This window comes from Hyperolius riggenbachi, chromosome 1 (genome assembly GCF_040937935.1).
Source record: "Hyperolius riggenbachi isolate aHypRig1 chromosome 1, aHypRig1.pri, whole genome shotgun sequence".
Classification (NCBI taxonomy): Eukaryota; Metazoa; Chordata; class Amphibia; order Anura; family Hyperoliidae; genus Hyperolius; species Hyperolius riggenbachi.
In genome coordinates this window covers 517,888,857-518,033,035 of record NC_090646.1, presented here as the reverse complement: position 1 = coordinate 518,033,035, position 144,179 = coordinate 517,888,857, and the positions used below count along the sequence as shown (strand labels likewise).

The 144,179-nt window shown below is 43.8% G+C and overlaps 3 protein-coding genes across 4 annotated transcripts in view; 2 read left to right on the top strand and 1 right to left on the bottom strand.

Annotated features, from left to right (window-relative positions):
- SETD1B (SET domain containing 1B, histone lysine methyltransferase) overlaps window positions 1–14,527 on the top strand; it is a 105,239-nt gene extending 90,712 nt beyond the window's left edge. The window contains exons 14-18 of the mRNA XM_068244986.1: window positions 2,838–3,007; window positions 8,007–8,138; window positions 9,118–9,237; window positions 9,323–9,460; window positions 12,341–14,527. Coding sequence (XP_068101087.1) covers window positions 2,838–3,007; window positions 8,007–8,138; window positions 9,118–9,237; window positions 9,323–9,460; window positions 12,341–12,514 — 734 coding nt within the window. The 3' untranslated portion in view covers window positions 12,515–14,527. The remainder of the gene's footprint in view (window positions 1–2,837; window positions 3,008–8,006; window positions 8,139–9,117; window positions 9,238–9,322; window positions 9,461–12,340) is intronic.
- A 22,484-nt stretch (window positions 14,528–37,011) lies between these two features.
- Window positions 37,012–122,537, bottom strand: HPD (4-hydroxyphenylpyruvate dioxygenase). Of its 2 annotated transcripts, none has more exons than XM_068244901.1 (15): window positions 122,437–122,537; window positions 96,173–96,323; window positions 96,053–96,079; window positions 93,370–93,432; window positions 90,296–90,400; window positions 88,819–88,861; window positions 84,565–84,647; window positions 80,289–80,378; window positions 75,272–75,375; window positions 66,892–66,969; window positions 62,274–62,436; window positions 52,277–52,348; window positions 51,822–51,944; window positions 46,212–46,328; window positions 37,012–39,749 (listed from the first exon to the last, which is right to left on the bottom strand). In XM_068244901.1, exons 2-15 carry the CDS (start codon window positions 96,314–96,316, stop codon window positions 39,639–39,641), a joined length of 1,323 nt encoding a protein of 440 aa, XP_068101002.1. In that variant the 5' UTR covers window positions 96,317–96,323; window positions 122,437–122,537; the 3' UTR covers window positions 37,012–39,638. The 2 variants fall into 2 exon arrangements, with proteins under 2 accessions (XP_068101002.1, XP_068100992.1); XM_068244891.1 differs by having other exon boundaries at window positions 122,459–122,535.
- Window positions 122,538–122,596: 59 nt separating this feature from the next.
- Window positions 122,597–142,813, top strand: PSMD9 (proteasome 26S subunit, non-ATPase 9). Its single transcript, XM_068271617.1, has 6 exons — window positions 122,597–122,751; window positions 130,789–130,891; window positions 133,006–133,199; window positions 134,582–134,683; window positions 138,073–138,161; window positions 142,144–142,813. The coding sequence occupies exons 1-6, from the start codon at window positions 122,638–122,640 to the stop codon at window positions 142,169–142,171; spliced, it is 630 nt and encodes a 209-aa protein (XP_068127718.1). The 5' UTR covers window positions 122,597–122,637; the 3' UTR covers window positions 142,172–142,813.
- The last annotated feature ends 1,366 nt before the right edge of the window (window positions 142,814–144,179 follow it).

The window sequence follows — 144,179 nt, the reverse complement described above, 5'->3', positions numbered from 1 at the left end:
GATAGACAACACATCTGTGTTCAATGCGCACACCATTCTCAGTGGATTCCCTGCAGCTCTGTGGGGAGTGCATATGTAGAGTATAGTACTACTGTGTTACAAAGTAAACCTGAGACAGATGAATAAGAGGAGCTATTTGTGCTACTGACGAGCTACTGTTTGTCCCCTATCTAATTGCCTGATGAAGCGGGCTGTGCATGCGAAACGCGTTGCATCTTTTGGGGTACCAATAATAAATTTGTTTAATTCAGACAGTATTTTGAGTCTGCTTTTCGGAGGCAAGTCCACCACTGCCTCCCAGCAAATTTTAAAAATTTTATTACCTGTTATCCAGCTGGCGCCTCTATTCTCTTACGATAATACTGAGACAGATGAAATTAAAGTTGTATACATACATGGGGCTTCCTCCAGCCCCCTTCAGGCTAATCAGTCCCTCGCTGCCCTCCTCCGCCACCTGGATCTTCTGCTATGAGTCTATGTACTTGAGCCAGTCTGGCGTAGTGCGCATGCACACACTCCGCCGCTGGGAGCGTACTACACCTGCGCAGCACTATTGCGCAGGTGCAGAATGTTCCTGGCTGTGGGAGCGGCATGCGGCCGGACTGCGCTGACTGGCTGAATTACCGAGACTCATAGCAGAAGATCCGGGTGGCGGAGCCAGACAGCCTGAAGTGGCTGGAGGAAGCCTCAGGTATGTATAAAACTTTTATTTTCATCCGTCTCAGATACCCTTTAATTCATAGTCACCAAACCAAATTTTAACAAAACAAATTATTTAATTTCATGAGCAAAGAGAGTGCATAGATTTGCATAAATTTGCATCAACGCAGAATTATTTCCGTCTCTATTTTTTTAAAGCGCTGGCGATTTTGCAAATTGCCCTAAAAGCGCTTGTTTAACCACTTGATGACCCCCCCTTTACCCCCCCTTAAGGACCAGCGCTGTTTTGAGTGATCTGTGCTGGGTGGGCTCTGCAGCCCCCAGCACAGATCAGGGTGCAGGCAGGGAGATCAGATTGCCCCCCTTTTTTCCCCCCTATGGGGATGATGTGCTGGGGGGGTCTGATCTCTCCTGCCTGCTGTGGGTGGCGGGGGGGGGGCACCTCAAAGCCCCCCTCCGCGGCGAAATTCCCCCCTCCCTCTCCTACCTGGTCATCCCCGGGGATCGGGGCTGCACAGGACGCTATCTGTCCTGTGCAGCCAGTGACAGGACGTCCCCTGTCACATGGCGGCGATCCCCGGCCGCTGATTGGCCGGGGATCGCCGATCTGCCTTACGGCGCTGCTGCGCAGCAACGCCGTACAATGTAAACAAAGCGGATTATTTCCGCTTGTGTTTACATTCAGCCTGCGAGCCGCCATCGGCGGCCCGCAGGCTATTCACGGAGCCCCCCGCCGTGATTTGACAGGAAGCAGCCGCTCGCGCGAGCGGCTGCTTCCTGATTAATTAAGCTGCAGCTGGCGACGCAATACTGCGTCGCTGGTCCTGCAGCTGCCACTTTGCCGACGCATGGTATAAGCGTGTGGTCGGCAAGTGGTTAATGATTTCCTATGACAGTGTTCACATGTAATAGTTTCAATTTTCTTGAAATCGCAAACGCGCTACATGTACCATTTTCTGAGCGTTTTGGTTCAATGAAAGGTACAGGGAAATCACAAAGCGCTGGAAAAAGCGATTTGTGTAGCGATTTCCCAAGCACTTTTATGAATAAATACATTGTAGTTATTAATTTCCGGGTTAAAGAGTTCACTTCGGCCTAGTGCACACCAGAGCGGTTCGGCTGCGGTGTGCGATCCGCTTGCGGGTGCGGATCCGCTAGGGTAATGTATTTCAATGGGCTGGTGCACACCAGAGCGGGAGGCGTTTTGCAGAAACGCATACTCCCGGGCTGCTGCAGATTTTGGATTGCGGATGCGTTTCTGCCTCAATGTTAAGTATAGGAAGAACGCAAACCGCTCTAAAAAAAAAAAAGGCACTTCAGAGCGGTTTGCCAGGCGGTTTTTGTTACAGTAGCTGTTCAGTAACAGCTTTACTGTAAAAATATATGAAATCTACTACACCAAAAACGCTTCCCAAAACAGCAAAATGCTAGCTGAAACGCTACAGAAAAAGAAGAAAAAGCATTTCAAAATCTGCTAGCATTTTGCGGATCTGCTAGCGGTTTTTGGTGTGCACCGGGCCTTCCTGACTGACGTCCGGAAGTGAAAAAAATCATCGCTGAGCAAAAGCGCTTATAAAAGAAGCGCTGTAAAAATCACAGTATAAATCGCTCAGGGCTTGCGATGGCACTGGCGATTTATAATGTGAACAAGGCCTTACTGCCGGTAAAGTGAATAGCTGTGAAATTTTTTTTCCTCTCTGAAATGAACAAGATTATCACATGTTCATCCTTGTCAGCAGCACCTAGTGGTTTTGATTGGCTACTGATCATTTCTTGGCCATGCTAGTCTATATCGTGTGATTGGATTCTAATGTACAGGTTTAGGCCTGTTTTGAGTTGTCAACAGAATTTTTTCTCGTGTTCTTTTTTCACTATTTTACTATTAGACTGTTTTAGTTTGATGTTTTTCCTCAAGGTTTAGTGCTCTGAGCCCTTGTTTGTTTTCCAGGCAGAAGTCTAGGGGTGAGAAAGTGTAAATATATATATATATATATATATATATATATATATATATATATATATATGTGTATGTGTGTGTATATATATGTGTATATATATATGTATATATATATATATATATATATATATATATATATATATATATAATAACATATAACAAATGAATGTTGTAGTCTGCTCACAGGGATTCTATGCAAGCTCCTTAACCATTCCTCCACCAACCAGTGTTTATTCTCCTACGAAGAAGAAGAAGCGAGATGATGGACTCCGGGAACATGTCACAGGCTGCGCTCGTAGCGAGGGCTATTACAAAATTGATAAGAAGGATAAAGCTAAATACCTCATCAATACTCGCTCTTTGACTGAAGAGTTTCCGAATGATCCCCAGGTAAGAGTTTTTTCAATAAATGCTCAAAATAAAAATGTATGTCCATTTTCTTGGGGACCTTTAGTAGGCCGTGCTGAAAGTGCTAAAGTAGTGTGACCCAGTGAAACGACACATTTCCATGAATCCCTCTGTACATTCATGTGCAGGATGACTTTATCAGACAGACTCAGAAGCCCAGCAGTAGATAGCAGACAGTCAATGTAATAGACACACATTTGCTGGGCTTCTCTTCCTCCATATTAAAATTGGTATCAGTGTAAATCTGATCCAACTAATAAGAGTTTAATCAAAGCAACAGAGGCAGGAGGAAAAAGCTGCCCTACTGTAGCAAGGGGAGTTGTCTACACCCATTATATAAATTTTATATTTGTCATTGCATGACGCAGCATGTCTCTCTTAACTTTAAAGCAGTAGGATCAGCCATACTATGCCAGGGAGAAAAAACACATATATAAGTAGATAAATACTTGATCTACTTACATAACACATGTATTATACTGTCCACGTTTTGATTTCAGTGAATGTTATATAGTAAATGACGAGAATTCTGTTAGTGGTGGGGGCCATGTCTTTTGCCCACAGTTAAGGCTAACTCGTGATGTCATTTCTGCCCTTTACTTTTTTCTTGTCTCCTCCAATCGCTGAGTCGCCTCAGCCTTGCTTGTAAACACAAGTGAGTAGGGGATTGGGTTACAGATAAGCAGCTGGCAGGGAAATAAAGGTAAGAGGAGGAATACATTATAGATAAAAAGAACCCCCAGCATGCAATTCTTTGGCACCGACTACTAAAGGGCCAGTGCTACTTACTGTAAGTATGCGATAACTCCAAATCATAACAGCAGAAAAAGTTTTGAAAGCAGGATTAGCATCTTTATCACTTAATACACTCAGACAGCTGTTGAAATTTGATTTTTATGGTGACGATACCGCTTTAAGGCACCTGCATGTGCAGCAGTTGTTTCCAGGACTCCACATGTGCAGTGGAAATGCTTAGACAACCTGGCCACAAAAGCCAGGCACAGGGGCTACTATGCCTTAGATCCTGAAAATTGGTAGGCACGTATTACGTTATACTTAAGCCATCCACCTTGATGTTCCACTATTGTCTCCATATGTGGACCTACTAGGATATCTGGGTCTGCGGTAATATTTGTGCCCCATTTGCAGACATTTATGAAATGGTATTTTCTGCCTTTCTCGTACTTTATTGCCCTTTTTGTGTTTTCTCATGTAAACATTTGGGTTATTTTTTTGCACTTAGTACTTTGATTAACCACTTACATACTTTATCTTAGAGGTTGATGTGTATTATTAATTTTACATGTATGACTTACGATTTGATTACTAAAGCTTGCATCACTTTCTCAGGCACCAGTCACTTTACATTCCTACTTGTATATTGCACAAAATGGGCATGCAGTTCATTGCTATAGGACTCAAGCAGATTAATAAGCAAAAACATTGTGCATAACTTTTGACTAATTTGACTTGGAAGCAGTGTTATCCAATGAATAAATACCCAGGTCTAGGAATACAGCGTGGATAACCAGGCCTTAGAAAAAGGATTATTTTGCATTTCGTCTCTTGTAAGTAAAGTGGAGCAATCACAGGTGGCCCAAATAATTGGTACCGCTCTAGGTTTTCTAAAAGAATCTTCTTATTAAACATCGACACCCTTGAAATTTAAATTGACATATGTAAATTGCATCTTTCTCTCAAACTACATACAGCAGCCACTATTTTTTATTTTGATCTTCTTGTACATGTTACGGCCAGAACCCGAAGTTTGGCCACTTCTAGTTCTGGCCGGCCACTTCGGGTTCTGGCCGGCCAATGTGCGAAGTGGCCGCTGCGCTGCGGCCAATGTGGTAAATGGATTGATTCCTGTGACATTAAGGTATCTTCTGGCCGCAGCGCAGCGGCCAAACGTATAACAACTTAGTTAATTTAATGAAATTAAGTAGGCGGCAATGTAACAATTCAAGCCGCCGGCTTTTGGTCTGCCTCTCTCTCCTCCCCCCGCCTCTCTCTCCTTCTCAACGCCCCCCCCCCCCCCCGCGTCTCTCTCCTCCTTCTCTTATGGGCAGCCGGCGGGGACATGCGTGTCCACGAGAGTCGTTCGTCGCACCAGGAAAGCAGAGCGGGGAGGCTGCAGACATTGCTTCTGCCAGCACCCGCTCTGCAAGAACGGCAGGATTCCCTGCCGCGACGAACGACTCCGGGGGGACACGCGTGTCCCCGCCGGCTGCCCATAGGAGAGAGAGAGAGAGGCGGGGGGAGGAGAGAGGCAGAGAAAAAGCCGGCGGCTTGAATTGTTACATTGCCGCCGGCTTAATTGCATTAAATTAACTAAGTTGTTATACGTTTGGCCGCTGCGCTGCGGCCAGAAGATACCTTAATGTCACAGGAATCAATCCATTTCTCACATTGGCCGCAGCGCAGCGGCCACTTCGCACATTGGCCGGCCAGAACCCGAAGTGGCCGGCCAGAACTAGAAGTGGCTTCGGGTTCTGGCCGTAACATATATATGTTTTGGGTCATTCTCCTGCTGGAGGACCTGTTATGATGTGTGATTGACACAGATATTTCTAATGCTAGGGCATATGGTTTGTTACAAAATGCCTTGATAAACTTCTGATTTCATTATGCTCTGGACAGATCCAAGGCGCCAGTGGCAGTGAAGCTACCATGTAACATTTTGGAGCCTCTTCTGTTCTCCACAGTAGGGGTTGTGGTCTTCTCTTTTAAAGTTTATTTTTTACTTCTGTGAACATAGAACTACCGTGGCTTACCAAGAAGCTCAAATTCTGTTTCGTCATCCAGAGGACATTCTTCTAAAAGGATGCATAATGGATAACTCTTATATTTATTTATTTATTTTTTGTGGGCCTATCCCCCTTTACCATGGAGGCCACTTGCATTAAGACAGTAGCGGATCATGCAACTTCATATTCTGTATGTTTATGTTGGAGGTCAGCCAGGATCAGTTATGATGCGTCTTTGGTGGTGGTTTTTTTTCTTTTTTTTTCTCAATCATTTTAAACTATTCTTTTCAATCTGAGATACATTTTCCTGTTGCAGCAGTGTTCAGAAGTTGTCTACAGCCTTGTGGACTTTCAATGCGTTAATAATACTAGCAACTGTTTTGGAGATGGTTTTAAAGCCTTCACCATTACCATGCTTAGCTATTACCTCCTTCCTTTCTTCTTTGGACAACGGTGTGCTTTTCCTACTCTGCTTGTGCTGCTCACAAGGACACAACTCCCGAGTGAGCACTTTTCTCCATTCAAAAGGCTAAACGTCTGATTGTGGTAGTAATTAAAAGAAACAGAAGTTAAAATGCATTACTGAACTGTGAGCATGTTAGAGGTTTAAATAATTGTTGTTGGCCTTTTTCAAATGTTTTAACCTTTACAAAGAAATGTTGAATCCTAATTCGGGAGTAAAGTGTCTGCTGTATAGCCCATGGAATAAAGAATGGTGTAATTTTCAACTTATTTCAGAGAAATGTGGGATTCTTTTGAAAAAAAAATGTAGAAGGGATATGAATACTTCTCTCCTGACAGATTTAAAGTGAACCTGAGGTGGAAAAAAAATCTGATAAGATGAACAATTGTTTTAATCCTACTCCTAAAAATGACTTTTTTAGTTTTCCCATGGTTTTATTTTATATTTAAACATTTATAAAGTAGGTTGAATCTTTTATTGTCTCTGCAAAATGACAATCAATGTCCCAATGTTAAAATAGATGAATTATTGACCTTTTTCTATCTCTCCCCTGCTCTCAGAAGTTATATTCTGCCAGGAAAACTTTTATGGCTGCAATTTGCTTATCAGTTAGGTTAAAGGTGGCCACTAATGCTGGGGATACACGGGTTGACCGGCGGCTCGATTAGCCACCGGATCGACCCCAGCCGCGTCCCCGCTCGTCCGCGCGGATCGATTTGCGCTTGTCCCCACCGGCAGTCCTTGTCAGCCGCTCGATTCCCTGCCATTGTCCGCCGGCGGGAATCGAGCGGGCGCGGGTCTAGCGGCTTGATCGGGCCAGCTGAATATTATCAGCTGGTCGATACACGGAACAGAAACGCACCGTGTATCCCCAGCATCACGGTCCAATTTCTAGCGAACATTGTTCGAGCGATCAGAAATTCTGATCTTATTGGTTGTAAATGATCTCCATTGATGGGCACAATAGATTACGAACTATTATAAAAATAGTCGTCCGATTGGATTTTGGTCAAACTAAAATTTGGATTTTCTAGTTGGCTGTGATCAGAATTGTCTAATCGCTCGAACGATTTTTCGCTAAATTGGATCGTTAGTGGCCACCTTTACTATATTCCTGACAAGGCATCGACAAGAGAGACGTTGTCACCTGCATGCCTGAAAATTAACTCATTCAGGTAGCAAAATATAAAAAGATCAACAGCCTGGTTATTGATGTTTTGCACAGTACATGCACGTTTATCTCATCATGTCTTGTCACCTCAGCTACACTTTAAAGCTTCTTCAGATGCTTTTTCTAAGATGGCTGCAACATCCCTTCCCTTCTGGTAGCAACTTCTATAGGATGGTAAGGAGAGTGACTAATCTAAATGGCCACTATCCTTTTATTGATCTTGTGACCAGAAGCAGGGAGATTCACTCAACATCCAGGGAAGCACAGGTTCAGCATAAAGGTAAAAATAATGGGGGCCCATCTGGAGTCCAATTGGAGAGGCTAGTAAAACCTTTCCTTCCTACAGGCTGCTTTTATTGTTCTAGAGCTCCACTTCAGTTTGCTATTCTCTGAAAACAGTTTTATGTTCATTCTAGGAGCCTATTTACTATTAAACTTTTTATGCACGTTATGAAAAATGTCAGCTATGGTGGAGACAAGCACAGTATACTGTACTTCCTCCCTTCTCCCTGCTTTTTGTATATGTGGCTTCATTATACATTGAACAGCTACTGTCATCCAGGTCTACTTTCTGACCACAGGATTTCTGTTGCATTCTAGGGGAAGAGTATTCCTGCTCAGCCTCACACCTCTACCCGAGCCGGCTCGGAAAGAAGATCAGAACAGCGCAGATTGCTCTCTTCCTTTACTGGAAGCTGTGATAGCGACCTGCTTAAGTTTAATCAGCTAAAGGTACGGTAACCCTTTGTTGTTTTGACCAGCTATTTCAAGATCCTAGTTTTACCCCACAGGTGCATAGTTTTCATGATCTGCAAGTAACAAATAAAACCTATTGGTTCCCATTTTAAGTCTTGGTGCTCCACTTGTGTGAGTCCATTTGAAAATCTATTAAAACTATTTGGATATGCAGTGCACCCTTTTTCATATGACGTCCTACATGATGGCAAATTGATGAAATATTACTCCTCATTCTACAAGTGAGAGGGCCACAAACCTTAAAGGGACTCCGAGCAGTGCCTGTGGGTATGCCTGTAAGCATACACACAACTAATTAATTATATCCTCACACCTACCGGCATGATGTTTGTAATTATATCCACCTGGGTTCCTTGTATTTCATTGCATTGCACTGAATGGAGCTGCCGACACTGGGGAAAGTGTCGTCCTGCATAATACAATGCTGAATAAGGAATACAAGATGGCGGCCGCGATTTCCATAGAAAAATAACAAACTAAAAGGCGTAGGGTGGCGTATCATTGGAAAGAGGAGAAAGAGAGCTTCAAAATGGTATGCATCTTTCCATTGTTACTGCACTGCTCAGAGTCCCTTTAAACTAGAATGTTGCACCACACGTGTGAGCTACAAACGACAATTAGAAGCTTTTTAGAGAAAAATCTAAAGGGAAGGCTCCATAAACCTGAATGTATTCCACATATGCACGGAAATCATTCATTTATTGAAATATTTGTCTTAGTTAAGACACTTATTTCTATTTGATTAGAGTTCAGAGTCATAAACGCACAGCTTAACCTAGAGTTCCATTTAAGTAAAATCTAGGAAACCTACTACTATATCCTGGAGAACCCCCATCCCAAGGGTATACTGTATGTGTCTCTAGATTTTGTGTCAGTGCATGTTGAGTGTTTTTGTCTTAATCGTCTCCAAAGAGTTGAAATCTAAAAACATCTTTTCAATTGTTGCTGGTTTCAGTTCCGCAAGAAGAAGCTACGTTTCTGCAAGAGCCATATTCATGACTGGGGCCTTTTTGCCATGGAGCCAATTGCAGCAGACGAGATGGTGATTGAATATGTGGGACAGAACATTCGACAGGTAGACAAAATCACTTATAGGATGACGCTAATGGATTCGAATAAAGCTGCATTGTTAATGCAACTTGTGTATTTCATTTCATCAGGTCATTGCAGACATGCGGGAGAAGCGGTATGAAGATGAAGGCATTGGGAGCAGTTATATGTTCAGGGTGGACCATGACACCATCATCGATGCCACCAAGTGCGGGAATTTTGCTCGGTTTATTAACCACAGTTGCAATGTGAGTTGTTTTTTCTTTTGTTTTAAATGCTTTTACTGCAAGATTTGATTAGTCCATTTACAGTTACCATTTTCATAATAATTTGGATTAATCTCAATTATTTCAAATGTATTTTCACTTCCATAACCATTCTTACTGGCTAATGTGGACTTTGACACATGTACATTTGGGCAAGAGATTGAATAAACACAATTCAAACATTGGTGGTACTGCCATGTAGCTTTAAAAAAATATTTGCTGGCAGTCTGAGGGTTACATCAAAAATCCGATATACCTCATATATATGTAATAATTCTAAATATAAAGATTTGAAGCACATCTGTAGTGAGAAGAGTGTGGAGGCTGCCATATTTATTTCCTTTTAAACAATACGATTTTCTTGGCAGCCCTGCTGATCTATTTGGCTTCAAGAGTGTCTGAATCACAACAGAAGCAAATATGCAGCTAATCTTGTCAGATCTAACAATAATGTCAGAAATACATGATCTGCTGCATGCTTGTTCAGGGTCTGTGGCTAAAAGTATAAGAGGCAGAGCATCAGCAGGATAGCCAGGCTGTTATTATTTAAAAACACACTAACCTCACTAGAGGACTAGTAAAAGTAAAACGTAACTTTTAATTATTAAGTATAATAAAAACACAGTATGGCTGACTATTGTTAATGAATTGTCCAGTCAATGAGAAGGGAGCATGATTACGAGCATATAGATTAGAATATTCCTCAGACTATCTCCCTAGTTATCGTTGCTTAGTAAATATATACACAACCCCCACCGAAAAACACAAATTGTTTCGCTTCGTCAGAGGTAAAAAAGTGCCTAGTGCTGGAGGCAATGGCCTATACTCTATATTTATGAAATGTATTGATGTCTATTATGTAATGTTGCACTTCAGCTCTGTAGCACTCCAGCACTAGGCACTTTTTCACCCCAGACGAAGCTTCCAATTAAGGAAGTGAAACATGTTGGCTTTTTTGGTAGGGGGTAGTGTATATATTTACTAAGCTATGATAATTAGGGAGATAGTCTGAGGAATATCCTCATCTATATGCTTGTAATCATGCTACCTTCTCATTGACTTAGACCATTCATTAATATTAGTCAGCCATACTGTGTTTTTATTATACTTAATCATTAAAAGTTACATTTTACTTTTACTAGTCCTCTACCGAGGTTATTTAGTGTGTTTATACCTTAATCAGGTTTTGTTGTGAAACTGGTATTATTTAAAAGGAAATATAGCAGCCTCCATATCGCTCTTGTTACAGTTGTCCTTTAATGAACATTTTTTGTTTCGTTTTTTTTTTTTTTTTACAGTACAGAAGGAAAAAGAGTTAACCTGTTACAGTATTATATTATCTAAAATTCACAATATAATTATAACAAAAAACGATAGTTTCACTGTGGACTATTGCATAGATAAATCCGTAGTTGTAACCAATATTATTTTAGAGCTTCTGTCTACCAACAGATATTTTCTGCAGTACTCCTAGTTGGACGCAGTTATTTTGGTGCTTACAAATTATCCGACTAGATGTTTAACTTATAATAATTGATTTGTTTTAATTTTACCATCACCTTGTGCATGAACAAACCTCTTAATGTGAGTGATACTGTTGTATGATAATAAGAATATTTAACATATTGTTTTATTTTACAGATTCATGTTTACTTATCTGTGAGCTATGTACAATTTTGTTTTGTAATGAAGACCTCTTTCCTCAATTTACAATGGCCCAGTAAAGTAGAGTGTTATAGTTCATGTGTAGGGTTAGAAAATCTAATAATCTATGAAGAAAGGGGCCAAGGAGGACAGACCATACTTCTGGTTTTTTTGGGTCACAAGATTTTTATATCAAGTCTTAATACTAAATTCTTGTGACTTTCGTAGGTTAGGGCCACTTTACACTATTAAGGGGCTCATACTCTGGTTGATTTCAGCGATCGATCGATTCTATATAATCAATCGATCGGAAATCGATTCTTTCAAATCAGCAAATTGATCTATTTGCAGCCGATTTCAATCGATTTGATCTATCTGAAAGGATGAAAAATCTAGATCGATCTGCTGCTGGCAGTAGATCGATGGCCCATAGAGTTGCATTGGATCTAATGGTACAATGATGCATTTAGATCCATTTTTTCAAAAGATTTCCAATAGATTTCATCCTGAAATCTATTGGAAATCTGTTCCTAGTGTGTGGCACACATCAGATTCCTGTCAGATTCGACTTGACAGGCATCTGACAGAAATCTATCTAATGGTCGAATCTGCTGTAAATCTGTAAGTGTATGGCCACCTTCTGCTGTATGGACAACCTTGTATGCTAATGTTATTTCACTAATTAAAAAACAGTCAGGGAATATTGATTGTTTTAGTGCTGTGTGCACCTTGATATTGATCAGCTTGCATTAGATGTCTGCTAACCTCATACTGCTCAATGCAACAATATACAGCAATGCAGCCATCAATTAAAAAAACGCAGTGCTCCAGAGATAAAAGTCAATTCTAATCAATGTCCAATGAATTAACTGAAAATTGATTGCCTTTCGTTTTTAAAAGATTTTTTATTAATTTGATGTTTTATACAAATCTAATGTGTAAAAACATCTAACACTGTGTGGTAGCCTATAGTGTTTTTTTCTGTCAGGCCAGGGTCACACTTAGCAGAATCACATGAGTTTTCCCCATAGAATATATTGGAAAACTCATACGATTCTACTAAGTGTGACCCTGGCCTAAGTCTTTGGTTTTTTTTGCTTGGTCATTATTTCACAAATTATTGGAAAGCATTGGAAAAGGGACATACTTTGTGCAAAACTATTTTTTCTCTGACTCGATGAAATATAAATGCTAATTTGTTATTCATCCGCCTTTCAGCCTAATTGCTACGCAAAGGTCATCACTGTGGAGTCCCAAAAGAAGATAGTCATCTACTCCAAACAATACATCAATGTGAACGAAGAAATCACGTATGATTACAAGTTCCCGATAGAGGATGTTAAAATCCCTTGTCTTTGCGGAGCAGAGAACTGTAGAGGAACGCTCAATTAATGAACTCTCTACTTATTGCACCTTCCAGCCATAATGGACTGCAAAATAGAGGTGTAAGTTGCACTTTTGCCAAAAAAAAAAAAAAAACAAAGAAGAAAAAAAAAGTAACTGGTATCGCACTTGTCTTGGGCTTATGGGTACAAGAGCACATGTACATTTAGACATTGCTTCTGATTGTATGGATCCTGGTGCTCTGGTGCTTTCCGCCCCTTTTCTTATTTCTTTATTTCTTCCCGCCTCACCCAGAAGATTAAAGGGCAATTACCACTGAGTGACACAGAAAACAATAACCTGTACCGGCAAAAAAATTTCCTAACACTGATATTGTTTCTTCTTGGAGCTTATACGGTACCTTTTCCTTTATACCATAAATGCTGCTAGTTTCCTTATCATATGAAGAGGAGATACTGTAATGGTATCCATAGGGAAATGGATGCTTCCTTAGAAGGGATCTCTTTGTATCTTGAGCGAAGTGAAGCTTTTGCTAGATGATATTTGTCTTTCCCATGAAGCTCTTGTGTGCTTTCTTAACACCTGCTATACTTCTCAGCACTAATGTTCATTACCTCCATTCAGTGCATGCAGTACAGTCTGCGATACGCGCTCAATACACTTCACTGCACTACATAATGTGCATAGAGGGCTGTCCTGCACGTAAGCGTTCAGCTGTACGTTATCATCTGTTCTCTACATCTGTAAATGGTGAGCTTGTATGCTTGTGGTAATACACATCAGTGCTGTACAGTTTAGTGGACATTAATCTGTGACTGTGACTACATTGCTTGTTGCCAGTGTGTACATGCTCTGAATCTTTCAGTGTGATTGGCCCTTTGAGAATACATGCAATCCTATTTCTGGATGGAATCGCACATGGACCATCCTGCAAATTCTCTTTCCACAAATTCTTCTTTTACTTCGTGTCCTTCTTATTTATTCTTTTTAATGTTAATAGAATGGGCATTGTTTATATGAGCTCACAGTTTAGCTTCCTGTAGAAGGGCATTTCAGCTATAATGCTGGTCATGTCTAGGAGAAGTCATGGAGAAACATGTCATCAGGTTGGTCAGGTAATGGAAATGCAAGTCTCCGATTTGCTAGTCCTGATCATGTACTAAACCAGGATGTGATCATAGCAAATCAAAGCTTTGCAAATCAGCTGATGATGCAAATCACATGCTTCCCTATGAGTTCTCCTAGACTTGACCATCACTATTCAGCTATATACAGACTGCTAAAGCAAATAATAGCATGCAAATCAGAGCCTTGTCATTTGGGTCAGCTGTGCAATTTCACTAGAATCTTTAAAAGAGAGAATATTTTCATCATGAAAGAAATGCCTTACCCCAAGATCAGTATCCATACTCTGCATTCACATCACTGCACACAACTCCCATTTACAGGGAATTTGTACTCTCCAGCATTATACTGGCTTTATGCTGTTTCTTTAAATTGTAGATCATGTTGAACTGCAAACTCTCAATTAGTTTTGTCTAAGTTTTATGAAAGGAATCTGTGCTACTCTTCCTTAAAATCATTGTTTCCTTAACACATTCATAATACTTTATAGAAAGAAACCACATTTTATCATCATCTTAACCAGCATCGTTAATCATGTTTATACCTTGTTGTGTGCATATGATGGCATTGAGGTTTGTGTGGGCTGCCGCACATGGCCACATGTATTTCTAGCAAATCAGACTTTTTTAGGAGCAGACATTGGCATACAGACAGTGGACACTTTCAGAAATTGGTCATACTCCAGTCTTTACACACTATCATGTTGTCTCATAGTTTTTTGATCAATGTTCACCCTACAATGACTGCTTTAGGTATGTAGGCAGCAGGCCTATTTTAATGCATTACGTTTAGCTAAGCCAGTAGACAGTATTAAAGGATTTTTTTTTTAATCTGTCCTCATGCAATGAATTTAAAACAATCCTAGGTAGCTGAAACCCCATAGATTCATTTCTCAATAAAGGAATTAAAGAGACTCTGAAGCGAGTCTCGATTCTCTTTTTTAACCTATATTAATCTTAAGCCCCATAAGCACAGCTAAACCACCGCTATCCCGCAGCAAAACGAGGGGTTAATACCCCCCAAATCCCCTCTCCTGTGTCGTGGGGGGCGCTTCCTGATTGAGGCGGAGCTACAGCCATAAGCTCTGCCTCAAGCGTGTCAATCCCCGCTGATCTCTGCCTCTCCCCCGCCCCTCTCATCTGCCTTCACAGAGACGGGCGGGGGAGAGGCGGAGATCCGCGTGGCGATTGACGCGCATTGAGGCAGAGCTACAGCTCATAGCTCTGCCTCCAGGAAGAGCAAAATCCACGACCAAGAAAGTCGTGGATTTTGCTGGGGGGATTTGGGGGGTATTAACCCCTTGTTTTGCCACGGGATAGCGGCGGTTTAGCTGTGCTTATGGGGCTAACATTAATACAGGTTAGAAAAGAGAATTGAGACTCGCTTCAGAGTCTCTTTAAGCATGTGTTGCATTCACGGAACACATCAATGTAACTGGTTGTTTTGTTCACTGGATGCCTGTCTTGAAAATGGAGTAGTTATTCTGAAAAATAGACTTCTCTTCCAGCCTGCACAGAGCATTGTATCTGCAGCTCTTCTAGGTGTTATGCTGGGAATGCACGGCTCGATTCTGAGCCATTTCGATGGCTCGATAGATAATTTCCGACATGTCCGATCTCCCGCCCGATCGTTTCCACGCTCAATTCCACATTGAGAACAATGGAAAAAGATAAGAAAAACGAGCAGAAGATAAGAGAATCGCCTGCGGAATCGAGCAGGATATTGATCGGGCGGGAGAATCGAGCGGCAAAATCGAGCCGAGTATGCCCAGCATTAGACTCACTGATACATTAGTTTTAGCTTTGCAGAGAGGGTGAATAGTTGTCCTCTAGTGCAGCTCATGTACAGAACTCAAGCTGGTTGCAGACCAGTTTTTGGTTTTTTGGCTCAGCTGACTACTGCATAGATTCATTCTCTTTTCCTCTGTTATCACAGCCAGCCAGTCTTTAAAAGGAACCCAAGGTGTGAGACCTATGTAAGCTTCCGTATTTATTTCCTTTTAAACAGTACCAGTTTCCTGGCAGTCCTGCTGATCTTTCTGGTCATTGGAGTCTAAATTACACACCCAAAACAAGCATGCAGCTAATCTTGTTAGATTTTGTCACAAACATCTGATTTGCATGCTTGTTCAGGGTCTATGGCTTAAAGAGAGTCTGAAGCGAGAATAGATCTCGCTTCAGACCTCATAGCTAGCAGGGGCATGCGTGCCCCTGCTAAAACGCCGCTATAGCGCGGCTTAACGGGGGTCCCTGTCCCCCCAAACCCCCTCCATGCAGCGGGGGAGCGCTTCCTGGTTGGGGCAGGGCTAACCGCCGCAGCCCTGCCCCATGCGCGTCTGTCAGATGCGTATCTCCGCCTCTCCCCCGCCCCTCTCAGTCTTCCTTCACTGAGAGGGGCGGGGGAGAGGCGGCGATGCGCGTCTGATAGACGCGCTGGGAGGCAGGGCTGCAGCCGTTAGCCCTGCCTCCAGGAAGAAGATTACCAGCGACCATTTTCCGACCAACTTTTGCGGGGGGGGGTGGGTTGGGGGTGAAGGGACCCCCGTTAAGCCGCGGGATAGCGGCGTTTTAGCAGGGGTACACGTGCCCCTGCTATATATAAGACCTGAAGCGAGATTTAGTCTCGCTTCAGTGTCTCTTTAAAGAGTAACTTTAACCAAGGATTGAACTTCGTCCCAATCGGTAGTCAATACCTCCTTTCCCCTGAGAAATCATTACCTTTTCTCAAACGGATCATCAGGGGGCTCTGTATGACTGATATTGTGCTGACATCACACTGTGGGAGACTTTTTGAATTGTGGGAAATAACAGCCATTTCCAACTGCTTAAAATGCATCATCTCTTTCCACAGACATCACCTGCCAGCAGTAAAAATGTCGCCATGTGATAAATGTCAGCATGTAAATCAGGGCGAGGAAAGATTTTACAATGACCAGACACTGACTAAATCATTTATAAATAATTATTGTAAAAATTAAGTAACATTTTTCATTGCATTATTTTCACTGGGAGTTCCTCTTTAAGGTATTGGAATCCGATAATGAGCAGGACAGCCAGGCAATATGCATTATTTAAAAGGAAACAAACATGTCAGCCTCCACATCCCTCTCACCTCGGGTTCCCTTTAAGTGTGCTTAATATGGGGCCCTGATCAATAATGAAATGTACTTGCAGTATAGAAATCACCTCGAAATATGTACAGTATAGGCTATTACTCTGTTCCTATACTGACAGTAAACTTGTTATGGTGAGTAGAGTCCATTTTAAAATTATGCTTCTGAAATGTTCTCACCACTTCTGTGTTCCAGCCTTCTGTTTTATTGTAAATTGTCTGACTCCTTATCATCCCAGAATAGGTCTTATGAACACTTCAGCAAACGCTGAGAATAGAAAAGTAGTGCTAGTGTTTATCTTTGAACCAAGGTAAAACCAGTAATGCAGCGTATTGCATTATTGATTGCAGCTTCATTTTGAGACGTTAATCAATTAAGCATAAGGACACTTGAAAGAGATGCAAAGGGCTGATATAGTGAAGGAGCAGTCTTCAGCCTTGCTTGTGTTCATTTCAAGTTTGCAGTCCAATTTTAAGGGAATGTACTTTTTTGTAGAAGTCTTGTGACAGCGTTTGAAGTTCACGCAGAGCAGATGACAATATCTGGTTGGTTGTGTAGAGAAGTCCCTGGCTGGTGGAAGAAGCTGTGTGTGGGCATGCAGTCTGGTTTTCTGTACCGTATACAGATGATGAATTGTCATAAATGAAACTTAGAGTTCAGTGAGGCATTGTCACCTCATAATCACAAATGCTTCCATGCATTATTATGAAGTTTCTTCCCAGCGATCAGTGTATGCTGCTTCTAATCAGAATTCTTTATTATATGTATATAAATTGATGCTTACATGTTCAGCTTTACAGACTATAGGCCTATCTGAATTGTTCAAAGGGCCACAAAGTTTGAAACTCAAGCTGTCCTCCATAGTTAAGGTATGAAAAGCATTCATAGATTGTGTGTCCATAGTAAAACCAATAGTATTCCAAACTGTTTTCCTTTACGTTCAACTGGAATTACATTACCACCCATTTCAGGCTGATAAAAGTGTCTTCCTATTTCTAGCACTTGTGGCAGTGCCCACTGCTTTGCACTGTCTGTTTTGAGCAGTGTAGGCAGACAGCTCCATTCGCTTGTATGGAATGGGGCTACTCTGCTTTGTACTCTCCCTCAGGCAGCAGTCTTGCTAAGCTGTGTGCACTGTTCAGCACCGCTGTCTGTGTGAATGAGCCTTACCTGATTTATCTCAAATTTTCCTTCTGAGAAACAAGTTTTATATTTTTGTAAATGATAACTGTTTGGAAGCCATTTCATTTGTTTATAGCACTTAAATTATACAAAAACCCTGAATTGGCGGTCTATTTATAACTATTTCTGTCTGTACGCTACCTTCATAACTTAGTTATGCTATCACTGAGCATAATGTCGGCTATACCTCCCTCTTGCATCCTGACTGGGATGGACAGTGAGCTGCACTGTGGTCACACCTACTTTCCCACAAAGCATCACTTCTATACTAGACCTCAGGGAGGAGGAGAATACAGAGCAGTGGTGGGTATATGAGCACCATTGTTTACATAGGAACAATGGTGTTTATGGGATATTTTTCGACCTTTAATCTTATTTTGCAATGCTCATTAGAGGAGGAGGGAGAAGAAACTGAAGATGGCAAAGGTAGTCCAATACATAAGTATAGACATCACTGATATTGGCACCTATGTCCAGCTATGCCATTTATAAATTGACCCCTAGCTATACTTAGAACAAAACCTCACATGTCCTTTCTGCACTTATGATCTATTCTGCTATTAAAAGCTATACATCAGGTTAGTTTAATTCTGGTCTTCCAAAACTTTGTTAGCCAGGTTTGTACATTAAAAGATAGGTTAAAATTCCTGACTAGCTTGTAGTGTTCCTGCTATCTCAGAAGGTACAAACAATGACTCATCCTTAAAGTAGAAGGCCAATCGCCCCTCTAAACTGTGTGGTGTCTTCCAGCCTGGGATCCAGTATTTTCTTGTTGTTTGTTTGTGGGAGGCATGAAGCTGTGTTCTATCGGTAGCCCAGGCATAATGTGGTGTCTACTGTCACTCCCTCTCTCTTCCATTGTTTTCTGTGTGAGGGGGCACAGCTTTGGGAACCACTCCCTCATCCTCTTGAAGAGGATCCTGGACTGCGGCATGGAAAGGTAATAGAAGTGGGCATTGACAGCCTGCCAATCCACCTCCCTTCAGGGGTTGTCTATGGTAGATTGGTTGGCCTCAGGGGTAATGTCTCTATAGCAGGAGTCCAGGTTGGTGCTAGCAGGAATTAGGCAATCTGTTTGGAGGGTAGGTCTTGTGGCTGATAAAGCTGAGGGAGATGAGGGGAGGAGATCATGGAAATTGGCTTTATGCAACTAATATTGCAAGTCCTATTCTCTAGTGGGTGTAGCTTTTATGCCTACAAACACATGTCAGCATCTGTATAGTCACCAGTGTTCATTTCTGCTACTTAAGAGTGGCAGAACTCCAGATACGAAGAGTTTATGCCTCTAGTCAATGAGTTTATAAAGGGCTCTTTTCAACTGCAAATCACATTTATTCCTGCAGGTTTGCAATGCACTTTTTTTTTGTCCCAACAAATTCCCATTCAGTTAAACTGGATGGAGCGGAAGTGCTGTCACACAGAAAATGTTCAGTGCATTTGCAATGCCACAGAAATCTCATTGCACTGAGTTGTACATTATTCATTTTAAAAAAAAACAAAAAGTCCTTGTAATCGACACTATACAAGCACTACAGAAATGTAATTGACTTGCATGGAGTGGAAATTTGCTATAAGGGCCTTCTTCCACTACCGATCGCAGATGCACGGGGAGAACACATTTTATCTTTGCATTTGCGCTGCATTTTTGTTTTTGGTCTGATTAGAAAGTCTCATTCAATTGCACTCAAAACTAAATGTATCACATTGCAAAGCAAGCAGTAGAAATGGAGTAATGTGATTTGCCTGAAAAAGTGTCCTTGCAATAAGGAAATGGCAATCGCTCTGAAAACCAGCTCAAAGTGCACACAGCAGAGAAAGGCCGTAAAAAGGAAAAAAACAAAAACAAACATGTCTAATACAGATTGTTTATATAAAAACAGTTGTAGGCTTGAGCAACACATTAATTACTGCATGAACTTTATCATTCATGCACATTTACTTTAATGAAGCCACATTGACTATATACTGTAGTTCTTTTGAAGAATAGATTTGCAAAATTGTACTTGGATTGGATCCTTCACCTTCTTCATTTTTGACCAATAAATTAGCCCTGTAGTGCCTCACCTACTGTAAAGCTGTGTATACGCTTGATTTCAGTGACCCAATATCATTTTAATGATTGGTTACAATGTAGTGTGTGTGTACACACTCCACAGAACAGAATGAACCAGTTGACCGAGAGCTTCACAGGTCATTGTTACACTGATTGAAGGTAAACTAATGCCTGAAGTAATCAGGAAAAATTGTTTCAGGAAATAGGGATTTGCATAATTCTGCATCAACTTGGAATGATTTGCATCTTACTGATGACCTTTATCCCTATGTGTGTACATAGCTTATAACTTCATACATATGGCTTGTTCTCTCTAAAAATCAACTTCTAAAATTAGGCAAACTGTACATTTTCTAATAGAAAGAATAAGGTACATAAAAGACCATGTGAATGTGTTTTTGTTTTGTTTTTTGTCTTAAAACCAACTTAGCTATGCAGTGAAGCAACATCCATTTTAAACCTGCTAAAGTGGCTGCAGACCTAAATATCAGACCTCTAGAGGTGTCAGCACATTTTCCCATTCCTGAAAGAGCCACCCTTGATACCAATATGAAATCTATGTCTCAGTCTTCAGGTAAACACAGGTTTGCCTCATGTTTCAGTACTGATCCAGAATAACTGTTATTGGCCCAAGCTCAGTGACAGGAGTTAAAATGTACATGCTAGAGCTTGCCCATGTTTTAGTGCTCAAGGTATGTGAAACCATGCCCTATTGTCTCCGGGGGTCTTTTTTTTAGGTCTGCTGCCACCTCAACAGGTTTAAAATAAAAAATAGTAACTCCTAAAGGAAAAATAACTAGGCTTAGTGTGTAAACTTGACCCTGGATTCAGTTTAAACGATTAGACTGTATTGTTTCCAATTTAATATGGCCACATTTTGTCTCTTTAATTCTCCTAGTGCAGTATTGCAGCATACAAGTTAGAATTGGGTTGCTATGAGTAGTAAGGCTAGATCTTCCTTAGGTATTGTATATTATTTGTGCCCAGATCTTTACACTCGCTGGTCTACCTATTAGAAAATGGCAGTATGTTTATACAACTTAAATGCCATTACTAGCTCTTGCTTTAAACCTATGTTCTCGTTTTTCCATTCTTTCTTTTGTTTTGCCTCTTCATATCACATTGTGCCCTGAATGATAAAGAAAAATCATAGAGCACATAGTGAGAGGGTTTATTTCCATATTCAGCTATGATCGTTAAATGTGAATGGTTAGCTTGTACCATACTGAACTGTAAATTAAGAAAAACCTGCACGTGTTTGTCTCAAGTGTACATAAGCTATTTTTTGTTTTGTTTTTTTAAATAAATGCACAGCCCCATCATACAGATTTTCTCCATTTAGGACCTTTTTATATACAATATTTTTAAATGCCACGCCATCTGGTTATAACAATCTATTTTACTAACTAGAATAAACCTTTTTAGGAAGAAATCCACACTAAAAATTAGTTTGGAAAGCATTTTGCATATTCCTTTCATCCAGGGGTTATATCCGTGCATTTGTGTGAAAAGTAAAAAACAGAAGGAAATGTATATTTGCGCGCGTGTGTGTATATAGCTATATAAAAATGATGAGCTTTCAATGTACCCAGAAATTTGCATCCTCTGTACAAAGTCTCCTAAATCTCTAAACATGTGTTTCTTGTAGAAACAAGTTGGCTTTGGTTTCTCTTTGATATCTTTACGTTTGAAAAAGAGTGTAAATAACAAGTGAATATTGTATTTCTGACTTTTTTTTTAAAATAAGTTACAGCTCAAAACTGGTTTCTATTCAGTATGCATAAAGGTTAGCCTGTTGAGGAGGAAAAATATTATACATACTCTTACAGTTTTTCAGTTTGTTTTTTTCACCTTACAATGGCTTCTTTTAGCATATAGGATAGGAATCCAGAGCAATATGGCATTGTATATTGGAGTGAACAAGTAGCAGATTTTAGCTTGTGTCAAGCTTTATACCTGTACATTCTGTATAAATATTTTTGTCTCATTAGATGTAATTTAGAAGCATTAACAAATTGATAAGACAATGGAGACCCCCCCCCCCCCCCTCCCTTCCCGCAATATAATCCTTGTATTTATTACCAGATAATCTTTAATGTACACATCAAACCAATTGAATGATGCTGCTTCTAAAAAGTGATGCAGGAACTCCGTGAAGACTTGTAATAGGCAGCCCTCTGCATCATTGTTCAGTGGCCAGGATCATTTGCAAAATATTTGCATAACTATCGCAGCAGATCACAACTGGATTATCCAATACTTGCAGATATATTTTTGTTTCATTTGTCAGATATAAATGCCATTGTAGTATTTGTTAAAACACTATAAGGAATATTTTAAAAGGGTTGTTTAAAAAATAAAAAAAATAAAATGGCACACTGCTGAAAGTTTTGTGGGATTATTTTGTATATAAGGATATTTTTAATTCACAAAAGTGTAAAAAAAGAAAAAAAAAAACAGAGGAAAAAAATGAAAAAAATCAACCAGAAGCCAAGTGTCAGGTTTTGCAATAAAAAAAGATCTTATTTTTTCATTAGTATCATTAGCTTTTGTTTTGGAATCTCTGCCAAAGAGATTTTGCGGGTTCTATATAATTATTTTTTAAAGAACTTCTACATTTAGAGATTTTTTTGTGCATAAAACTGCCTTGGAAATGTACCTTGTTTTGAAGAAAGTGTTTTTTTGTGGGTGTGTCTTGCCTGTATATATCTGTTCATATTTTTTGTGAATTCAATACTCTGTACCATTGTATTATAGTAACTTTTATAAAGCAAACCATAAATATACTCACTTTTCTTACAGAAAATGTATTGTTGCTGTGTGTTCTTTCAAGTGTATGTTTTTCAAAGGTTAAATGTCTGTATCCAGCTGAAAAAGTAAATCTTTTCTACCTCCATGTTTTTCTGTACAATAATAATTAGGGAATTGAAATGAGATGGTAACCTCTTGAGGACCATGGTCTTAACACCCCCACCCCAGTGACCAGGCCTTTTTTTTTACAATATAGGCCACTGCATCTTAAAGGCCTCTCTGCAGAGCCGTACAACTCAGCACGCAAGTGATCCCCCCCCCCCTCCCACACACACACACACACACACACACTTTTCTGCCCACCAACAGAGCTCTCTGTTGGTGGGCTTTGATCGCTCCTTCGGTGTTTATTTTTTTTAATAAATATTTATTTCGTTATTTTTTAAATAAATGTCATTGTAATACATATTTGTTGCTATTGGCAAAAACACTACACCTTCGTTCGGCACCATATCACAGGAAGTGTGATAACTTGATACTCATCACAGCAAACAGCATGAGAAATAGAACTTCTCCGATGTCGTCAAAGGTTCAAGAGTTTATTTGTAAAACAAATATACAGATGTGTTCAGTAGCAATATCTTCGTTACAGGTTAACCTCGGCAAAGCAAACGGTCTGTAGAATCGTATGCGTTCCCTGCAGACTTGGGCTATCCCTAGTGCCTAGACCAGGCGTTCCCTTTTGTTACATCCATGCTATTTGCACTTAGGCATATATATAGCTCACAGTTACGGAAAGTTACAAGAAGGAAGTCAGTAGAAGTAGAGAGAAGTGCCTCGGAAGCCCATGCTGACTATTCTTATACTGATCTCTAAAGCGTTAAATGTGACATCATCCCGCAGGGATGATCTAGTACCCATCACATGCAATTGGCTGATAATCGCATGTGATGGATGACCCGATCTACGCATGCTCCTAGGGGACAAGCCAAACATGGCATTTCCTTCTTTATTACCCAGAAAGGAGGGAAAATGTTCCCTGGCTATTGTTTACCTTTAGGAAATATGAAAACACTTGATGTTTACAGTAAAGACGCCTGGCAGTCTGTACATCGTGGACAAATAAGCACATTCTGGCCTTGGGTTGGCCCTGTGTGAGAGACAAGACCATGTTCCACAGTGCTTCTAGAAATGCTCCTTAAAGGTAGACTCTCTACAAGTCAAGTCTTTTAACTAACCTCAATTAAAGTAACTGAGGCCTACGAATTCAAGCATACTTAAATTCTAACAGTCACTATTTTTTATTTTTTTTATCCCTGCCTCCCTCCCCCAGCCAGCCAATCAGTGTGATCGGCTGTCATAGGCTTCTGCCTATGACAGTGGCTCACGTTTGTGCAGTCCAGGGGGACAGCCATTCACGCCAATCGGCATGGAGCGGTGCTGTGGCTTCCCTGCTGCTCATGCCAATTGGCGTGGAGCAGTCACTTATTGATTAAAGGACATCCGAGGTGACATGTGACGAGATAGACCTGTGCATGTACAATGCCAAGCACATAAATAACTAGGCTGTGTTCAGTGGCATAGCTAAGGAGCAAGTTTTACATCGGGGCCCCCCAAACAATCTATACATAACAATTGATTTGGCGCACTAAAACCTGCCAATGGCAACTACAGTGTCAGGGGAGCAAGAAGAGGATGGGGAACAGTGTGTTAATGACTACCACTATTTAAAGTATCTATAGAAGTGATGATTATGAGCACAGGACCAATAGAGAGCTAATACTGTGGTTGAGGGAGGGCCCTGGCTGTGTTTCCTTTTTTCCTTTCTCTGCCTATAAAAGTTAAACATCAGGTATGTAAGTGACAGTTTCTGCCCGGGTCGGACTGGGTCAGACTATAGCATAACCCTCACTGATAAGTAATTACAGCCATAAAACATTTTCCTGTTAGTAAATGGATTCTGGTAGCTGGAAAGAGATAAAAAGGGTCAATAATACATAGATTGGAGCTCTGACACACTTCAATGAAGGGGTCATTTAGCAGAGAAAATGAAACCGTAAAAACTAGATTTAAATATAACATAAAACTGAGACTAAGGATAAATACAATTGTTTTTCTCATCCGTTTATTTTTACCTCGGATGCCCTTTAACTCTTCTTTTGGGTATTAAGTTTTGTTCTAGAAAGTAGGGTTTTCCCCAAAAGTATGCTCGTGTTTTTTAATCAGTAAAATGTTAACTATCACTTATGAAAATCAATTTGTTCAGAGGTCTACATTTTGGATTGGCTGGGGCGCTTTACAAGTTTGGTTTTGCTTCAGAAGATGGCTTAGCGCTTGAAAAGACTACACCTAGTTATTCGCGTAATTTTAAAAAAAAAATCTTAGCTAAAAACTCACCTATGCCCAGTAATGCTGATGATGAGCCAACCCCACCTACTCTACGTATTCGCCTCCTTATTTGTGATGCCACACACAGTAGATTTCTGTAGCAGGATGGGGTTGATGTCTCGCTGCTTGCCAGCCTCAAAATGTAAACAGAATTGGAGGGGTAGTAAATTAACCTGGCAAAACAGACAGCAGTGTGGAGAGCATTGGAACATTGCTCATTTTGCAGGCTTACTGTCTACTGATATATATTTTACCCTGTATAGATAAACCTTATTTTTTCATGGAAATTATTTAAGAGTTAAATACTAATATTTGGAGAATAGACCTTATTTAGAAAAGAATATACCAAATATGTGGATTTTTTTTTTTTTTACAATAGCAATAGTCAGGAGACTTTGCTTTTGTAATGGTAGACTTCATTAATGCACCAGTAAATTGAGACCATATTGCTCAAAAAGCTTTTAAACAGTCAAAGCAGCCAGTGGATCATCACATACAGACGTACATTAATTAGGTACTTTAAGTTCCTAATTTTAAAAATATTATTGTATGCTGTAAAATTATTTTGCAATCCATTATTGGTTGTTTTTCCAACATATAAACCATAATAAAACCTAAAGTTGAATTCCACACCGACCGCTAAATCAATTGCTGCAACTGATATGCGAGTTTGCCAAAAGAATTTTGTCTTTTTTTTGTACTCTTGTAATCCACACACTATTGCATGACACTGTAGCCACTTTGGTCACATATGATTTCCAGCTTGTTGTGAACTAGATAGTGAAGGAACATTATTGGTTACTTTGTTTTTTGCCTCCTGAAAGTAAACCCCCAGCATTTAAACACAAGACTGCTAATTTCGGTGCAATGATTTGGGCGTTGCCATAGGCCGTTGTGTGAATTACGGCTATAGCAAAGCTCAGTGACTAATTTGGGCGCCGGCGAATGCCTGAGCTCTAATAAGGAAAAAAAATGGGGTAATTAAACCTCCGGCAATAGTCGGTGCCCGAATTACATGTCCCCTCACAAATTGCTACAACTCAGAGGGGGGATAGCATTAATGCCACCCTAGAATTTCAGCAGGCACAGAGTGAGCAGTCTTTCAGCTTCACCCTGCTCCAAAATTTGGTAGTGGAAATTTTTAATTGTTTGCTTTAGACAAACCACAGTGTGCAAGTGAATAGAGCTAATCCCTCCCCAGTGCAGATGTTTGTTGCAGGGATTTGGCTTTAAGCACCAGAAAGTTAAAGCGGAATATAAACCTGCATTTCAACTTTGCTCTAAAACATTATTTACAGCATATTATATGCAAAAAGCATTTGTTTTTACTAGACCAGCATTGGAAGGGTTAAACACAGGTTTTAAGTTCCGTGGAGAGATATGCAGAAGTTCAGATAGTTACATTCTATTTAGTTATATGTATCTATTTAGAAATGTTACACACTCTTTGGCTGTCCTCCAAGCTTCTTCTCAGTGAGAGAGATGAGTCACATTCAACACTTAGATACATTTTGTTTACATAAATGTATCTATCTCAAGTTCGGATGGTCTGCAGAAATCTCCAGGAACTTTAAAGCACTGTGTAACCCTTCCAATGCTGGTCTAGTAAAAAAAAAATGCTGGTTGCATATAATATACTGTAAATAATGTTTTAGAGCAAAGTTGAAATGCAGGGTTATATTCCGCTTTAATTATGTAAACGTGCCAACAAATATAAGATTTCTGAACGACTAGGACTGTAACCTGGTAGACTTGTTGAGCTATGTATCCTTGCTGCATTGAAACTTGTCCGATAAGCACTGTGATCGGTACAGATGAGTCAGTAGCAGAGAGGCTAGTGACTGGTCTGTTACTATGGAGGGATGACGTGCGGCAAACAAAGTTTGCTTTCGGCGAGCGGGGTGAGTAGGAGAGACAATGTGGTCAGCATCGGTTGAACGTTGCTATATCTCTGGCATGCCATGCCAGATCTTAAGAGGTGACATCGCAGGGGGGCTCTCTTACACGTGCTAGATTCTCACCCAATGCAGTCCTTATCAGCTGCCTTGGCCAAGTTTAATTCAGTGTGTGCTTAAGAGTTTTTTGTTGCCTGAAATTAAATTTGTTGTGGAAAATTGCCATTTACCTAAAGATTGTCAGGTACACAATGCGGGGTGTGAGCTTCTGTACCACAGGTGTCAGACTGCTTCCTGATCCATTCATAAAGTACCATTCCAGAAGGCAGTAGTTTATTGTCAGTACAAAGCCCTGACAAATCTCTCCTCTTTGATTCAGTCAGTATTTCATTGTATACAATGGATTTTGAGGATCGTGATTTTTGTAGACTGGTAATCACATTGCTGCACTCTGTAGCCTGCATTACATGCATAAATAATTTAAAGCATTGGTGCTTTTATGCTGAAAATACAGCATACAGACACCCTCTAGAGGGGCATACAGTACATGGATTATCGCCGCCCGGTCACTGTGGCGCAGGGTGAGCCGAAAGACTGCTCACCCTGCTGCTGCTCATACTCCGGGCAGCGTTGATTACTATTCCACCTCCGAGGCGTAGCAATTGGGACGGAGAACCTGCCTCGCTAGAGTGGCCCCGTTTATCCTGCAGTGTTAAAATAAACCAGAGATCAGAACATGCAAAGAATCGATACTTACCCGGGGCTTCCTCCAGCCCCATAAACATGTGTGAGTCCTATGCCGTCCTCCTGCGGTCTGACGTTAAGCCTCAATCATCCCCAGTAACTGGTTCAATCGTGCCAGTCTGGGTCTACTGCGCATGCGCGGGAGGTCTGTGCACGAGGTCCGCGCATGCGCAGAAGACCCAGACTGGACCCGGTTGAGCCAGTTACCGGGGCTGATCGCAGCTGAACTGCGGGAGGACGGCAAGGGACTCTCATATGTTTATGGGGCTGGAGGAAGCCCCAGGTAAGTATCTGTTCTTTGTATTTTCTGATCTCTGGTACACTTTAAAGGCTTGTGGCTTATCTATTAGTAATTCTAGTGATCCATAAGTTTTGTACCATTTTACCTTTTGGTTCTCCATACCAAGTTTTTAGAGTATAGTAGAATATTACTAATTTCAAAAGTGCATTTTCCACTGTCCGGTTATGTACAGGCAACAATTGCCCAATCTAGTCATGTTTGACTGGACCATACAACAATCTCTTATTGGAAGATTCCCGGTAAAGGCTGCCATTGCTTGCTGTAAAGAGCCTTCTTGGTAACAGAACACTGGTGATGTCTATGTGCAGGTTCTCTGCCCCCTATTTCTTAGTGACAACAGACATGAGTCAGTCCAGTTATTCCTATGTGGAGTATATCCAACAATTCAGAGGCTCAGAAGTAAGTAGGTTGGTACCAACACCCTAGTCAATCTATCTTGCTTTTTTGTAGGATGTATATTGCATAACCTGAATTCATTTAGGTCAAAAATATCTAAGCCAGACCAATTATCCTCATGTGGAGCATTTCCAACAGTTCAGAAGGCAGCAAGTAGGTGCCAACAAATTACTACATGTATTTTGTTACTATTTATTTTTGTATATGGCATAACTTATAGAAGAACTGAATTTAAGAAAAAAAAATGTGGGTTGCTGTATCAAATTCAGGCTACCACAATCTAGAAAAACGCTATTGCATACTGGAAAATATTTGGAGCATAGACTTTTTGAGAAAACAAAATATAAGGCCAGTGATGCGCTCTGTTGCTTCAGAACAGGGAGATAGGATGACAAAATGAGTGAGTAGAGTAAAGGGAAGAACAATGGCCTCGGTCTGTGCTCAGATTTTGATCTAGCGGTCTGGGTCATCTCGCCAACAGAGTAGGGGCTGCTGTGCATGCGCTAGATTCTCAGCAGATGCAACATCGCTTGGCTTTCTGGGCTGAGAAAAATGTAGCATGCGTACAAGGCTTTACTGTAAATACGGTATATGAAGGCATATCATTACCCTTTTATATTTACAGTTCAGCGCACATAATCCACACAATAGTACATTGAATAACAAGTCACTCAAGTGGAAAATTCTTTTGATGTAATCTCTTCTTAGTTCCACCACCAGAAACACCCAACAGGAAACGCACTCACGAAACGCAGTGCGACCACTGCCAGACTGGTCAAATAGCGCTCTATTACAGGGAACTTCAGCACCTCAGGTCCTGGTCCTTATGCCACTTTACACATCCACTTGATACTTGTCCATACCTCAAATTAAACACCTCCCACAGCGTAAATCAGTTTAAAACCACTTATACTTTATTAAAACTGCTCACTCACATGTTCCAAGATGTTTATATGGCACAGAGTTTTGTTCCTCGGGCTCTCCCCCGTTAGCCAGGCTGGGCCAAGCTGCTCTCTGTAGATATTCGCGTGTCACGCCGCCGGAAACTTCCTGGTGCGTCCAATCCGCACCAGGAAGTTGCCGGCGGCGTGACACGCGAATATCTACAGAGAGCAGCTTGGCCCAGCCTGGCTAACGGGGGAGAGCCCGTGGAACAAAACTCTGTGCCATATAAACATCTTGGAACATGTGAGTGAGCAATTTTAATAAAGTATAAGTGGTTTTAAACTGATTTACGCTGTGGGAGGTATTTAATTTGAGGTATGGACAAGTATCAAGTGGATGTGCAAAGTGGCATAAGGACCAGGACCTGAGGTGCTGAGGTTCCCTGGAATAGAGCGCTATTTGACCAGTCTGGCAGTGGTCGCACTGCGTTTCGTGAGTGCGTTTCCTGTTGGGTGTTTCTGGTGGTGGAACTAAGAAGAGATTACATCAAAAGAATTTTCCACTTGAGTGACTTGTTATTCAATGTACTATTGTGTGGATTATGTGCGCTGAACTGTAAATATAAAATCTGTGTCAAGTACTTGCTATACTTAGTGAGAGCGCACTCCACACTGGACTTTCATCTTAATAACCAGAGCGCTTTGAATTAACATTGATATCATTACCCTTACTACCAGATCTGGACGATATTTGGCCAGATTGCCCCAGAAAGTTTAGCCTGAGAGCAGAAACTAAGGTACTGATAGAAGTCTGTGAACCAGAGCCCTTCATTCTGCCTAAACCACCACATTGTCCAGGTATAATCATGATAAAGCAATGCTTTAAAGCGTACCTGAGGTGATGTGAGATAAATATAGGTACATGTAGTTTAAGCCCTACTAAGAATTGTGTGAATCACCCTTTCTTTTTCCAGTACAGCAAGGGTTTATACAAACTTGAGTTATGTACAGTGGTTTGCAAAAGTATTCTGCCCCCTTGAAGTTTTCCACATTTTGTCATATTACTGCCACAAACCTGAATCATTTTTATTGGAATTCCACGTGAAAGACCATTACAAAGTGGTGCACACGTGAGAAGTGGAACGAAAATCCTACAGGATTCCAAACATAAAAAAAAATAAAAATGAATAACTGCAAAGTGGGGTGTGTGTAATTATTCAGCTCCCTCTGAGTCAATACTTTGTAGAACCACCTTTTGCTGTAATTACAGCTGCCAGTCTTTTAGGGTATGTCTCTACCAGCTTTGCACATCTAGAGACTGAAATCCTTGCCCATTCTTTTTTGCAAAACAGCACCAGCTTAGTCAGATTTGATCTTGCCACAGATTCTTGATTGGATTTAGAGCTGGACTTTGACTGGGCCATTCTAACACATGGATATGTTTTGTTTTAAACCATTCCATTGTTGCCCTGGCTTTATGTTTAGGGTCGTCTCAAGTCTTTTGCAGACTCCAAGAGGTTTTCTTCCAAGATTGCCCTGTATTTGGCTCTATCCATCTTCCCATCAACTCTGACCAGCTTCCCTGTCCCTGCTGAAGAGAAGCACCCCCAGAGCATGATGCTGTCACCCAGGGCCGCCATCAGAAATTTTGGGGCCCCTCACAAATCATCAGTCCGGACCCCCCCCCCCCCAAACTGAGAAATGTGCGTAGCCATTACATGTTGGCAGAGCTAGTTGGAGGCTTGCTGTCCACAAATTAATCATGAATAACCACGGTGGATACTCGTGATTCAAGTTAGCTCTAATTGCCACAGCTGAGCGGCTAGATGCGGCGGGGTTAATTACCCAGAACGCCGCTCTCCGCCCAGCGTTTCAACGAGGTGCAAGTGTCCGAATGGACGCGTTGCATGCCTCGATATCGACCACTTCCTCCTTCAAGCCGGAAGGAGGAAGTGCTCCATCATTTTTTTTAGAACCTCCCAATTTTATTTTCTGTTTAAAAAAGCTAAAAAAGTAGGTTTAATGCTATTGTCTCATATGGTAATGATTAAGCTTTTCCCATAGCCTCGCAGTTAGCAATCATGTGACCCCCAACAAGACAAATTCAGCAATCATGAGGCCCCCAACAAACCATGAGGCCCCCAACAAGACAAATTCAGCAATCATGAGGCCCCCAACAAGACAAATTCAGCAATCATGAGGCCCCCAACAAGACAAATTCAGCACTCATGAGGCCCCCAACAAGACAAATTCAGCAATCGTGAGACCCCCAACAAGACAAATTCAGCAATCGTGAGGCCCCCAACAAGACAAATTCAGCAATCTTGAGGCTCCCAACAAATCATGAGGCCCCCAACAAGTAAAAATTCAATCATTAGGCCCCCAACAAGACAAATTCAGCAGTCATGAGGCACATAAATAGACAGCATTTCACATAAATAGGCAGAATGCCCCCTTATTATGGTAGACACCTCTCACCTGGATTCTGACAGGGACCCCCAGGTTAGGTAGTGAGTGACATGGAGCCCTTTAGGCAGTGAGTGACAGGGAGCCCTTTTAGGTAGTGAGTGAGTGACAGTGAGCCCCTTTAGGTAGTGAGTGAGTGACAGGGAGCCCCTTTAGGGAGTGAGTGAGTGACAGGGAGCCCCTTTAGGGAGTGAGTGACAGTGAGGCCCTTTAGGTAGTGAGTGAGTGACAGGGAGCCCCTTTAGCTAGTGAGTGAGTGACAGGGAGCCCCTTTAGGGAGTGAGTGAGTGACAGTGAGGCCCTTTAGGCAGTGAGTGAGTGACAGGGAGCCCCTTTAGGCAGTAAGTGAGTGCCAGGGAGCCCCTTTAGCTAGTGAGTGAGTGACAGGGAGGCCCTTTAGGGAGTGAGTGAGTGACAGGGAGCCCCTTTAGGGAGCGAGTGACAGGGAGCCCCTTTAGGCAGTGAGTGAGTGACAGGGAGCCCCTTTAGGGAGTGAGTGAGTGACAGGGAGCCCCTTTAGGAAGTGAGTGAGTGACAGGGAGCCCCTTTAGGCAGTGAGTGACAGGGAGCCCCTTTAGCTAGTGAGTGAGTGACAGGGAGCCCCTTTAGCTAGTGAGTGAGTGGCAGGGAGGCCCTTTAGGGAGTGAGTGAGTGACAGGGAGCCCCTTTAGCTAGTGAGTGAGTGACAGGGAGGCCCTTTAGGGAGTGAGTGAGTGACAGGGAGCCCCTTTAGCTAGTGAGTGAGTGACAGGGAGGCCCTTTAGGGAGTGAGTGAGTGACAGGGAGCCCCTTTAGGAAGTGAGTGAGTGACAGGGAGCCCCTTTAGGAAGTGAGTGACAGGGAGCCCCTTTAGGCAGTGAGTGACAGGGAGCCCCTTTAGCTAGTGAGTGAGTGACAGGGAGCCCCTTTAGCTAGTGAGTGAGTGACAGGGAGGCCCTTTAGCTAGTGAGTGAGTGACAGGGAGGCCCTTTAGGGAGTAAATTAAGTGACAGGGAGCCCCTTTAGCTAGTGAGTGAGTGACAGGGAGGCCCTTTAGGGAGTGAGTGAGTGACAGGGAGGCCCTTTAAGTAGTGAGTGAGTGACAAGGAGCCCCTTTAGCTAGTGAGCTAGTGACAGGGAGCCTCCCCAGCCGCCGCCGCTGCTGCTTTCCCTACCTTGCCAGCAGCGTCAGACCTCAGAATCAGCGGCGACCCGACCAGTAAGAGCGGGCGCTGGACGCACCCGCTTTATATGCGGAAGTGACGTCACTTCCGCATATCAGTGCGGGCGCTGGGTCCTAGCGCCCGCACTTTTGTCGCCGCCTGATCGGGGTCTGACGCGGCGGAGGCGGCTAGATGGATGGAGGGAGGGAGCAGCGGCCAGGGGGGGTTGAGCGGCGGCCGGGCGGCACGTGCCAGGGCCGCGGCGGGGATAGGGCCCCCCTGCAGGCCCGGGGCCCGTGACGGGAGTCACGAATGCCCCCCCCTGATGGCGGGCCTGCTGCCACCACCATATTTGACAGTGGGGATGGTGTGTTCAGAGTGATGTGCAGTGTTAGTTTTCTGCCACACATAGCGTTTTGCATTTTGGCCAAAAAGTTCAATTTTGGTCTCATCTGATCCAGAGCACATTCTGCCACATGTTTTCTGTGTCCCCCACATGGCTTGTGGCAAACTGCAAACAGGACTTCTTATGCTTTTCTGTTAACAATGGCTTTCTTCTTGCCACTCTTCCATAAAGGCCAACTTTGTGTAGTGCATGACTAATAGTTGTCCTATGGACAGATTCCCCCACCTGAGCTGTAGATCTCTGCAGCTCATCCAGAGTCACAATGGGCCTCTTGACTGCATTTCTGATCAGCGCACTCCTTGTTCAGCCTGTGAGTTTAGGTGGACGGCCTTGTCTTGGTAGGTTTACAGTTGTGCCATACTCCTTCCATTTCTAAATGATCACTTGAACAGTGCTCCGTGGGATGTACAAGGCTTTGGAAATCTTTTTGTAGCCTAAGCCTGCTTTAGATTTCTCAATAACTTTATTCCTGACCTGTCTGGTGTGTTCTTTGGACTGCTCCCAATATTCTCTTGGACAACCTCTTAGGCCGTCACAAAGCAGCTGTATTTGTACTGACATTAGATTACACACAGGTGCACTCTATTTAGTCATTAGCACTCATCAGGTAATGTCTATGGGCAACTGACTGCACTCAGACCAAAGGGGGCTGAATAAATATGCACACCGCACTTGCAGTTATTTATTTGTAAAAAAAATGTTTGGAATCCTGAATAATTTTCGTTCCACTTCTCACGTGTACACTACTTTGTATTGGTCTTTCACGTGGAATTCCAATAAAATTGATTCATGTTTGTGGCAGTAATATGACAAAATGTGGAAAACTTCAAGGGGGCCGAATACTTTTGCAAGCCACTGTATGTAAATTTGGGAATATAGTCAGGTTTGCTGAAAAGTTAACAAAAGCCAGAAGGCCGTTATCTTACAGGGAAATTGCAGATAATAAGGTTTTAGTGCAGGAAAGTTCAGAGTGATTTCTTCTGTTTCTTTTTTAGTTAAACAAAGCAGAGTTTAGATTCTAAACAGCAGCTGTGACAGTTAGATGCAAGCTTAAACCACTTGAGGACCACAGGTTTATAGCATACATTTAAAATCGGCGCTGGTAGACTTGGGCGCAAGATACAGCCGGTATATGGCTGATCCTGCTTCTGCACAAGTCCGGGCCGTTTTAATTAATATTCCCCCTCCAGGCCGCCATGAATTAGTGGGAAATTATATAATTTGGCTTCCAGCCATTGCTGGAGGCCGAATTATTGTGTTTTAAAAGCAACTTCGGCTCCGTCTTCTGACTGCACCGACGTTACTCACTGAGCGCCACTATAGATGTAATTCCTGTTACAGTCTATGGTGGTGCCGGCTGTGCCCAAATCTTGCAGCGCTGAAAAGCACTGCTCTGGGTTTATACCCCAATAGTGACCAGGATATTTTTACATTTCAGCACTCTGCAGCTTTAACAGTTTATTGCTCAACCATACAACTTAGCAGACAAATGAATCTTACCTCCTTGTCATGATCGCTGCTGCAGCAGGTATTGCTGGAAGTAGTAGTGCTGCAGCTCAGGCAGTTCTGATCTTTTTCCATGCAAGCTGCATAGCTTTGTCTGCCTTTCCCTGCTGTCAGCTTGTGACTGATTATCATTCACCTGTGTGGGAATCTGCATGTCTGCTCCCATTGGATGACCTCAGTATAAAGATCTGCTTCCTGCAGGACTCCTCGGGTTTTCATAGCTTCAGTTTAAGCCTGTCTTGCTGTTGCTTCAGCCCCCGATCGTTCGTGTTTCTTATTCTAAAGATACTTTGCTGGTCTTTGCATCATATATTGGTTCATTGCCAATATATATGCATACCAGCACGTTTATTATTTTCCTTGTATTCGTGTTCTGTTGATACATCAGTGTCGCTGATGTATACGTACACGAACTGTTTATATCCTGTGTGCAGTTAGTCAGCTTTCCAGCACGTTTTGGTAGGTTGCGCGTATCGTGATCACCCGTGCTGAGTTAGTTACCCTGCTCCTGGTTCTGTTTGTGGATTGCGTTCATCTCTGCGAAGAGATAACGAATCCTTCTGAATCCTGTTCTGTTACCGTTTGTGGATTGCGTTCATCTCTGCGAAGAGATAGCGAATCCTTCTGAGTCCTGTTCCCTGTATTACTCCTGTCCTAGTCAGAGTTCCTGCTTATGTCATATATCGGTTCATTGCCGATATATACATATGTTAGTCAGACGTTACAAATAGTTTCATTGATAGCTGTAATTGTAATACGCTAGGAAAACATACTTATTGTATTTTTGTCTGTGTTACGTTCATCTATCTCGATCCTGCTATTTCCTGACTATCCTGTCCTGTCTTTGTGAGGCACGCCATCGCTGCAACGCATTGGCTGCCTCATTCCAGTCTGTCTTGTTGTGGACGCTTGCTGTCACTAAGTAGCGGCTAGCTAGCAAGCGTTTATTCTGTCTACCTGTCCTGATCTCCTCAGTTCTGGTTTATGCGCTCAGTGCTACCTTGCGCTGAGACGTTATCGCAAAAGTATTGTTTGTGGCTGTCGGATCTGCATCGGCTCTGTGCGCCACAATCTCGTATTGGAGTCAGTCCTCCCCTCCACTATACTAGGGATAACCTGTCTCCTTGTGCTAGTGTGTGTACCTCCTTCATGTCAGCTCATGCGTTGCATGCTGACTGTGGAGAATACACCACCAAGCCTTACACTCCTTTTGTTGCCACCAATAGAGCTTTCTTACGGTGGTCTCTGATTGCTGCTGTGGTTTTTATTTTTGATTAATTTTTACAGATTTTTTTTTAAATAAATATCTAATTTTTTTAAATGTTCCTACCTCCCCTCTAAATTGGCTCTAACTGCGATCCATCCACTTCAAAACCCTCTGATAGGCATCAGCCTATGTGAGCCAATCAGAGGGACAGCTAAGTGACAGGGCTTTCCCCTGTACAGCACTGCATAAGATCGCAGTACTGTACAAATGTTTGGTTTTTTTTGGGGGGGAGGGGGTTCTAACAGCCTGCCAGCTCTGCTCGCGGCTGACAGGCTGTTAACGGATTCCCGCTGTCACTCGGCAGGGAACGCGCTAATCCCCGCCTCCTGGGTTGACGCCAATCAGCATTAGGCGGTCCTGGCGGCGCCACCCTCCCACCGACGTCGGGAGTAAGTTACAAATGAAACTGACTGGATTCGACTGCAACACAACCAGCGATAACCCCAACTTGCCTATGCAATGGTAACAGTTTTGGACTTAGTTCTACACTTGGATTAGAGGCGCCTAATGCCATGTTGTGCAACCTGTGGCAGTCCACTCCTTCTTGAGCCCACTGCTGCGCAGGACCCTCTTCTTTATGGGCACACTCCTGACCAGGTACACGTGCATTCGTTCTGCGCATGCACAAGCACGGTTTGCACATGCCCAGTAGAACAAAGCTGCTCATGGTTGCCCAGTATGGATGCGCATGAGACCTTAGAAAAGTCAGCAGACAGATAAAATTAATATCAAACAAAAAATTTTGATTTTTGTTTTAAATTGCCTTTTCTGATGCAAGAGGAGGTTCCAAAAGATAGTGGAACACCAACAAGAATCAATGCCTAACATTCTACTCGCTGCAGCAAGTCAGCCTTTTAAGCAATGACACCAGGATCCTAGTGGTAGGATAGATCAATGACACACCACTGAAATAAATAAGTACACATAGACCATTAAAAGACTTTATTTGAAAAGAGACAAGAAAGCATGTTTCAGACCAGCCTAGCTTTTAGTTCTAGCTAGCAATAACCATTACCAGAGAGTCAAAGGACTAACCGGAGAAAGCCAACACCTACCATGACTGAAACTGATTAACATGGACTGAGATTAAAAACAACTCCGATGTAGACAATACAAAGGCATAAAAAAGGATGCTGGACTGGAGCTAACCACTAAAATACACAACATAGATAATACACTTATGAGAAATATGTCCAGTCAAGCATTCTCTCTAAGTAAAGCAAAAAACAATACACTGTTCTAAAAGGACCCAGAATCTGGGGAACAGGATGCCCTGGAAAATCGTGACAAGAAAAAAAGATGTATATGTTTAAAAAAAAAAAAAAAAAAATGATATTCCACTTATAGTTGGGGATATCCATGCTGGGGTGATTGCAGGCAGGATTTACACACTTCCCTCACTGTGGTGCAGCTTGCGTGTTCTGATATAAATGAGAAGCTGCATATATAAAAATGAAGAAGAAGAGAAGAAAAATCGGTACTGCAGGTGTTTTATTCCAACATGTGAGGCACAGGGTGCAGTACACATACACAGTGTTTCTTTAAAAATCACATACCATTGCTGCGAAGTGTGGAGGTGCGGTGGGTGCTGGGCACAAAAAGCCTGAGGATTGAGTAAACAAAGGGGGCCCTATCTAATTGTCATAAATCGGCTAACATCCTCCCAAGACCTATTTGGATGTTTTGTTTCAATTAAGGCATCGTAATGACATGTATTTATGTTTCTAAAAAAAAATAAAAATCTATGTATTCCCTTTTGATGTTGCATGTACTGTATATATAGCTGTGCGCTTTAACAACTTGTCACCATACAGGATTTAAGTCTGATGAAGGCAGAATAGCTGAAAGCTTACTCTTATTTTTTTCAAGCTAGCCAATAAATGGTAACATCCTGATTCAAAGCTCTTTGTTAAAGTGGACCTGAACTGTTGCACAGGACAGAAGGAAAACAGAGAGAAATGCACCCTGTATGTATTTGGAGAGTTTACCCTGTTTAATTCCCCCTGATTTATGTGTAATCAGAAGGTGTCACATGGCTGCCACGGCAAAGATGGCAGATAAGCTCGTTTGAAAGCACAGGGTATTAACATTATGTCGGCTTCCATGAATCAGGAAGTAGAAACAGTGCATATTTATTTAAGGATTTGTATCAGCTGTAAAAAAGAAATGCTTTTTGTTTAAACATTTTTTATGCCCTTTTATATCCTTTAGAACAGAGAGGACTTCTGGGTTCAGGTCCGCTTTAATATCTAGAGCATTCTCCAAAAAAGGAGTAAAAACCTTCTTGTTAAATCAGCTTTGAATCACTGATGTAGCCAGAAAGACATGCCACTAAGGACTGCAGGTGTGAATCTATCCAATCACTAAGATCCGTACCCACCAGAAGACTTTAGCGTAAAATCATTGACGAATGACCGTTTGTTAGGTGCTGTTCACCAACAGATGATTACACGATATAATTGTTTGCTTTGAAAAACCGTCATGATGGATCCAATCGTGGACTGTCGTTCCAGTCTCCATTGACCCCTTGCATGTTTGGGCCATCATTACCATGGTGCGTGATTGCAGAAGATTGGTCGTGGAATGATCGTTCATCGCATTTTTCGTAGCCACATATCCCCGATCCACCTTCCGTGGCCTTTGGGTGGGTATTTAGCTTAAAGGGAACCTAAAGTCTAGTTAAAAAGGCAGTTTTACTTACCTGGGGCTTCCACTGCTCCCCCGCCGCCCTGCACATCCCGTCAGGTAAGTAAAACTGCCTTTTTTTTATAACTAGACTTTATGTTCCCTTTACGGGAACTAATGCTTGCCACTACAGGGCGATCTTCAAGTGGAAAGACACGCTTATGCAGTTTAGGGAGATTATAGAAGATAAAAACCATTAGATGTGTTCTCTTTGACTAGAATTAGGACTACAAATATAAAACTTCTCTTGTAACAAGACCTTAAATAAATCCTTCTCATAAGCATGGATAGGATCCAAAAGACAACGTAGAGAAGTATCCAGGTCCAGTTAATTGATTGTTTATGTAGAACAGAATTTCTCAACTCCCCAACAGTGCATGTTCTGCAGAAACCCACAAACATTCACAGATGAGGTAGTTAATGAGCTCTGCTGAGAAACTAACTACCTCTGTGGATTTCCACAAAACGTGTACTGCCAGTGGTACTTGAGGAATAAGTTGAGAACATTTAGTCAAAGGCATGTGTCTAGAGTATTATTAGGAGCTAAAATACATTTGTTCTAAGCCTCAAAATAGAAATAACTCAGAAGCAGGGATGAGAAGACAAGAGCGAGATTCAGTTTCACCTTCTGCAAAATTGTACCAGCGTGTTGGTGGGTTGCGACGTGGCAAGCAAGCAGATATGTCCGCCTCCTGCCAATATTCTGCATGCTGTTCTCCATGTTCCCACCACTGCTGCCTACACAGCCAGCAGTTTGCTCCTCCCCCACTAACGCTGGTTCAGTTTTGCGGCAGGTGAAACCGGATTTCCCTCTTGCCTGCTCATCCCTGCTCAGAAGCTGGTATAAAACCGATCTAATTAGACATTTTCTATAGACTTTCCAGTTCCCCATTTGGCGTAAGGACTGTGAGATTTCCACGCGCTGCCTGGTCTTCTTCAATAGCTTGAAATAATGACTTGAAATTTCCAGCTCCAAAACCCTGAAAAAATACAAGCGCAATCATAACATTTAATACAAAATATAATGCGCACGTAAAACACACAGAGGTGTCCAGTTAAAAAAAATGCTATCTTTTTCTTTGAACATTGTTGAAGCTGCGTTGACTTCAGTTATACAGTTGCATACCTCCCAACTTTTTGAGATAAGAAAGAGGGATACTTAAGCCACGCCCCTGCCACACCCCTGATCACGGCCCATCACACACCTGGTCACGCATACCATAAAGATGTCATAAGAAAAATATGTTGTTTTATTATTCAAACCACACTCCTCCTTTCTATCCTGGTTCATTTTCCTTCATATTAACATTTTAAAATTAGTAATATATCAATTTAAAGTTTAGAGTCAATCAAACATTTTTTAGTAGAGAAATATATATATTTACATAGAAAGAGGGATAAAGTCCTGAAAAAGGGACAAATGAGGAGGCCAGAGGGTCAGGGCTCGCAAAGAGGGACTGTCCCTCCAAAAGAGGGACAGTTGGGAGCCATGCAGTTGCATATTGAAAGGGTCAATTTTTTAGGAAAAAAAAATTGTGTATCATTGGATGCTTTATATATCAAAAGCTTCACCTCACAGTCAAAGTTTAGTAAATCACCCCAATGACTGTGAAAGATGGGTCATACAACACAACATGAAGAATTATGAAGTATTACATAGATTCATTCTAATATTTTTGTCCTTATCTCAACACTGTACAGCTGTGGAAGGGTGGTTTGGAAATGGTGGTATATTTGATGTCATCTCTGCAGCCCCTGATGTTGGTAAGCAGCCACACATTACTGGCATATATACCGGCATAGTATATGGGGTGTCCCACAATGCATCACTGCTGAATATGCAAATCATCCTTTTTAGCCCCTTACACATTCTGATTGGCCATGAGTTTGCTGGGCAATCTGTAACTCTGGGTGTTTCAAGACCTACCTCATAGAGCCATATAAATTCATGCCATGCACTGATGAGGATCAACCAATCCGAAACGGTCTGTATGCATGTTGGATTATTGTGGAACTGCACAATTAACAAGCTGACGCATCATTGCATTCCAGCGGTTCCGGAGGTGTGTATAGCTTTTTAGGGACATCAATTTGATGATTTTCTTATTCATCAGTGATGCATTGTGGGACTTTATAATTAGCACCGTGTAAGGATAGTTTGTTACTCACCTGTCATCACTCCTGTGAGTCCCACGCAGCTCCTCACTCCGTCTTCTTCCTTCTGTGATGGCAGATAGACATTGGCCCAAAGTGCTTCCTGGTGCTGGCTTCCCTCTGTTGCTAGGCGTGTGCCTCTGACCCTTATATTGCAGTGGCCATAGGCGGTACTGCACCCTCCCTAATTGAGAGGCAGGGTATTTAAACCCTGCACTCTCACAGATGGATGCTGCTGCATGCTGGTCACAGCCACGGCGTGCTCACTCTGCTCTCTCCCTTCTAGAATCCCTTCCAAGTCGTTTCCCTTTGGTTATCCCTATTTTGTCCCTGCCTGCCTGCCTGCCAGCCTGCTATTCTGCACTGGCCTAACTTGATCCCTGCCTGTCAGTTCCTGCCACTTAGCCTGCATTGCCTACATTGGATCCCTGTAAGCTCCCTCCTGTCAGCCATCCTTCCTTGATTCCCTGGTTCCCTATCCCTGCAGTCATTTCCCTGAATACATCACCAACAATCTGTCTCCTGCCTCACTCTTTCTGCCCGCTGCACTCCTGGGGTACGCCTCTGCCTGCCTGTTCCCCTCCAGGAACTTTCTCTTATCTCCGCAGCATCCTGGGGTTTCCCCTTGCCTGCCAGTTCCCCTCCTTGGAATTCCACAGTCACCTGCAGAATCCCAGGGATTCCCTCAGCCTGCCATTTCCCTCTGGGAACTCTCCTGTCACCGCAGCATCCCGGGGTTACCCTCACCCTGCCAGTTCCTCCAGGAGCCCTCCAGTCTCCTACAGCTTTCCTGGGATTTCCCCAGCCTGTCCACTCACTCCAGGTAGTCCCTATAGCTAGCTCCCTTCCTGGGGATTCCTCCAGCCTGTCCACATCCCCCCACCTCCCGGGTACCTCGTCTGTCAGCACCTTTCCCAGCGGCTACCTAGACTGTCAGTATTTCCGGGACTTACCCTGTCAGTCAGTACCCTCCTGGGATCCTTGCTGTCAGATCTTTACCCTGGATTCTCCCTGCCTGTCCATTGTCATCCTGGGTGCTCGTCAGACAGCTCCCTTCCCGGGATAATCCTGCCAGTTTGTTTCTCCTCCTGGGTTCCCTCCAGTCTGTGCCCTCCCTGGCATCTGTAGTGGTAAGGCCTTCCCAACCAGCTAGTCAGTCCTGCCTCGATTGCTCTATGGTCCGCACTGCTCCAGACCCCTCCTCTCCCATCAGATACCCTCTGTTCTTCCCATCACTGGTGCATTAGTCCTGGGGGTCGTGACCTGTGAGCACCAGGCAGCAAAGTGGCCCATCATCCCTTGCAGGGTGCGTTGATGAAGAACCGTGCCTGGTTAGAGCCCACGCCCTGGGGCTGCCCGCCACTTGTTACCACTGACGGAAATAACAGAACCCCAATGATTCACAAGAACCCTGACACACAGTCCCAAAACTTACCAGTATTTAGACAGCATTTCACATCAATTGGCAGGGATTTCCCAAAACAAATTACGTAGAGTCCCTTACCCTAAACCTCCAAATTTAAGTAGGCATAGGCATCCCTTTCCCCAAAACACCAAACATACTTAGGTGGAGTACCCCCATAGATCCCCAAACATAATTTCTTGCTCTGCAGACCAGCCTAATGGTGATCCCCATCCTATGCCCCTTATAGTTTTCCCTTGAAGCTCAGGATTATAGTCACCTTTGTCTACAAATGTCATATTATTGGTAGTATTTGAACCATGTTCTTTCCAAGAGTAGAACTGCACTTATTAGATCAACTCCAAGTTAAACAGATTAATGTCCAATGCTATCTAGGATGAAACTACATCCACCCAATGTGTGTTTTATATCATTGTGGCCAGATTAAGTAAGTGGATGTAGGCACTTCATGTTCAATACAGATGATTGCCAATGCGGGTTCTACAGTTTAATTGCAGTATGGGATCTTCCAAACTACAATATAATATCGATAGGATGTGGTCCGCAACAAAATCTCTCCACAAAAGATTATAATTTATTTAGGACGTATCCTTACAGCAGATGAAAAAGTACATAAACTAGCTTATGTACTTCTTCATCTGCTGTAAGGATACGTCCTAAATAAATTATAATCTTTTGTGGAGAGACTTTGTTGCGGACCACATCCTTTCAATATTTACTTCTGTACTCAGGCCTGGCCTTGGGTCCAGCACTGGTCTACAAAGTGCAGTTGAGCGGTGATCCATTCTTCTATATTTGCTACAATATAATATCCTTGTACAGCAGCACTCTAAAACTTACATGTATACAACTACTTCATGCTTGAACATAATGCCACTGGTTTAGGCCTGGGCCTGATTTACTAAAGTTTTTTGTAATCTGTAAATCAATGGAAAACATAAGTGAATCAGGTCCAGTGACTTCTGTTTCTACAGCTTTATATTAAAGAGACTCTGAAGTGAGAATAAATCTCACTTCAGAGCTTATATTCAGCAGGGGCATGTGTGCCCCTGCTAAAACGCCGCTATCCCGCGGCTAAACGGGGGTCCCTTACCTCCCAAATCCCCTCGTGGAGTCCCGGGGATCTCTTCCTGAAGAGGCAGGGCTAATGGCCGCAGCCCTGCCTCCATGCGCGTCTATCAGCGCGTATCTCCGCCTCTCCCCCGCCCCTCTCAGTCTTAATTCGCTGAGAGGGGCGGGGGAGAGGCGGCGATGCGCCGCTGATAGACGGCGCTGAGAGGCAGGGCTGCATCCGTTAGCCCTGCCTCAACAGCAGCAAAATCTACGACCAAGTTGGTCGCAGATTTTGCAGGGAGGGATTTGGGAGGAAAGGGACCCCCATTTAGCCGCGGGATAGCGGCGTTTTAGCAGGGGCACACATGCCCCTGTTGGATATAAGCTCTGAAGCGAGATTTATTCTCGCTTCAGTGTCTCTTTAAAGAGACTCTTTACTAAAAAAAAAAAGTCCCCCCCGGGGGGTACTCACCTCGGGAGGGGGAAGCCTCAGGGTCTCAATGAGGCTTCCCCCATCCCTGTAGCTGCAGGCAATCCAGCTCTGGCTCCCCCAAAGCGTCCCGCAATCCTGGCTCGACAAGCCTGACAAGGCTTGATATATTTATCTTCCTTGGCTCTAGCGGGTGGCGCTGTTGCGGCTTTCAGCGCAGAGATAAGCGTAAATAGCCTATCTCTGTCAGGTCCGCTCTACTACGCAGGTGCAGGAGACTTGCGCCTGCGCTGTAGAGCGGACCGCCTATCTCCGAGCCAGGAGCGTAGCTAGAAATGACTGGGCCCCATAGCAAAACATTTTCATGGGCCCCCCCCATGACCTTCCAACCCCACGAAGCATATAGGTCAGCCAAACATGGGTGCCACTGCCCCCCCAGCATATAGGTTAGCCAGACATAGGTGCCACTGCTTCCCCCAGCATATAGGTTAGCCAGACATGGGTGCCACTGCCTCCCCAGCATATAGGTTAGCCAGACATGGGTGCCACTGCCACCCCAGCATATAGGTTAGCCAGACATGGGTGCCACTGCTTCCCCCAGCATATAGGTTAGCCAGACATGGGTGCCACTGCTTCCCCCAGCATATAGGTTAGCCAGACATGGGTGCCACTGCTTCCCCCAGCATATAGGTTAGCCAGACATGGGTGCCACTGCCCCCCCAGCATATAGGTTAGCCAGACATGGGTTCCACTGCCCCCCAGCATATAGGTTAGCCAGACATGGGTGCCACTGCCCCCCCCCAGCATGTAGGTTAGCTAGACATGGGTGCCACTGCCCCCCAGCATATAGGTTAGCCTAGGGTGACCATATTTTGATTTCCAAAAAAGAGTTCGATCACAAAAGCATGTGGGTGTGGTCATGGGTGGGGCCAAATATACAAGACCTTAGCAGTGTGCTGTCCAACTTTGCGGGCATGGAGGGCTGTTTTTTTTTTCCAGACCACATGGTGGAGGTCCGGCCGACCACAAAATGCAATCTTATTGGCAGCAGATTTCCCCACAAAATGCAATCTTATTGGCAGCAGATTTCCCCACAAAATGCAATCTTATTGGCAGCAGATTTCCCCACAAAATGCGATCTTATTGGCAGCAGATTTCCCCACAAAATGCAATCTTATTGGCAGCAGATTTCCCCACAAAATTCAATCTTATTGGCAGCAGATTTCCCCACAAAATGCAATCTTATTGGCAGCAGATTTCCCCACAAAATTCAATCTTATTGGCAGCAGATTTCCCCACAAAATTCAATCTTATTGGCAGCAGATTTCCCCACAAATGCAATCTTATTGGCAGCAGATTTCCCCACAAAATGCAATCTTATTGGCAGCAGATTTCCCCACAAATGCAAACTTATTGGCAGCATATTTCCCCACAAATGCAATCTTATTGGCAGCAGATTTCCCCACAAAATGCAATTTTATTGGCAGCTTATTTCCCCACAAATGCAATCTTATTGGCAGCAGATTTCCCCACAAATGCAATCTTATTGGCAGCAGATTCCCCCCCCCCCCTCGCACCTCCGTCCACAGATCACAGCAGCCATACTTACACAGTCCTGCTGCAGCTTGCCAGGCGTGGGGTCGGGTGATGGGTCGGGTCGCTCCGCTCCTGCTCGGGTCCAGGGCACACTCCTCTGCTCCGGCTCCAGTCGCTCACCACAGCACACTTTGAACCTCTGAGGCCGAGGCAGCCAAGCCAGTCCGCAGTCCTCTATCTCTCCGTGAGGCCGTCGCCACCTCACTCCTCCTTCTTCCTCCCTGGCTGGCCGGAAGCCGGGACTATAGAGTAATTGTTGGCCGGCCGCCAGGGAGTATCAATGCGCGCCGGCCAAAAGTAGTCCCCCCTCCTCACACCAGCCAAGCAGCCACTTTAAGAGAAGAGGGGGACTGAGGGGGGCCGGGCGGGGCCCGCTTTTTTATAATTATCGAGGGGGAAGCCCGGACCGGCATTATAATAATTAAAACTAAAAAAAAGTCCTCTGCTGAGCCACGGCCCCCCTGTGACGTAGGGCTGCCGCGGGCCTCATAGCAACCGCTATGGTTGCTATAATGATTGCTACGCCCCTGCTCCGAGCGGAGAGCTGATACTGCGCTGGAGCAGGGAAGGGAAATATTTACATTCCTGCTGTTCGGAGGGGCACAGCGAGACGGCCGTAGGACACAGGAGAACGGGGGAAGCCTCGATAGGATCCGGAGGCTTCTCCCACCCGAGGTGAATACCCAACAGGGGAACTTTTTTTAGTTATAGGTTTTCTTTAAGAGATATCCAGAGAGATACTGAACATCAGCACTAAATAAGTTCTTTTAACTTATATACACATACCTGATGATTATACCGTTGAATAACTTCAAGAAACAGGGTCGGTCTGTCTTGAACTGGCTTAGTAAAAATCTGTAGCAAATACCCTTTATCATCATAATCTACCAGGATTTTCAGTTCCTAAAAGGGAGTTGAAAAGAAATTAAATGTACAATTATTTAACTCAGAGAGACTCAGATTACGTTTTTATTGAACTAACAATTGGTGCCCATTGGGCATGGGTAGGTTTCAAGGTGTGGGAGGGCGAGGCAGAGGGAAATGGGGGATAGGTGACTGAGCAAAAAAAAGCATTACTTGGAGGGTGGATATATGGTTTGTAGGACAGGATTGAAGACATAAAATAAGGTTCAAACATACTGTAGATTTGTATGTGTTTGTTGTTGTTGGGGTGGGGGGATTAGCATATTAGGGCCCAAATGCAATAATCTTTTTTTTTTTCTCCTGGATTTTTTCCTAGGAGATACTTTATCATTTTCCCCTTAAAAAGTTCCAAAAACTAGGTGAAAAAGTATGATTACAGTCATTTTTAGCATTTTCTTGTTTTCTGGTGGTTGACCTCCCTGGCGGTTTATTAAATCCGCCAGGGGGCAGCAAATACGTTTTTAAAAAATATATTTTTTTTTTCATGTAGCAAGACAACGTCTCGCTACATGATAGCAGCTGCTCGGCGGCATCCCCCCAGCCCCTCCGATCGCCGAAGAACGGGATCTCTTGGAGGGCTTCCCCGTCGCCATGGCGACAGGGCGGGATGACGTCACCGACGTCATCGACATCGTGACGTCAAAGGGGAATCCGATCCACCCCACAGCGCTGCCTGGTACTGATTGGCCAGGCAGCGCACGGGGTCTGGGGGGGGGGGCGGCTGCGGCGCGACGGATAGCATCGGATCGGCGGGTAGCGGTGGCGATCGGAGGTTACACGCAGCTAGCAAAGTGCTAGCTGCGTGTAACAAAAAAAAAAATATGCAAATCGGCCCAGCGGGGCCTGAGCGGTGCCTCCCGGCGGCATAGCCCGACCTCAGCTCGGGCTTACCGCCAGGGAGGTTGAGATTATTCACAGTAACCTAAAGTTATTAAAACTAAGATCCTCTTGATTAACATTTAAATTATTCAAACACTGATGGGCTGAAGTGGTTATTATGCGCTCCGCAGCTGCATAGTTTTTGTACTGATTGATTAGCACAACGCTACTTTAGAATTTTGATTGACACACTGTTGAAAGTGAGCAATGCTGCATAGTGGAAAAACAAAACAATTTTTAAATGTTAAAGCGGAACTGAACTTCCTCTCTGCTCTAAAAGATATGCAACCGCATGATAAACTTTAAAGAAAAACATTTCTTTGCTACAGCTGATACAAATCCTGCAATAAATCTGCAGTGTATCTACTTCCTGCTTTCATGGAAGCAGACATATTGTTAACATCCTGTGTTTTCAAATGAGCTTATCTGCCATGGCAAGCAGGTGGCACAGGAGAGAGATCACATTTTTGTGATTATACACAATTGAGGGGAAATTAGGCTAAACTCTCTAGATAAATACAGGGTGCATTTCTCCTTCTGTCCTGTGCAAGAGTTCAGGTCCACTTTAATGTGCAAAACACATGTACAATATTCCCTCAATTGGTGTTGCCCACCAGGATTGTGACACTGCAGGCCCCCAATGCTCTACAGACATGTTCAGGTAAATTCACTAAAGGTACATGCGGTCCTGGCAGCGTAGTGTGCGCTCTTAAGTTACGCGCAATACTTACAAGTGCCATGCTATGTCCTGTAGTGTGACCCCGTTACTTCACTATAGCTATATGAGAGAGATTTACTGTATTGTATAAATCGTTTACTAAATGCTGGAGTTGTCTAAATTATTAGGTAACCAGACAGCACTGGGTTCAAATGCATCTACATGTTCTTATGCCTGTAGTTATGCATTTGGCAGATATGGTATATAGCAGTTAAAAACTGCTAACATGAAAATGAAGTAAAAATGCTAATATATGAGGCATCAAAGAAATACTTGGTTATGTCTGTTGAAGTCAAATTAAAGAGACTCTGTAACAAAATGTCCAGCCTTATTTCTTCTATCCTATAAGTTAAGTTCCTATACCTGTTCTAATGTGCTCTGGCTTACTGCAGCCTTTTCTAGTTGCACCATCTCTGTAATACATCTAATCTTCTTTTCTTTGTCAAGCTTTGTCAACCCAGAGAGGAAGGAGCTGCCTCTACTGTGATAGGGACAAATTATGCACGCCCCCTCCAGGCTCTGTGTGCTTTGTTTATTTCACATTCACAGACAGGTCCCTGCTCTCAGTCTCAGCATGTCTGTGAGGCTGTGGGAGGAGGGAGCTGCCTGTCACATGCTGACAATATGTTACCCAGACACAAGCGCAGAGCCCAGACTCCTGGCTCAGAAGAAACAGCTGTTTTTATAAAGGAGTCTGATGATTCCTGTCACGCTTCAGTGGCCCAGAGCTGCAGAGGCAGAAGGTAAAACTTTTTCTAAACCTGTACAAAACATCTGAAGGCTGCATTCACTATGTAATAATAAAAACTTGTCATGCAAACATAAGGCAGTATACATCCTGTTTCTTTTCAGTATACGTCCTGTTTCGGCAGCCATCTTTACTGTTTAACAAACTGTCGCAGGAGCCCTAGTGGTCGGAATGCGAAATGCCTTCCAAACGGTGCCAGCGCACGGATCGTGCGAACTCTGGTCGCAGTCAATGCGTAGGAACCGTTGGGAATTGGCCGCAGACAAACCAGAAGGGAGCCTGTGAGGTACGGTAATTACAACTTACACACGATTTCAGGGTATAACTGCCACCACCACTGGTATGGGCCAGTGGACCCGACTGACTGACTAGTCCTGCGAATAAAAATGGTTAAACACACTCTATTCTGTCTAGATATCAACAATAGTAGTAGCGTCTCTCCAGAGACCTGGGATCAGTTTCTGTGTATGGCTGAAAAGCAGGGTAGCGGAACAGTGAATGACTTTGATAAAGTCTTTTATTCACTGCAATATAAATAATTAATATATACAGACAATTATTAAAATCAACAATTATTGAAACATTAATAGCCAGTATGAAAAATAAAAGAAAGGGAGAAAAAATACTTAGTTCCTGGAAAGATGTCCTTTAGTGGGAAGAATCAAAGTTCCTTGGTAAAGTCCTTTGTTTCAGCTCAATTTAAAATCCAAGCAAAATGGAAAATGTCCTTTGTTTCAGTTCAAACAAGATGGCCGATCAAGATGGCCGCTAGCCATGTGTCCTCTGGCTAGCACCAGACAGCTCTCATACAGATGGAATGTGGAGGACTGAGGGCCCGCCTGCCGGCCATGTGCTTTTGATGAAGCTGATTTGGGGGTGTGGCAATGCCGGCCCCCTCTGAGTTACCAACCAATGACAGTTCATTCCCTTTGAGAGATTTTAGGGCTAAACTTATAAAATGCCGTAACTCATGAACAAATACATGTCATATTTAGGGGGATAGCAGATTCATACTTGTTGGAAAATACAGATTAATATGATATCAGACATGGCTAGGGCAGCGGGTCAGGTTACTGAGAAGATTCATACCGCAATAACCGGACGGGCTATGGTGATGAATTTCATATCAGCACGTGGGGCAGACTTTAATGAATAAGACTATATGAATTTTATAGCTGTGCGATATACGGTCTCCATTTAATAGGTAAGAAACCCTATACCACAGGTTTTCATATCTGCCTTGTCGGTGCCGCTCCGGCTGCTTTGTCATGGCCCCCTGGAGAGCCAGTTTCCTGGTTCTTTTAATGGGGCCATCTGGCTGTGGGGGGAAAGGAGCTGGTCCCTGCAGGGAATATGGCCACGTGCGACATTCCTGAGGGGTGAGGCATTCCTGAGGGGTTAGGGGAATGCTTTGCTCACAGGGGAACAGATCTCTGGATTAAAAAAACACAAAAGTGTCGTTTTCTGATCGCTTGCACGACTGCACAGATCCGACAGGGAGCGATCAGGAAATCGACTCTGAATTCTCTAGATTCACCTGCGTTTCTCACGGCTGTTCCGTGACACAAACCGTTTATAAAACTCTTATTTATTGCCAATATTGCGGCGGAGAGCGACAAAAATGTCAAAAGGGGGCTAGAAGATGTCCCCGAACAGGCTGAAATGTTTATTTATAGAACATTTCTTCAATACAGATTCTCTTTAGATAGAGTGACCAGATTTTTGTAGGCTCAACCTGGGACAGGGTCGGGGGGGATGGGGGGGGGCGTGCACAGCGCGCCGCGCCAAAAAATGTGGTGCCTGCCGTGCCGGTAAATGGGCGTGGCCATAACATTCTATGGGCGGAGCTAACGTAATGATGCAACAGCGAGGCATAAGAAACCAGTGTTTATGCCGTGATGTGATCAAACGAGGATTCGCATCATGGGTGTGCAGAAACTGTGTGATGCTATTTAATAGTATACCATAACTCCAAAGCAGCAAACACAGCCAACTATGACCATTAAATAATAAATGCAGCAACAGTTACCCCAGACACCACAAAATAAACGCAATGGGCAACATGTCAGCACAAAATAAACGCATTGCGGGCAACATTTCAGCACAAAATAAACGCATTGCGGGCAACATTTCAGCACAAAATAAACGCAATGGGGGCAAACATGTCAGTACAAAATAAACGCAATGGGGGAAAACATGTCAGTACAACATAAACGCAATGGGGGCAAACATGTCAGTACAAAATAAACGCACTGCGGGAAAACATGTCAGCACAAAATAAATGCAATGCGGGCAACATGTTAGCACAAAATAAACGCTAGGAAGACACTGACTGTGTGGGTGAGGGTGACAATGACTGGGTGGGAGAGGGTGACACTCGGTGAGGAGGGTGACACTAGGTGAGGAGGGTGACAAGGACTGGGTGGGGGAGGGTGACACTGGGGAGAAGGGTGACAAGGACTGGGTGGGGGAGGGTGACACTGGGGGAGAAGGGTGACAAGGACTGGGTGGGGGAGGGTGACACTAGGGGAGGAGGGTGACAAGGACTGGGTGGGGGAGGGTGACACTGGGGGAGAAGGGTGACAAGGACTGGGTGGGGGAGGGTGACACCAGGAGCAGAGAAGACACTGACAGGGCGCTCTCACCCATTTCTTCTCCTCTTCGTTTAGCTGCCTGGTCTCCACTCTCCATGTGGTTGCCGGAGGGTGTGCGCAGGTTGGGGGCGTGCCTGATGCGGCCAGGCGGCTGCTCCGATTAGAGGAGCTCTAGGGGCGGAGCTGACAGGCAGGAACAGCACGCTGAGGGACAGGGCTGATGCAGCCCGATATCAGCGCTGATTGGAGGGTAGGCAATGAGCAAGTTGGGGGCGAGGCAAATGTAGCTGGGTGGCCGCGCCTACCAGAGTCCTTCCGACGGTAGCAAGAGTCCTGCAGCTGGGACGTCCCACGGGCAAAAACGGGACGTTTCCCGGGACACAATGGTGCCCGGGACAGGGGACCCCAAAAGCAGGACGTGTCCCACCAAATGCGGGACGTCTGGTCACCGTACTTTAGAGAGGATGCATGCATTAACAAAAACTGGATGAAAAACAATTCGAGATTTGCATTAGCTTTTCACTCATACTAACCTCCAGCTTGTCGATATTTTCTTTAACCTGTATTTTTGCTGTCTTCAGATTATCCCTCAGCGTTTGGTAATAGGTAGATGGAACAGACATGAATTCCATACCCCTTTCTTTTAAATTGATAATCTGAAGAGAAACATTAAAATATATTCAAGAAGCCACATATCTTTACAGCTTCTCACAATGGCCCATATGCTAGTCATTTTTTTTTTTTCACCCGAGTTATCTCCTAGGAGATAATTTTCATCTTCTCTTTAAACTTATTCTTTAAGCATTTTACAATTGAAAAACTACCCAAAAGTTGGTGAAAAAAGTATTATCAATTATATTTTTATTATTTTCTTGCTTGCTGGTGGCTTAAAAAGCATTTTATGACAAGTTGTAAAATTATCACCAGAAGAAAATGCAGGAGAATAAGTGAATTGCATATGGGCCAATGTATGGAGCATGGTACTCACTGCAGCAATGATGTCTGACGTGTTAAGAGCTATGTGCTGGACTCCAGGTCCTCCATAATATTCAATGTATTCCTAGAAGAAAGAAAGGAGCATTTCATGTTAGCATTGCAGCCTGTTTAGGCCTGGGTTCTGAGCTGTTAAATGAAACCTGAAGTGAAAGGCTTGTGTTGGCTGCCATACTTGTTTCCTTTGTGTCATGATTAAAGAAAATTGGATACTTACCTGCCGGTAATTTTCTTTTCCATGTGTATCCATGGCAGCACGATAGGGTTAAGTCCCGCATACTTCACCCCATAGGACAACTGATGTATAAACTAATTCCCTATAGCAGGGGTCCCCAACCTTTTCCGGCCCGGGGACCACTTACTGACCAAATTTTTCTCCGAGGCCCGGGGGGTTGGTTATTGCGCACGCGACCTAGTGGACAGTGTCGTGCGCAGCGGGTTACGGGGGGAGGGGCTGGGGTGCGGCAGCATAGCTAGCATAGTTGCCTCAGTATAGGGAGTTGCCTCAGTATAGGGAATAGCTAATATAGTGTCCAGTATGGGTAGGTAGTGCCCCAGTATAGCTAGTAAAGTGCCCAGTATAGTGCCCCAGTATGGCTAGTAAAGTGCCCAGCATGGCTAGGCTAGTATAGTTACCCCAGTATAGCTAGTAAAGTGCCCACCATGGCTAGTATGGTTACCCCAGTATGGCTAGTATAGTGCCCCAGCATAGCTAGTATAGTGCCCCAGCATGGCTAGTATAGTGCCCCAACATGGCTAGTATACTGCCCCAGCATGGCTAGTATAGTGCCCCAGCATGGCTAGTATAGTGCCCCAGCATGGCTAGTATAGTGCCCCAGCATGGCTAGTATAGTGCCCAGCATGGCTAGTATAGTGCCCCAGCATGGCTAGTATAGTGCCCAGCATGGCTAGTATAGTGCCCAGCATGGCTAGTATAGTGCCCCAGCATGGCTAGTATAGTGCCCAGCATGGCTAGTATAGTGCCCCAGCATGGCTAGTATAGTGCCCAGCATGGCTAGTATAGTGCCCAGCATGGCTAGTATAGTACCCAGCATGGCTAGTATAGTGCCCAGCATGGCTAGTATAGTGCCCCAGCATGGCTAGTATAGTGCCCCAGCATGGCTAGTATAGTGCCCAGCATGGCTAGTATAGTGCCCAGCATGGCTAGTATAGTGCCCCAGCATGGCTAGTATAGTGCCCAGCATGGCTAGTATAGTGCCCAGCTATAGCTAGTATAGTGCCCCAGCATGGCTAGTATAGTGCCCAGTATGCGTAGGTGGTGCCGCCGCTTCTGTTACCTTATGTGCGGGCGGGCGGCCGCTTCCGGATTCCCCCATGCGCCGCTCTCCTTCATGCATGATGAAGTACTATCTCCTCCTATAAGAGCAGCGCGTCTTGCGTCTGCTGTAAGGAGGGAAGGAGGCGGGGCAGCGGCTTCCTGTAGCGGCGATATGCATCGCTGCTACCATGGGAACCGCTGCCCCGCCTCCTTCCCTCCTTACAGCAGACGCAAGACGCGCTGCTGTTATAGGAGGAGATAGTACTTCATGAAGGAGAGCGGCGCATGGGGGAATCCGGAAGCGGCCGCCCGCTCATAAAGTTTTAACTGGCCACCCAGCTATCGTTCTGGACGATGCTGGTAGCCCTTTCCTGTAGCCGGTGACTATAATGAAGAGTCTCTCTGTTTTCCTCATAGATGTTGTTCTAGAAACATATTCCTGTAAAGTGGCACCTACATCCAGGGGGTGTGTTACTCCATTATCCTCATTCCATAGTGTGGGAAGAGTCCAGTCCTGATTGAAGTGATAAAGGGATGCTACTTTCGGGATAAACTGTTGGATTGGCCTCAAGACAACCCTGTCCGGAAAGAACATTAAATAAGGCTCCTCGGAGCTCAAGGCCTGCAGCTCCGATACACGTCTAGCGGACGAAATGGCCACTAGAAATGCTGTCTTGTAGGTTAGATGAAGTATGTTACAATCCGTGGTAGGTGTGAATGGTGGTTGAGATATGACCTCTAACACAAGGGGTAGATCCCATTTTGGGAAAAATGTCTTTCTAGGAGGCTTTTGTTTCATAACTCCCCTCAGAAATTGTATTACTAGAGGGTGTAGAGCCCATCTAGTATCTGTTAGTGCTGACAAGGCTGACACTTGAACTTTTAATGAGTGATACCCTAGGTCTTTATCTAATCCGGTTTGTAGAAACTGTAGTATCTCCTTTACTTGTGGCTTTAGAGGATCAGTCCGCAGTTTATTCGAGAATGTTATAAAACGAGTCCAAATTCTTTCATAGGATATTTTAGTAGATGGTTTCCGGGCCTTCAGGATAGTCTTTACTACCGACTCAGAGAATCCTAAGGCTTCCAGTTTTTTCCTCTCAATATCCACACTGTTAATTGCAATTTGTCTGGATTGGGGTGTTGAATTGGACCCTGATGTAGAAGGTTGGGGTAATTCGGTAGTCTCATGGGTTGCCTCATGCTCAAGTGCCATAACAGTGGGAACCACGGCCGTCTGGGCCAAAAGGGAATGATCGCTATTAGCGTAACTTGTTCCCTTAGGAGTCTCAGCAGTAGTCGATGGATGAGAGGAATCAGGGGAAACACGTATCCTAGGTTGTATTTTCCACTCCGACAGTAGTGCATCTGTTGCTATCGCACCCCTGGCTCACCATCTGGACATATATGTCTTGCACTTTGAGTTCTTTATTGTTGCCATTAGATCTATCTCTGGCATACCTATCTTGTTGCATATTTGCTGAAATATGACCTCGTTCAGTGACCACTCGTTGTTGTCGAGATGATGTCTGCTCAGATAGTCCGCCTCTGTATTCTCTATACCCGGCATGTATGTAGCCGTGAGATGGAGAAGATGTTGTTCTGCTAGTTGAAATATAGGGGCAACTTCCTGTAACAGCCTCCTGGACCTTGTCCCGCCCTGTCTGTTGACATAGGCCACCGCTGTTCTGTTGTCCATGCGTAATAGAACGTATTTCCCCTTCACTAGGTGTATGAATTTCTTCAGCACCAGTTGCGCTGCTCTGATCTCTAGCATGTTCACTGGGAGGTCTACCTCCTGATGGCTCCATTTTCCTTGAACTACTTTTTCTAGAAGGTAACCTCCCCACCCTCTCCGACTGGCATCTGTAGTAATTATGGTCGGAGAAGGTGGGAAGATTTGTAATGGATTGGCCAGGTTCTCCCGTATGGTCCACCAGTACAAGCTGTTCCTCATGGGCTGTGAAATTACAATTTGTTGTGATAGATTTTTGCTGTGCCTCTGTGCCAGAAATCCTACTTGCAATTCCCTGGAGTGCCATTGGGCCCACCTGATCATAGGGATTGTCGAGGTTAATGTGCCTATTAGGCTCAGAGTCTGGGTTGCCGTCAGTGTTGATGCACAGATTGTATTCCGTACCTTCTGTATTAGTTTTTCCTGTTTCTCTAATGGAAGACCTATCGAATTTTCTTGCGTCCGGAATATTGCTCCTAGAAACACAATCTCTCTGGATGGTGACAACTGACTCTTTCTTAGATTGATCTTCCATCCAAACTTTTCCAGTTGGTTTAGTAGTATCTGTCTGTGCTTTAAGATCTGCTGTCTGTCCTGCTCCAGAAGTAGTAAGTCGTCGAGGTAGTGGAATAACCTGAGACTATCTATCCTCAACGTCTCGACTAACGCTAGCAAAATCTTTGAGAATGTCCTTGGGGCGGTACAAATACCGAATGGTAGACAGCGAAACTAATAGTGATGACTTCCTATGGCAAATCTGAGGAATTTCTGGTAATGTGGATGTATCATTATATGGAGATAGGCGTCCTCCAAGTCTACTGAAAGGGCCCAGTCGTCTTTGAGAAAAACTTTTGTCATTGTCTGCAGTGTCTCCATTTTGAACCTCTTTAGTCTTATATGTCTGTTCAGTCTTCTGAGGTCCATGACAGGTCGGAGGTCCCCTGTCTTCTTTTTGACAAAGAATAAAGGGAAGTAGACCCCCTTGCCTCTTTGTTTCTGAGGTACCTCTATAATTGCCCTTTTGTTGAGTAGCTCCTGTATGTACTCCGTCAGAACCTGCATCTTTTCCTGATTTGTTGGAATCTTGGTTGTCGCGAATATGTGTCTTGGTTTGGAGGTAAACTTCCAGCGATGACCGCTTTCCACTGTTCGAAGCACCCAGGGATCCTTGATGCTTGCCGCCCAGACTGCTGCAAAGGCCTGTAGCCTCCCTCCTACTGGTAGTGTCTGGGCGGCTTGACCATCAAAAAGTCTTCTGTTGATTTGGTCCTTGGCAGGTTTTTTTCTGCTTATTAAATCTCTGGAGTGTTGACTGAGAACTCTGCCAATTGCGTTTGAATCCACCAGTTGATCTGAAGCCTGTCGCCGTTCTGTATCTACCCTGTTGATAAGTGGGTCTCTGAGTTGTAGCTGGTCTCTTATTCCTATGATCCTGGGGAATCATCCCCGATTTGCCTCCTGTTACTCTGGTAATGGCAGTCTCCATTTCCTTTCCAAATAGATTTTTTCCATCGTAAGGTATCCTACATCATTCCTGTTTTGATCCCTGGTCGGCCGACCAATGTTTCAACCAAAGTGCTCTCTTGGATACCACTGAACTAAGCATCGACCTCGAGGAACATCGCAGTATATCTACCGAAGCTTCAGCAATAAAGTCTGCGGTTAGCTTGAAATCGTCTAGAGTGGCTATAATTGTGTCTTTGTCTGCTTCAGACCTGATGGCTTCCTCAATGTTAACCGTCCAGGTTTTTAATGCCTCCGCTACTGCCGTGAGTGCCACTGCTGGCTTACAGGCGCTGCCTGAGTATGTGTATGACTTCTTTAACTCTGCATCAATTTTCCTGTCTAATGGATCTGCAAAGGAGGTTGCGTTCTCTCGAGGTAGTGTCACGTGTTTCGCCAGATTCATGACAGATGCATCCACTCTGGGAGGTTCGTCAAGTACTTCAGTCTTCTTTATTTCTAGTGGGTACATCTTGTTAAATTTGTTAGCCATAGACGGTTTCTTATCAACTTTCTTCCATTCCTCCAGTATGATCTCCTGGATCTTATCTATAAACGGAAATGTTTTCACATTCTTATTAAGATGAGCATAGTATTCCCTTTGAGATTGCGAAGACGTGGTAGGTGATTCCTCTTACTGCCACTCCATAGCTTCTCTCACTGAAGTTATATAAGGTTGTACCAATGCAAAGTCGAATCCTACCGAAGGTTGGTCTAGATCACCGTCTGTATTGGTGCTAAGTTCGTCACGTATTATCCTGTTGTGTAGGGGTTGGTAAAGATGCAATGTACTGTTGCATGGATTCTTGTACTGCTTGTTTTATCATAGCCGATATGTCTCTGGGTGGCTCTGGCTCTCTGGCCATGGATTCAAAACACCCTCTACATACTAATTTCCCGGGCATGACATCTCTGCCACAGGCCCAGCACTTTTTCCTTGAGCTTGATCGTGAGCTCCTGTGCCTAGGTAATCTGCTTCTATCACTCCTCTGTGAGGAACGTCTCTTGGAGCGAGAACGGGAGCGAGAACGGGAGCGGGAACGTGAATGCGTCCTTCTCTTCGAAGGTGACCTTCTTTTAGGTGAGTATATATATGACGGTCCCTCATACACTTCCACTTGATCCAGCTCCAGTACTTGCTCTTGGATCAGTCTGTAACGACAACAAGATCCAATTAATATAGCTCTCTTTTATACCCTGTATTTGGCCACTTACATACTGCTTCCTACCTCAGGCCATTGCCCTGGTCAGTGTCAGGTAACAGTGCCTCCATGGTCACAGCAAACCTGCTGTGAGAAAAAGATAAACACTACTAAGAATCAGTGGAAAACTTATGCTTGTAGCAGAAATTGACATGCTAGGAACAATAAAAGGGTGCCATCATACCTCCTTCAATAGTCTTGACAGGCTTGTCAGCCGCCTCCGCTGCAAGAGGTAGTGTTGCTGCAGATGTCCACTCGCTGTCAGTCCATGCTCTGACTGCAACCAGCGTGGGCAGTCAAGCCGGCTTAAATTAGCCACCAAGGCTATTAGCACCAATAGCTGCACAGGGGGGCGGCGCATCAGCGCCTCAGCGGCTATCGCCCAATCAGGCAATAGCTGGGGCACGCGGAAATGACGTCTGCGTGACGACCTAATTCCGGAAGCCTTCCGGAAGCGTTCGGACCAGTCTGAAACGCACGCTCAGCCGCGCGGAAGCTACTAGCCTGCCGCCTCCATACCGCTCTGAAGCGCCACAGCGCACGACCAACCCAAGCCAGAGGTAATCTATATAGGGAGGCACTGCTCTACAAGAAAACTTGTAACCTGACCATAATTATAACAGGCGGTGATAAGCATTGCAGCACCAACCTTACAACCACGGCCAGCAGTGGTTATATCTCCAGCCAGCGTCATTTAGTTGCAGGCAGGGATCATCAGCAGGAGAGGCTGAACCTGCTGGAAGGTAGGAAGCAGATCTTTATAGGTGATATCTTCTTAATCGCACGTCCATGGGGTGAGGTGATTACGAGGACAAAAAAAAGACTAAGGGGGGGGTGCTATAGGGAATTAATTTATACATCAGTTGTCCTATGGAGTGAAGTGGGCGGGACTTAACCCTATCGTGCTGCCATTGATACATATGGAAAGTTGCCTTTATGTTCCTGCTGGTGGTGGAATTAGGCACTTTGTATGGACTTCTGCAATTATGCTAGGTGTCTCTCCTTGTTGTACTGGAAACTGCAGTTCCTCCCATCACCTGAAAATTGAGCCGCGGAGACTTTTCTGAACTGTCACCTGACCGTTGTGCTTCATTCCAATCAGTAGCTGATAACCCCTTTTCCATGAGAAATCTTTCCCTTTTTCTCAAATAGATCAGCAGGATAGTCTATATGGCTGATATTGTGGTGAAACACCTCCCACAGTCTGTCAGGACCCTGGTCCTGACTGTTGTTAGTGAACCTTGTTGCATTGTGGGAAAGAACGGCTTTTTCCAACTACCAAGTAAGCAAAATCTCCCTCTGTGTATAGAACTCTCAATAACTAACATTCCGTGCAGATCACCTGGCAGAACTAAATATGTCGCCACCAATGATAAATCTCAGAATGTAAATCAGGGAGAGGAAAGATTTTACAATGGGCAAACACTGAGTAAATAATCTATAAATTAATATTGTAAAAAAATAAGCAATTTTATTCATGATGTCATTTTTCTCTAAAGTTCCAATTTAAAGTGATACTGAAGCAAAAAAATAAAATGATGATATAATGAATTGTATGTAGTATGGATAATTTACAGAACTTTATTAGCAAAAAAAAAATCTCGTATTTTTATTTTCAGTTATATAGCTTTTTTTCCTATAACATTGCATAATTCTCTAATATTTGCAGTTTACAAAGTACACTCTATTTTAAATGATGAAACAGATCAGAGCTAATGACCCTTTGAACTTTCTGGCAGAAAAACCTTAAACAAACAAGAAACAGTGAGAGACAGGTTGACATAAGTGCTTTAGAAAACAGTACTGTAGCTGACCCAAGTTGGGTCAGAGAGCTCAGAGAAGCTCTTTTGCATAGATAACTGAAGTTTCTTAACTCTTCCTGGACTGAAAAACAATATGAGGCTCATATCTGTGCTACTAATGTTCTATTTCTTAGCTGTACTATATATACAAATCATTATATCATAAGTTTATTTTCACTTCAGATTCCCTTTAAGGCTGCTTCTGGCATAAGGGTATTGCTAGATCATTTTGCTAGATTGCTTGGGATTCTCGCTGTCGGTACCTCTTTCCAGTAGCCTGTACCCTGCTCTTGTATCTGATTCCTTAGTAACTGATCTCCTGCCTGCCTGACTATCTTTATCTTCTACTGTTTGTCGAAAGATTGTTTATCTTGGCCTGTCTGATGATTCTTCTGTGTGCTGATTTTGCTTCTAGGTTCCTGTACATACTGTACTTGCCCAATCTACACGATACGATTCTCTGTACGATTCGATTACGATTCGATTTACAATTCAATTAAATCAGACATATCCGATCGGGATTTGATTTGATGCAATTCGATTTGCCATTGTTTTGCAATTGCAAATCGAACTGAATCGAATCGAATCCCGATCGGACATGTCGGATTTAATCGAATCGTAAATAGAATCGTAATCAAATCGTACAAAGAATCGTATCGTGTAGATTGGGCTGCTGTTCTCCACCAATTGGTGTCCCCTTCTGTCTCCAGTGTGTCCTTTTTCCCCCCTTGCCTCTGCTCCCTCCCCTGTGTCTCCGCTACCTCCGTGTATATGTATCAAGTGAAGTGGCGGCTGGCTTACCTAATCCATAGTCCCCAAGGGGATCACAGACCGCTTCACTTCCGCGTGACTCAGGGGGAGTGAACAGCTTGCGTCATCAGCACAAGTCATCACTAGGGGAAGCCGCACGGGACAGGAGAGATCTGTGATCTCCGCAGACACCATTGGTTAGGTAAGCCAGCAGCCGCTACACTTGATACATATACATGGGGGAGCAGCGACACAGGGGAGGGAGCGGAGGCAGGGGGTGAACACGTAGGACACGCAGGAATAGCCGAGGCAGGGAATCCCCAACGTGGTGACTGGTCGGCGGTTCGTATAGGCGGGCGTTTGTAAGTCTGGGATTCCCTGCATTCGCTGTATAAGATACAGGGACTTTTTCTCCACATTTTTGGGGGGAGAAAAAGTATGTCTTATGCAGCGGCAAATATGGTATTAGGCCCAGTGTACACCGAGCGGTTTTTGGAGCGATCCGCCGGTCGCATCCGCCTGTAAAAACGCTTGGCTAATGTATTGCAATGGGATAGTGCACACCGGCGGTTTTAGGTTTTTGCCAAGCCGCAAACGCGCGTCCTGCTGCACGTTTGCGGTTTTCGGAAGCGTTTCGTCCTCAATGTAAAGTATAGGAAAAACGCAAACCGCTCTGAAAAACGCTACTTCAGAGTGGTTTGCCAGGCGTTTTTGTTACAGAAGCTGTTCAGTAACAGCTTTTACTGTAACAATATGTGTAATCTGCTACACAAAAACTCACCCAAAACCGCTAGGTATGTTTAGAAATGTCTCTAAACATACCTAGAATCGCTCTGAAATCAGCTCCAAAAACCGCTAGCGTTTTGTGGATCTGCTAGCGGTTTTGGTGTGCACTGGGCCTTACCTAATAATTGCAGCTGCATATTTGCCAATGTGTATATATAATGTGATCCTTTTTCCTGTGTATTGCCAGCCTGTATATTGTGCGATCGCGCTCTTGCATATTTTTTTATTGTATATATTGGTTTAGTTATTCAGGGTGGTTCAGTTGGTGCACCGTATGTTTCTGAGTGTACATTTGTATGCATATTGTTGTGTGTGTATATGTATGTATGTATATGACACTCTTGTAAATGAATATGTTTATTCACTTTCAATTGTTTTGTGTAGAACTCAGTATTTCCTTGCAATTGATCTCCTCTTCCTTTCTTATCACAATAGCGATCTGCATGTGTAAATCATTACAGCCTGGCAGTCCTCTTTGGCTGCAGTAGAGTCTGAATCACACATCCGAAACAAGCATATGGCTAATCCAGTCAGACTTCAGTCAGAAACATCTGATCTGCATGCTTGTTCAGGGGCTATGGCTAAAAGTATTAGAGGCAGAGAATCAGCAGGACACCAGGCAATGTGTATTGTTTACAAGGAAATATATATGGCAGCTTCCATATTCCTCCCTCTCCAGTTGTCCTTTAATGAAACGCTAGTTATAGCTTGCATGTTGCAGGTTGGATCTTCCAAGTTTTTTTTATCTTAGCTGTTTGAACACAGACCAATGAAATGTTGTGGCATTTGATTCGTTTATGTTCATGCTGCAGAACTGTGCATAAAATTAACCTAAAATTTGCATAAACCCGGAATTATTTGCCTTTCCTTGATCATTCCTACTGATGACCTAGCCTGGCACAGTTATAGGACAAAGAAAGACGTTAGAAGGGTACCTGGATCTGGGATTTTCTTTTGCCTGGTGCTGGCTCATTTAGAGGCATCTTGATAGTCTCCTCATAGTTGGCAACCACTATAGAGCGGAGGGCACTGAACTCTGTGTGGAGCTGTTTGTCATCCACAGACCAGAAGCGATGAAACAACAGTGCATTTTGATACCTACAAAAACACAGTAGTAATATATTTTTTTTTCATTGACCAAGAGTTTGAGATATCAACAATACGGAATCCCATAAATAAGATCTGACAGTGATAAGCAAGTGAGATGGTATAGAAAGGAGGCCAAAATACAATACATAAAAAGCATAAATAAATGTAATTTAGAAAGATCCTAAAAAGGGGAAAATGAGGATGTGAGGATAATCAAACTGACCCAGAGCTAGCACCTGCTCATTATAACAACACCCTAACTTTAGCCATTGACTTCGTGACGCCCTCCACCACGGTCTACTGACGCCGGACCCTTCGACAACCCTGTCTTAACAAGGAGATCAAACTACTGAAATGCCACTCCCAGATAGCTAAACGGTACCGTGCTGGCGAAAAAAATTACTTGCCTGAGCACTTCCAAAGTTACAAAGAGGCTTTAAATACATTCAAACAGGCCCTCACAGCAGCCAAACAGTCATACTTCTCCTCACTTATCTCCTCACCGTCCCACAACCCTAAACTACTCTTCGCTACATTGAACTCCCTCCCCTGGTCCCCACTTCCACCTCCCACTCCCTGCATCTTAACCGAGGACTTTGTCGCGTGTATCTTTCTTTAATGATAAAATCACCAACATCTGAAAATGGCTTTCTCTTTCAAAACATACCCAAAGCCTTACATCCTCCCTAACAATCTTCTTACCACTATCTGAACTCACTGTCTCTTCTCTTATCTTTAAATCACGTCCCACTACATGCCCCCTTGACCTCATGCCTACTCACCTCATTACTCAATTATCCTCTAACATCTCACCTGTCTTAAAGAGAAACTCCAACCAAAAATTGAACTTTTTCCCAATCAGTAGCTGATACCCCATTTTACATGAGAAATTCAATGATTTTCACAAACAGACCATCAGGGGGCGCTGTGTGACTGATTTTGTGCTGAAACCCCTCCCACAAGAACCTCTGAATACTGCGGTACTGCTGGCAAACTGCTACAATGTAACAATGTTCACAGACAGGAAATAGCTGTTATTAGCTGTCTGTAACAGACAGAACAGCTAGAAACAGCTAAATAACCTGCCCACAGTAGCAATGTCACCATGTAATAAATGTCAGAATGTGAATCTGGGAGAGGAAAGATTTTACAATGAGCAAACACTGACTAAATCATTTATACATAATTATTGTAAAAATGAAGCACTTTTTTTATTACATTATTTTCACTGAAGTTCCTCTTTAACCTCCATCTTCAATTTTTCTTCCTCATAACGCCTATACTCAAAAAAACCTTCTCTTAACCCCTCTTCCCTGCCTAACTACCACCCTATTTCTCTCCTCCCCTTTTCTTCCAAACTACTTGAGCTTTAAAAGAGAAGGGGGGCCATGTCTACACCGACTTAGTCTGTCACCTCACTGCTAATTCTCTGTTTAATGACCTCCAATCTGGATTACGCCCCAGCCACCCACCCGAAACTGCCCAACTCAAAGTAACCAACGACCTGAGGAAGCGCTCCTGTGGAGAGTGCGAAACAGCTGTTGACGTTTCTTGTTCATGCTTGTCCCCTCTCTTTCCTTGGCTGACTGCTGCTTTGCTCGCATGTACTGCATTTTAATGGATTTATATTAAAGGTCTGTTTTTACTGGATGTGCCCAGCCGCTTCTATCTGTACAAACATTTCAGTTGCTGGAACTACTTTGGGCTTTGAGCACTCCGGAGTGACCCTGGCTGGCAGTCCTGTGCACTTCTTCTTCTACCCATTGCTAACCAATGACCTAGCAGCTGCAAAATCTAAAGGCCTCTACTCTATTCTAATCCATCTAGACCTCTCTTCTGCTTTTGACACAGTGGACCACTCTCTCCTTCTCTCAGATAGGACCTTCAGAGTGGCTCACTCCGGCATCACCTCTTCTCCACGTCCCCTCACTGTTGGAGTTCCCCAAAGTTGAGTGCTCGAACCTCTCCTTTTCTCTAACGGCACATATGGTCTTGGTAAGCTCATCAGTTCCTTTGGCTTCCAATATCGCCTATACGCTGACCATACCCAGATCTACATTTAGATCACTCTAGAGCACCTGACTTGGATACTTGAACAGCTTGTGTCCCTGACTGTCTCAATGCAATCGCCTCCTTCACGTCCTGAAAGATTGAAATGGTAATCTTCCCACCTCACAATTTAAAGCACCTGCCTGACATCACTATTTCTGTTGATGGCACTTCTACAACACCTGTCCCCCAGGTTCACAGCCTAGCTGTAATACTGGACTCAAGTCTCTCATTCAAACCACACATTGACAAACTATCCTCCTCTTGTCACCTCCACCTAAAAACATCTCCCGTATCCGACCTTTTCTCACACAGGACACTATACAGGACACTACCAAATTTCTGATGCATGCTCTGATTATTTCACAACTAGACTATTGCAACTCTCTGCTCTGTGGCCTCCCTGCCAACCGTTTAGCCCACTACAGTCCATTATGAACTTTGTTGCCTGACTCATCCACCCCTCCCTCCCACTTCTCCAGGCCAATCCCCTTCTGTCAGTTCCTTCACTGGTTGCCACTTACACAAAGGATACAATTTAAAATCCTTACTCTTGCCTAACAAAGCTCTCCACAACCTAGCTCCTTCTTATCTAAATAAACTTATTTCCAGATACCCTCCTACATGCAATCTCCGCTCTACTAACAATATTCTCCTGTCTTCCTTTCTGGTCACCTCATCTCACTTCTCACTGCCGCTTACAAGACTTCTCTCGATCCTCTCTCCTCCTCTGGAACACACTCCCTCAACACATCCGCCACTCACCCACACTTACTCTTTTTAGGCACAATCTGAAAATTCACCTCTTTAGGCAAACATACTCTCCTACCTAGACTAAGTGCCCGCTGACCCCCATTTCTACCATTCCATGCACAGCTTCCCTTTACCTACTGTTCTATCTCCTAAACCTTTAGACTGTAAGGCCTTTTGGCCAGGGCTCTCACCCTTTTTGCCTCACAAAGATGTGTATTGTGTATGCATACCTCCCACCTCTGTGTAAAGATATGTAGTTAATTTGTTCAATGCATCAGCTGTAATCCACTCTTGTCTTGTATTAACTGTTGTGTTGTTTATCTTGTATTGTTATATGCTGAATGCTGTTGTACAGCGCCACGGAAGATGCTGGCACTATATAACAATAATAATAATCAAGCCAAACACAGTAGTGTTATTAACAAGGCACAGCAAATAAAGAACTACTATATGATTCTACACGGAAGCTCAGTTCAGACTCTCCAGAAGGGCCTGTGTAGTATGGCTACAATGTACTGCTCCGGGGTCTAAAGTCTGCTGCACTCAGTGGCGGATATCTGCCATTCTATTAGGTAAATGGCAATGTATCTGCTGACTGGAATTAAAGTCAGTGCTTTGTGTAACTGGTAATCACTTGGGTATTTACTGTCAACCTGCACTAAACCTAATGTTAAAACAGGAGCTGAACTGAGGTTACAGATACAAGCAGCAGCTGGAAATGGCTGTCTACACAGAATTATTTGGGTCTAGAGCTGAGAGTCAACTACTTCTGTGACTATACTGACACACAACAGTCACATGGCACATAACTATCTTTACGCAGTCATCAACCTGTTCAGCTATATTCTGCTGGCACAGGCAAAGCCAGATTTATACTTTTTCTGCCCCTAGGCCAAATGTGTTGTGTCTCCCGTTCCTTGTGCAGCTCCCTCATTCATATGTATCCATAGAGTACAGCCCCTCTCTTTCTTTAACAGGTCACATGGACATTAGTTTCCCTTTTTCGTGTGTTGCTCCCCATTTGCAGCCTCCTCTTTTATATGTATGAACCTCTTTTTCATGACCAAGTGCCTCCTTGGTCTGCAGCTGCCCAAGGCCTGGGCCTCTGTGGCCTTTCCAGAAATGCGTCCCTGGGCACAGGTAATAAGCACTTAACCACTTTGTTGCCTGCCCAGTTAGTCTCCTAGCATGTAACCTCTCAGTGGCATAACTGAGGAGCTGTGTGCCCCAATTCAAGTTGTACAATGGGGCCCCCTAGCACTCTATACATAATAATTGATACAGTGCACCAAAACCTGCCAATGGCAACCACAGTGTCAGAGGTGCAAGAAGGGGGTGGGGGGGGCAGTTTGTTAATGATTACCACTATTCAAAGTATCTATAGAAGTGATTATTATGAGCACAGGACCAATAGAGAGCTAATACTGCAGTTAAAGGGTGGCCCATTGGGGCCCCTCTGGCCCAAGGGCCCCAATGCAGTCGCAACCTCTGCAACTCCTATTGCTACACCCCTGTAACCTCTGCTCTGGCTGAAAAACCATCCATTATTATGCTGCTTCTACTAAGCAAGCACATTCCTACCTGGGTCACCCCTGAGCATCTCCATCCACATATTCTGGTTGATCTATAAATAAACCTGTTTATTTTCAATATCATATTTACCAGTCAGAAACTGGGACCATTTCCTGATCAGGCTGGTTTCCAACAACATGGTCAATAAAATTTAATTTGCAGCTTGGTCTATAAATAAGCAAACATAGTATTAAAATTAGACAAGTGATAGGTATACAGAAAAGTATATAAAAATAGACAATAAATAATAATCACATATGACCATTTATGCAAAAAGTTGCAATAGTTTATTTCTGTGTAAATCACCTGAAATAATGCAGTGCTGTCCCCTCTAAAACGTATGAAACAGGCCCCTTTCCATCACAGGACACAACTGCATATATTAAACCACAATATGGGCAGTTGAACTCCATATAAGAACCATTGTATGACTACTGCAATCGGGCTGTGTATGCCTTTACAAAGCCTGATTGCAGTCATCATATAATCACATTGGTTGGTGTATGGAGCCCATATTGTGCTTTACTTATTGCAAACTTTTTTCCATAAATGGTAATTTGTAATTATTAGTTAAGTTTATATAGTTTATCCATTGCAAGTTTGTTAGATCACTTTTGATTTCCAATGTCCACCAATGTTAGTAAATCAACACTGTTACCCTAGTGCTGCATTTACAGATGTGTTACCCTATAGATTAGTATCAGCCAAATGTATGTCTTCAAATTCTCTCCATGGCTAATACCAGACTGCACGCAACAAGCTTATAAATTTCAAAGCTTTGTAATTGTGACATGCGGTCATACTAGTATTTCCATAATGAGAATGTGCAGGTGGTGCTCTTGCCTTTAAAGAAGAAAGGCAAATACAGCGGTCTTCAAAAATCCAGAAACTAGAAAAAGGCATAGATATTCGACAGACAATATACTGTACAGTATAAGATCGAAATGGTAACAAAAAAAATGATTTACTGTATATACTGGTATTCAAGAAATCTGGAAATAAGAAAATCTATCCTTACACATTTTTACACAGCTACGAGTGAATTCCATACTGAGAGAATGGTGATATATTGTATGCATACATGTATATATATATATATATATATATATATATATATATATATATATATATATATACATATACACAGTATATATATATATGCGCCACAGCAGAATTACCTACACTGAAGACTTATTTAATAAGGCAACGCTAAAGTACGTTGGCCTAAATTGATCAGTCAGTATCAGGGCATTTTCTAGGTTATAGAACTCCCAAAGCGAGGGTCTATAAATTACATTCCCCCCCCCCCCCCCCCCAATAGATTCAATAGAATACCGCAATGCGGTAGCCAGAGGTGCCTACAGCATCATGTAGCCCCCAATAGAGCTAGCTAGAGGTGCCCCTAGTATCAATTAGCCAGATACAGCCCCCCACCTTAAAATAAGTAGCCATAGGAGCCCCCAATATTAGGTAGTTGGATGCAGCCAACCCCCAGTATAGGTAGGCAGAGTGCCCGATTTGATAGCCAGAGAGCAGGCCGGGGGGGACGCATGCAGAGTTGTGGTGGCGCTTTATTACAATTACTCACCTACTGGGATCCACATGCGCTGCATAATTACTTCCTTGTCCTGGTGCCTCATCGTATGGTAATAGTAACAGCACCCCTTACAGCACAGGGGGGGCTGTTACCATGTGGCGAGACACCAGGACCAGGAAGTAAATATGCAGTGCATGTGGATGTAGGTGAGTAATTGTAAAGCTCCACCGCAACTCTGCATGGGCCAAACCCCCACCCCCCAATGCAGCCCCCTATGCCATCGCGCCCCTGTGCCCCATTACACCCCTGGGCAGTGTCCAGCCCTGCCTGTAGAACTGGGTATTGTCAGTATTCATATTTCAGCTAAAACAATATAGTGAAATCAGATTGAGTGGTTTAAGGTTTTTATACCTCATATCAGGACTTCTCTGCTTCTCACATCTACAATGTTATGGCTTTTGTCACCAAAGTCCTCTGTCCTAGACTTACAGTTGTTTTCAAAATTATTCAACCCCCCAATGCTGTAAAGGGTTTTAGGGAATTTAGTGTACATTTGTAATTGTGTTCAGAATGAAATCTTACAAGGACTTTTTAAAGAACCAAATGCAACTTTTACAGCAACTGAGCGCGCCCAGACTGGTGCTACTGCTCTCTAAGTCTGCTCCAGACATTACATCTCATTTCTGCTACTTTAAACCTCTTAATGAAAAGACTGGACCGAAATTTCAGTGGATTCTAATGTAGCACTTCTCCAGCAACACCTATAACCTTTCAGAACACCTGGATTACTTGGGATGGCAAAGATTTAAGCTGGATTGGATCTTCCTTGGTATCACACACGGCTGAACACTGCACACCTTCCTTGGAATTGACCTGAGACCTTAAAGACTTTCTGCCTCTTTGTGCCTGCCCTATCCCATCCTGTGAGTAACTTTCATCGATTATCTACAGCATCTATGCTCAATAGACTATATTTTTCTACATATATTATACATTATATCTTCAAATTCCTAAACAAAGAACTGTGTGTTTTCAAATTCATGCTGTCCATCCATACATCTCTGTGTAAGGACAAGTCAGTCTATACAGGCCCTTTGATCTCTGCAGGATACCAGCCACAGCTGACAAACTTCACACCTTGACTCTAAATAGGACCTATCTCAGCAGGAGCCCTGAGCTGTCTCTTGTCCATCCTAATGTGTAAACATCAATATTCAGCAGAGAGACTTCTAGCTGTATACCAACCAAGAAATATCTATCCAATTGACAAATCCACAATAATTCTACTGAAGTCTGTTGGAATCTTCAGAAAGACAAAGAGAGGCTCGAGAGGACGTGGGAAAAGATATTCTTCACCGCAGAACCAAAATAACTCTGTGACAAAATCTGCAGAGTACACCCAGCCAACAACCCTAATAGCTCCAGCACAATCCAGCAGAGATGACAGCCACACATCTGGAGACTGTTCTGTCTTGGAGTCATCAATCTCAGACCCTAGCTCCCAGGGTAGCCCCATCAAGGCTGTCCTCTGTAATGTCAGATCGATAAACAACAAAACAGCAATCATACATGATCTAATAGAGTCTTCTGATCTGGCCTGCCTGACTGAAACCTGGCTTTCTGAACCTGTTGGCCCCACCCTGGAGGCTGCCGTGCCAACAAACTATTCCGTGATATACTGCAACAGGAAAGAACGCAGGGGAGGAGGGGTTGCACTTTGCTTTAGATCAGCTTTGAAAATCAGACCACTTACTGTAGGTCCTACCAACTCGTTTGAATGCTTGGGGGTGCAACTTTCAGCTGAGAAAAACATTAACATATTGCTGATCTACCGCCCACCAGAAAAACACTCAGACTTCCTTAAGGAACTTGTAGACCTCCTATGCAACCTAACACTGGAACACCCCAGATGGATTGTTCTTGGAGATTTCAATACATGGGTGGATGACTCCTCTTCAAAACTTGGAATAGAGCTACCTCGTGCCTTACATGAACTGGGCTTCCTCCAATCAATCAGCTCTGCTACTCACAGGAAAGGCCACACTCTGGACCTTATATTCCATACTGGGCTGTCAATAGCCAATGTGGAAATTAATCCTGTTGCCTGGTCAGACCATCACACTATCCACTTCTCCCTCTCAATACCAGCTGTCAAACACCAGGTCAAGAATCAAATAAAATATCGCCGCTTAAAAGGGCTAACACCTCAACATATCCGAGATAACCTTAGCTTTGATGAATTGACTGACTCCAGCTTGGACCCTGATACTCTGGTGTTTAAATACAACAAATGTGTGTCCTCCACCTTTGAGACCATTGCTCCTCTGCGCACCAAATATCTTACTCCACACCATCATGCACAGTGGTTTGATAACGCTATAAAAAAGCTGAAAAGACAAGGCCGAAAACTTGAGAGACTGTGGCGCAAATCTCAATCCCCAGAAGACAAACATGCCTTAATCCTCCACTTGAAGAGCTACCAAAAGGTAATCACGGGAAAAAAATCATCCTTTCTATCACAAGAGATTGCAAATGCAGTTAACAAACCAGCCCAACTGTTCCGCACAGTGGAAAAACTCTGCAACCCGACATGTCAAAAACTTAACATCGAGTCTTCAAAGGACCTCTGTGACCAATTTGCCCATTTCTTCACAGACAAAGTCTCCGCTATAAGGTCCGACATCCAACTTACAGCATCTGAGCCTAATATAGCGCCGAAGACCATTAGCAGAGACAATGTAACACCTTGGTCAAACTTCAAAGAAATTGATGAAGAAGTCACATCAAGCATCCTCCTTCACGTCCGCCTAACTACCTGTGACCTAGATCCTGGCCCAACACAGTTCATGTTGAACTGCCCCGACCTGTTCGTACCGGTATTCCTAAAAATTGTTAACTGTTCCTTAAAATCAGGGATATTTCCTGCTTTACTGAAGGAAGCAATCATCAGGCCTCTCCTCAAAAAACCCTCCCTGGACCCAGATGCAATGACCAGCTACAGACCTGTCTCTAACCTTCCCTTTCTGGGCAAGCTAATTGAAAAAGCTGTTTACCTCCAGCTAGAAGCCAAAATCCTACAAAACAACAGTTATGACCCATTCCAGTCTGGCTTCAGGAAACACCACAGCACTGAAACGGCCCTCATCCAAATATGCAACCACCTGCTCATGGCAAGAGACAGAGGAGAGTGCTCCATCCTCATACTGCTAGACCTTTCTGCAGCCTTTGATACAGTTGACCATGACATCTTGATAAACAGGCTACAGGAATACTGCGGCATTGATGGCATAGTTCTTCAGTGGTTCCAATCCTTCTTGAGTGGCAGAACCCAAAAAGTGTCTATGGGGCCCTTCCTGTCCACCCCTGTATCACTTAGGTATGGGGTGCCCCAGGGCTCAATCCTCTCTCCCCTGCTTTTCACGATTTACATGTTACCGCTGGGAAAACTAATCCAAAAACATGGCCTGACATACCACTGCTATGCAGACGACACTCAACTATATCTTTCCTTCAAGCCTGGTGTGACAGACCCAACTCTAACTATAAACGCCTGCTTACGTGAACTACAGCAATGGATGAATGACAACTGGCTGAAACTAAATGCAGACAAAACTGAAGTCCTTCTGATAGGAGGGCAGAGCATGATAACAAAACAACTTAACTTGCAGTCTTCACCACTGGGAATAGGAGGCACGGATCTGCGCAGCTCTGATCATGTGCGTAGCCTGGGAGTTCTAATTGATTGGGATTTAAACTTCAGAACTCAAATCTCTGCTGTGGTGAAATCATCCTATTTTCACCTGAAGAACATTGCAAAAATCAAGCACCTCATACCCCCAGAAGATCTGCCAACCTTAGTCCACGCCTTCATCACATCCCGACTGGACTACTGCAATGCTCTCTACACTGGCCTTCCAAAAAAGGTCTTGTACCGACTACAGCTGATACAGAATACTGCTGCCAGACTGCTAACCAACCAACCCCGTCACTGCCACATAACGCCAGTCCTGCACTCCCTTCACTGGCTACCTATAGAATGGAGGGTCCTATTCAAGATCGGCCTACTGACATTTAAATCCCTGAATAATTTAGGCCCTGGATACATGAAAGATATGTTGCAGCTGCGTAGCAATCCCCGCATTCTCAGATCAACAGGTTCTAATAATCTAGTCATACCCAGAGTCCACTTGGAAACTTTTGGTCCCAGAGCCTTCTGTCATGCTGCCCCTACGTTTTGGAACTCCTTACCTCAACAGATCAGGACAGCTCCATCCCTGGACGTGTTTAAATCCAGACTGAAAACCCACCTGTTCAGTTTGGCATTTGCAGAAATATAACTTTTGTTGTGTGAATACTTCATCCTACTAATTACTGAATCTGAGAGAGCCTAAGCGCTTTGAGTCCTATGGGAGAAAAGCGCTATAGAAATGTTATTGTATTGTATTGTATTGTAACTAAAATGACATGAATTGTTTTTGTAATACAGTATTAAATGTTTTTTTTTGTGTGATTTCCTCATTGACAAAATTATTCAACCCCTTAAAGACTACCACTCTTAAAGTGAACATCCGGACTAAAAATCGACTCAGCAGCACTGAAAAGGCCTGGTGTTTCTTGAACAGTATCACAGCATCAGAACTTTGTTTCTCTTATCCAAGTCTCATTTTTAGCTGCACAGTAGAAAACTGCCTGGGCTTTTTTCCCCTGATGCTGTGCAAAGCATGATGGGATTTCTGAAGTTGTTGCTCTCGTTCTGCTGTTTTGGTGCAAAAAATTTTTTTGACATTTTGAATTTGACATTTGAAGCCTAGCGTGTGCAGCTGGGAGGGGTTATCAGGACAGAGGAGAGTTGGAACTGTGTCTCCTGCTCCTTGTCACTTCCTTTCAACCAAAAAGATGGCTGCCCCCATGACAAAGACAGCAGCCCCCATGAATCACAAACATTTGCCTGCTCTTTTAAAACAGGGTGGGTAAAAAATTATATTACCTATCTATTCTAATTAACATAACTAATGTAACTTAATGACAGTATGTTTGTTTAGGCTGAAGTTCCCCTTTAAGAACAGAGGTTAATTCAAGTGTTTTCAATCAGGTATTGAAAACACCTGTGGATGTTAACGAGCAGCAATCAAGCATAATAAGCACCAATTAGGCAGATTTAAAATGACTGTGATACTCATCTCCTTCTAAACATATACTGGTGTGTTTACAAACATGGTGAAGTCAAGAGAATGGTCCAGGAAGACAAGAGAAGAGGTGATTTCTCTTCACAGGAAGGGCAATGGCTATAAGGAGATTGCAAAGATGTTAAACATACCAAGAGACACCATAGGAAGCATTATTCGCAAATTCAAGGCAAAGGGCACTGTTGAAACGCTACCTAGTCATGGCAGTAAGAAGATGCTGACTTTGACTGCTGTGCACTACCTGAAGCGCAAAGTGGAGAAAAGTCCCTGTGTGACTGCTGAGGAACTGAAAAAAAAATTGTCAGATGCGGGTACTGAAGTTTCAGTTTAGACAATAAGGCGCACACTGCGTAATGAAGGCCTCCATGCCAGAACTCCCAGGTGCACCACCTTGCTGTCTCCAAAGAATAAGAAGAGTCGACTGCAGTATGCCAAAAGTCATGTGGACAAATCACAAAAGTTTTGGGATAGTGTTCTGTGGACTGATGAAACAAAATTAGAACTGTTTGGGCCCATGGATCAACACTATGTTTGGATGAGGAAGAACATGGCCTATGAAGAAAAGAACACCTTGCCTACTGTGAAGCATGGCGGGGAGGGGGGGGGGGTCAATCATGCTTTGGGACTGTTTTGCTTCTGCAGGTACAGGGAAGCTTCAGCGTGTGCAAGGTACCATGAATTCTCTTCAGTACCAGGAGATAGTGGATGAAAATGTGATGCAGTCCGTCACAAACCTGAGGCTTGGGAGACATTGGACCTTTCAACAGGACAATGATCCCAAGCATACCTCCAAGTCCACTAGAGCATGGTTGCAGATTAAAGGCTGGAACATTTTGGAGTGGCCATCGCAGTCACCAGACTTAAATCCGATTGAGAACCTCTGGTGGGACTTAAAGAAAGCAGTTGCAGCGCGCAAGCCTAAGAATGTGACTGACCTGGAGGCTTTTGCCCATGAAGAATGGGCTAAGATACCCGTAGATCACTGCAAGACACTTGTGTCAAGCTATGCTTCACGTTTAAAAGCTGTTATAACTGGAAAAGGATGTTATACTAAGAATGAATGTCACTTGGTGGTTGAATAAAACTAATAATGATGTGAGCACAGAAAAAACATTTGTGGTTATTTCATTATAAATGTTATGTTATATTTGTCTGACTTACAAGTGCCTCTTTGATTTATTTGTAAACAAGATGACTGAAATGATCAAAATCAATGTCATACTGGCCGAAACACTCAATTTCAGTGGAAGTTGAATCATTTTGAACAAAACTGTATCTGTTACTGTAAGGCGACTTGTCCCCTCTAGCACCCAGTGTCACCCCCATCCAGTGCTGTAGCCAAGGAGCTATGGGCTCCAATACAAGTTTTACATTGGGACTCTTAAGCTCTCTACACATAACTGATAAGGAGCAGCATAGCCTGACAGCTGCGGAGAGATGTAAGCAGGGGAATAGGATTACTGATACAGTTTTCAAAGAACATATAGAAGTGATAATTGTCAGCAAAGCACCAATGAAGAGTTAATACGGGTAAAAGAGAGTCCTTGATGGACCCCTCTGGTCCAGGGGCCCCAATATGGTCGCAATCTCTGCACCCCCAATTGCTACTTGACTGCCTCCAGCCACATCTATCGTCATCGCAACATTCATAAATAATAAACCTTTGTAATTTGATTCCTGTCTTCTCACATTATTTCATTGAACCTTTACATCTGCATAATTATTTACTGATCACACAGTCACTTACAGTTTGGGCAGCAGGGGATCAAGAAACAGCGGAGGCTGAAATCCTGGAAGAAAAATGCCTTTATAGTCCAAATTCTCCACCAGAGTGTGAGTTGTGTCACCATACTGGGGGGATAGAAAGGATTAAATATAAGAAAAAAAAAACCCTGCAGTGATGCATTCTAGCTTTCTGAGGTAGACTGACCGCTATTCCTGGCCAATACATGTTATACTTTGGCAAAGAAGTATACAGAATAACACAAAGATTCAAATAAAAGAGGAAAATGTACCCATGTCCAGCAATATTGACAACAAATAATTTTGGAAACTGAGGAATCATGGGAAATTACTCAGTCGCTATGAAAGAACATAGTCTCAAATGAGAAACACAGATAATAGAAGCAGTGCCACAGGTACATCAGTATTATTATTGATTTATAAAGCGCCAACATATTCCGTGGCGCTGTACAAAGTAAGAAACGAACATGGGGTACATAATAATACAGACAATGGTGTACACCAATATACAAGATACATCATTAGTGACAAAATACAAAAATGATACAAAATACAGAATTGGTAATGACAGTGATAAAAGTAACATGATAAATAAAATGTATAATAATTTTCAAGGCACAAAAGGGGGAGAGAGCCCTGCTCTTGCGAGCTTGCAATCTAAAGGGTATGGGAGAGGGAAATAGTATTCATAAACATTAGCATAATACATTTTAAGATAAGCTTTCAGTTTCCAGTAAAAAAAATAAAAATAAAGCCTGAAAATATATTCAGATATTACTAGTATATCATTTTTTTTTATTTCAAGGACTACTATCATGACAAAAAATGTAAAATGTAAAATATATGTAAACACTTACAAATAAGTATGTTTCTCCCAGAGGAAAATAAGCTATAAATTACTTTTCTCCTATGTTGCTGTTACTTACAGTAAGTAGAGATCTGACAGAACCGACAGGTTTTGGGCTAGTCCATCGCTTCATTGGGGATTCTCAGCATGGCCTTCATTCTTTATAAAGACACTATCTGAAAAATATTTATACAAAAATGCTGGCCAGCAGAGCCGGCCTTTGATATGAACGACCGGAGCGGTCGCTCAGGGCGCAAGCTTCCAAGGGGGCGCCTATAGCTGGTTGCCTATACTGAGGGCACCTATTCCTGCTTTCTTATACTGAGGGCACCTATAGCTGGCTACCTATACTGGAGGCACCTACACCTGGCTATCTATGAGGGGATGGAGACCTTCAACTGACTTCCTATACTGGGGACACCTACTATGCTTCACAACCTATATTGAGGGCACCTAGACATGAGATCCTATACTGGAAGCACCTATACCTGGCTACCTACCTATACTGAGTTTGGGGGGGGCGCACTGCGGCTATAACGCGTGGTGCAAATTGTCAGTGCTGTGCTATCATTCTAAATGGGGGGGGGGAGGCGGCTAACTGTCCCACTGATTGTTTTTATTATTATTCCTGAAAGGTTTTAGCCTCATTTTTTAAGTTTATTCAGGATAATGCACTCTTTCCATTCATTCATGGTTATTAATAGTATTTTTTCTATTATACATATGTGACGTGTCACAGAGATCTGAGCATTTGGCGTGATGTGTCACAACGTCAAAAAGGTTGGGAACCACTGTCCTAGGAGATATCTCAGGAGAAAAGGTGAATTGCATATGGGCCTGTGTGTGTGTATATGTGCGTGTGTGTGTGTATATGCACATGGGAAGAGGATAAAGGGGGGGGGCACAAAAATCAGGTTTCGCTCAGGGCGCTGTGAAGCCTAAGGCCGGCCCTGCTGGCCAGCCTCCCTGCGCGCTTCACACTTTTTTGGCAGTTGGATGGAGCAACTGCCATTCACTAAGTGCTTTTGAAAATAAAGAAAACCCTGAGAATCCCCCCATGAGATGGGTTGTCAGATTTCTACTGCCTACACCAACATAGGAGAAAAGTAAATCATGGCTCTGCGTTTACATGTATTTTACATTTTATGATTTTCGTGATGGTGGTCCTTTCAGTGGTGATAAAGTATAACTTGTGTGAATTTTAGAAAATGACTTTGACCACAGTTCCATCCCATGCGATCGCCGCTAGGAGACTGTTAAACGGCAAAACCGCCGTCTATTTACATGGTACAACGCTGCGATCTATGGCAGCGCTGTACTGAGGACAGCCATGTGACATGGCTTACCCCTCTGTAGGCAGAGAAGCGATCCGCTGTCATAGGCTGAAGCTTATGACAGACAATCGCTGTAATTAGCTGGGAGGGGGAGGGAGGGATAGAAAATACAAAAAAAAATAGCAACATTTATTGTAAAAAAAAAAAAAAAAAAAAAGAAATATTTATAAAAAAATAAACATCCTGGGAGTGATCACAGCCCACTAACAGAAATCTCTGTTGGTGGGCAGAAAAGGGGGGGGTTCACTTGTGTGCTGAGTTGTGCGGCCCTGCAGCAAGCCCTTAGGACCCATTCACACCAGCAGTGCTTTTCTGAGCATTTTGCGATTGATTAGCGTTTTTTTTAAAAATCGCTCCCATTCGTTCCCATGTTTTCCCCATGCAGATAAAAGCAGACAGCAGCAGTGCCAAAGCACCCCCTCTTTAAATTCCCATAAAAAGGCCCCTTTGGCTGTAAAAATGAAGCTCTACCTCCGTCTGCGATAAGATCCGCCATTTCCCATGAGAAGCCCTGCCCACACCCACAGAAAGCTCCTCCCCATCTGGGACACTTTGGAGTAAGGAGGTGCCATACAGGAATCCTAGTGTAACCATTCCCACAGCTGTGTGGGAGCAGGTAAGATAGTGTCTCTCTGACAGCCGTGATCTTTCCCTCCCCCAGCATCCACAGTGACCTCTCCCTCAACCTTGCAGCCACAGGGACCTCTCCCTCCACCTAGGACCCATAATCACCCCTCCCTCCACAGCATTGGCACTGCAGTGATCCTGCCTCCCCTGCACCCACACTGATCCCTTACCTCCCCCAAAACCTACATTGACTTTTTCCTCCCCCAGCAGCACCCCTCCTGTCCCCAGCAGTACCTTTCCTGTCCCCAGCAGCACCCACAGTGACCTCCTCCAGCACCTAAACTGACCTCTCCCTCCCCCAGCACCCCCAATGACCCCCGTCCTGGTTCCTGCACACTGACCTCTACTTCTCCCAGCATCCACCTCTTCCCCCCATAGCTGGCACTTAGTACTCATGCTCACATGACCTCAAGTACCTGCACCCAGGCCTGACATTGCACCCAATACTCACACCTGCACACAGCCTTCACAAGGCCCCCACTATCTGCTCCAAGCACCCATTTAACCAGTACCTGCACCCAAAGTATCTGCATTCAACACCCATGTGACGCCCAATACCCACCTGTAGCCAACACCCAGTACAGGCATAGCTCCAAGTATTCGCACCCATGTCACACCCAGCACCTGCACCCAGCACCCACATGACATCCAGTACATGCACCCAGATTTCACATGGCACTAAGTACTTGCAATCAACACCGGCATGACCCTCTATACCCACCCATAGTCAGAACCCACATGACACTCTGTACCCGCACCCAGAACCCACATGACACCCAGCATCTGCATTCAGCACCCACATGACAACCAATACCCCCAGCCATAAATGAGGAAGGGGGCATTACGAGGCCCCTTTTTTAAAGTTGAGCACCCCCCAATTAAGGACCCTCTGCATGGCCCTGGACACAGGGCCAGTTCAAGGGGCCCTGTGGCCCTGGGGCAAACTTCATCATTGGGCCCCCCCCATTACCCCTCTGCTCCCCGGGGCCCTGCTGCAAGTATATTAGCAGCCATAATCACCTTATCTCCGTCGGGTGAGCGGGTGGGCAGCGGCTGCACTTGGAGACACTCTAGTGGGAGGGAGACAGAGTGTCTCCGAGTGCAGCCACTGCCGCCCGTTCACCCGATGGGGATAAGGTGATTATGGCTGCTAATATACTTGCAGCAGGGCCCCGGGGGGCAGGGCGAGCAGGAAGGGGGGTCAGGGGGGGAGGGGGGAATATCGCAGGGTCGGCACTGTTGGGGCCCAAGCAGAGGTCGGGGCCCCGGGGCAAATGCCCCTTTTGCCTCTATGGTAGTGCCGGCCCTGCCTGGACAGCAGTGAAGCACTGCAGCATTTTCTCTATTGATTACATTAGCTTCTGTGGTAAACCGTGCATGTTTTCACACACACAGAAACACATGAATACTGACAGACAACATACAGAAAACTGACAGACGAGTGTGCTCCCAGCCTCAGCTTATTACACTCACTCTGTCCATCTCTGATGGAGCAAAGCTGCCTCTGCAAACTTCTCCAACATCACTACAGTACACAGCACTTGGGGAGGGTTAGAGAGGTTGGGGTAGACCAGCACTGTACACAAGAGCCTGCTGAGCAGTGATTAGGGACTGTCTACAAAACTTTGTATGATTCCTTATTAAGGCCGAGCAGATGTAGTCATTAGAACAATTGTGCAGAGAGCAGAACGTTTTTTCTCTCCGTGCCCTTAGTTGTCAGTCTCTCAGGATAGGGAAAATAAACTTCTCCCCCCATGGGGCCCCTGCGGCTGCACCCCTCGCAGGGTCTATTGTTACACCACTGAAGTTTAGGCTAATAGTAGCTGGTGATATCAGAATCAGAGCAAAATATGTCATTTTTTTATATGAGATATCAGACCAATTTTGCTTTGTTGGTTTACTATATTTTATATGGTTGTTGAGATTCACATTTACTGAGTGATTTGGTCTGACCTATAGACTTGATTCAATATAATATACGGTCATTTTATTACCTACCTGTTTGGTGCTTGTTATGCTTCTAGATACCGGTACTTTTGGTGTTGGTTTTCTTGTCATTGGTCCCCAATGTGTGAGTTATCTCTAATATTATGCATACAGTATACTTGTATATTTGCTCCTTAACTTGATATTCCCTGACATTTAATGCACCCCTTTAACCTCCGAGGAAGTGAACAAATATGTAAACAACATGAATAAGAGGCATTTTATACCGTTTGGATGATGGCACATTTCACTCTTCCATACTTGTCTTCCTCGATCCAAGGCTCCTTCACTATCATGGCTCCCCTTTCTTTGGCTTTCTGAGGGAAAGAAGATGGTCCAGTTATCTCCTATCACACCAATCTTATACATTCATACATACAGTGGCTTGCAAAAGTATTCGGTCCCCTTGAAGTTTTCCACATTTTGTCACATTTCTGCCACAAACATGAATCAATTTTTTGGGAATTCCACTTGAAAGACCAATACAAAGTGGTGTACACGTGAGAAGTGGAACGAAAATCATACATGATTCCAAACATTTTTTACAAATGATTAACTGTAAAGTGGGGTGTGCATAATTATTCGGCCCCCTCAGTCAATACTTTGTAGAACCACCTTTTGCTGCAATTACAGCTGCCAGTCTTTTAGGGTATGTCTCTACCAGCTTTGTACATCTAGAGACTGAAATCCTTGCCCATTCTTCTTTGCAAAACAGCTCCAGTTCAGTCAGATTAGTTGGACAGCGTTTGTGAACAGCAGTTTTCAGACCTTGCCACCGATTCTCGATTGGATTTAGATCTGGACTTTGACTGGGCCATTCTAACACATGGATATGGTTTGTTTTAAACCATTCCATTGTTGCCCTGGCTTTATGTTTAGGGTCGTTGTCCTGCTGGAAGGTGAACCTCCGCCCCAGTCTCAAGTCTTTTGCAGACTCCAAGTGGTTTTCTTCCAAGATTGCCCTGTATTTGGCTCCATCCATCTTCCCATCAACTCTGACCAGCTTCCCTGTCCCTGCTGAAGAGAAGCACCCCCCGAGCATAATGCTGCCACCACCTTATTCCACAGTGGGGATGGTGTGTTCAGAGTTCCATTTTGGTCTCATCTGACCAGAGCACCTTCTTCCACATGTTTGCTGTGTCCCCCACATGGCTTGTGGCAAACTGCAAACGGGACTTCTTATGCTTTTCTGTTAACAATGGCTTTCTTCTTGCCACTCTTCCATAAAGGCCAACTTTGTGCAGTGCATGACTAATAGTTGTCCTATGGATAGATTCCCCCACCTGAGCTGTATATCACTGCAGCTCGTCCAGAGTCACCATGGGCCTCTTGACTGCAATTCTGATCAGTGCTCTCCTTGTTTGGCCTGTGAGTTTAGGTGGATGGCCTTGTCTTGGTAGGTTTACAGTTGAGCCATACTCCTTCCATTTCTGAATGATCGCTTGAACAGTGCTCCGTGGGATGTTCAAGGCTTTCGAAATATTTTTGTAGCCTAATCCTGCTTTAAATTTTTCAAGAACTTTATCCCTGACCTGTCTGGTGTGTTCTTTGTACTTCATGGTGTTGTTGCTCCCAATATTCTCTTAGACAACCTCTGAGGTCGTCACAGAGCAGCTGTATTTGTACTGACATTAGATTACACGCAGGTGCACTCTATTTAGTCATTAGCACTCATCAGGCAATGTCTATGGGCAACTGCCTGCACTCAGACCAAAGGGGGCTGAATAATTATGCACACCCCACTTTGCAGTTATTGATTTTTAAAAAATGTTTGGAATCATGTATGATTTTTGTTCCACTTCTCACATGTACACCACTTTGTATTGGTCTTTCACATGGAATTCCAATAAAATTGATTCATGTTTGTGGCAGTAATGTGACAAAATGTGGAAAACTTCGAAGGGGGCCGAATACTTTTACCTTCATGACTGAATATATACTAAAACATTATTTTCCTCAAAAATAATCATCTTCATTCCATTGCAATGGAACTTCAATTAGAAGATACTGCATAGGCTTTTAGTGTTTTCTGGTCTTACTAAGCGTTATTTTTTTTTGTGTGTGTGTGTTTTTTTTTACATTTAAAGGAACACTATCGATTAACATGTATTTTTCAATTGAGATAGGAAATGTTTGGGAAGTGCTGCTAAGTACTGGTGTATACATTTGAATGCTTATCTCTTTGTTTACTGTTATTTAATTCCTTTCCCATTTTTCTGACGGCAGTCTGCTGTAATTCTGACGCTAGAGTGATCCATGAGGGGAGGGGGGGAATTCCCTCACAGTGTATCTGTTAACTCTGTGTGTGCAGAGAGCTCAGTCAGAGACAGGCAGCAATTTCTCTCACAGAGAGCAGAGGAAATGTATCTTATGTGCAACATAAACACAGGGGCATAGCGATAGGGGTTGCAGAGGTTGCGACCGCATCAGGGGCCCTTGGGCCAGAGGGGCCCCGAAAGGCCGTCCCTCAACTGCAGTGTTAATTTCTATTGGTCCTGTGCTCATAATAATCACTTGTATAGATACTTTGAATAGTGGTAATCATTGACAAACTGTTCCCCATCCCCTTCGAGCACCTCTGACACTGTAGTTGCCATTGGCAGGTTTTGGTGCACCATCAATTGTTATGTAAAGAGTGCTTGGGGGCCCCCATTGTAAAATTTGCATCAGAGCCCACAGCTCCTTAGCTACGCCACTGCATAAACATCTTTAATTGTGTGTGTGAAACCTGATAGGCTTTTGTTTTAATATAATTTTGCTTCAATATTACACTGTTCTTAGCATGTCAGACTGCAGAGATTTGCCTATGCAAATGAGACATTCCAAACGTAGCTAAAATCTACACACAATGAATTACAGCTTTTGCCTCTGATATTTAACATGAAAAGTAGGAAAATTTTTACACAGCTACTTAGACATTATTTGTATATAGTCATTTTAGAACACTTGGGCATTGATAGTGTTCCTTTAATGCTTTATTAGTTTACAGATACTCCGAGTGAATACAAAAAAGGTAAACACATCAGGAAATGGATCAAAAAGAACAATCACAATACAATCCTAAAAGTGGCCATACACTCATTGATTTTCTGATTTGATTCCTTGCAGATTTGATTCATTTACTGGGAATCAATTACCCAAATTATCAGATTGATCAACTTTTGATTGATTTTGAAATCGATTAAAAGTATTGATCGGACAGGTTGGAAAGTCTAAAACAACCGGGGGTGGGGCAAGAGCATGGGCAGATTGTTGGCCTATAGCTTTGTACTGCATAGAACAGGGCAACTCTGCAGTTAGATCAATTTTCAATAGATTCGCTGCTGGAATCTATTGGAAATGTATGGGCAGTGTATGGTAGGAATTGATTCCTTCTAGATTGATTCTTTTCAGAAATGAATCGATCGTTTTGGAACATTGGGTGGAAATCTATAAGTGATTGTCTTTGCATGAAGAATATACCAGCAGGAATATATTGATGTGCTTCCTTATGAAAGGTTTATATTTGTTGGCATTATAGATGTTTCTAACTGCCTTGTTATCACAACCACTGAACTGCAACTGTTTACCTCTGAAGAAGCGGCTATTGTTTAAAGCCGCAAAACATTAGGCCAATCACTACACATTGACATGACATATGGATTTCATATTATATTTGTCAAACCTGTCTACTATCAAATTTGTATATTTTATAATCATTATATTATTTCTTATGGACCTGTAAACCCTCATCTATATTGTTTTCTTTCACCACTCTATTTATCAGAGGGTTGGTCAGCTCAATACTGTGAAACTTCCGTAATCATACTTGTTTAGTATTTTATAATTACTTGATTTAAAAATACATTTTAATTCTAAATATAAAAAAAAATAGTTTACACCCTACGCAGCTCTTTTAATGCCACAACTTATATCAATATGCTTAGCATCTTTCCTTTTTTTCTGGTAATTATTTCAATTGATAGTATAACATTAATTTCTGTCACCATTCAATGCAAATGCTATGGCCTCGCACCTCTAGTAGACATATAGGCCTCAATTCACGGAGCATTATCAAACGTTTATCAAACACTTTATCAAACGTTTGATAATTTACCTCATGGGTAAAATCTCATTTTGAATTCACTAAGGTGTTATATACTTGTTGAACGTTTTATCGGTAAAACATTTGATAAATATATAACACCTTAGGCCTCAATTCACTGAGTTTTATCAAACACTTTATCAAACGTTTGATAAACGTTTGATAAATTACCTCATGGGTAAAATCTAATTTTGAATTCACTAAGGTGTTATATATTTATCGAAAGTTTTACCGATAAAACGTTCAACAAATATATAACACCTTAGTGAGATTTTACCCATGACCTAAATTATCAAACGTTTGATAAAGTGTTTGATAAACGTTTGATAATGCTCCGTGAATTGAGGCCATACTGTACATACCATTTGTATCTTTCTACTGTACAATGCACAAATGCCTCAGAGACACGTTATAGTCACCTGTACAATAAAATCGCAGTTGTTAACTGTAAATGCAACATCTTTAACTCCATCCCCATGCTTCTCCAAATGGTCTCCAAATTCTGTAATAATAAGAATATCCAGAATTAAACTAAGGGTTTTACTTGATATGGGTCCTCTACTGGGATAGAATATAAGTGTTTTCTGTAGCAGGAGAAAGGTCAGTGTTTTTGTTTAGTTTTTTTGGATAACTATCAAATGCCAAATGTAATTTTGCCTTGTAAAACATAAGGTATTTGCGATAATTCAGCTATAAGTGAGTAAATGAGGTTTCCCATGATGCATCACTCCCGAATCTGTAATAGAGGGCTTTTTGGTCTCTAAGCCCTTTATACCTTCCAGGTGGTACTGGGTCACCATGAGCTGTCTGGGTATTCCTTATCAAATGCCACAAATACTGGACCCTTAACTGTGCCTATTAGAGACAACAGAGGATAGCATAATGACGTCATTTGATATAAAGCTCTTGGCGATGGTGTTCTTTTGTGTTAAGAGGGCTACAGCTCTACAATGGACAAACTCTTCTACTGTCTCTAACAAATCTACTCTTGGTACTGTATGAAGGAAGTTGAGAAATGTTATTTCATTTGGAATAGATGGATAATGTTCTGTATACTATGTATACTATTTACTATTTAGTATCTCCCTATTATACACCCATTGGGCTTAATTCACTAAGCATTACCACATTCAGTAATGCAGAAAACAGATTATTTAGCATGTAATTTGTTTAAAGGAACATTATCAAATAATACATTTTTGTGAAAACATCTTTAATGAATGTAAAAGCAATGTAAATAAAGGAGTCAGCATACATTTTTTTGTGTGTGCGGTTATTTTGTTTTTCATATTCGTGTAGACTGCACTGCTCTGTTATACGCATACATTTGAAATCGGCGCCGGTAGACTTGGGCGCAGGATACAGGCGGTATATGGCTGATCCTGCTTCTGCACAAGTCCGGGGTCTATATGAAAAGGGCGCCGGTAAAAAAGGGCGCCTGGTGGAGCCCATATATACCAACTTCGGCTACAAAAAAGGCGCCTGGTGTAGCCCATATAAACTTCGGCTACAAAAAAGGCGCCTGGTGTAGCCCATATAAAAACTTCAGCTACAAAAAAAGGCGCCTGGTGTAGCCCATATAAAAACTTCGGCTACAAAAAAACTCTGGGATGTGTTCATTACTATTCCCCCTCCAGGCCACCATGGATAGTAGGGGAATGAAATAATTCGGCTTACAGTGCTTGTAGCCCATATAATAACTTCGGCTACAAAAAAATTCCGGGATATGTAAATTACTATTCCCCCTCCAGGCCGCCATGGATAGTGGGGAAATGAAATAATTCGGCTTCCAGCACTTGTAGCCCATATAAAAACATAGGCTACAAAAAAAGGCAATAATATGGGCTACAAAGGGGCACCTTACTGTAGTCGAAAACCTTGTAGCCGAAAAAATATGGGCTACAAAGGGGAGCTCGCTTGTAGCCTATATCAAAACTCGGGCGCCCTTTTCTACTCCTTGTAGCCCATATTTCCAGAAATAACATTGATGTCTATGGCGGCGCCCTTTTCATACAGGCAGCTCGGGCACCCTTTTCAACCGATCCCCAAGTCCGTGCCGTGTTAATTACTATTCCCCCTCCAGGCCGCCATGGATAGTGGGGAATGATATAATTCGGCTTCCAGCAATTGCTGGAGGCCGAATTATTGTGTTTGGCTCCGTTTTCTGACTACGCTGACGTTACTCACTGAGCGCCGCTCAGTTGTGATTCCTTCTATAGTCTATGGTGGTACCTGCTGCGCCCAAATCTAGCAGCGCTCAAAAGCACTGCTCCGCTGTTATACTACTGGCATCACCTACCAACATGGACTATTCCAGTGCCTCATCACAGTCAGTGTGTCCTCAGGACATACTGTCTTACACGAACATGAAAAAGAAAATTACCGCACACAAAAAATATATGCTGACTCCTTTATTTACATTGCTTTTACATTCATTAAAGATGTTTTCACAAAAATATATTTTTTTATAGTGTTCCTTTAATTTCAATTCACTAAGGCTGTTGCTGCATGGAAAAGCAAACATACACACTAGTGAGTTAAATTACTGACTTGTGCAGTAGATAATGTAAATGTAAATTCACAAAGATTAGAGCATGCTGTAAAACAAGTGAGATGTTCAGTATTTTACCTCCAGCCAGGAGCTGTTGGTAACTGACAACCAATAGGAGAAGCCACCCCATCCTACTCCTCGCTCCATTGGTGCTGATATACTGCTAGGTGGGACATCAAAAGTAAGGCCGGTTCTAAACTTTTTGCTGCCTGAGGCAAACTTGTGAGGATGTTCACCCCCTCCCCCCCCCCCCCCCCCCCCCAATTTGGAATGATCACACAGCACCCAACAATTCACTCTGCTTCATTGAATGTTCTCACATGACATGCTGCAGCTCAACACAATAGCACACTGGCTGGCTGTGAGTCTTAGTCTAGTTCTCTTCCTACATGCTGTTAGTGTAAACACAGTACAAAAATGCTGCCCCTGTAATCTCTGCCACCTGATCCAAATGTCTCACTTTGCCTCAAGAGAGAACCGCCACTGATCAGAAGAGGAAAAAAGAAAGCCCAAGATGCAGGCACAGGGCACTTTCATAGAGGTTTCCCTGTAGCCCTTTAGATCTACACATCCATAGTCTAATACAGAGAGAGGCCCCTCTAGTGGCATGCATGCAGAGTACAGCTGATGGGATACCAGCTGACATTGGAACAATTTAAGCCAGGAATTTTACTCCTAAGGAAGTGAAACTTACCTTGTTCAGTGTTCACGAAACACGTCGAGAATTGTACTTAACTTCGGCTGAATTGTATAATTTTTAGGATTTGAATGTACTGTGGAACTGTTACTGAGTAAAAGTTTTTCACAGTTTAGGAAAAAATCCCACTATGTCGTTTCCTCTATTATAGGAAGACTAGTTACAACCAATTTCACAAACAAATAGATGTATTGTCATTTAAGTGTTATGCTGTGATGGCCATGTGTTCCATACTTTCTTGTATGCAGTATAACATTTTAAATGTGTGATTTTTTTGTATAAATAAAATTCTATTTTAGTGTAAATTAGATTACCTAATTCAACAATTACCGTTTTTTTTTCAATATTGAGTAACCTAACTAACCTGACTAATAATCCCAATTTGCCCTGATACAAGATTAATCTCTTCTATGGGAGTGGGGATACACACTAATTAATATATACTTAATAGACCCATAGTTAGTCTTTCTGCTATTGGGCATTGTGATTTAAAGACTCATGTTTTAGGCAGACAACCTGAAGAATCAGGGCCGGGCCGAGGCATAGGCTGGAGAGGCTCCAGCCTCAGGGCGCAGTGTAGGAGGGGGCGCACAATTCATTCAGTTGTCATTGCCAATTGTGTTTGAAGCAGAAAGAAATAGGAAAAGGGGATACATGGCAAGGACTGCAAGTCAGATAACTAGAGATTAAGGTATTGGGGAGGTTTGGGGCCCTGGGGCGCCTCTTAGTCTAGTAGCAATCAGTGTGTGATGGCTGGGGGGGAGGGATGGAGGGGCGCACTTTGGTGTCTCAGCCTTGGGTGCTGAAGGACCTTGTCCCGGCTCTGTGAAGAATAATCACAACTCTGTCCAGAAAAGGGAGAACATCGCCGTAGCAGAACACAGCCTGCTTCCAAGACCTACTCCACAGCTGGTTACACTTCTACTTTGTCCCAAACAGGTCTTAGTGAATTGAAGCCATGTGTTTCATTAAATTACCAAACTGTTACCAAATGTGTGAAAATCTTATTGTCAGCATGACGAGGATGCATCAGGGGCCAGTGGATATTTGTTGGCAAGAAGAGGCGTGGCTAGGCGTATGAACTAGTAAATCCAGCTAAACATTAGGATTATCTGTCTGCAGCAGCAGTGGAAAGGCAGAGGCAGTATGGTGCATAGTTTTGCCACTGCTGTGCAAATTTCTGCAGTGCTGCTTTCAGCAATAGGTCTAGAGATAAGCCTGATTTCTAGATCTAGCCTATGAAATCTTCTAATTGAACAATTTTAGGCATATATATGCTAATTACCTCATAAAAGTATTATAGTTATTTGTAAATGTTTACCCACATGGGCACACTTGCATTCTGCAAAGAATGGTCTACAGGTTTATGATGAGTAGCAGGAGGAAAAAAAAAAAAGACTGTTATTTTAAATTAAAATAGCTTACCTTTATTTCCAGGGGTAAGAGCTGAAACGAACAGGAATATGATCTGCAGAGGTAGATAAGAAGGGTGGAAAATATTGTTAGTATTTGCGGTTAGCCCTATATACAGTGGGTTGCAAAAGTATTCTGCCCCCTTGAAGTTTTCCACATTTTGTCACATTACTGCCACAAACATGCATCAATTTTATTGGAATTCCACGTGAAAGACCAATACAAAGTGGTGTACACATGAGAAGTGAATTGAAAATCATACATCATTCCAAACATTTTTTACAAATAAATAACTGCAAAGTGGGGTGTGCGTAATTATTCGGCCCCCTGAGTCAATACTTTGTAGAACCACCTTTTGCTGCAATTACAGCTGCCAGTCTTTTAGGGTATGTCTCTACCAGCTTTGCACATCTAGAGACTGAATTCCTTGCCCATTCTTCTTTGAAAACAGCTCCAGCTCAGTCAGATTAGATGGACAGCGTTTGTGAACAGCAGTTTTCAGATCTTGCCAAGATTCTCGATTGGATTTAGATCTGGACTTTGACTGGGCCATTCTAACACATAGATATGTTTTGTTTTAAACCATTCCATTGTTGCCCTGGCTTTATGTTTAGGGTCATTGTCCTGCTGGAAGGTGAACCTCCGCCCCAGTCTTAAGTCTTTTGCAGTCTCCAAGAGGTTTTCTTCCAAGTTTGCCCTGTATTTGGCTCCATCCATCAAAGGTTTTTTTCTTGCCATTCTTCCATAAAGGCCAACTTTGTACAGTGCATGACTAATAGTTGTCCTATGGACAGAGTCTCCCACCTGAGCTGTAGATCTCTGCAGCTCGTCCAGAGTCACCATGGGCCTCTTGACTGCATTTCTGATCAGCGCTCTACTTGTTCGGCCTGTGAGTTTAGGTGGATGGCCTTGTCTTGGTAGGTGTACAATTGTGCCATACTCCTTCCATTTCTGAATGATCGCTTGAACAGTGCTCCGTGGGATTTTCAAGGCTTTGGAACTCTTTCTGTAGCCTAAGCATGCTTTACATTTCTCAATAACTTTATCCCTGACCTGTCTTGTGTGTTCTTTGGACTTCACGGTGTTGTTGCTCCCAATATTCTCTTAGACAACCTCTGAGGCCCTCACAAAGCAGCTGTATTTGTACTGACATTAGATTACACACAGGTGCACTCTATTTAGTCATTAGCACTCATCAGGCAATGTCTATAGGCAACTGACTGCACTCAGATCAAAGGGGGCCGAATAATTATGCACACACCTCTTTGCAGTTATTTATTTGTAAAAAATGTTTGGAATCATGTATGATTTTCGTTCCACTTCTCATGTGTACACCAATTTGTATTGGTCTTTCATGTGGAATTCCAATAAAATTGATTAATGTTTGTGGCAGTAATATGACAAAATGTGGAAAACTTCAAGGGGGTTGAATACTTTTGCAACCCACTGTACATGGAGGTAGATTTATACTGTATATGGAGCTTTGTACCTTGTCTTGTTTCACAACATGAGTCACCAGCTCCCTGCTTCCAGTCTCTAGTCCCTTGTATGCCAGAGGCTCAAACCCCATTTTATTGCAGTAAAAAGAGGCAGCCTGTATAGAGTAAAAATATGAATTAGTAAAAATAAACAAATATTGAAGAGAGAAAGCTGCTGGCACTGCAGTACATGAAGGTCACAGGAGGATGGCTACTGCGTTGTTACAGGAGCGGTATGCTCACTTACGGAGATACTGAGTGCTCTGACCTGTGAGTTGATAGCAGTATTCAATGGAGGAAAGAGGTGAAGGGCAGCTCTGCAATCTTAAGTATTTATTAGTAGATATAAAAAGCAACAAGCAATGAACAATTGTTGTAAGCGTAGGTGGTTCAAACAGGTTGAAATGCACATACTGGACTTGGTGAGCAGGAAGTGTGTAGTGTGTGTGTGTGTGTGGAAGGTGTGGGGGGGGGGGGGGAACTGGTTGCCTGATGGCCGTTATGAGGACTTATGCACTTATGCAAAAAGGAAAGTTTTGCCATTGATATTTAGAGCTAAAGATGAACGTCAACACTCACACACACACGACATTACACTACATCAGGCATGGACAAATTTGGCCCTCCAGCTGTTGAGGAACTACAAGTCCCACTATGCATTGCAGGAGTCTGACAGCCACAGTCATGACTGGAGGGCCAAGTTTGCCCATGCCTGCACTATATACTGTATACATATTCAGTTAGCCATCAGTATAACGAGAAAAACCATGGTTATTTTGTAATGTCACACACCATGAAACATCTTGCAGAGTACATCACATTTCGGCTATTTTTGGTGGGGGTTCTCTTTAGACACTTCACACCAGACCTTTTTCCCCTCATGTACTAGAGCACTTTTGACTTTTGTCCCTATTTAATCAGCAATAACTTTATCGCTACTTGTGACACCTTTATAACATATATATAATTTTAGGGACAAACTAGACTTCCTTTGTGTGTATCACCCCCCAGGTATTACTTTTTTTCCTATACATTTAAAGTGAAAAAGAAGGAAAAAATGAAAAAATACAATTTATCTGTTTTCACCTATTATTATTTTAAAATAAAAAGTGCTACTGTAGACCAGGTGATTGTCCCCCTTTCACGCATTCCTGGTAGTCTAGTGGTCCACACTTCCTCCTTAAGGCATTAAGTGGTAATCCAGTGCCCCCCCCCCTTTTCTTCCCTCAGCTCTCCCAGGTAGTCTATTGCCTCCACCCAAGTAGCTTTCCCAGGTAATGTGATGGTAGTGTAGTGGTCCCCCCCTTCCCCTTTAAAGCATTCCCCGGGGCAATCTAGTGGTCACTTCCCCCATCTTTCCCTTTTAAACATTCCCTTGTAGTCTAATGGTGCCCTCCACACTCCCTGGTGGTCAAGTGGAATCCCCCCTCCCCTTTAAGCATTCCTGGCAATGTAGCGGTATTGCCTTCCCCTTTAAAGGTTCTCCCTTTATTACCCTGGTAGTCTAGTATAGACAGTCCCCGTTTCCATGGCAGGCTAGCAGTTGCCTAGGTAGGAGCATTTGCTAAAGGTCATTTTCTAAGCTCTGGTATATATTGCAAGGGTGGTGTGGATCAGACAACAGGGTATCACACTCTGGTCAGTTTTGGTGGACTGTATTATTATTACAATTATTATACATGTAGTGGTAAGGGGGAAGGGGGGAACAAAAGGGGTAGCCAGTGTAAAATGTTAAATGGGGCCCATGGCTATGTAGCTAAGCTACCTACCACAATTTCTCTTTTTCAGAAGTTGCTATCTCCCTTTGGTTTCACTATGTTGACAATCAGTGATTTAGAAAAAACCTGCAGGAAGCAATTTTTTTAGTTTTCTGCATGCTTGTTTGGGTAAGTGTCATAACAGCTAGTAAACAAGCAATTAAAAAAAAGCTAATAATGGTAACACACATTTCAATCATCACAGATTTTTTTTTTTTAAGTAAGACCCCCGTAATGACCTGGGCAATTGAAATGAAACTTAAAGTATGTTGGCTAGTGTAAATTAAGTACTGCCAATGGAACTGAACTCAAACTGAGTATTTCTTTGTGTAGCTGTAATTGGTCTTACAATTGTTCACACATATGTAATATACAAAGCCCCCTCCTCATGCAGACGTGCTTACTGTAATGCTGGGATTTAGGAAAACATAGCAGCAGCTATAGTTTGTCCTAATTTGTGTCACAGGGCAACACCTGATTGACCTGCCCCATGTGGATCCTCAGAAGAGAGGAAGCAAGCTATCCTGCTCCAAGCAAATCTGGCCTAGGAAAATTGCGTTCTGTCAACCACTTTACTTCTATCATCTGTTTATATTGACTTATCATCTCGATTGCTGTTAGACCTTGTGCAAAACCAAATGATTCTGGCTATATAGCATGCTTAAGGGATAGCCTACTGAGCCAACAAAAGGCATTAAAACTTGTAACAGCTAAAGCACCATAAATTGAGTACAGAGGGGCATAGGTATATGTACGCCGCCGGCGCCGGTTGAAGGGGTGAGAGGAATGATGGCTAGACCTGCGGTCGCTCAAATTCCCGGCGGCGTTAAATATAATCCCACCTCTGAGTCGTAGCAACTCGGAGGGAGGAGTAATTCAGGGTCCGGCCATCGCTGGAACCCCAAATTACCTTTGTGCGGGCCACAGAATATAGCATTACTGCTATAACGGCCCCTAATTCCGGCGCTACGCAGCCGGCGCACAGCACTGAAACCACATGCTTCAAAAGAGGGGACATATCTATATTAGCGGCAGTATATTGCAATTATATATCGGATATACTGTAACATGCTAGTTACTCTTTTCGCACAGACAATATTTGACCTTAAAAAAACTCATGTGACACATCTCAGTGTCTTCTGCAGTGTGATGCTAATGTGTTCCTTCTTGAGGCACCAGATGTGGCTCACAGTAACAATAAATTGGAAACAGATTGTTGGGTACATCAGACCCTCCCCTCCACTAACCAATCACAGGCTGCCAACAGAACTATGCAGCATGCACGGCAAACAGCTCATACATCTCCAATTAAAATCCACAGCGCTTACCTGCTTTGCATTGCTCACCCACAGTGTTATGGAATGAAAGCTGACAAATCCCCCGCTTTCATGCTAAGCAGGGAAATAAATAGTACAGATTCAGTATTATTATACAAAGAAACCCTTCTATTGGAAGCTATGGAGTGGCTCATATTTCAAAAGTACGGTATAACTGCAGATAACAATGTGAATAAAAACAATCAACATTTATATGGAAGATTTGCAAGGGAAGGCTGATACAACTCATGCATCCACATATATGTATTGTAGAATCAGTTGAATTTGGCACAGACATCTGGCGTGATATTTGATAGCTGTTTCTAGCTATATTGTATATTAGTGCATCAATTATTGCCCTTAATAACACATATATTATTATATATTATGACATAGGGTACGTTGGGATCTGGAAATAGTACTAATGTACTGTAATTATTGTGTAGCTATAATCAGAGATTAATTATAATTAGATGCAGGGATACAACATACATGAAATATTAAGGCCAGTTTTACACCTGATATTTGTGTTGCGGTGCTGTGTTGCCATGCTCTGCTGAATTCCACCACAATGCCTTCCTTATTATGGTGCAATGTATTTTTGTCGCAATACAGAATATTACGAATGAAAGCAGGAAATCACAGATGAAAAACCGTAATTGCAAATGCGAATGTAGAGCAGCAGAACACCAGAAATGGCATGAAAAAAATGTGGGAGCAAGTGTGACTCCTGCCTCGGGATTTAGAATTGTCAGCTTTACGATTATATTAAATGTAATATAGAGCAATGAAAAGTAAAATATATCATGAAATCTTAAGGCTATAATTGTAATTGTATAATTTTAGTTTTTTCTGAATAAAGCTTTAAATGTAAAAAAAAGAAAAAAAAAAAGATATTTACTGTATAGAGGCGGAACCTCTAGGTATTTTTACTAAGAAAAGCTATGGGGATTATCATTATAATAAAATCTGCCCCAAAACATCATAAATGCCACGTGTCAAATGCCAAATACATGCACTCATATACAGTTTACTGACCACACATTTCCCAACTTTGTATTGACACCAAACAAAATCCAGACTGACATTCAGATCCATTATAGAAAACAAGTGACAAGGCAAGAAGAATCTAACCAAGGGGTCATTATCTCTATTTTGTATGTTTCATTCTCTAAACTGATCAAAAGACTGATTTTTATACAAAGCTGTGAAAATGATTTGCAACAGATTTTGTGAGTAGCAGCAAAAAAAATTATTTTTGTGTTTGCCTAATAATATAATAATAACTCACAACGCACAGAGCCATAGCACATGTGTATATACAAATTTCTTTGTAAGTTAAATATTGTTGCTTGTACCAGACACACAAGTGGCCTCAATTCTGGTAGGGTTATCAAACCAACTACCTCATGTGAGGTAGTTTACCTCATGAGGTAATGACATTTAGCAATTCTGGTAAGTTTTAGTTATTATTTACCTGATGAGGTAAATTATGAGGTAATTCATGAGGTAATTTGTATTATTTATACTGAAAATAGCTATTCTCATGGAAATTAGGTGGCATGTTAGCACATAATTTACCGATCAGTTTAAGACCTGCCTGTACCTGGAGGTAAAGTCAATTTGTATGCATTTTACAGTTTTTAGTGGAGTTCCTATTGCTGTTTTAATGTCGTTCCTATTCAGACTGTGTAATAGAAAAGAATATTAGAAATAAATCTCCATTTACTGGATTTTTTTTTATAAGGGATGCCTATAAATATACTTTTCATAGGTTGCTACATAATCAAATACATCTTCCCCCCTCAAAAAAAAAAAAAAAACATCTTCCAAAGACTATCCTAACTTATGGAAGACAATTAAAGACTACTATTATTTATTTACTGCATGCTTACCGCTGAAATACCTCATGTTTTAACCCACTTTATGCATTTACCTCATGTTTTACCTCATGTAATGGAGAACAATCTTTCAGAATTGCTCAAAAAAGAGGAAAATATCTCATGAGGTATTTTACCTACAAAAAAATATTTACCTCACATAGCTACCGGAATAAGGTCCCCTGCACACTGCACATCCAGTTTGCGATTCCAATTTGTGATTGCGATTTCGATTTTCCCTGGATGCTATCAAAAGAAAATGCAGAAAAAAACGCAGCGTGCAGTACCGATTAAAAATCAGTAATTGGAATCGCATGTGAAAATCGATTAAAAATCGCAAATCGTAATTGCATGTAGTGTGCAAGAGGCCTAAGGTGTGTGAAGCTGCTGATTGGTCCCCTCCCTGCCAGTTGAGGTAGAAAATGTCCCTGCAGGAGACAGATGAATTCTCTGCTGGTCACTCTGCCCCTCACTGAACAAGTGCAGCAGCTGTCAGCATACTAAGCAATGCACTAAAATCCAACTTTTAGGCTCCCTGCACACTGCAAATCCGATTTGTGATTCCGGTTTGCGTTTCCCTGGATGATATCAAAAGAAAAACGCAGAAAAATGCAGCATGCAGAACCGATTAAAAATCGGAAATCGGAATTGCATGTGAAAATAGATTAAAAATCGGAATCCGAATCGCATGTAGTGTGCAAGATGCCTTAATGTGATTTAGATAAAATAAATATACTAAACAAGGAATATATTACACAAAAAATGTAATTATACACTGTATGTTAATATAGAACCAGTAAAGAGTACTCTTGTACCTTTTCTCCTTTGTCTGTATAAGATGTCTGAAATAAAAAAAAAGTGGTAAAACGTTTTAATGTATGTACTTAGCAGCCATGTAAGTGTAAATAGAGGGAAGAAAAATGAGGAATTCTTACCATGTTAAGTAGACTGAGCGCTGTCAGTGAGGAGCAGTTATGTGTGTGTGTGTGAGGCTGGAGATACCTCATATAAGACTCAGACTCGGGACATCCCATCCCTGCTCCTCCTTTGTAGTGTGAAGCAACATTTTCTCTGTACATGAAGTCTCTGTTGCGTAATAACATTAATTCATCTTTCAGGAAATCAAGTAAACAGCAAGCACAGAATACACAGTGGTCTGAGGGTGATAGTATACAGCTTTACCTGGATTATAAGGAATTTATGGTTTTACCAATTATTATTTCATATGTATATAGCACCAACATCTTCCGCAGCGCTGTACAGAGTATATTGTCTTGTCACTTAACTGTCCCTCAGTGGGGCTCACAGTCTAATTCTTACCATAGTCATATGTCTATGTATGTATTGTGTAGTGTATGTATTGTAGTCTAGGGCCAATGTAGGGGGAAGACAATTAAAGAGGAGCTGTCAGCCAAACTCCTAACCCTAATCTACAAAGCTCTCCACAATATCTCTCCCCGGTACATATCCTCACTAATCTCCAGATACAAACCCAATCACAATCTCAGATCTGCACACGATCTTCTGTTGTCCTCCTCTAGAATCACCTCCTCACATTCACGCTTACAAGATTTTGCACGCGCTTCACCCCTTCCGTGGAATCCCCTCCCACAACACATCCATCACTCACCAACCTTTGTTACTTTTAAACGCTCTCTAAAAACGAATTTGTTCCGACAAGCATATGCGCTACCCTAGGCTACTTCCCTTTGTCCTAAGACCAAATTGTACTCCTGCTAGGTATCCTAAAACACACTGCCTTTATATATTTTATCGTATACTACCCCTCCTCTTGTTTCCCCCCATTCCCTTTAGATTGTAAGCTCGCAAGGGCAGGGCTCTCTCCCCCTTTTGTGTCTTGGAAATCATTATACATTTTATTCATCATGTTACTTTTATCACTGCCATTACCACTTCTGTATTTTGTATTCTGTATGCTGTATCATTTTTGTATTTTGTCACTAATTATGTATCTTGTGTCCTTGCTGAGATGGAGGTCTTGTAAGATAGCCCTATTATTTTGTTCCATTGTTCTTCCATAAAGGTTACCTGCAGATCCCTCTGCCATTTATTTCTCAAACTGACAGTATGATCTACTGTGCTACTGCACATTCTGTATATCATAGATAATACTCTCTTTACTCGTCCCACTGTGCTACATGCTACTTCAAATTTCATGAGCTCTCTATTATAATCTAACTTCTTCCCTTGTGACAAGGCAAAATGATGGAACCTCATAAGGCTCCACCAGTCCAAGTTAGGTTCACCCCATTCTTCTCTAATCTCCTCTAGTAGTCCCCAACCTCCTCCCCGTATCAAGGTGCCAACATTGACATCGGGGCCTCTTCTCCACTCAACAAAGTCACCCATAGAACATGTCTGCTCGAATCTGGGGTTCCCCAGAATTGGCATCATAGGGGAGGGAACGGGAGAGAGAGAGAATCTTTCTGTTAGGAACTGATGGGATATTCTCTTCAGTCCCTGTTGACCTTCCCACGATGGAATCAGAATCAGAATCAGAATCATTTTATTTCGCCAAGTACAACGGGGGTTGTTTCCGGAATTATTTTTGGCTCATACAGGGTCGGAGATGGTACAAACACATACATGCAATCCAACACATACAATCAGGTACAGACAGTATCCAAGTAAGCATATACCTATATATACATACAGCACATAACTGTAGTGAGGGACGCTGGGGGAGTCTGGGGTGCTATGTGAGGGGAGCAGCCTGCCATCTCTGGGTGGCGCTCACTCAGCTCCGTAGCGGTTCCAGGTGCCCCGTGTGTCCTGGAAAAGAGTGGATAGAGAGAGAGAGATAGAGAGAAGGGATAGCTGAAGAGAGACTGAGGAAGAAAGAGACAGAGCCAAGGCAGGAGGAGAGAGACAGAGGCAGAGTCCTTTTAGGGCTGTAGATTTAATAAATCCCTGGGTCCGACAATCATTCCGAGAGTGTCCATGCCTGTGGTCCGGACGGCAGGTGAACAGCTGATCTTCAGGGCTGGGTGGTGGTGCAGGCTGGCTCGGTCCTCAGCAGTGGCAGAGTTGGGCACTGGGTGGCCGAGCAGGATGGAGGCTGCGGATGGTGGAGATGGTGGTGGAGACCCTCTCTGGAGCACAGCTGAGGATCTCTTCCACGTGGGAGGTCCCGCAGGAAGCGGTGGCTATGCGACCCGCACCACGTGGACGCTGAGCTCTGTGCCGGCCGCTCGCCCGTGGGCCGGCTTAGGTGTGGGGTCTCTGAAGCCTCCTGTTGTGGCGGTGGCTGGCTCAGGGCAGCAATCCGGGATGGGATCAGTGACCTGCTGTGTCTGCGTAAAAAGGCAGACGCTGATCCAGGACCCGGCAGCAGCGGTGGAGAGCTGCTAGTGTGGCACCCGTGTGTTATGAGGCTCCAGCAGCGGCAGGCTACACAGTTCCTCTTCAGCAATCCGGGCAGCGGCGGTGGATTTTCAAACAGGGCACGTGGGCCCCGAACCAGCTGACCGCCTGATCAGCTGGCATGCCGCCGCCGTCATGCGGCTGATGGTTCGCGCCGAGGAGCGCTCTCCCGTGTTCCCACATCCTCCCCAGTGGACTAGGGAGGGGGGCCTGAAAGGTGTCACAGATGGTCGCCGATGATGCAGGGGCAGCGGCGGCAGATCAGCAGAGCTCCGTGCTGTCCCCCATGCGTGCGCACTGCACGTGGGCCACCCGAGCAGCTGTTTCTCTCGCCGTCATGTGCCGGTCCGTGGCCGATGCAGAGCCGGACCGGCAGTACCCATGTCCTCTGCCTCCTACCTCAGCAAGAGGTAAAGCTCAGAGGTGAGTGGAGGAGAGATTTCCTCCTAAAAAAGCAAAAAAGGCCGGAGCCCTGTGGCCGAGGCGTCCGCGTCCGGCGCCATCTTACCCAGTAGTGGAGTCTAGGTGACCACGGGTCTTCACCCACACCCCCTTGAGGGGGATGCAGGACCACACTCCCAGGAGGGGAATGTGGAACTTCGCTGCCTAGTGCCCTACCAGGTCACTACTGGGATCGTCTCAGCAAGTGGTTGGGAGAACAGAGACACTAATTGTGGAGCAGGAGTGGTCAGACGAGATCCGGAAGTCCAGGCAAACAGAGATCAGCACAAATCGGGGTCACAAGCCAAGAGGTCGGGGCAGGCGGAGATCAGGAGTAGTCGGGGTCACAAGCCAGGGGTCAGGGCAGGCAGCAGACAACGGTATTCCAGAAGACAAGCCAAAGATCAGGGCAGGCGGAGATCAGGAGTAGTCGGGGTCACAAGCCGGGGTCACAACAGGAGATCAATCAGGAAATCAGCAGAACTGGAACAACGGTTCACCAACAGGCTAGCCAAACTGATCAGAACGAGCAGCACTGCAGTTAGGGACAGTGCTGCTTTTATACTGTGAATTGGCGCCGAAATTAGCGCTCTGCGCATGCGCAGAGCGCGCGCCCCCGTTTGCGCATGCGCGCACGCGCATATGGTTATGCGCGCGCAGACGCGCGCGCGCGCACGGCACTGTGCGCATGCGCACTGCGCGCAGCGCCAAACGCCGTGCAGGAAGAGGGACTACAAGGACCAGAGAGCCCCCGCGCGTGCGCACTAGAGGGCGCCCCCGAGAGCTCCGAGGAGGACCCCGATGGTGAGTATGACATTGCCCCCCTCCCAGGGGCAACCTCCGGGTGCCCCTAGGACCAGGTTTGCCAGGGAATCTCTTGTGGAATTGTTTGACCAATCTAGGGGCATGTACATTCCGGGCAGGTTCCCATGAGTTCTCCTCCAGACCAAATCCCCTCCATTTGATGAGATACTGAAGCGACTGTCTAATTCTTCTGCTGTCCAGTATCTTCTCCACCTCAAATTCTTCCATCCCGTCAATCACAACTGGTTGTGGTGGATCCGAGGAGCGGCCTGGGAAGCTATTTGGAATCACCTTCTTCAAACTGGAGACGTGGAACACGGGATGCACCCGGAGTGAAGTAGGTAAAGTAAGTTTGAATGCTACTGGATTGATTTGTTTAGATATTGGAAAAGGTCCAATGTACCTGGGCGCCAGCTTCTTGGAGGCACAACGCAACTTAAGGTTTGCGGTGGAGAGCCAGACCAGGTCTCCAGGGGCAAAAACTGGACTCTCCTTCCGTCGACGGTCAGCAAACCTTTTTCCCTTCTCCTGGGCCTGTTTTAAAGTAATATGGACAGTATTAATGTTGTCGTGGATGGCAGAAATCCTTTCTTGGGCTCCGGGACAGACAGAGGTAAAGTTCACATCAGGTAAGAATGAAGGATGATAACCGTAGTTGATGAAGAACGGTGACTGCTGAGTAGAGGTATGAATGGAATTATTATATGCAAATTCTGCCGTGGCCAACAGTGGGTACCAATCGTCCTGAGAGGCTGAAGTAAAGCACCTTATATACTGCTCCAGGGTCTGGTTTGTCCTTTCAGTTTGTCCATTGGATTGTGGATGGTAACCTGAAGAAAGGGAGACCCTAATTCCCAGACCCCTACAGAGCTCTCGCCAGAATTTGGAAGTGAACTGGGTGCCCCGGTCAGATACGATGTCCTCAGGTAGACCGTGGAGTCTGACAATTTCCCTTACGAAAGCTTGAGCTGTCTCTGCAGCGGACGGAACTTGTTTGAAAGGCAGGAAGTGAGCCATTTTGGAAAAACGGTCGACAATGACCAGTATAGTGGTAAACCCCTCTGAAGGTGGCAGATCCACCACGAAATCCATTGCGATGGCCTTCCAAGGTTGTGTTGGCACTGGAAGAGGTTTCAGAAGACCCCATGGTCGGCCCCGAGTGGTCTTAGAACGGGCACAGACCTCACAAGAGGCCACGTATGACTTGCAGTCCTTAGATAGTTCAGGCCACCAGAAGTTCCTCCGTACTAGGTCCTGCGTTTTATGAACCCCAAAGTGGCCAGCCAGTTGATTATCATGACAGGCTTGCAGGACTGACAAACGAGTCTCGGAGGGAGCAAAGATCTTCCCTTGGAACAGGTAGAGTCCTTCTTTAAGTGGTAAATCCGGAGGCGAGCTCAAGCCCGCAGAAGCTTGTCGGATAGAATCCATCAGGTTGGAATGCAGGAACAGGAAGTGCTGTGGAGACAGGATGTTCTCAGGTGATGACTCAGGGCCTGACTCGGACTGGTACATGCGGGACAAGGCGTCTGGCTTTATATTTTTGGATCCTGGACGGTAGGTCAAGTGGAAGGTAAACCTGGAGAAGAAGAGTGACCACCTAGCCTGACGTGGTCGGAGTCTCTTAGCAGTCCTGAGGTACTCTAGGTTTTTATGGTCTGTGAGTACCAGTATGGGATGTTCAGCACCTTCGAGAAGGTATCGCCACTCCTCCAGAGCTGCCTTAATGGCCAAGAGTTCTCGATCCGCCACGTCATAGTTCCTTTCTGAAGGATTCAACTTCCGGGAGAAGAAGGCAACTGGATGGAGGACCGCCTTAGGACCGAAGCGTTGGGAGAGGATTGCTCCAATAGCAACTTCAGAGGCATCGACCTCCAAGACGAAGGCTTTGGTAGGATCGGGGTGTTTAAGGATGGGTGCTGAAGTGAAGCACGACTTTAACTTTTCAAAAGCTGACTGGGCTTCTGGGGTCCAGCGGAAGGACTGACGGGTACTGGTCAACTGAGTGATGGGTGCAACAATCCGTGAGAAATTTTTGATGAAGCGTCTATAAAAGTTGGCAAATCCAATGAAACGTTGTATGGCCTTCCTATCAGCAGGTACCGGCCAGTCAAGGATCGCCGAGACTTTCTGGGGATCCATCTCCACTCCTCCTGGAGAAATCTTTAGGCCCAGAAACTGGATGTTAGTCTTATGGAATTCACACTTCTCGGGCTTAGCATAGAGTCCATGGGTTCGAAGACGGGCCAAGACCCGTTTTACATGACTATAATGGACCTCCTGAGAAGGGGAGAAGATAAGGATGTCATCCAAATAGACCACCATGAAGTTGTCAATATAATCCCTGAAGATATCATTGACGAAGTGTTGAAACGTGGCTGGAGCATTACACAAGCCGAACGGCATCACAAGGTACTCGAAATGTCCGAACCGGGAACGGAAAGCCGTCTTCCACTCATCTCCTTTGCGGATCCTGATCAGATTGTAGGCCCCCCTTAAGTCAAGCTTGGAGAAGATACAGGCCGATCCAAGTCGCTGGAACAAATCAGGCATCAATGGTAGAGGGTATCGATTCTTAATGGTTATCTTGTTCAGATCCCGATAATCGATGCAAGGACGAAGGGAGCCATCCTTCTTTTCCACAAAGAAAATCCCGGCCCCAGCGGGAGATGTAGAAGGTCGAATGAACCCCTTTTGGAGATTTTCCTCTATGTACTCCTTGAGGATCTGGGTCTCGGGTTCTGAAAGTGGATAAGTTCTGCCGAAAGGGATGGGAGCACCTGGCTGGAGGTCAATTGGACAGTCATATGGGCGGTGTGGTGGAAGAGCATCCGCCTTGGACTTGTCGAAGACATCTAGAAAGTCGTGATAGACCCTTGGGATAATGTCCTTCTTGGGTGAGTCCATACAGAACAAGGACCCAGCTCGAGGAAAACATGAACGAAGACAGTAGTTGGAACTGAAGGAAACCTTACGAGAAGCCCAATTAATAATAGGGTTGTGAGTCCTTAGCCAGGGCATCCCCAGGATGACCGGAAACAGAGGAGAAGGCAGAAGGTCGAAACTCAAGTATTCTTGATGTTCTCCCTGGATGGAAACAAGGAGTGGTAGTGTCTCGGAGATGATAGGACCGGAGCAAATAGCAGATCCATCTGCCAACTGAATGGATAAAGGTTGACTCTTGCGGCGGACAGGAAGGAGTAGTTGCTGTGCCAGTTGAACATCCAGGAAGCAAGAGCAGGCTCCTGAATCCACTATGGCCTCAATAGTTGCGGTCTTTCCGTGCGGGCCCTGTAATGAGAGAGTAAGCGGGACATGAGAGGAGGCCAGTGGAGGAACAGGAAAACCACTAGCACATCTCACTAATTCAGGCTCACCAGACGGTCTGACTGGGCAGTTGTTGCGGAAGTGTCCGGATGCCCCACAGTACATGCACAAGTTGGATGATCTCCGACGTTGTCTCTCCTCTTGTGAAATAGCTGGTCGGGCAAGGCCAATCTGCATGGGTTCTGGCTCATCTGAAGTCACAGGAACAGGAGGTATTGGAGTAGGAAGAGTCTTGGGAGTGGGTAGACTCCAGGCCGGTCTGACTGAACCAGAGCGTTCGGCTCGTCTCTCCCTCAGTCTTCTGTCTATTTGAATAGAGAGACGAATAAGCTCCTTTAGAGTGCCTGGTACCCCAACCCTGGCTAGTTCATCTTTAAGGGCTTCTGAGAGACCCTGGCGAAACTGAAAGCTCAGAGCGGAGTCATTCCAGTCGACATCTGCCTCCCAGCGACGGAAGTCCAAGACATAGTCCTCGACAGGTCTCCTTCCTTGTCGCAGGGCTTGGAGCGCGTTTTCAGCTGACGCCGCTCTTCCTGGATCATCGAAGACCTCAGACATGGTCTCAAAGAAGGTGTCAAGGGTCAGTAAGGATGGGTGCCGCTGTTCCACCAGGCGAAGGGCCCATGCCTGGGGTTCTCCTTGCAGAAGGGAGATGACTGCTCCCACTTTGATCTCCTCGTTAGCAAAGGTGCGGGGTAAAAGCGAAAAGTGAAGCCGGCAAGCACTCTGGAACCATCTGAATTTGGATCGATCCCCTGAAAACCGTTCCGGTAGGGGTAACTTGGGCTCAGGAAGCAATGCTGCGGCTCCTTCTCCTAGGCCCGGAGTGGGTTCGTTATGAGCCGGGGGAACAACTGCTGGAGCAGGGACTGCAGGAGGAACCAAGACAGGAGCAGGGGCACGCAGTTGGTCGCGGATCTCTTGGTATCCCTTCTGTACTTCGTCCATCGAGACTCGAAGTTGAGTAACCAAGTCGTACAGGATCTCCACCGGGGTACGAGCTCCACTAGTGTCCATCTTGGCTGCTCGTTACTGTTAGGAACTGATGGGATATTCTCTTCAGTCCCTGTTGACCTTCCCACGATGGAAGAGACTTTACCCAGTAGTGGAGCCTAGGTGACCACGGGTCTTCACCCACACCCCCTTGAGGGGGATGCAGGACCACACTCCCAGGAGGGGAATGTGGAACTTCGCTGCCTAGTGCCCTACCAGGTCACTACTGGGATCGTCTCAGCAAGTGGTTGGGAGAACAGAGACACTAATTGTGGAGCAGGAGTGGTCAGACGAGATCCGGAAGTCCAGGCAAACAGAGATCAGCACAAATTGGGGTCACACGCCAAGAGGTCGGGGCAGGCGGAGATCAGGAGTAGTCGGGGTCACAAGCCAGGGGTCAGGGCAGGCAGCAGACAACGGTATTCCAGAAGACAAGCCAAAGATCAGGGCAGGCGGAGATCAGGAGTAGTCGGGGTCACAAGCCGGGGTCACAACAGGAGATCAATCAGGAAATCAGCAGAACTGGAACAACGGTTCACCAACAGGCTAGCCAAACTGATCAGAACGAGCAGCACTGCAGTTAGGGACAGTGCTGCTTTTATACTGTGAATTGGCGCCGAAATTAGCGCTCTGCGCATGCGCAGAGCGCGCGCCCCCGTTTGCGCATGCGCGCACGCGCATATGGTTATGCGCGCGCAGACGCGCGCGCGCGCACGGCACTGTGCGCATGCGCACTGCGCGCAGCGCCAAACGCCGTGCAGGAAGAGGGACTACAAGGACCAGAGAGCCCCCGCGCGTGCGCACTAGAGGGCGCCCCCGAGAGCTCCGAGGAGGACCCCGATGGTGAGTATGACACTTTCCCTTAATCCATGAAAATTTTTTATAGTATGATTAGGAAGAATGCTAGCCGGGTGTTCGTTCTTATACAAATAAGGCAACCATACAGTTTTTCTCAATGGAATTTCAAATAGATTCTGCTCAATATTTACCCAGGCTTTAGTTTGGTCATGCCTATGCCAGTCAATTATTCTTACCAATATTGCCGACTGGTAATATAAATGTGGGTCGGGTACCGCCAATCCTCCCCTACCTCTCGGTTGCTTCATGAGTTCCAGATTAATTTTGGAGGGCTTGTCCATCCAAATAAATCTCATGAGGTCTCGTCTTAAGTCATGGAAGAATCTAGTTGGAACTGGAATGGGTAAAGTCTGATATACATACATCAGCCTGGGCATAACATTCATTTTTATTATATTTATTCTACCCAATAATGAAAGATTAATTTTCCTCCACTTGCATAGATCTCCCCTTAACTTAGTGAGCAATGATAAATAGTTAAGACGATACATATCCCTCATCTCTGTTGTGATCTTGATACCCAAGTATGTCAAGCCCTCTGTTACCCACTTAAATCGAAAATTCTGTTTCATATGGTTAATCGCTTGTTCTGAGACATTAATCTTCAATGCTTCACATTTTTCCCAATTTATTTTAAAATTGGAAATATATCCAAATTCAGAAATTTCCTTCATGAGATTTGGCAAAGTAATATGGGGCTTTGTTATATAAAATAATAGGTTATCCCCGTAAGCAGCTACTCGATGTTCCACTGGACCTACTCTTAATCCAGCTACATCAGGATTCCTTCTGATGTTATTCAAAAAGGGTTCCAACGTTATTGCAAATATGAGGGTGGACATTGGGCAGCCCTGTCGGGTCCCATTACTAATTTTAAATGATTGAGACAGTTCCCCATTAACTCTAACCCGTGACGATACACCCTTATATAAAGCCAAAATTCATGACATCATATGATTCCCAATGCCAATATGCTGCAACACCCCTTTCATATAGGTCCAGCTGACTCTGTCAAAGGCCTTTTCGGCATCTTGTGACAGAAAAAAGACTTCAACTGCTGAGACCTTTGCCCATTGCATCAAATTGACAGTCCTTATTGTGTTATCCCGTGCTTCTCTAAATGGGATAAAGCCCACCTGATCAACGTGAATAAGGTCACTAAGCCAAGGAGAGATTCTATCCGCTAAGGTTTTTGCGTATACCTTCAAATCAACATTCAGCAGGGAGATTGGCCTATAACTAGAGCATAAGGACAGGTCCTTCCCCTGTTTATGGATGATCGTTATGTGGGATTCCAACGAGTCCCTACCCCAAGCGATCCGATTTCCCCCCTGTCCTATCGCATTCAGCGCAGAGACCCAGTAAGAATCCAGGTCCCGTTCAAAGCGTCTATAATACCCTAGTGTAAATCCATCGGGACCCGGAGCCTTACCTCCTGACATCTTAGCCAGTACCCGTCTAAGTTCCAGTCCCGAGATTGGGGCTTCTAATGAATCTATTCCAATCTGCGGGATTTTCCCCATACCTGATTGTTCAATATACTGCTTTATTTTTTCTCTTACGGTTTCTTTCACTTGACCTTGTCTATCTAAGGGCAGATTATAAAGGTTCTCATAGAACTGTCTAAACACCCTGGCTTGGGACTCGGTTCTATGATGTTTTTTCCCCGTCCTATCACAAGAGACGAGGTTTAATATCCTGACTAGGTGGCATAGGACACCAAAGAGACTGGGCAGGATGTTTCCGGGTTTAGATGTGAGGTGTTGGAGATGTCAAGGGGAAGTTGGTACCTTTTTCCATATTTTTTGGAATTGTCCCAAAATCCAGATATTCTGGAAGACTGTACATTCATATATATGTAAGGTTACGGGAATCGACTGGAGTTTTAGCCCAGCCCTCTTTCTATTACATCACAATGAATGGGGCATGAAAAAATATAGAAACTCGCTAAGCTGTCATATGATAAATGCAGCAAGGGCTCTTATTGGGAGAAACTGGAAATCACCTCAGATACCCCCGCTGGTGGAGTGGTTCACTGAAATTGAACACACGCAACGAATGGAGGGTTTGATTGCCTCAACAAGAGGGAAAAGCGAAGATTGGGAAAAAACGTAGGCAAAATGGGGAGTGTTTAAGAATACTGAGGAATACAAGGGGATAATATGATAAAAGAAGATAGCTCTGGCCTTGGATGGGGAGAGAGAAATGATGATATGGAATCGTGGACTTGCAGACAGGGACGTCGGAGGGGGGGGGGGGGGTGTTGTGGTGGTGTGGGAGAGGGGGGGTCCTGCGTTCCCCCTGAATGGGAGTGAGTGAAGTAAGGGGGGGTGGGGTAGGATGTGTGGATGAGGAATAAACGAGGAAAATGTTGAAAGGATGAATGGGTATGAATATGAGAGATGAGGGTGGAGGTATTGTAGTGAGGGTAGTAGCACCAAAGTGGGTTTCCTCTTCTCTTTAGAGTCAAGGGGTTGGAATTGGGGGGGGGTCGTGGGAGGAATGACCCTCCTGATGAATTTGATAGTAGATGGGGAAAGCTTCTGGGAGTTATGAAGATTTTGGGGGTGAGGAAAAAAAAGGAGGTAACTCCAATTAAGGTCTAAAATATGTTCGTATGTACCCAACTGGAAGAGACTAAAAACTTCACTCCCGATTATCTAATGTCATACTATGAAAGTTTGTTATGTTGGTTTTATGTATTGGATGTGAAATCTATTTTCTATAAATAAAGGAATCTAAAAAAAAATAATTATGTATCTTGTATATTAGTGTACACCCCTGTCTGTATTATGTACCCCATGTTTTTTTCTTACTTTGTACAGCGCTACGGTATATGTTGGCGCTTTATAAATCAATAATAATAATAATAATAATAATAATAATACTATCTCAGAAAAAAAACCACATATATAAGTAGATAAATACTTGCTCTACTTACATATGTATTGCACTGTCCACGTTTTGATTTTCGTGATTTTTTTTACAGTAAAAAAAGAGAAAATCCTTCTTAGCATTTCTCATTTTAACTGTAGCTAATTTGAAGCCAACCTGATGTAATTTCCTCCCTTACTCTCCCCTGCCTTATTGTTTACGCATTGTCCACCCTCCACTATAGAAAGTGCATTGTCTCAGCATGAGAAATACTGGCCAATCAGAGAAGAACAGAGGTGTGGGAGGGGAAAACAGGAGGGAAAGAGACGTCAGCCAATCAGGCTGCATTAGTTAAGTCTGAGGGGAAAGTAGAGGAGGAAAAAAGGACAACCCAACATGCCTTGCAACTTCCTTTATGCAGCAATGTACCAAATAAGAGTCAGGTAAAATGGGGAATGATCATTTATCAACAAGAAAAGTAATAGTGATTTTGACTTTTGGATTGTCTGGTTAGCATCCTTATTACTTGTTTACCAGATAAAATTAATTGATTTTTTATTTTATGCCCGACAGTTACACTTTAGAGCTAATGGTAATTGGAAAAAAAAATCAAACAGATACTTACCAAAGGAGAGGGAAGGCTCTAGGTCATAGGCTCTAGGTCCTATAGAGCCTTCCCACTCCTCTCACGGTCTTTGCGTTCCAGTGATGTTACCCTGCTTAAATCACCAGCTTCGGAAGTCTTCAGGAGTCCAAGTACTCCTGAAGACGGGCGGTTTTGTAATGTGCATGCGTGAGAGAGGGTGCTCACACAGTACAGAGTCCTGCGGTGGCAGAGAGCACTATTCGACCGATCAGTCGAATACTGCTACTGGGGGTGACAACGACTGGAACACAGGGTTGTGAGTGGGAAGGCTCTATAGGACCCATTTTAAATTGAGATTTCCAGCCTTCCCAATGCTCCTTGAAGTTCTCCTTGAAGTTGCGCTGTGCAATACCAACTAGTATACTTAAAATGCTCCGTTAGCTCATTTTTTTCTTTAGTGGAGAATATAGTAAGTATAAAAGTTTTCTTTATGAGTAAGGGCATCTAGTCTATCTAAATTAAACAAATGAGTAAGTTCTTCCTTAACGTCCCATACTGTAGGTGAAGATTGGTAAATCCACTTATTAAAAATCACTTTTCTGGAAGCAATTAGAATAAGGTGGGTCATAGGTCCAATACCTTGTTTAGTCTGTTGGTTATGGGGAGTAGTAGGTGAAGGGACATCATAATAGTTGAAAAGTAGCAGTAGGGGATCTAAGGATAGTTTTATATTGCATACTGTATTGATATATTTTAAAACTTTGTCCCCAAATAATTAAATATGAGGGCACGACCACGAGCAATGGAAAAGAGTAGCATCGGGGAAACTGCATTTCGGGCATTTTGGAGTATAGTAATCAGGTGGGACTAAGTACTTAATGTTGAAAGCAAATTTAGCTCTATGGATGAATTTAAAATGGGATTCATGCCAGTTTTCTAATACTACTAGTTTCCTGACCATTTCTAGTTCAGTTAGAATCTTAGGTCCAATATCAGAGTCTGATATGTCCTTTGACCATGCTTGAAAAATAGACTTTGGTGTGCCCATTAGGTGTATTTTTTGCAAGGCTTTCTGGATCTGGGATAAGGACAATTTAAGTAAGTGGGGTGCTAAGAATTCAACAAATGAATTTAAAGTGGTCAGGCTTGTAATATTGCGACATGTGCTAGTAACATGGGCTCTCAGTTGGCCAAAATATAAAAAATGATGGGCTGGTAGTGAGAACTTCAATCTGGCTTATTTAAAAGTAAGAAGTCTACCTTCTGAAAAGTTTATAAGTTGTCCTAACTTTGTCCTAACCTTAGAAAAAAGCTTAACATTTTTTACATATCTCCTTCCATGATACTACAGTATCTCTCATTACCTTGCTAAGCTTTTTTTCGTTGGGGTAAAGCAGAAAATTTGGTATGTAGAAGGCCTGATAAGGTCCAAGGTTCTGCAAAGGCTGCCTCGAGAGAGTAATTAGAAAAACACTAGAGCAGTTAATCCAATCTCGAACGTGTCTAGTCATACAAGCTAAGTTAAAACATCTGATGTCAGGGATGCCTAATCCACCATTTCTTTTAGTAATCATTCCCATTAGCTTTAACTTATCTGTTTGTTTTTTGGGATGTGGGAGGAAACCAGAGTGCCTGGAGGAAACCCAATCACACAAGGGGAGAATGTACAAACTCCATGTAGCTAGAGCCCTGGCTGGGATTCGAACCGGGGACCCGGCGCTGCAAGGTGAGAGTTCTGATTACTATGCCACTGTGCTGCCCAAATGTGTTCTTCTAATTTATCTTATCATATGAACTGGAACGTCTGCCAGTCTATTCACTTTTGTAATATGTTTTGGAATTTTGTGACCAAAGGGACACAGTGAAGATCACAGAGAATGTGTTTAGCAGGACAAGGGCTAGGATTCAGGGAGGGTGTGCAGTTAGCCAAAACTTTAAAGAGTTAAAGTGAAAGCAAGAGAAGAGGGAGTACATGCTAGCACATAAAATGTTTATATGTGTGGAGATCCACATGTAGGTCAACCCATGCAGGGTGGGTGCCAGACAGGTGATGAAATTATATGCAGAGTTGAAATTACATCTTAAAGGGAACCTGAAGTGAGAGAGACAAGGAAGCTGCCATGTTTATTTTCTTTTAAACCAAACCAGTTGCCTGGCAGACATGGTGATCTGACATCAATATTACTGGGATTATTATTCACTAAAGTGGGTGGAGCCTACAGCAGCCAATCAAAATTCAACTATTGATTTTCAAGGGTAATATTTAAACTGCAGCCATTCTTACACTGTTAATGGCAAAGGCCTCAAACCTGGTACAGTCGGTCATTGGGTGACTGATGTACAAATTCACTAAAGGGGGCGGAGCCACAAACAGCTAGTCAGATATGTTTGCTGGATAAACTGCTTCCATTCACACATTTTTGATACCAGGAGCTCAAAATATCAAAGACTTGGTGACTGAGTGACTGTGTGTCAAGGCTGCAAAAAGTGGGCAGAGCCAAAAAACATTCTGCAGACAAAATGTAAACTGCGGCTATTCTTACACTTTTAGTGGTAGGGTTCTTAAACTTCAGCCAGTTGGTCATTGGGTGACTGGGATTAATATTCAGGAAAGTGGGTGGGGCCTACAACATCAAATCACAATTCACCTATTTATTGTCAAGAGGAATATTTAAATTGTTGCCAATCTTATACTGTTAATAGCAGAGGCATCAAACCTGGTACAGTCACTGAGGGACTGGGGTTCAAGTTCAGAAAAGGAGGTGGAGCCACAAACAGTCAATCTGACTTCTGCTATGGCAAAATTTACATTATTAATGCAAAGGAACCCGAAAACCCAAAAACTTGGTCATTGATTGTCTCTATGTTAAGATTAGAAATAGTGGGCTGAGCCAACAACAGCCAACATAGGTGTCTCCCAAATGCTAAAAAGAGGATGTACAAGAGGCATTATTGTGGGGAAAAAAAACATTTCTCAACACAGTTTCTCAAAGGTTTCCAGCCCAAAATGATTCATACCCTTCACAAACTGTCACAGTCTGTGGGAAAATCCAAAGTTCTATACAATTTCAAATAGTCCTATTACGCTGTGTTACCCTTCCAAAGCATCATAATTTCCCTGATTAATTGGGAACAGCTGTTTTAATCAACTCTTCAGGTGAAAAACAGCAGCCCTCTGCAGTTGGTTTGTGGACTGTCATGGCTAAGACAAAGGAGCTAGGTGAAGACCTGTGGCAGCACATTGTGGCTGTTCACAAGTCTGGAAAAGGCCATTTCTAAATGTTTTCACGTTTCAATGGCTTCAGTGCCAAGTATTACTAAATAATACAAGATGTTCCGCACTGTGGAAAATCTCAGAGGGCGTGGTCATAAGCCAAAAGTGACACCTGTGCTGGCCAGGAGGATTGTGAGAGAGGTGAAAAAGAATCCAAGGATCACCACCAAGGCCATCCTGGTGAATCTTGGCTCTGCTGGTGGCAATGTCTCAAGGCAGACAATCCAACAGATACTGCCCACTGCTGGGTTCCACAGATGCAGACCAAGGAGGACACGATTTCTCCAGACAAGGCACACAAGATCTCGATTGGCCTTTGCAAATGATCATCTGGACAACGAAGAAGTTTTCTGGTCTTCTGTGTTATGTTCAAATGAAACAGAAATTGAATTGTTTGGTCACAATGATGTTTCCTTCATTTGGCGTAAAAAAGGAGACGTCTTGAACCCAAAGAACACCATCCCCACTGTCAAACATGGTGGTGAGAACCTAATGCTTTGGAGGTGTTTTTCAGCCAATTGACCAGGGAACCCAATCACAGTAAATGGCATCATGAAAAAAGAGCAATACATGAGGGTTCTCAATGACAACATCAGGCCATCTGCAGAGAAACATTGCCTCGGGCATCAGTGGACATTTCAGCATGACAATGACCCAAAACACACAGCAAAAGTAGTGAAAAATGGTTAGCAGACAACATTAACATTTTAAAGTGGCTCATTCAGAGTCCTGACTTGTATCCAATCGAGAATCTGTGGAGGAAGCTAAAGATCAGGGTGATGGCAAAATGACCCTCCAACCTGAAAAAGATGGAGCTCATTGCTAAAGATGAATGGGCAAAAATACCTGTGGAGACATGCTAAAAAAGCTGGTCTGCAATTATAGGAAGTGTTTGATTGCTGTAATAAGCTTTTCCGTAAAAAAAAAAAAAATGACTTACTGGTTGAATAAAAGTAACATTAAGTCAAAATTTGCCAGGGGTATGAATAATTATGGGCAGAACTGTACATACCCGGGCAACACCAGGTCTTCCGTTAGTTTAAATATAAAGAACATAAATTGATGAATAGGATTAAGAATTGTTTTCTTACACAATACACAGGGTCGGATTTACCATAAGGCACTGTAGGCACGTGCCTACAGGAGCCTGATGAAGGAAAGGCAGCTCACTCCCCTTCCCTAGTGCCTCCATCCTTGCTCAATGCTCTCTGCATTCTACTGACAAGATCTCCCTTTAGTCACAGACAGCACTAGCTACTTAATACTGAGGGTACTTCTGGCTACCTAATGCTAAGGGACATCTGTAGCTATGACGGGCGAGGTAAGTAAGAGAGAAGTGACAACTGGGCCAGCCAGCACACCTGTGGTGTGGTGCAGAGGGGGTTTGTAGGTTCATGGGGGGCGAAGTCTAGGGTGCCAGGACATCTCTGCCTATAGGCTCCTGTGATGTAAATCCAGGCCTGACAATACATATAAAAATCCTACATTCCATAGCACAATACATGAAATGTATTCATCCTTATATATATGTGCATATCAGTCACAGAACAGTTTGTCCCAGCAAAATCTGTACTTAGGCAGAAGCATTTCTTTTGTAAGAGCTACAAATCTGTTATTGTGTATTTTGGAGTGATAGTTCATTAATAAATATTTGCTTTTCTCTGTTGTTTCTGTTTTAAAGACAAGAATCTGAACACCTGCAAACTATTGGAAATGTGCCACAATGTGCTGCTCAACTTCAGGAAAAACATTGGATGCTACAGAAGGTGATGTGCACATACATCTGCTGTCTGATGACTTTAGCAAGGGGCGTCCTCTGCACTAAACCTCCCATTGGATAGGAAAGGGAGATATGGCATCCTAAGCAGTTTAATTTCAAGCAGAAGTCAAGTCACTTCTCATAGCACGGAAAGGATTTTCAGTTTTAATGATACACACAGCAATCATCATCCCATAAAACCATATTATGCAACATAGGTCCTCCACAGCACAAAGAGGTATCCTAAAAACCTCACATGGTTCTGATTTAGCAATAACCGTAATAAAACAAAAACAAAAAAAACCCAGCCTTTTCGAAGCACATGTACAATCTCTCATTTTCTTTCATCTGCTTGTCACGTAGCAGTAGGTAGCACATACTGTCTACAGTTTAGTCAGCACTTTGTATCAAACTGACTTAGTTTCAAAAAGATTTTGTTACAAGAAGCAGAATAAGGAAGCAGGATTTCCAAACAATATCCCAGCGTAGGGAGCCATAATGTGCATAATCCGAATAACCCCGAAATAAAGGGCAATGGAAAAGGAAGTAAAAAGACATACAGAGAAAAAGTCAAGAAAAAAGCAACAATAATATAGCATTAAAAAAAACTGCTGATGAGGTGTAGAAATGGCAAAATGACCTGCCGTACAGTAATCAAAAGTGGCCGCCACCATGACATTTCAATTATCGTAGCCCCAAAGCCAGTGATATCCTGAAGTAACATTAATTAAAAATAACAAGTAGCTTAGGCCCTTATAATCAGCATAATCAAGCCAGAGGGTCCAGTAACAAACTGTAGCATCCAGTCCTCCACGATCGCAATCATTCTCTTCAAAATCATGACCCTATGAATCTTATCAATAACCTGAACTAATCTCTCCAACGGGAGGCAAGGTATGTCTTAAGGTCCGTACACACGCCGGACTGGAGGCAACGACGGGTCCGTCATCACCTCCCGCTGGGTGGGCGTTCCAGCGACAGTCCGGCGTGTGTACAGTCTGTCTGCAGACTGATACGGCTGTTTCTGAGCGACCTGCCCGGCGGATCGCTCAGAAACAGCCGTATCAGTCCGCCGACAGACTGTACACACGCCGGACTGTCGCTGGAACGCCCACCCAGCGGGAGGTGACGACGGACCCGTCGTTGCCTCCAGTCCGGCGTGTGTACGGACCTTTAGCTGAATTAGTAATATGCTGCACCATCCATTGAGCAGGGTGCTTTATGATACTTCATTTATTGTCTAGTAGTAAAACTGAAGAGTCAGGTGTGAGGCCTTGTTCACATCATAAATTGCAATCGCTGACACCAGCATTTTTCTATTTTGTGTGCGATTCTTTTTTGGGCGCCTCCCGGCGTTTACTTGCGCTGTAGGTTTTTTTCTATAGCGCTTTTCTAAGCGCTTTTGCAGAGCGATTTGTTTTTTTAATTTCCTGTCGTCAGCCAGGAAGTGAACTCTTTGACCCGGAAAAAAATAAATACAATGTATTTATTCTTAAAAGCGCACAGGAAATCGCTATACACAGTGCTTTTTCAAGTGTTATGTGATTTCCCTATACCTACCATTATAGGCAAATCGCCCTGAAAATGGTACAGGCGGCACTTTGGTGAGCGGATCGGAATCCATCCACTCATATGTGAACACTCTCATAAGGAATCATTACTCAAACGCTTTTAGGGCGAGTCTGAAAATCACCGGCACTTGAAAAAAGCCAAAAGCGCCCTAAGGCCCCGTTCACACTTGCGTTTCTGTGCCAAACGGACCGGATGACCGGACCGGATCCGGTCTGGTTGCATCAGGTATGTATACGGCTGCGATCCGGATCCGTTTGGTAAAAGTTATAAATAAAACTATATAATTGTTGGGGTCTGGGAGGTCAGCAGAAGGTGCACCTGTAGAATCCGGTGCTCCTCTGTTTAGGCCTCACCTCCACCTCCGACATACTGCCAAACAGCTCCAGCACGTTAGTCACTGCTGCTCCACTCCAGAAATGCTTGGCCCATGTGTCCCCATCCAAAATGGCCGCTAGAATACGCATAGGAAGTGGGGTAGAACGTCAGGTGTTTGTAGCCAGTGTGTTCTGTGCTTTGCGTTTCCCATTGGTTTCTGTTTCCGGATGGTGCAGTCAGGCTCCGGTCCAGGTGCGTGGGCCGGATGATCCGGACACGAAAAATAGCGCATGTTGGAAAAGTGTCCGGCGTCCGGATCCGATCCGGCTCCGTTTTGTACGGAACGGACGCATGTGAACGTCCGCATAGACTTTGCATTGCTATGCGGAACGTACGTTCCGTTAGTACAGTATACGGTCCGGATCCAATCAGGCGAATCCGGACAGCGAACACTAATGTGAACCAGGCCTTAGTGTGAACAAGCCCTAAAAGGATCCTGGAGGACAGTTGCTATTTAAGCACTGAGAAGTTGGAAGCAAGTAGCCAGCAAATCATAGAGATAAGAAATAATACCTCCGTCCAGTAGGGAACCATTACAGATCCTCTCAAAATAAGTATAGGATATGTCAGAAGGCAGTGGACCTAGTGAGGACCAAAAGTGGTACACCTGCTGCAAATTAGAAACCTGGTGAGGCCAGCAGGAGAGAGTTTCGGTTAAGTGGTAGTAGGAATCAGTTTACCATCTTTTTGGAACTTAGCAAACTTATATGCATGTGGGACTAGCTAGACAAAATCGTCAATCAAACCATGGGGGAAATCTGGATTACCCAAATTTCTAACAGATAAAGAGGGACTGGCTTGCAGTCCAAGGAGGTGGCGGTACCTTTTCCAGATCCAAAGTGTGTGCACAGTATAGGAAGAGGATGAGAGTAATTGGGAAAAATGAGTTAGCGTGGACCAAACAACAGAGTCCACTGTAAGCAAAGACAGCAGAGAGAATTCAATAGAGACCCATAAGTGCTTTGAGTCCTATGGGAGAAAAGCGCTATAGGAATGTTATTGTTATAAAGGAGATTCAAGCCCAGCTTGATAATTCAGGTTGGAATAAGCATATGATGTCTCCCACAATGCATCACTGCGAAATATGCAAATTATCCTTTGTTGTCCCTGTAAGCTAGTCACACCTCCAGAACTGCTGGAATGCAATGACTCGTTAATTGTATTGTACAGAGCCACAATAATCCAACAAGCATACAGACCATTGAGATCATTTTGGAATCATTTTCCAGATATGTACAGGGGTTCCTTGACATCTGCTGAATATTTGTCAGTGAATGGGGATGCGGGAAATCATGCCCCATTGCAGAACACAGAATGTCTCAACAAACCCTGATTGAATCATTGAATCATCAAAACCTGAGAGGGCTACCATAGGGTCTTTGGTGATTTTGTGGTCTTTAGGAGAAATCTGTAGTAGGTTTTGTAAGATGATAGGCATGCAACTTTCTTCTTCTATTGTAGTAGTAGAGGATGGTTTAGTTCCAACTACGCTGTCCTTCAACCAGGGGCGTAACTAGAGGGGAGCAGACCCTGCATTCTCAGGGAGGTCCCCAACCACTTCCCTTCCCCTCCTCTGATACATGGGACTATACTTCAGACAAGGTGTTTTTGTGGCTACACTTCTAATGGTTGTAAAGATCATGATGCCCTGCGTAATATGTTGGCGCTTTGTAAATACAATAAATAAATAAATAATGGCCTCATTTGTTTTATGACCCTTGTGAGATGGGCCCCAGGCTGTGAAGGGTACCAAGGGGAGGCAAGGAAAGGGGTGGGAACATTAGCGGACCCCATCACAGTTTGGCTGGGGGGCCCTGTGAATTGTAGTTACTGTATGCCACTGCCAACAACATTTTCTTAATTTCTGGACTGAACCCAAAAACTCTAAAACCCTGTCTAAGGGACCAGGGTCTGTAAAGAGAAAGTAAGAGGGAGAGAAAGAAAGATTAGCTGGTATTAGGCAAATCGGGCGCATGCGGCTTCTGGACAAATCTGGAGCTGCCATTGACTTACAATAAAAATATTGGCAAGCCGGCGCTGAAGCAGAAATTAGGGTGTTTTTGCTGGGTTTTTCTTTTCTTTTTTTCTTGGCGTGGTTCAGGCAACTGCGATATTTAGTCAGGAGCGGGGTTTGGGCAGGGGAGGGTTAAGTGTTAGGTGCCTTTATTTGACGGACGCAGTTGGAGTTAGAGGTAAAAAGGAGCCTAAAATGAATGAGAGTTTTTGAAGAAAGTAGTGACAGTCTGGTGCTTCAATTGAAATATGAAGACACTTGATTGACTAATGATTAAAATAAATGACATCCCATATGTGAATCATTCATAATCACCCATCTATAAAACATGGAAATGCTTTTATAAATCTGGAAATACATCCGTCATAAAGGATAACTATGCTTTTCCAAAGATATGGCCAGATCACCTGGCTTTTCCTGAAATAATAAATATACAGTCAGAAATAAAAAGGCAAATCTATTCTACATCATATACAACTTTATACAGATGGATTAGGATTAATTGGCTCAGCATTTGCAATCCATACACGCAGTAATTGTAAAAGATGACATATAATTATTTTCTCTGGTATAATTGTTCACAATCTTATAAGTACATCAAATTCATGAAAAGCGGTGACACTTTCTTTCTTACTTAATCATTTATACTATTCATATGTCATACGATCACCCAGCAAGCTCTGTTATAGCGGAGATACCGCCGCAGAGGCAAGCGGCATGGCGGCTATCTCTGCGTATCAGCCGGCGGCCTCTGGCGCGCAGTTACATGCAGCTGCTCTGCCTGGTCCTTCTATTGCACATAGATTGAGGGCTACGCGCGCACGCCAGGCGACAGGACCTTTATACAAATAGAAGGGGAGTCAGCTGATCTGCCTAGTCAGCTGACTCCAACGGTACTTTGGATTGGCTGAGTGATGGGGGCGGCGCTGCGGGGCATCTCTGTATATATAGTACAAGTATGTCAGTTGCTCCGTGTCTGCTGTCGCGAATGCTATCGTGTTAGCGCTCAGACCCTAGTCAGATCCCACAGAATGCTAGAACCGGCTGGAGCTGGGGATCCACACTTAGCCAGATTCTGTTGATAGCTTAAAGTACTAATTGCATTGTATTATCTGTTATGACCTTCTGCTTCCTTTGAATATTCTCCTGCTTTGTGATTCTGTTCTTCTGCCCATCTGATTCCTGTTGACAAACTCTGCCTGAACTTGACACTGAATCAGCCTTCTGTCTTTGTACTGTATCTGTCCGTACGTTGCCTACTCTGCTTGTCTGACCTTCCTGTCCTCACCAGTGGGCCTAGCCACTGGTGAGGGATCTGTAGTAGCCTTCACCTACTCCTCAGGTGAAGCTCAGCTGCAGCACTGTCTGTAACACCTGCTCCTCAGGTATCCGCTAGCTGCAGTATAGTCTTAATCACCTGCTCCTCAGGTGATCAGCCGTTGCCGCACAGTCAGTGGCCCCTGCTCCTCAGGTGTCCACTGGCTGCAGTATAGTCTTAATCACCTGCTCCTCAGGTGATCATCCTTGCAGCACAGTCAGTGGTCCCTGCTCCTCAGGTGTCCACTGGCTGCAGTACAGTCTGAATCCCCTGCTCCTCAGGGGTTCATTGACTGCAGTACTGTCTGAATCACCCACTCCTCGGGAAATCTCCTATTACTCATTACTGTTGCACCAAACACTATTCCACATTGGTTGTCCTGTGTCTGGCTATACTAGCATTATTGGTGATTCTGCAGATCACCACATAATCAGGTATAGCATCTGTATTATTGGTGATACTGCAGATCACCAATAATCAGAAAATCTGTTTTGCTGACACCAATCGTTACATGAACAAGAAGGATTAATTTCAATAAACCACTAAGAATCCCGGGCATCATGCTAATTACCCCTATATACTCGCATATAAGCTGACCCGTGTATAAGCCGAGGTATCCACTTTTCTCTTTAAAACCAGGAAAATGTGATTGACTCGCATATAAGTCCCCTCCCCAATAAAGCCTCCTCCACAGTAGCCAGATGTTCCCCCGGTACAAGTCAGCCCCTCTCCCCATAGCCAGATGTGCCCCAGGACTATACAGCTGTGTCTCAAGAAGCCTCTGGATGGCATCATAGATATGAGACACAGCGATTTCCACACAGGAAGAATCCCTAATCATTGCACCGCTGACACGTTGCTTGCACACTCCGCTCCACAAGCCAGAGGACAAAGGTAGTCTTGAGAAGCACATTCTGGACACCATGTTGCAGGGAATGGAGGGCACAGACACAGCAGGGTGCAAGCTGGTAAGAACAGGATTACTAGTGCACGATCCTTACACTCCTCTGCCACAAACAAAACCTGCTACACTAGCTGTTTTGCTTTACTGACTCACATAGAAGCAGAGGGGGTAACTTTTCAGCACATTTTTTATGCTGCAAAATTAGGCTTATATGCAAGTATATACAGTTACTTTCAATGGACACCTGAATTGAGAGGGATATGGAGGCTGACATATTTATTTCTTTTTAAACAATGCCAGTTGCTTGGTGTCCTGCTGGTCATCTGCCTCTAATACTTTTAGCCATTGACCCACAAATAGCCCTCAGCAATATTACCGTTACTATCGCCAGCAGTGTACCGTGAGTTGCACAATCAGTGTGACCCGTGGTACATGGGTAACACAATCATTAGGCTCATAATGGGCATTGCAGGTTACCAATGTACCGCAGGTCACACTGATTGCGCAACATGTGGTACACTGCTAGCGATAGTAACGGTAATTGCTCACAATTTTTTTGTATTCACAGGCTGCACCAAGGTGTGGCAGCTGCCAGTGAAATAAACAATTAACCCCTAGTTTGTTTCTAGAAAATCTCAAAAACCTATTCCACAGCGCTAAAATAAAACATAAATTCACTTTAAACCAGGGCCGAATTTACCATAAGGCACTGTAGGCACTTGCCTACGGGCACCTGATGATGAAAAGGCAGCTCACTTCCCTACCCTAGTGCCTCCCTCCTTCCCTATGCAGAGTCTCGAGCAGAGCGTTAATGAGAGGTTACTTTCCCTTCTCTCGGCATTCCACTGATGAGATCTCTCTTCAGTCGGGAGGACCACTAGCTACTTAATACTGAGGGTACCTAATGTTAAGGAACACCTGAACCTACCCATGACAGGCAAGGGAATTAAGGGAGAAGTGACAGCAGAGCTAGTCGGCAGACTTGTGGTGCAGTTCGGCGGGGGTTTGTAGGTTCATGGAGGGTAAAGTCTAGGGTAACAGGACATCTGTGCCTATAGTCTCCTTTGATGTAAATCCAGGCCTGCACTTCCCAACCTCAGGTGTGCAGCTCACCTGTCTATGGAAAAGAGGCCCTAATACATTTCTCTGTCAGAATCTACTTATTCTATAATCCTGGAAGCTACTGCTGGTGTCACTGGAGCTGTCCAACAGGAATTTAAATTCATTTTATTAACAATTTTATTCTCAGAGACGTGGTTGAAGAGATGACTAGAAAAATGTCAAAACAATTAAAGCTTATTTAAAGATGCTGGGAATGACACACACTCCTTTTCAATGCACAATCTAATAAATCTTTGTGCAGTCTTTTAAACTAATAAGTTATAATGATACTTATTACACTGTGGCAGTTTAAAAACCCACATGAAATTAAAATTGCTAACCTGGGTGTGGGGCTGTTATAGGGAATAGGAGAAAAGACAGGAGACTGGTTATGAAGCTATTACGTTGTTTTACAAGGCAATAAATCCTAGCATCATGTGGTTAGGATTAAGAACATTTCATCAATGTTAACACATTTCAACACCCCTTTGGCTAGGTTCACAGTGAGAATTGTGTTCCCTGTAACTGCGTCGCAAACAGTGAAGCATACAGTCAATAAAAAGTATGCTTTGTTGTACTGTTAACAGGGGTTTTATGCAGCATACAAACTGCAGGCAGTGCGTTACTAACCCAACGCACCCGCTGTACTGTGACCGTTGCATAGGAAGTGCATTGTAGTGCGGTGAGCCACAATGACAGCAGCCGCTATGCACCAATGTGAATGTGGCCACTCCCAGTCTCCTCTTGCTGACCCTCATAACCTGGTGGCCCCCATGATTCTCTGAGCCCTAACAAATATGGCCAAATCACCTGATTTCAGAGATGGATCCATGTATTGAATGTGGTGAATAGAGCTCACAATATGAAGCCTAGGGGTTGTTTACTTTGTACAGCGCCATGGAATATGTTGATGCTTTATAAATCAATAATAATAATAATACCGTGCAAGAAAGGTGTTATGGGTAACTAATACAATCAATGTTCAGGCCTTTTAGCTTAAAGGTAGCCAGTATAGGTAGCCAGCTATAGGTGCCCCCTTGGAAGCCGGCGCCCTGAGCGACCACTCCGGTCGCACAGGTCAAAGGCCAGCTATGGTTACTATACCCCAACGCACCCGCTGTACTGTGACCGTTGCATAGGAAGTGCATTGTAGTGCGGTGAGCCGCAATGACAGCAGCCGCTATGCACCATTGTGAATGTGGCCATTCCCAGTCTCCTCTTGGTGACCCCCATAACCTGGTGGCCCCCATGATTCTCTGAGCCCTAACAAATATGGCCAAATCACCTGATTTCAGAGATGGATCCATGTATTGAAGGTGGTGAATTGAGTTCACAATATGAAGCCTAGGGGTTGTTTACTTTGTACAGCGCCATGGAATATGTTGATGCTTTATAAATCAATAATAATAATAATAATACAGTGCAAGCAAGGTGTTATGGGTAACTAATACAATCAATGTTCAGGCCTTTTAGCTTAAATATGTTAATTATTTAATACATACTAAAATAGATATTTTATTAATGCCGACATTTTTAGTTTTACACCCATTATTGTACTGCAGAAACAATCCTATATATGCAAATCATTTAGGTACTCTCGCTAGCATGAAAATACCTGTAAACAACCCTGTACGTGCCTAGCTTCGAAGCCTGCCAACAATAGTCTATCTAGCATGCACATTCCTCTGATCCAACAGCGTCTCTCACTACGTATAATAATTCATCCATTTTGATTCACAGCGGCCTCCGTACTTGTAGTTCTTTGCTGCGCGCCGTAGTTGTAGTCCTCCTGTTGGTTGCATGACTTAGCAGGGAGATGTCGGAATCGGGAGGTTCGTCTCCTATCACTATGCTTGATGTGCAGAAGCTCATCGTAAAGAAGGATGAGATCGAAGCGCTGATAAAGGCATACTACGATGTACTGGAAGATGTAAGAGAGCTGCAGATTTGTTCGTGTATTGTGGTATTATTTTTGCATTGTTGCTGGCTGCGCGTTTCCATTGGTTGTTTTTGCTGTACTCAGAATTGCCTTTATTTTCCATTTGAAAATGTTAATACAAAATGTAAAAGAGTTAAAGCCAAACTGGAATTAAAATTGTTTAAATGTTGGAGTTTAATTTAGTTAGAGTTACTGGGTACTTTGGGTCCAGGTCACTAAGGATCAATGTACATGGAAATTTCTCTATTGGTTTTTACCAGGCTTTTTTGCCGTTCTAAGTATCGCTGAGCAGTGTTTGTGAAATTGAAATTCGGATTGCCCCCCCCCCCCCCCCCCCCCCGTTGCAGTTATTAGAGCAGAAGCTGTGTAACCTTTCATGGGGTAAAACAGATTTGGAGTTAATGAATGGCAGTGTGATCAATGTATTGCTTTTGGGTACATAATTCTGAGCCTGATTAGTCCTATGCAAAGTTCCAGTTCATTGCCCATGTATATTTGGTTCCTGAAAAGCAAAAATTCTATTCATAGTTAAATTTTAAGCTCATCCCCATTGAACAGAGGATGTAGAATGTCACTGTAGTGACATATAGTAGAAGGCAGTAAATTATTCAGGATACCCAGGTCAGTTTCACACTTCTCATAGCTATATACAATATTGCTGTATATTGAATGTAGTCCTGCCCTCTGAGTTCGGCTCGCGTGTCCGCGTTGGGCTGTTTTTGAGGCGTTTTTTTTTTTTTTTTTTTTATCGATTCCCGGCGCTTGAGAGGGCGATTCGTTTGTGTGCTTAGCGGTTTTCTAAGCATTTTTTCCGAGCGATTTTGTAATTCACTCCCTGACGTCAGTCAGGAAGTGAACTCTTTGACCCGGAAAAGAATAAATACAATGTATTCTTAAAAACGCAATTGCTACACAAAGAGATTTTGTTAGGGTTTTGCGTTTCTCCTATACTTTCCATTGAGGCGGAATCGGCTTAAAAATGGTACACGCTTTGCTTCACTGAACGGACAGTGCACGGCATTTTTTTTTTTCATGGAAAAAAGCACTACCCTGTTGATTAACATTGGTTATCCAGTGTTCTCCCCAGAATTTTTTTCCAGCCGGGTGGCCTGGAATAGTAACCGGGTGGCATGAAAAAGCAGCCGGGTGGGGCGAGATGAAACTGCAGGGCAACTCTGCTTACAGCATAGGAGGAGGTGAGGAGGTGAGCCGATGACAGCCGGGTGGTCACCAAATCTAGCCGGGTGGAGCACCCGGCTAAAAGAGCCTGGGGAGAACACTGGTTATCAGTTTTCCTGTGCAGAAAATGCACACGAAAACAGACCAGTTTGCTCCCAGCCTAAAGGGAGAATACAAATTATAATAATAATAATACCTTTTTTTGTATAGCGCTTTTCTCCTGTCGGACTCAAAGCGCTTGCGAGGCAGCCACTAGAGCGCACTCAGTAGGCAGTAGCAGTGCTAGGGAGTTTCGCCCAAAGAACTCCTTACTGAATTACTGGCTTACTGAACAGGCAGACCCAAGATTCGAACCCAGGTCTCCTGTGTCAGAGGCAGAGCCCTTAACCAGTACACCATCCAGCCACTCTTGAAAAGTTATACTATTACTAGACTTGTCACCTGTGATAATTTTCAGAGTGTAAATCAAGTAGAGGAAAGATGTTGCAATGATCAAACACTGGCTACATTTGTAAATTAATATAGTAAAGAAATAAGCAATATTATTCATCATGTTGTGTTTCCTACAGTTCCTTTTTGGCTAGGGTCACAGTTGTATAACTCACGCATTATGAGTGTGAACTGCAATGGACACTGGCCATAGACTTTTACACAAAGCCTGCATGCAGTGAGTTAAAATAACTGTTGCTGAAACTCTGCAACTGCGAGCGACAGGAGCATCCAGAAGTGACGGCGGGGGCACCGGGCGGCTGTGGAGGGCACCTGGGGCTTCCCTCAGCCCCCTGCTGCTGATCGGTGCCCTCGCCGTGTCTTTCCGATCCTCCTGTCCCCGCCGGCGGCTACTTCCGGTTCCGCCGTCAGGAGCCGACAGGCTGGAAACGCGAGTGATTCTTCGCGTTCCCAGCCACAATATTGCCCCCTATACTGCTATTGCGGCAAGGAAGGCCGCAATAGCAGCAAAGGGGGAGGTACTGTGGCTGGGAACGCGAAGAATCACTCGCGTTCCCAGCCTGTCGGGTTATGAGGGCGAAACCGGAAGTTGCCGCCGGCGGGGACAGGAGGATCGGAGAGACACGGCGAGGGCACCGATCAGCTGCAGGGGGCTGAGGGAAGCCCCAGGTGAGTAAAACTCATTTTTTTTTTTTGTAGACTTAAGGTTCACTTTAACCCTCCTGGCGGTCTATTAAAAACCGCCAGGGGGCAGCGCAGCAGTTTTTTTAAATCATGTAGCGACGGGCGGGATGATGTCACCGACGGCAAAGGGAGTCCCGATCCATCCCTCAGCACTGATTGGCCAGGCAGCGCAAGGGGTCTGGGGGGGGGTTGGGGGGGCAGCGTGGCGGGTAGCGGCGGCAATCGGTGTGCACACTCAGCTAGCAAAGTGCTAGCTGCGTGTAGCAAAAAAAAATTATGCAAATCGGCCCAGCAGGGCCTGAGAAATCCTCCTGCGCGGCTTACCCGGAACTGCGTTCGGGTTTACCGCTAGTAAGGTTAAGTGTGATTAAGATGTGGAATGCATTGCCACAGGAAGTAGTTATGGCAAATTTTATCTCTGCATTTAAAGGAGGCTTAGATGCTTTCCTTGCGATGAAAGACATCCATGGCTATAATTACTAGGTAATACCCAGTGGTGTTAATCCAGGGATTTTATCTGATTGCCATCTGGAGTCGGAAAGGATTTTTTTCCCTTTTGGGGCTAATTGGACCATGCCTTGTAAGGGTTTTTCGCCTTCCTCTGGATCAACAGGGATATGTGAGGGAGCAGGCTGGTTGTTCTCTGGATGAACTCAATGGACGTACTGTATGTCTTTTTTCAACCCAAATAACTATGTAACTATGTAACTTAACACTAGATTTACCAGGGCTGCGCAAATTTGCGTTAATTCCCTGTAGCTCACACCTAGTAGCACCCCTGCTGAGTTTTTTAACATGCTATCAACTCCATTGTTCTCTTTCTTTTGTTCTGAAAACAAGCACATTTTCATTTCTTTACTTGAACTAAATCACTTTGGGTCTAAGTTACTCTATTTGACCACCTCCCATCCCCCACAACCAGAGAATTCTGTCGTTTGTGCTGCTAATGTTATCCTATGTGTCTGTGCACACTGGAGCAATGAGGTTTTGTAAAAAAAACCCATAGCATTACATTGGGAAGTGCTTTTGAAACCTCTAAAAGCTCTTTCCAATGTAATGCTATGGGTTTTTTTTACGGTAAATGCTTGTTGCTGCCTAATAACTGATCACTGCTGCCTGGTATCTGCTTGCTGATGCCTGGCAACTGATCACTGCAGCCTGGTAAATGCTTGTTCCTGCCTGGTAACTGCTCGCTGCTGCCTGGTTACTGCTCGCTGCTGCCTGGTTACTGCTCGCTGCTGCCTGGTTACTGCTCGCTGCTGCCTGGTTACTGCTCGCTGCTGCCTGGTTACTGCTCGCTGCTGCCTGGTTACTGCTCGCTGCTGCCTGGTTACTGCTCGCTGCTTTGTCATTGCCATAATACATATATTTATATAAAACCACGACGGACAATTTCTTTACTTCACTGTCACTGTCGCACAGACTGCTGCATCGCAAAACAATGCTATTGGGCATGGTGAATAAAGTCCGGTGTGAACTTCCTCCGCTTGCAAAAGACACTGCACAGCGAGAGGTATTATTATTATTTATTGTATTTATAAAACGCCAACATATTACGCAGCGCTGGACACTAATTTAGGTTACAGACAATATTTAGGGGTGACATACAGCAATAAGACAATACAGGAATACATGCAAACCAGATCACGCAACACAGTATGAGTACAAGGTAATGCTTAGTCACTGGATGGGAGCATGGAGATTAGGCAAGTTAGGTTCACTCAAATGCATAGCATGTGTTCACAGTAATGGAAGTGCATGATCAGGTAGGACACAAAAGGAGGAGGACCCTGCCCAAAGGCTTACAATCTAGAGGGAGAGGTAGGGACACAAATGGTAGGGGACCAGAGTTCAGCTGTGGGTTTAGAGCAATTGTGAGGGGTGCTAGGCCAGAGTGAAAAGGTGAGTTTTGAGGGCCTTCTTGAAGGTGTTGAAGGAGGGGGCTGCCCTAATGGATGGAGGTAGGGAGTTCCATAGTGTTGGAGCGGCTCTTGAGAAGTCCTGGAGGTGTGCATGGGACTGGGTGATGCGGGGGACGGTCAGGCAAAGTTCATTGGAGGAGCGGAGTGAGCGGCTTGGTGTGTATCGATAACGTTTATAGATATTGGTTTCGCGTGAAAATTCTCGTTTCCGCGCAAAACAGTATCGTTTCACGTGAAAATTCACGATCGCGCAAAACCAAAAATTCTGTTTTATTTTTCAGTGTTTCAAACTTTACAGAGTTTACAGCGTTTGCAGACCCAGTGTCCATCGTCCCTGCATTTGGCACAGGTTAATTTTTTACATGTTGCACAGGTAAACCTGCTGCGATTCCTGTTGCAGCTCTCTTGCACCTGGCACTGTGTTGTCTGTACAGTCCCTGGCACAGCAGCTGCAACAGCTTCAGCAGCCCGCCTTTGTGCCAATATTTCCTTGTGCTGCATGAATCGGCAACGGAGTTCCTTAGCTAGAAGACTCAGAAACAATCTTCTTTTGCCTGTCCACCCTGTACATGCCTTGTACAAAATGTAGGCATTCACCACCGCCAGGTCCAGCATATTGTAAAAAACTGCTACTGGCCACCTGCGTGTTGCTGCTCTTACGGAATACATCCGTGCCATTTGGTCCAACACGTCTACACCACACTGTAAAAGCAGAGAGAGAAAGAGACATGAGTATATGTGCTTTTTTTCTATAGGCCTGTATAGTACACATCAGAAAACATTGTAGCACTGGCAGGGGCGTTCCTTGGGTCCTTGGAGATCGGGGCACCTGTGGGTGCAAGCTGAGGAAGTTCACGCCGGACTTTATTCACCGTGCCCAATAGCGTTGTTTTGCGCCGCAGCAGTCTGTGCGACAGTGACAGTGAAGTAAAGAAATTGTCCGTCGTGACATTTCTCCCATCATCCAAAAATGGTTACATCAGATTCATGACCACGTTCTCTGCCAGCCTCTCTCCCTCCGACAGGACAGCATCATACCTTTTGGCCACCTCTACAGCATTCATATGTTGTGAAAAGCCAGCCTAATTGCATTACAGTATCTGCCATACTGCCATCAATGCCATGGCAATGGAATGCCTCAGTCTGTCATCATTTGTCATGTCAATGGAACACTGCCAAAAGTGCCAATTGCCCTCTGATTGCATTTTGCTGCATGAATCGGCAACAGAGTTCTGTGTCTGCGTGGGTTTCCTCCGGGCACTCCGGTTTCCTCCCACATCCCAAAAACATACAGATAAGTTAATTGGCTTCCCCATAAAATTGGCCCTAGATGACGATACATACACTACATGATACATACATAGACATACTGTATGATTATGACAGGGACTAGATTTTGAGCCACTCTGAGGGACAGTTAGTGATGAGACAATATACTCTGTACAGTGCTACGTAATATGATACGGCAGGCATGTCTGAAGGTTTCCATCCAAGTCTCACACAGCTGCTTTGTGTAAAGAAATGGAAATGTGGAGGCCTTAAAGGAAAACTTAAGTCAAATAAAAAAAAATGACATTTACTCACCTGGGGCATCCCTCAGCACCCCGAAGCTGGATGGTGCCCTCGCAGCCCCGCTCCGATCGTCCTGTCCCCGCCGGCGGCTACTTCCGGTTCGGCGACAGCCGCCGACAGGCTGGGAACGCGGCTGATTTTCCGCGTTCCCAGCCGCTGCTATCACCCTCTATGCTGCTATAGCGTCTATATATACGCTATAGCAGCATAGAGGGTGATAGCAGCGGCTGGGAACGCGGAAAATCAGCCGCGTTCCCAGCCTGTCGGCGGCTGTCGCCGAACCGGAAGTAGCCGCCGGCGGGGACAGGACGATCGGAGCGGGGCTGCGAGGGCACCATCCAGCTTCGGGGTGCTGAGGGATGCCCCAGGTGAGTAAATGTCATTTTTTTTTATTTGACTTAAGTTTTCCTTTAAGCAGCGTACACACGCCGGACTTTAGGCAACGACGAGTCCGTTGTTGCCTCCCGCTGGGTGGGCGTACCAGCGATAGTCCGGCGTGTGTACGCTCTGTCGTCAGACTGATACGGCTGTTTCTGAGCGATCCGCCCGGCGGATCGCTCAGAAACAGCCGTATCAGTCTGACGACAGAGCGTACACACGCCGGACTGTCGCTGGCACGCCCACCCAGCGGGAGGCAACGACGGACCCGTCGTTGCCTAAAGTCCGGCGTGTGTACGGACCTTTTAGGTAATGGGTGGTTTGCACAACAATAGATTGAAGATAATCAACCCTGAAGACCTGTGAACATCTCAGCAGGAGTGAATAACACCTCTAGCCTTGCAACAGAAAATAGAAAACTCGGTAATTCTAGTGTTAAGTATCGCTTTAATATAATAACCATTAATCAATTACCTGGCATCTATGTCAACATTTGACAAGTAAGGGATTGCGTGTTGGGGTAAAGTATGGTCGGGCCTTTGTGGGTGGCCATGAAGGCCTGACGGAACCCTGAACTTCATGGCTAAAGCAAAGCGAGGACTGTGCTGGTCTCCCATCAGAAGCCTCATTGGGTGGCAGATTAAGGAACACTGTCTAGACCTGGCATTTACTCTGGCAATCCAAAAACTAGCACTGCTGCCTTGCGGTGGAAGTAAAATTACAAAGGCTAAAAAAAGAAACCCTGACAAAAAAAGAATCAGTGAGCCTGGAAGCTTAAAGTGAACCAGAGATGAAGCATCCTAATGTATTTTACCATATATATCAGTGAGAACATTAGAGAAAACACCTACCCTGCTCTCTGTTTCATTCTTCACTGCTCAGCCTGCTTATTATCAGCCTTGATAAAATCCTAGACTGAGAATTCAGTCTAGCTTTGCTCAGGAATCATTCTACCTGAGTCATTATAGCAGAGCCATAAGGGGGCAGGCTTGGGCTTGAAAATACATCAGAGAAACAGACTCAACTATAATGATTCCTGAGCAAAGCCAGACTGAATGCTTAGTCTGGGATTTTATCAGGGTTGATAATAAGCAGGCTGAGCAGTAAAGGATGAAAGAGAGCAGGGTAGGTGTTTTCTCTAATGTTTCCACTGATATATATGGTAAAATACATGAGGATGCTTCGTCTCTGGTTCACTTTAAGGGCCATTTTACACGGACAGCTGACAAGCGATGAAGTCACTGCCTGTCAGTTGCTCTCCTGCCCAAGGCAGGTACCGATGCTGTACAGGCACCCGCAGTCACAAGTGTGGCATTGTTTTAACTACACATGCTTCCAAAGCAGTTAATAGTTGCAGAATTTATGCAGCAAGTTCCAGAGAGTCATCAAAGCCAATGAGAAAATCATAGGGTCCCCCCCCCCCCCCTCTGGACCTCCTATACTCCTCCAGACTGCAATCCAGAGCAGCCAAGATTGCAAATGACCCCTCTCACCCCAACAACCGCAACCTAAACCTACTTCCATTGAGTCGCCGTTTCAGGTCCATCGACACCAGGAACTCTAGGCACAGGAACTCCTTTCCCCAAGCTGTCCTAGCCCTAAACTCTGTAAAAAAAAAAACAACTATGTACCTATTCCTCCCCCCCCCCCCCCCCCCATGTGTTTCTGTGTATCCATGTTGTATTGTTTATGTACCCATGTATGTGTGCTCTGCTCATGCAAGTCTGCTGTAAAATGTGCCAAAAATAATACCTTGTACAATACCCTGCACTTGGCGAATAAAATCTATTCTGATTCTAATATGAAATGGTTTGCACTCATGTGGCAATGTTTTTTCTTTCAGCAAAAGAATGTGGGAATGGATGGCCCGCTGGTGGACATAGAGGGATACCCTAGGGCAGATGTGGACCTCTATCAGATTCGTACAGCACGACATAACATTGTCTGTGAGTGTGACTTCAACATTGCTATTTCCTTATGCTAGCAGCTCATGGGATGGTAACTTGTATGTCAGAGGGACTTTCATTTCACATAAACAGAAACATGTCACTTTAAAGAGACCCTGTAACAACAAAAATCTCCCTCTGGGAGAAACTTACCTCTGGAGGGAGAAGTCTCGGGTTCCCAATGAGGCTTCCCCATCCTCTATAGCTTTGGGGATCCTGCGCTGGCTCCACCAACAATTGCTAACAAGCAACTGCGCAGGCGTGGCAATATTTACCTACCGCAATCCAGCACAGTATCGGCTCTTCTTTCGGGCTAAGGTGGAAAAAGCCGAGCCCGATCGTATCTGCTCTACTGCACAGGCGCAAGTCCTTTGCTACAATCTTTGCCTTTTTAAAAAATTAATTTTATTCTTTATTACATTTCTTATTTTTTTTCTTATTTCCCTCCCTGTCTCCTTCCCCGAGATCTAATCAGTGATCACCTCTCATAGGCATCAGCCTATGAGAGGGGATCATATTATGGGCCACTTGAGGGGGACAGCTTTGTCACTAAGCTTTCCCCAAACAGCGCTGCGCATAGATCGCAGAGCTGTAAACAGAAAAAAAATGTTTATTTTCTTCTAGCAGGCTGTTTACGGAGCGGAGCTCCATAACTAAAGCGGGGATGCACGTGTGCGATCCCCGCTAAACTCCTCCCCCAGGACTTGACGCATTTCTGCGTTAGGTGGCCCTGGGGGAGCCACTATACGGCCGCCAATCGGTGTTAGGCAGTCGTAGAGTGGTTAAAGTTTGGACTTCCTCAGGTGAATGAAAATGTTTATTTAGCTCATACAACCATTGCCATTTTTGTCAGTTTTCTTCTCTCACAAATGGTTTTTTTTCCCCCCTCAGTCTTGTAGGTGTTTTACCACCTGTAATTACTTATCCATGAGGCCCTTTTCACAGTGCTCAGTTGCGTTGCAGAAAAATTCTGCATGTCAACTCACTGCCCATACAATTCTATGGGGCTGTTCACAGTAACGGATCGTGTTTTTCTAACTCGCTGCATGCAGGCTTTGTATTTAAGTCTATGGCCAGTCTCCATTGCAGTTCAGTCACTATAACGCGTGAGTTATGCAACTGACTATTGTGAACCTAGCCTGAGAGTTACGGTGCCGACTAATGATACAATCTTATTGTATAATCTTTCCACTTCTATGTAATATGAGGAATTACCTAAAAGTATTTAAAATATATTCACTTAGTTTATCCTTCTACTACATAGATGTGGTAATATTGTACAATCAAGATTGTTTAATTAGTGTCCATCTTTAGGGTGCAGAGAGACACCAAATTTTAACTTAGCCAATTTTATCACCTCCATGTAATATGAGGCCCAACACATTTTTAATACTATAACCAGATTGTGTTGGTAATACATAATACATGGAGGTGATAAAATTATTGAGCAATCGAAGCTGGATGTTTGTACGCACCCGTATGCAGCTCCAACTGCAGAGAAACTGGCATTTAAACCCCTAGATTGTTAACCCTTACACTGCGGAAAAAAGGAGCACATTCTAACTATATTGATATACATACACATTTGTTTCCTCATTTTGCATGTCACTGCAGGTACCCTTTAAGTCAGTGTTGTCCTCGTGACTCCCCATCGGTGCATGTTTTGCAGGCAACCTCACTTATGCACTGCTGGGGTAATTAGTGTCTCAGTTACATGGAATCCACCTAGCTGAGACACTAATTACCCCACCTGTGCGTAGGTGAGGTCGCCTGCAAAACATGCACCGTTGTGGAGTCACGGCGACAGGTTTGAGAAACACTGCTTTAAGCGTACAGTGATGGTTATGCACTGCACCCCTCTGACTACTAAATGGGGAAATTGCATTTGAGGGGTTTCTGGATCTGCATGGGGATTGGGATTACAGCAACACTACAACTGTGAATGGACTGGGGAACAGGCTGGATTCCATATGGAGCCCATTACCCATATTCTCCATAACCGTGGTATTACTGCGGGTTAATCCCAGTCCAGTCATCTTGTGCCCCAGTTTTACTTTGCCTTGCCTGTTGCACATTGCTTTGGAAAATTGGTTAATGATCTTCTTCATTACAAGGTTTGCAAAATGATCATCAAGCCATTATGAAAGACATTGAAGAGGCTTTGCACGGCTTACATGCCCGAGACAAAGAAAAGCGAGCAAAAGAAGAAGCAGAAGCCCTGAGAGAGGCTCGACACCGCAGTCATCCTCTGCCTCTGCCCTTTGCTAGAGTGGATACTGTTACTCCGGGGTCTCCAGCCAGCATGTCGGTAAGTGCACTGCCTTATTCAGGTGCTGGACTGCCATTCAACTTCCTGTCTAACACAAAAAGCCTCCTTGACTGTAATGATAAAGTGCGGGTCGATGCTTCACCATTAGGAATCCTATTTATATTTTATAGTACAGCATAACTCTGTGAAAAAGCTATTGAATCAGGCATACGGTTTCATACTCTGGTTGCAGAAAAAAACAAACAAGCAAACCTAAAGGTGGCCAAACACCATACAATCTTGATTGTACCGATTCACTGAATATATGTAGTATAAGGACCAATAGATTGAAAATATTTTGAAAGGATTGTTTTGATAAGCGTATATTGTATTGTGTGTGGTGAGCCTAACTCTACCTCTCTGACCATGTCTGTTTTGATTGAAAGGTCTTTTATCTACTTTAATTTAGATCTAGAAGGGGCAGTCACATGACCACTGCCTATGGTGCTACAGGAGGGGTACTGTGACAAAGCAGTGACGAGATGCTCAATGACATGCAAATAGTTCCTAAAAGAACATATAGTATGTAGCAGGTGCTGTCCTTCATGACTCAGGTCTGTGTGGTATTTGTTGGAATTTAAGTACGATATGCTTGAATTCAGAGCCCTCAGTTACTTTAGATAACTGGTCTTAGCAAAAAGACTTGCTGTGCAGAGTTTCTCTTTAAGCAGGCTTTCTCTTAGAAATAGAGGCATTTCTAGAAGCCCAATGTTCAGTAGAATTTTCTGTGTGTCTTCTACAAGGACGTAGAAGCGATATCAAGAGCATACGCCAGATAGGGCTGCTCAAATCCGAAACCGGGAGACATCCGGATAGTTGCTATCTGGATATCTCCCAGTAAACCTGTGTTGAGGAGGAGGGGGGGGGGGGGGGGGGTGTCAATCTTACTTGTCTGACGTCTTCTAATCCATCCGTCGGCGTCTCCCACGATGCGCTCCACGCGCGTCACGTGATTACAAACACTTCCTCCTTCAACTCGGAAGGAGGAAGTGATTGTAATCACGTGACCGCCGCTTGGAGTGCATCGTGGGAGGCGCCGAGGGACGGACGAAGAAGACGTCAGACAGGTAAGATTGTGACTGGTTGTTGTGTGTACCACTCTGGGCTTGATTCACTAAACCGTGATATATCGCACGTAACGTAATTTCGCACGTAAATGTGAAAATTCACAATTGCACTCGAATAACGTTACGCGCGCTATAACGCACGCAAAACATTAGCGTGACCGTGATATCAGTTATCAAGGGATAGTGAATCAAGCCCTCTGTGTGGTGTTCACTTTACTACTTACTCTTTTTTTAATGAACAGTCCTGTTGACTTTTTTTTTTCTTTTTACAATGATATGAATTAATATATGATCTCTTCCCTCTTTTTCCTGAAGGGACTTCAAGTTGGAGATGAAATTACTGCATTTGGGTCAGTAAATACAAACAATTTCCAAAATCTTCAAAATATTGCCTCAGTAGTGCAGCACAGCGAGGGGGTAAGTGCACATGTTGTGTCTAGCACAATCAATAGAAGATACTTGTGAAATGAATGTAATGCTTTAAAATCACTTAAAGAGCAACTGTCAGGCTGCAAAAGCTAATTTAAACCTCAATTCTCCTGTGTTAAACAGTTTAGAAGGAAGCCAAAAAAGCAATACTGAAGTTAAAAATCTCTCTTACTTTGATGTTTGCTGAACAGAAAGCCTCTTTATTCCCAAGCTCCTAAGAAGGTCGGCAGGCCGCATAACAGATACTGCAAAGCATGCTGGGGCTGCTTCTTCTCCCCACTGCACTCCCTTGGTCCTCCCCTTCATTTCCCTATCCCGCCCTAAGGCTGCTTTCACAGTGAGAAGTTACAGGCTCATGTTACAGCAGCTTGTAACAGCAGCCTAACTCACAGCACTGAAAAATCAATGTGCTGTTCACAGTGCACATGTTCCGTTAGAGTATACTGCACAAGTCCGCTATTGTTCCTAGCCACATGGCTAATTAATATTCACTGCACAGTAGTGTTGTCCGGATCATGAACAATTCAGATCTTTGATCCTGATCTTTTTTGTGAGTCGAATCATCAGGAAGCAGGGTAAGGGAGGATATTACATCACAATTGGCTTCATACAAGACAGTCAAACATGGAACCTGCCATGAGCTGTCAGGAGTATCAATCTCTGCAAATACTATATACAAATTCTGTGAAATCCAAAGGTGGACAGTGAAATGCATATGTAATGTAAGTACAGCCAATATTTAGCTACTGATATGTGTTTTTTTTCCTCTGAGACCCTATACCTAACAGCTCCTCTTTAAGCGAATCTTAAAGAGAACCCGAGGTGTGTTTAAAGAATGTTATCTGCATACAGAGGCTGGATCTGCCTATACAGCCCAGCCTCTGTTGCTATCCCAAACCCCACTAAGGTCCCCCTGCACTCTGCAATCCCTCATAAATCACAGCCGTGCTGTGAGGCTGTATTTACATCTGTAGAGTCAGTCTCAGCTGCTCCCCCGCCTCCTGCATAGCTCCGGTCCCTGCCCCCGTCCCTTCCCTCCAATCAGCAGGGAGGAAAGGGATGCAGGCGGGGACTGGAGTTCTGCAGGAGGCGGGGAGAGCAGCAGACTGACACTATAGAGATAAACACAGCCAGCTCTGACAAGCTGTTTGTCAGCAGCGTGGCTGTGATTTATGAGGGATTGCAGAGTGCAGGGAGACCTTAGGGGGGTTTGGGATAGCAACAGAGGCTGGGCTGTATAGGCTGATCCAGCCTCTGTATGCAGATAATATTCTTCAAACCCACCTCGGGTTCTCTTTAAATGAGGGATATGGAGGCTGCCATATTTATTTCCATTTAAAGATGAACTGCAGTGAAACTAATGTAATGAAAAAAGTGCTTAATTTATAAATAATTATTGTAAAAATGATTTAGTCAGTGATCAGTGGTGACATTTTTACTGCTGGAAGGTAATGTCTGTGGAAGGAGATGGTGCCTTTTTGGCATTTGGAAACAGCTGTTATTTCCCATAATATGGCTTCCAGTGTGATGTCAGTACCTAGTTGCTGACATCACACTGTGGGAGGTGTTTAACCACAATATCAGCCAAAGAGAGCCCCCTGATGTTCTGTCTGAGAAAAGGTAAAGATTTCTCATGGAAAGGGAGTATCAGCTACTGATTGGGAGGAAGTTCAATCCTTGGTTACAGTTCCTCTTTAAACTATGCCAGTTGTCTGGCAGCCCTGCTGATCCACTGCCTTGAGTAGGCTGATAACGACCGCCTCAGTCGATAATCAGGTGTATACAGCAGCCAGTGACCCCCCCCCCCCCCCCCAACCTGCAAGCGATCTACTCACCCCCAGTGACGCCGATTTCCCCCGACCATCCCATCATTTGTGCCGCTCCCCTGCATAGCGGCACAGCGTGTCGTCGGCTACACAGCTGACGCTTGTGTGCAGCCTGGCCCAGCGATGTCACAGAAGGGAATCAGTCCTGATACACAACTGGCAACATCCATCAAAGGTGTGTACGCAGACTAATACTTTTAGGTATAGACCCAGAGCAAGCATGCAGATCAGATGTTCCTGACAAAGATCTAAGAAGATTAGCTGCATGCTTGTTTTTAGGTGTGTGATTAAGGGCTGGTTCAGTCGGATGTCTGCTGAGCTTTTCTTCAAATGCCGTCATTTAGATGCCAGCTTTTGAAGGCTATTGGGAAGCCTTCAAGGCTAGCGGTTCAGGTCCCTACACTGGTTTACTGCCTGTGAAAGCAGCAGGTTGCTTTCCAGACGAGATGCCGGGGTCTACCGCCAGGCTTCAATGAAATCCTGAAAAAGCTTGTCCCAGACGCTCCCATTCACTTGAATGAGACAGCGGTAGATCCCGAAAAACGTGTCTAAAACGTTCCGTTAAAGCGGAATGAAACCCAGCATTTCTACTTTGCTCTATTAGATTATTTACAGCATCTTATATACAACCAGCATTTTTTTTTTAATAGAACAGCATTCAAAGGGTTAACACAGGCCTAAAGCCCAATCTACATGATACGATTCTTTGTGTGATTCCATTAGGATTCTATTTACGTTCCGACTAAATCCGACATGTCCGATCGGGATTCGATTTGCCATTGCAAAACAATGGCAAATCGAAATTGAATCGAATCCCGATCGGACATGTCGGATTTAATCAGATCATAAATAGAATTGTAATGGAATTGCACAAAGAATCCTATCGTGTAGATTGGGCTTTAGAGGCTTCCCTGCCAGCAGAGCTGGACGCATCCGAAGTTGTAGATAATGTTGTCTTGTGTTTTTGTTTTTTTTTAATATATAATTTTGCAGTTTATTGGTCAAAAGGGTGAATGGGCATATTCCTGCATCTACTCCTATCCCCCAGCCCCAGTCTGGTCACCAGATTTAGAGTAAAACTTAAAGCGGATATGAACTCGGAACGTCCTCTTTGCTCTAAAAGATACACAATAGCATAATAACCTTTAAACAAAAAAAACATTTCTTTGTTACAGCTGATACAAATCCTAAATTAAATCTGCACTGTTTCTACTTCCTGATTCATGGAAGTAGACGTAGCCTGTGCATTCAAATGAGCTTGTCTGCCATCTCTGCCATGGCAGTTAGGTGACACAGGGGAGAGATCAAATTACAGCTTGTGATTAGATTCAAATGAGGGGGAATTTAAACAGGCTAAACTCTCTAAGTTAAATTCTCTAAATAAACGCAGGGTGCATTTATCTATGTTTTCTTTCTGTCCTGTAGTTCAGGTCCACTTTAATTTTGTAGATGAACAGTCCAAATCTGTATGTGTATTTATTTATTTTTTTCAGTTTTTTTGAAAAACATTTGTACAATGTCCATCAGTAATATAGAATATATCTTTTTCAGAAGCCCTTAAGTTTGACAGTTATCCGGGATGGAAAGTCAGTTCATTTAGGACTTACCCCACAGCGATGGAGTGGGAAAGGACTTCTCGGGTGAGTTTAACAGAACGTTTTCAACAATAATCCATTTCTACAAAATATTCCTTCCTGGCCAATAAATGAAACCAGGGCTATATGTGAGTGGTATTTACAACAGTGGGTTTATATGCACAAAACTTTGTTCGCTGAATGCACTGAGCCTGTTGTGGTGATGGTGGTGAAAACTCTGATCCCTCTTGAAGACTTGCTGATGCCAGGCCTTGATATGTGCTATATTTTCCCTTAAGAAGCAGATGCTGTTTTTTAAAACGCATCAGAGACACTTACCGTATATACTCGAGTATAAGCCGAGTTTTTGAGACCAAAAAAGTGGTCCAAAAGTGGGGGTCTTGGCCTATACTCGAGTCCCCTGTAGTTGCAGACCCAAACATCCCCCCTCCAGTCTACCAGACACCGCAGTATACCTAGTTTAGCTGAGCGGTGATGACTGCGTGTCCCCTCGCCATGTGCATTGCATCCTATAGCTGATTACTGCAATGTCCATTAGATGCAAGCTTACCACCATGCCGCCGTGCCGCTACCTGCCAGAGTAGAGCCAAATGTACAGTAGCAAGATCATCCGTGTTCCTGAACTTTGAGTGTCCCCCCCTCCGCAAAAGCAGAGTGTTGCGCGGTTGCTTTGCTAACGGACTGCACAGTGAGCATTCCTCCGTAGCTTGTTGTTAGTTGAACTTTCTATTAGCTATTATGCCTGTAATGGCATACAGGCGCCAATAGATGGTGCCATTGAAAACAGAAAGTTCAACTAACAAGCTACGGAGGAATGCTCACTGTCGGTCCGTTAGCAAAGGAACCACGCAACACTCTGCTTTTGCCGAGGGGGACACTCAAAGCTGAGGGACATAGAGGATCTTGCTACTGTACATTTGGCTCTATTCTGGTGGGCAGCAGCACAGTGGCATGGTGGTAAGCTTGCATATAATGGGATTCACTGTAATCAGCTATGGGATGCAATGCACATGGCGAGGGGACATGCTGTCATTACTGCTCAGCTAAACCACATACAATTTTATATTATGGTGTCTGGTACACTCGGGCAGCACAAGGCAATCAATCTGGCACAGCACAGTAGCAGTGTGCAAAGGGGAGTGGAGGGAGACACACAGAGGTCTGCCATTACAATCAATACATGCCATGGCTAGCAGCACAATATGGGCAAACATCACTCAGCACATATGGAGTTGGTACACAGAGGTCGGCCACGCATGCTACTCCACTCTGGATGGGGTGATCTTTCCGCACAGTGCCACAAGTACACATGCACTTTTGTGCACTGTCTACTGAATTATAGTCCATTTGAATTTAAGTTCACAGTATATAGTAAGGCTGTGTTCACATTAAGACTTTGTAGCATAACAGCTGCTTTGTTGCACTGCAATTCACCACCACAGGTTTGTTGTAGTATAATGGCGTGTGGCATTGTAATGTACTGCCTGCTTTACTATCCTACTCGGTTTATACTCAGATCAATAATTTTTCCAGGTTTTGTAGGTGAGTGTTGGGGGGGTCGGCTTATACTCGGGTCGGCTTATACTCAAGTATATACGGTATTTGTGGAAAATTTGTACAACCGTGACAGCATATTGGCTTATCGTCTGTCAATGACAACATGATTATATTCAACTAAGATTGTGATAAGATTTAGCTCTCATTGCATTACCGGTATGTACGGTATATGTTACTGGCAAAGTTCTGCAGAATGCCTAAATCCTCTATAATAAAACCTGTGTCCCTGCGTCACGCTGTCCCTGTGTAGCTGGGTCCGTGCTTTTTGCTACTGCGCATGTGCGCAGCACGGACCCAGCCTCACAGAGACAGGGGGACGGGGCCAGGGAGCTGGGCAGGCGTGTGAGCGGGCGGCCAGGTGTGCGGCGGGTGCGCGCGCATGTGCAGGAACAGGCGGCGGCAAGAAAACACAGACCTAGAGCCCGTTTTTAAACGGGCTTGGGTCTGCTAGTAATTTTATACTTTTCCTAGTCATTGTATGGGATGCTTAAATGTGACCCAGGCAAAGTATATTCTGTAATAAGAAAAGGCAAATGGTTTATTCATTTTATCCATTGATTTTCTAATACCATTTATAGTGCTGGATTTCTGGTGATTTTAGCAGCATCCATTGCCTCAGTTGCAACTGCATGCAAAAATTGAATTTAGGTTATAATTAAATAGCTCAGAGTCAATAAGGTAAAGAGGCACTGAAGTGACATATTCTGTAGTAGAATGCATTTTATACAATGTATACTGGTTACCCACTTTTATGTTAAATTATTCTGGTTTCAGCATCAGAAATGAGAACATGTGGAATTCTCCTCCCAGTGCATTCTGGGAGACCAGGTATTACTTTTACTGGCTTCAGAACTCTCAGTAAACAAACATTCTGCAGAGCTTCAGCTGACAGGACAAAAGATGTCATTTCAGGATGTAAATCAACTACTAGAAGACCGCTTCACGCCGATGGGTGTGATCGCAGTGGCAGCCCCAGGACCGCCTAACGCCAATTGACATCAAGTCCTGGAGCAGGGTTTTGCTGGAAATCTTGCGCGCATCTCCACTTGGATGACGGAGCTCCGCTATCAGTCTCCCAGCGGCTATTGCCGATAGGAGACTGCTAGGCCTGGTGCACACCAAAAACCACTAGCAGATCCGCAAAATGCTAGCAGATTTTGAAACGCTTTTTCTTATTTTTCTGTAGCGTTTCAGCTAGCATTTTGCGGTTTTGTGAAGCGTTTTTGGTGTAGTAGATTTCATGTATTGTTACAGTAAAGCTGTTACTGAACAGGTACTGTACCAAAAAACACCTGGCAAACCGCTCTGAAGTGCCGTTTTTCAGAGCGGTTTGCCTTTTTCCTATACTTAACATTGAGGCAGAAACGCATCCGCAATCCAAAATCTGCAGCAGCCCGGGAGTATGCGTTTCTGCAAAACGCCTCCCGCTCTGGTGTGCACCAGCCCATTGAAATACATTACCCTAGCGGATCCGCACTCGCAAGCAGATCGCAAACCGCAGCGGAAACGCTCCGGTGTGCACTAGGCCTTAAACGGCGAAATCGCTTTCTATTTACTGCGTACAGCACTGTACCCCTGGGGAGACAAAAGCGATCCACTGTCATAGGCTGGCAGGGGGAGGGAGGGATAGGAAAATAATGAATAAGGTTTATTTATTTAAAAAAAATGTAAAAAATAAACAAACAATACTGGGAGCAATAAGAGCCCACCAACAGAAATCTCTGTTGGTGGGCAGAAAAGGGGGGTCACTTTTGTGCTGAGTTGTAAGCAGCGAGGCCTTAAAGCTGCAGTGGCCTTAATTGCAAAACATAGCCTGGTCACTAGGAGGGTGTAAGCCTACGGTCCTCAAGTGGTTAAGGTCTGAAAAGATAATACAATAAAAAATGCTGGCTAAATAATTTATAAAGTACCATAATACTCTAATATAAAATATAAGCAATTTTATACCGATTTTGATACCGGATATAGATATAGACTTGTTTTTGTTTACTATAGTATTATGTTAATAAAAAAAATAAAGACTCAAGCACCAGTATAGCTGCACTCAAAAAGAGAACCATTTATTGCAATAAAATATGCTTCACTGTTTAATCCAATTGATTAAACAGTGAAGCATATGTTATTGCAATAAATGGTTCTCTTTTTGAGTGCAGCTATACTGGTGCTTAGGTCTATATTTTTTTTTTTCAGTTTGCTTTGTTACCAGTGCTAGCACCTGGGAGGTTTGATCTATAATTTATTGAACACATTTTTGTTTTTTTGTCTTTTTATTATGTTAATACTATTATTATGTTAATAATCTTTATTTTTCATATGTCTTCATACATCCGGCAGTCATAGTGCAGAGGAAAGCATAATTGTACTTACAAAATGATAGCTTTCCCAATATAGGCCAAAAGGAATCCTTTGTGTGAATTGCTTCACAAATCATTCCTGGCATGCTTGTCATCTGTTGTTTTTGTTTTGACAGGTGCAACATCATTCCAATAAAGAGATAATCTGGCAATATGATCTCGCTTACAAAGTTTGGACCATTTGTGAAGGTTTTGATGTTTATGGAGTTTTTGGAAACATCACAGGGGAAATGGGACTGATTTGATTTAAAGCAAGGAATGACAGGAATATGAATATGGACTTTATTCAACTGTTTACTTTGCAGCTTGTATTAAATAAAATACCATTTACATTGGTAAACCCATCTTTGTATTTAAATATTTGCTTTTTTTTATAGTGGCCGCCTTTTAATAGTAATAGAAATGTAGATTCTTTTCATGCTAGTTTGCTAGGAGATAAAGGCATGTGCTGTATAGTGTTTTTTATTTAATTTGTTTTAGCACATTTGTTTATTATTGTGTGTAGTAGCATTTTTTACATATGACATATCACAAATGATTATTTTTGTAGCTCCAACTGCTGGCTTGCCTTTTTACTGTTGCTGTAAGGAAGTCTCCAACATCACTATAGCAAAGTCCCCAGACTTGGTGACTGATAACAGAGCACTTTTGGTGGTATTGGAGCTTCAAAAAAATACCACACTTTCATACTAATGCTATTTAGTATATTTCTGATTTAAAATACTTTGCTAATAAGTATATAGATTAGTACTAAACCTGGGAAATAAATAAACAAATGGAAAGAAACCCGCTATGCATTCAGTTTGAATCATTTAAATCCATATTGATATTGGTTTGTCCTACAAAATAAAAATTTAGAGTCATTTATATGTGTGCACCACTTGGCAACACTTGTCCATAAATGCCACTAGCCTGCTGTGCTTTGTGGCTCTATTCAATTCAACTGAGCCACCTCTAAATATAGATGGATTGACCTCTTTTAGTGCACCTCATTGCATTCTTATGAATAAGCTCTGCATTGCTATGAATAATTGGTGGACCTGAACTCTTGCACAGGACAGAAGGAAAACATAGAGTAATGCTCCCTGTGTGTATTTAGAGAGTTTAGTCTATCTCATTTCCCCTCATCTGTGACTAATCACCAGTGTAATTTGATCTCTCAGCTGTGTCATCTGGCTGCCACGACAGAGCAACTAATTTGTAAACACAGGCTGTTAACCCTATGTTTGCTTCTATGAAAGCAGGAACTTGACACACTGCAGATTTATTTCAGGATTTGTATCAGCTTTACCAAAGAAATGTTTTTCTTTAAAGGTTATGATGCTGGTGCGAGCAGAGAGGAAGCTCTGAGTACAGGTCCGCTTTAAGGGGCAGTCCACACAGTGACAATGGGAGGTGGTGCTGCACTGTCTAGTACACTCAGACTGCCTCTAGTGTGAAAGGGTTCTCAGTCTACAAACTACATTGTTAGTGTTAGGGATGATCGGAAAGAGCAAATTCCGTTCTGCCGGAATTGCGGCATTTCGCCAGCGCTAAATTCTGTCGCCATTACATTTCCGCGAAATTTTGCGAATTTCCGCGGAATTCCGCATTCCGGAAAAATCAAAGTAATCGCGAATAAAACCTGTTTTTGTTGTTTTTGCTAAATGGTAGCCCATGGCTAGTGGCTGTTCCACCGGTCATTTTTTAATTTTTATTTATTTTATTTTTTTTGCAGCAGTAGGTGTTGCTTAAGCCATGGGACCTAGCGGTGGTCCCATGGCGATCGTTTTGGCACCGCAGGAGGTGTCGCTTAAGCCATGGGACCTAGCGGTGGTCCCATGGCAGTCGTTTTGGCACTGCAGGAGGTGTCGCTTAAGCCATGGGACCTAGCGGTGGTCCCATGGTGGTCGTTTTGGCACTGCAGGAGGTGTCGCTTAAGCCATGGGACCTAGCGGTGGTCCCATGGTGGTCGTTTTGGCACCGCAGGAGGTGTCGCTTAAGCCATGGGACCTAGCGGTGGTCCCATGGCGGTCGTTTTGGCACCGCAGGAGGTGTCGCTTATGCCATGGGACCTAGCGGTGGTCCCATGGCGGTCGTTTTGGCAACGCAGGCGGTGTCGCTTATGCCATGGGACCTTGCGGTGGTCCCATGGTGGACGTTTTGGCGCAGC

Excerpts from the sequence above, each read along its gene's own strand:
- HPD (XM_068244891.1), bottom strand. The coding sequence starts at position 122,502 with ATGTGCATGCTAGATAGACTATTGTTGGCAGGCTTCGAAGCTAG. Across the intron at positions 80,379-84,564 it reads ACTGCGATTTTATTGTACAG|AAAGCCAAAGAAAGGGGAGC; the intron begins GTGACTATAACG and ends TCTTTCCCTCAG. Across the intron at positions 51,945-52,276 it reads CGTCAGACATCATTGCTGCA|ATTATCAATTTAAAAGAAAG; the intron begins GTGAGTACCATG and ends GTTTCTCTTCAG.
- PSMD9 (XM_068271617.1), top strand. The coding sequence starts at position 122,638 with ATGTCGGAATCGGGAGGTTCGTCTCCTATCACTATGCTTGATGTGCAG. Across the intron at positions 133,200-134,581 it reads GGTCTCCAGCCAGCATGTCG|GGACTTCAAGTTGGAGATGA; the intron begins GTAAGTGCACTG and ends TTTTTCCTGAAG. Across the intron at positions 138,162-142,143 it reads AGTGGGAAAGGACTTCTCGG|GTGCAACATCATTCCAATAA; the intron begins GTGAGTTTAACA and ends TTGTTTTGACAG.